Source organism: Erinaceus europaeus, chromosome 13, assembly GCF_950295315.1.
Source record: "Erinaceus europaeus chromosome 13, mEriEur2.1, whole genome shotgun sequence".
Taxonomy (NCBI): Eukaryota; Metazoa; Chordata; class Mammalia; order Eulipotyphla; family Erinaceidae; genus Erinaceus; species Erinaceus europaeus.
The window spans coordinates 53,113,810-53,257,988 of NC_080174.1; the positions used below are offsets into that span (position 1 = coordinate 53,113,810).

Sequence of the window (144,179 nt, forward strand, 5' to 3'; positions counted from 1 at the left end):
ATAAAAGAGGAGGAGGGAGGGGAAGGAGGGGGGAGGAAAAAATGGCCAGAGGAGCAGTGATTTTTTTTTTTTTTTTTTTTTTGACCAGAGCACTGCTCAGATCTGGCTTATGGTGGTTCAGAGGACTGAACCTAGGACTTGGAAGCCTTAGGCATGAGAGTCTCTTTGCATAACCATTATGCTATCTACCCCTACCCTGGGAGCAGTGAATTTATAGTGCTGGCACAGAGCCCCAGTTATAAACCTGGAGGCAAAAAAACAAAAAGGTTCCTATACTTTCAAACATTTTATTTTGGATAGAACCAGAAAGAAATTTGGAGGGAAGGGTAGAAAGATGAGAGTAGAGACATCTTCAGCATTGCTTAACTACTCATGAAGCTTCCACCCTGCTGGTGGGGATTGGGGGTTTGAATCAAGGTCATTGTGCATTGTGTCATGTGTGCTTTAGTGGGTATGCACCATCCAGCTCCATGTTCCTATCTTGGACCCATTTTAAAATCAGGTTTTTTTTTAAAAAAAATTACTATTTTTATTTTGATAGAAACAGCCAGAAATCAAGAGAGAAGGAGAGAGGCAGAGAGACACCTTCAACACTACTTCACCACTTGCAATGCTTTCCCCCTGCAGGTGGGGACCAGGGACTTGAACCTAGACCCTTGCACACTGCAATGCGTGCACTCAACCAGGTGCGCCACCACCTGCCCCCACAGGTTGCTTTTCTTATTGCTGAATTGTAAGTGTTCTTTTATTTTTTTAAATTTACTTATTTATTAATGAGAAAGATAGGAGGGGAGAGAGAATCAGACATCACTCTGGTACATGTGCTGCCAGGGATTGAATTCGGGACCTCATGCCTGAGAATCCAGTGCTTTAGCCACTGCGCCACCTACCGGACCACTAAGTGTTCTTTATATATACTAGACACAAGTCCTTTGTTGGATACGTGTTTTGGAAATGTTTTCCCCCTAGTCTCTTCATTTTGCCTTTTCATTTTGAAGAGCAAGAATGTTCAGTATTTGGATAGCCAATTTATTCATTTGAAGCCCTCTCTTTTTCTACTGTTTTGCATCATACTTTTGAATTGGGTATTTGTTTGTCTGCTGAAGTGACTCAAGGTTCAGGAAACACTGATTTCCTTGACCTGAGATTTGTTTTCTTTCTTTCCTTCCTTTCCTTTCCCCCTCTTCTTTTCCTTCCTTCCTAATTGTTGCAGAATGAGGACCTCACACATGTATAATTTTACCGCCTGAGGCCACCTTTTCTATTCTTATAAAGAAAGGAGAGGCATCACAGCAACAGGGCTGCTGCTGGTGCCATAGTAGCTCCCATGTGTCGGGAGGCAACCGCTCCACCTAGTGAGCTACCTCCCCCTTCTGAGTTTCCGGTGCCACAAGGGTTAAGGGCAGAGTTTTAGCCTTTTTGCTGCCGCCATTCTTGAAGTGCATTAATCTATCTACCTATTTATCCATCTGTCCAACAAATTATTGAATGCTGCTACAAGCCAGGCACTAGTACTGCTCTAGACATTAGGATTATGTTAACAAGATACACAAAGAACCTGCTTTATACTCTCAAGAGCAGACTCTTTTGGAATTGAGGTTATACAAAAATAATGGTGTGCAGTCAGAGGAGACTGCACGCACTATTTTGCTTTGGACATAATCATTTCAAATGTTCTTGCCTTTCCACTTTGTTTAATTCATGAGCCTTCCATGTGGGTGCACTAAAGAAGTGAAGTCTATGGATACCAGAAGTAGATTGGAAGATTAAACTGTTATTTATAAATTTAAATTGTAGGTTTGAGTCCTGCTTCAGCAATGTCAACAAGGGAGAGAGTCACCCACCTCCAGGGGTCATCACCACTTTTATTCTGGAAGAAACTGAAGAAGCCTGCAATTATTAGGGACTAGTTCAAGAATCAGGGGAATTGAGAGTGAGAGAGTTTATATTTGCTGTATCAGTTGATGCTACTACCACCTTATTGTGGATAGTTAGGAGTTGAAAAACAAGATAGTGTTTCACGTAGTGTGATTGATATTGATATTTCTAAATTGGGGAGGTCATTTTTAGTCAAGGGAGTAGGGGGAAGAAGGAAGGAGTGAGGCAGATTGACATCAAAGATGTTGACTTGAGTATTCTCCCTTTATTGAATTTTAGTTAATAAGTGCATCCAAATGTAAAAAGTGCTTTAAGATGATGAATGTACCAAATAGTTTTAAAATTCACTAAAAATTATTTTGAAAAGATTTTATCAATGAGAAAATAGGAGAGAGACCGCCTTTCTTATGAATAAATAAATGCTTAAAAAAAAAAAAAAAGAACTAACCAGACATAACTCTGATACATGTGCTGCCTGGGATTGAACTCTGGACCTCATGCTTGAGAGTCTAATCCTTTATCCAGTGCCATCTCCCGGACCATAAGTTCACTAAAATTTAGGGAGCCCTCCAACCCCCGCTTTATGTACATTATCTAGTCATACAACTGCAGGGACGTTATCGTTTTGTTCATTCTTCAGATGAGGAAACAAGTGAGCAAATTCCTACAGGGACGGAGTTGGGGAGCAGGACTGAAGATTGGTGTGTCTTCCCCCCACCTTGCTTAGTCCCAAATTTTCTATTTAAAAAGTACACATATTTTGATTTTTTAAAAATTAATTATTACTGATGCTTGGCAATATAGGGACAAATCACGAATCATTCTTCAACCTGAGTAAGATAGTATCCCTTCGTTAAAGCAAATGTTAAGGGTTACTCCTTAGTGGGCTGGCCCTGGCCGGCTGGCTTTCTCATAGGGGATGGTGGGGGCGGGACGCACCACAAACTAACAAAGTGCAAGTTGGCAGAGGGGCTAAGGGAAACCGGTAATCGATTAACCCGGGGGGGCCCACCATTGATCAGTGGTCTGGAAAAGTCCTCGCTGATGAAGCTGCGGCTACGGGGTGAGAAGTGAGGGTGCAGAAAAAGGAGGCTCCCGGGTTGAGGGAATCGTACCGGAAGCCGCAAGCGCGGAGGAATTGAGGAAGCGCTTTGCGGGCGGGCGGCACGAGGAGCCCGCGCAGCGGCTGCATGGAATGCGGGCAAGTCCTGCCAAGGACGCTGCTCCACCCTGTGCGTTTTGATCCCGGGAAGGTCTCCCCGTGACCCGGCGCTATTAAAGAATTTCAAGTACAGACAGTTTCGATCTGGTGTTTGTGTTACGGTCGGTTTCTTAATCAACTGTGTCGTGCACATTATTACACGCACACACCCCAGTAACAGGGTGGTCAAATCAGCCCCTTAGACTTGAGGACTGTGGTCCTTCCAACAAGCGCAGTTCAGGGGTTCGAGAGTGAGTGGCGTCCTTCTCGAGACGTGTCTCAGTCCAGGGCCACGCCGGCCGCATATCCGCGTCCCGCAGATCAGGCTGGTTGTCACGCCCGAGGCGGACACCTTCCCAGGTCAACCCCGCCGCTCTCCGCGACGTTGCCACAGGCAGCCAGCGCCCTAAGCCCGGCCCCGCGGGGTTGTCTCCGGCCCGCAAGGCCCACGGAGGACCCGCCCCGCGCTCGCTGCTCTCCAGGCCCCGCCCCTGCTCGGCCGCGGCTCCGCTACCCCCCCTGCGTCCTCCGCGCTCGCCGCGCCCGCACCGCCCGGGGCGGACAGGAGCGGCTCGGACGCCCGGCGAGCGGGGCAGCGGAACTGACGCCAGTGGGCTTCCGGGGACGGCCCCGGGGAGGTCGGCGGCGGCGGCGCCGCAGTCGTGGAGCGGCAGCGGCCGCGGGCGACGCAAGTTCCTCGCTGGGCTCCTCTCGCCTCCCTCGCGCTTCTGCTGCCTCCCGCCGGGGCCGTGTGCCGCCTCCCGACGGCGGCTCTCCCCGCCGAGAGCTTTCGGAGCGCAGCTGCTGCGGAGGAGCCGTCGCCACCCCGCCGCGGGGCCGAGTGAGGGTGCGCGTCGCCCCGCGTCGCCCCTGCGCCGGCTCCTCGCTCCCCGCGGCGGGCGCCCTTCTCGCGCGAGGCTCTCCCCCCAGCTCCATGAATGGAAATCGGCTCCGCAGGTGAGTGGCCGCGCCTGGGGGTGTGTGTGGGGGTGTCCGCGGAGCGGCGGCGCTCGGGCAGCCGGGGCCCAGGTGTGTGCGGTGTCCGCCCCTCGCCCGGCCCCTCCGCGGGCGGCTGCGGCCACTGAGAAAGCGAGACAGCGGGGCGGGACTCGCGCGCGGTGACCGGGCGCCGCGCTCCGCTCTGGATGCCGGAAGGTTACCCCGTGATGCCGGCTGGAGACGCAGAGGGTCCCGGTAGGGCAGCTGCGAAGCGACTTGGAGATGACGGGTGAGAATTCGTTGGAGACAGATGTCCCCGCAGCGCGGCAGATGCTCGGTGCTCTGGGTTCCTGCCCTCCCCCAGTTGTGCTCTGAGGTTTGCAGCAGCTTGGAAGACGGTCCCCCGCGTCCTCGAAATGCCATTCGCAGCCCGGATCACCGTTTACTTATGTGAGGAGCTGCATCTTGAAATTGCTGACAGCAACCCCCACCCCCATCCTGTTCTCTAGACAAACAGTTGGCATAGTCCTAGAAACATGAAATGTAAGGAAAACCGTTTTTTGTTCTTCGGAAAAACGGCAATGTTGAGAACCATTGTAACGTGGGATGTATAGATGTATGTACATATTTTTAAAAGAAAAATGTATTCATTATAGTTTTAGACTAAGAGACATAAAATAGGTATTACATAATGTTTTCCCTTCCAAATGATCACACTCAGCATGTTAAATTTGAACGTAGACTTCACCAGGTTACAAATACACAAAATTAGCTTTCAAAATATTGGAAGGGTGCTTAAACTTTAAACTGTATCCTAAATCCTAAATTTCACATCTCACTTTGCCAATTTGAGAGTTGCGTCAATATAAGAAAAAGTTGTATAAAACAAACCAGTAACATATCTAGGATAAAAAATATTATATAAGGGACCAGGTGCTCCTGGTTGAGCGCACATGTTACAGTGCGCAAGGACCCTGGTTCGAGCCCCTGGTCCACACCTGCGGGGGAAAGCTTCACGAGTGGTGAAGCAGGGCTGCAGGTGTCTCTTTCTCCCTCCCTCTCCATCTTCCCTTACCCTCTCAATTTATGGCTCTTTCTTTCTTTCTTTCTTTCTTTCTCCCTTCCTTCCTTCCTTCCTTCCTTTCTCGCTCTTTCTTTCTTTCTTTCTGGCTCTTTCTTCCTTTCTTTCTTTCTGGCTCTTTCTTTTTAATTACCAGAGCACTGCTCAGCTCTGGCTTATGGTGGTGCAGGGGATTGAACTTGTGACTTTGGAGCCTCAGGCATGAGAATCTGTTTGCTTAACCATCATGCTCTCTACCCCTGCCCATTTTTATGGCTATTTCTATCCAGTAAATAAAGATAATAAAAATTTTTCAAAATAATATTAAATAAATGAGTTTAGTTGCCAAATTACTAAAAAAGCACTCAACTTGTAGAGGTGGGATGGCTAGAGTGCTTACTAAAAGGAATTTTCTCAAATCCGCTTCTATCACTTATTTCTCTTTCAGCTTCTCCTTGCCTTCATTTCATATCTTTTTCAAAAGGTTTGTCTAGACTGCCAAGAGTTTAAGATTTTGCTTGTTTATCGTTTATTTGTGTAATTCTGAAATTGCACTGCCATTTAATTTTTTTTTTATTTATAAAATGGTGATATTGACAAGACCATAGGATAAGAGGAGTACAGTTCCACACAGTTCCCACCACCAGAACTCTGTATCCCATCCCCTCCTTTGAAAGCTTTTCTATTCTTTTCTATTCTTCATCCCTCTGGGAGCATGGACCCAAGGTCATTGTGGGATGCAGAAGGTGGAAGGTCTGACTTCTGTAATAGCTTCCCCACTGATGGGCGTTGACAGGTCAATCCATACTCCCAGCCTGTCTCTTTCTTTCCCTATTGGGGCAGGGCTCTGGGGAAGTGGGCCTTGAGGACATATTGGTGGAGTCCTCTGCCCAGGGAAGTCCAGTTGACATCATGGTAGCATCTGGAAGCTGGTGGCTGAGTAATGAAGCTGGAGGGTTGACATTCCACATCTGACACCTCTGGACACAATCTGAAGTGAAACATGTCAAGGTGGTACTGGTTGCATTGGAGCTGCCATTTTTAAAGTTGTAAATAGTAAAGGCTTGTTACCCCTTACCGTTGTGAAATTCTGTGTATGGTGGGGTCTGTCTCCACTCAGACCACCATTTCACTCTCTGTCCAATGTAACTCAAATGAATTTTAAAAAGTGGTCAAGGAGTAATGAAATCAGACATCAGCACCACAAAATGTTTCTATTAATGAGAGAGGGAAGGAGAGAGCTAGAGCTTTGCTCCAGCATACGTGATACTGGGATTGAACTCTTCAACTTGTGACCTGCTTGGAGGTTCAACATGGTAGCCACTGCACCACCTCTCAGGCCTCCAACACATTTTTTTAAAATAGTGGTTCACGAGATTATAAGAATAAAGGGAGGGGTCAGGTGGTGGCGCACCTAGTTGAGCCCACATATTACAATGCTCAGGGACCTGGGTTTAAGCCCCTGCGGGGGGAAAGCTTCACAAGTGATGAAGCAGGGCTGCAGGTGTCTCTCCCTCTTCATCTCTCCATTCCTCTCAATTTCTGGATGTCTATCAAATAAAAATAAAGTTAAAAATTTTTTAAAAAGAGTACAGGTATATGTAGTTCCACACCCGGTACCAAAATTCTGTGTCCCCACTTCTCAACAATAACCACCGTAGTTCTAGTCTGAGAGAGAGTTCAGGTTTTTTTTTGTTGTTGTTGTTGTTTTGTTTTGTTTTTCCTCCAGGGTTACTGCTAGGGCTTGGTGCCTACAACATGAATCCACTGCTCCTGGATGCTGGTTTTCCCTCTTTTGTTGCCCACCTTTTTTAAAATATATTTTTAAAAAATATTCCCTTGCCCTTATTGCTTTTTTTTTTTTAATCGTTGTGGTTATTATTATTGTTGTCATTTTTGTTGAATAGGACAGAGAGAAATCGAGAGAGGAAGGGAAGACAGAGGGAGAGAAAGATGCCTTCACCGCTTGTGTAGTGACACCCCCCTCCGCTGGGGGAAGCCGGGGCTCGAACTGGGATTCTTACTACGCAGGTTCTTGCACTTTGCGCTACAGCTCGACCCCCAGTTCAGTTATTTCTTATGTTTGTTTTCTTTTTTATATAGGTTTTTAAATATTTATTTTATTTATTCCCTTTTGTTGCCATTTGTTTTTTTATTGTTGTTGTAGATATTATTGTTGTCGTTGTTGTTGGATAGGACAGAGACAAATGGAGAGAGGAGGGGAAGACAGGGAGAGAGGAAGACATCTGCAGACCTGCTTCACCGCCTGTGAAATGATGCCCCTGCAGGTGGGGAGTCAGGGCTCAAACTGGGATCCTTACGTGGGTCCTTGTGCTTTGCGCCACTGGCGCTTAACCCGCTGCGCTACAGCCCGACTTCTGTTTGTTTTCTTTTTTAACCCCAAGTTTGTGTTTCAGTTCTCTGGATTCCATGTTTGAGTGAAACTGACAATAGTTGCCTTTCACCTCCTTACTTCATTAAGCATATCACTCCCACTTCATCAATTTTGTTCCCAAGGACACAATATCGTCTATTTTAATTGCAGAGTAGTATTCCATAGAGTACATATCTCATAGCTTATCCAGTCATGTGTCGATGGACATTAGGCTGCTTCCACTCTTTGGAATACTGCAGTTATGAACATAGGGATGCATATGTCTCTTTGAATTACTATTTTAATGTTCTTTTGATAAATACCTAAGAGTGGTACTGCTGGATCACAAAGTATTTCCTTTTTTATTTGTTAAAGGATTTTCCATACTCCCAAACACAAGTTTTTAAAACTATATCTAAGGAGGGGGCAGGAGATAACTCACTTGGTATAACATGTATGAGAATCTTGAGTTTGAGCCCCCAGCCAACACATGTGAAAACTGCACAATGGAAAAGCTTCATAAATGGTGCTGTAGTGTTTCTCCTTTCTCTGAATCTGCTTGTCTCTCATCCTCTATCTAAAAAAAAAAGTCTACCTGGAATAGAATGGTGTAGGTGAGAAGCCCTAGAGAAAATCCTGGGGTTGAGGTGTTGATATGCTTCTAAATTCTGCTTATAAGACCTTCTGTTTTGATCATCACATTAGGTTCGCTTGTATTACTTATGATGTGGTCTATTTGCATAATCACTGTTTTACCTGGGTCCTGCCCTGCCTGCAGGGTATTGGTTTAATCCCCATTGATTAGATGGAAGCTTTCTATGTTCTGTCTGGGCTCTTTTTTTGCTCCGCCCCCTCTCCTAGTCATTTCCTTTCCCTTGCCACTTCCAGTGAAGAGATGCATAAAAGGCGATGTATCTGATTAATAAATGAGATACTGCTTCCCAGCTCAGCCATGAGTCCCTGGTCGTCAGTCTCCCGCCCGTGAAGCTAGACCGGCAAATGGCGCCCTGAATAGGGACTGGCATTGAGGGATGAATATATAAGATAAATAATCTGTTCACCTTTTTAATGTTTAAGACGACTATCAAAATGTCAAAGCAGTTTGTGAATTGTTAGTTGAAGGTAAGAGTAGATATTTTTCTTTCTTGGCTCGAAAAGCACAGTGCCTTCTGCCACAAACTGTAGTGTGACTTTATTTAAAAATATTTTCAAACTTTTTATAAAAAAAATATACTCCTGGGAGTCAGGCGGTAGCGCAGCGGGTTAAGTGCAGGTGACGCAAAGCTCAAGGACAGGTGTAAAAGGATCCCAGTTCAAGCCCCCAGCTCCCCACCTGCAGAGGGGTCACTTTACAGATGATAAAGCAGGTCTGCAGGTGTCTCTCTTTCTCTCCCCCTCTCTGTCTTCCCCTCCTCTCTCCATTTCTCTCTGTCCTATCCAACAACGATGACAACAATAATATCTACAATAATAAAACAACAAGGGCAACAAAAAGGCAATAAATAAATAAATATTTTAAATATATATATATTCCTACCTGGTTGTTACATAAATTTTAGCCCTTGCTGCTCTCAAGTGACTATTATGTTGTCTACTTTTTGATGCTCTTTACTGGCAGTGGAATTTACCAAAATATGCGATATTATTCTGACCGAGTTTAATGTCTCTGTTGGAGTACCTTGAGGGATTACTGAAAAAGAGGCAAGAAGCAACTTTCTTCTTCTGAACAAAGACTTTAAAACAAAAGGAAAAGAAGACCATTTATGTAACCCTCTTTTAATTAACATGATGCAGGCGTAAGAATTATGCATGGCTAGGCCAACTAGATAGCTCACCTGGGAAGGCGCTTGCTTTGCCAGGCATGTGTCTCAGGTTTGACTCCACTTCCCACTGCACTTGGGGGAAGAAACTTCAGTGCTTTGGTAGTGTCATTTCCTCTCTCCCTATGTCTTCTTGTTTTTGTTTCTCCTTATCTGAAAAAGACTGGCCAGAACAGTGGAGCTCCAGAGAAGACCAAAAGACACAAACAAAAACAACAACAACAAAAATAACTTGAGTGCGTGGGAGCCAGGTGGTGGTGCAGCGGGTTAAGTGCAGGTGGCACAAAGCACAAAGACAGGCTTAAGGATCCGGGTTCAAGCCCCCCACTCCCCACTCCCCACCTGCAGGGGGTTCGCTTCACAGGCAGTGAAGTAAGTCTGCAGGTGTATCTCTTTCTCTCCCCCTCTCTATCTTCCCCTCCTCCCTCCATTTCTCTCAGTCCTATCCAACAACAATGACAGCAATAACAACAACAATAACAACAACAATAACAATAAACAACAAGGGCAACAAGAGGGAATAAATAAAGTTTTAAAAAAACGAGTGTGTGAAAGATGAAGTAAATCTAATAAAAGTTGGATCCTGGGGCTTGGTGGTGGCACACCTGGTTACACATGTTGTAGTGGGCAAGGACCTGGGTTCAAGCCACCAGTCCCCACCTGCAAGGGGAAAGCTTCATGAGTGGTGAAACAGGACTGCAGGTGTGTCTCTCTCTTTCCCTCTCCATTTCCACCTTTCAATTTCTGGTCGTCTCTCTCCATAAATAAATAAAAGATTAAAAAAAAGAATTCTGAAAACTCACAGTGACAATAAAAATGAATAATAATAACAAAAAAAAACCAACTAGGATCCTGGACTGGGCAGATGGTTCATAGGTTGTACTCAGGATTTACATGCAAATTAGCATCATACTTTATTAATATTTTAGTGGGTGGGGAAAGGGATATTTTATAGTTCTATTTTTGGTGAAGGTAAAAACAAAAAAGGAACTTAAGACTGCTAGCTTTCCCAAGCCTGTTTAGTCTCAGTTTGTTGGGATGAACAACATTCCCAGACATTCTTGTTTCAGTTGTCTGGGATACTCGATAGATCCTTATTCTTGGCTTATTAATAAGACAGATGTGAGAAAGAATAGTGAGTAGTTTTTCTTTTCTTTTTTTAAATTAAAAAATCTTTTAAATTTCTGTATGGGGGGATTAATGTTTCATAGTTAACAGTAAATGCAGTAGTTTGTACATGCATAACACTTCTCAGTGTATAGTTTTTCAGTCATAATGGTTATGCTGTTAGGATATATGAACAGCCTTTCTGTATTTGGGAGATTCTGTAGTTTTCTGTCACTATTTGTGTCAGTATTAATGGCTCTCTTTGACTAGCCACTGATTAAAAAAAAAAAAAAAAAGGCTTACTGAGATTTAGCAGAACACAACTTGCTTTCTCTTATATCTTAAATGTGGGTGTTTTGTGATTTGGATATAATAAGTTATGTGCATTAATTTGGAATATCAGTTTGATTTAAGTAGTTGGGAAGAATTCTGTGTTTTACATTATCCAGTTGTTTTCTCCAACTTTTTTTTTCTTTCTCTTCTTAGAAGAGAAATAAAATAGTGAAGTTCTTAGATGGTCAGAAGGTATCTATAGAATAATAGAATGTAGACATGGATATTTATATATATATTTTTTAATGATTATTTTCCCTTTTGTTGCCCTTGTTTATTGTTGTTATTATTATTGTTGTTATTGATGCTGTTGTTGGATAGGACAGAGAGAAATGGAGAAAGGAGGGGAAGACAGAGGGGGAGAGAAAGAGACATCTACAGACCTGCTTCACCACCTGCAGCGACTCCCCTGCAGGTGGGGAGCCCGGGGCTCGAACTGGGATCCTTAACTGGGATTCTTACACCGGTCTCTGTGCTTTGCGCCACCTGCGCTTAACCTTCTGCACTACCACCTGACTCCCAGACATGGATCTTTTTACATATTTATTTGTGAAAGCAATCTTGTAAGAAAATGTCCGTTGTAGGCTTATGTAACACTATTTTGAGTCATCACCAATACTTGATATTTTAACTGATTGCTAAACCTTCTAACAACAGACGCTCATTATTATATTTCTGAGTTTTTTTTTAAAGAATCAATTGCAAAACAGACATTACTTTGCAATGAAGTTTTTTTTAAATTTTTTTTATTTATTTAAAAAAAAGTAGGATAAGAACAATGAAGTTTTTTTTAAAGAAGCCTCTGATTTCTAAATTAGAGCTTAATCTCTTTTTTTTTTTTTTTTGCCTCCAGCTTTATTGCTGGGGCTCAGCACCTGCACTATGTATCCACTGCTCCCATGGCCTTTTTTTTTTTTTTCTGATTTTTTTTTTCTTTGATAGGACAAGGAGAAATTGAGAGGGGAGGGGAAGATAGGGAAAAAATAGACACCGAAAGATCTGCTTCACCACTTGTGAAGTGACACCCCTCCCCCCAAGCAGGTGGACAGCCAGGGGCTCCAACCGGATTCCTTGAGCTCGTCCTGGCACTTAGTACTGTATGAGCTCAACTTGATGTGCCACCGCCTGGCCCCGAGAACTTAATCTCTGTTTGTATATTTAAGATAAAAATGGCATTGCTGAGTGGGGGAGTAGCCAATCAAGCAGACACATCACCCATGCACAAGGCTCATCTGGTAGACGGCACACTTTCCCAGATGTGAGGGCCCAGATTTAAGCCCAGACACCACGTGGGAGCACCAACACAAGGAAGCCGCTTAATGAGTGGAGGAGCAGTGCTGTGCTGTCTTTCTTTGTCTTTGTCTTTCTCCCTCTAATTCTCTTCTCTCTGTGTGTGTCTCTCTTACCATAGCACTGCTCAGCTCTGGCTTGTGGGGCTGGGGGTCAGTTTGAACCTGGACCTTTGGATCCTCAGGCATGAGAGACTCTTTGCATAACCATTATAACCATTATTCTGTCCACCCTTACCCTCTCTCTTCTGTTTCTCATCTAAAAAAAAAAGGGGGGGTCGGGCAGTAGGGCAGCGGGTTTAGCGCACAAGGTGCAAGGACTGGCGTGGGGATCCCGGTTCAAGCCCCCAGCTCGCCACTTGCAGGGAAGTCCCTTCACAGGCGGTGAAGCAGGTCTGCAGGTGTCTATCTTTTTCTCCCCCTCTCTGTCTTCCCCTCCTCTCTCCATTTCTCTCTGTCCTATCCAACAACGACATCATCAACAACAACAATAATAACCACAACAAGGCTACAACAACAAGGGCAACAAAAGGGAAAAAATGACCTCCAGGAGCAGTGGATTCATGGTGCAGGCACTGAGCCCCAGCAATAACCCTGGAGGCAAAAACAAACAAACAAACAAACAAAAACGTCAGCTGGTAACAGTAGGATCGTGCAGACACAGAGTCCCAAGCGATAAATAAAAAATAAAGTTGCTGTAAGGAGAAAATATCCTAATGAACATAGAACTTTACATTAAAATGTTTCTAGAAAATGACATCTTAGGCTGGGGAGATAGTGAAGAGATAGCACACTAGATTTTTCATGCCTGAGGCCCCAGAGGTTTCAGATTCAATCCCCAGTACCACCACATACTAATGCTTTGGTGTCTTTCCTTCTGTGGCTCATGAAAGAAAAAATAATAAGTCTTTTAAAAATGAATTATAAAAGAGTTCACTTGTATTAGTGTTCTTTGTATTTAGCTGCTTTTATTGGCTGTAAAGCAGTAATAGACTGAAGAAAATCATGTATGAGTCAAAGTAAATCTGTGTCAAACTGACAGTTTCCACTTTGCCATGTTTATAACCCAGGTGGAAGCCAGCCCCCACATAATTCTTTTTTTAAATTTTTTTAAATATTTATTTATTCCCTCTTGTTGCCCATGTTGAAAGAGTCCCCCCCAGTGAATCACCAGCTTCTGGGAAGGACAGGTTTTGAACCTGATATTCTGTCTGTCTGTCTCCGAGTCCACATAATTATGTGGGCAGAGGCCCACATAATTCTGTCTGTCTTTCCCTTTCTCTTTCCATCTAGCTGAAAAAATTAGCTTGGAGCAGTGAAACCCCTGTAACAACAGCAAGCCAGACATAATTTCTCTGTGTTTACATATGAGCTAACTTGTTTTCCAGAAGCATATGTTGTATCAGAATAGACTACACATCTTTCTTCTTCTTTTTTTTTTTATAGATTTTATTTATTCTGTGAGAAAGGAGAGAGAGAGAGAGAGGGAGAGAGAGAGAGAAAACCAGACATCACTGGTACAATGCGCTACTGGGGATCCAATTCAGGACCTCATGCTTGAGAGTCCGTCCAATGCTTTATCTTCTGCAACTTCCCAGATCAGTAATCTTTCCTTCTTTCTTAGCCCCCATCCAATTTCCCTCTCTTTGAAGATAATCATTTCTTCCACATATTAGGATCCAGATAGTCTAGTAATATGCATGGTATAAAATGTATTCTGTGTTCATGCAAATAAACACATTATGTATGATATCCTATACCTTCCCTCCCCCAGCACTGCTCAGCTCTGGCTTATGGTTCTGCTGGGGACTGAACCTGAGACTGTGGAGCCTCAGCCATGAATATCTTTTTGCATAACCATTCTCTCTCCCCAGGCCCCTGCACCTTTATATTTATTTATTCTTTTACTTTGTTGCCACCATTGTTATTGCTGGGGCTTGATGCCTATGTGTCAAATCCACCACTCCTGGCTGCCATCCTTTCCCTTGCTTTTTTATTTGACAGGACAGAGAGAAATTAGGGGAAGAAATTAGAGAAGAGAGAAGAGAGACATTTGCAGCACTGTTTCACCATTTGGGATGCTTCCTCCTCCTGCAGGTGAGGACTTGGGGCTTGAACCCAGGTCCTTGAACATGGTAATGTGTGTGCTCAATCAGGAATGCCACTGACCAGCAACTCCCAACAAACGCAGTCTTAAGAGGGAATTTTAGGCTTCCTTTTTCCTCTTGCCTGAGCGGCTTTTGACAGGCATTCACAATGATCCAACGCATGACCTACCAACGTAGGCTGTCCTGTAACACAGCCTCTAGCAAAACTAGACTGTCACGAACCTCAGATAATAGAACTGTTTACCTTTACACCAAGAAGGTTGGGAAGGCACCCAAATCTGCATGTGGCATCTGCCCAGGCCGACTTTGCAGGGTTCGTGCAGTGAGGCCTAAAGTCCTTAAGAGACTGTCAAGACAAAAAAGCATGGTCTGGGAGGTGGCACAGTGGATAAAGCATCAGACTCTCAAGCATGAGGTCCTAAGTTCAATCCCCGGCAGCACATGTACCAGGGCGACGCCTGGTTCTTTCTCTCTCCTTCTATGTTTCTCATTGATAAATAAATTAAATCTTTAATAAAAAAATATATAAAGATGCTATAGGAGAAAAAAATAATAAAAAAGAAAGCATGACGGCAGGGCCTGTGGTAGTTTCATGTGCACACTAAGTGTATCTGTGACAGGATCAGGTGTGCTTTCCTTAATGAAGAGCAGAAAATTGTTGAAGGTGCAAGCACAAAGTCAGAAAGCTAAGTGAGTCAGACAGTAGTGCAGCGGGTTAAGCGCAGGTGGTGCAAAGCACAAGGACCAGCGTAAGGATTTTGGTTAGAGCTTGCAGCTCCCCATTTGCAGGGGAGTCACTTCACAAGCAGTGAAGCAGGTCTGTAGGTGTCTTTCTCTCCTCCTCTCTGTCTTACCCTCCTCTCTCCATTTCTCTCTGTCCTAACAACGACAACAACAATAATAACTACAACAACACACACCAAAAAAAAGGGCAACAAAAGGGAATAAAGAAATAGAAATCTAAATAAATGGAGTATTTTTGAGTAATTATATATATATAAATAGGGAGGTTTATAGCAATACAGACCCACATTAATAAAGAAATCACTAATAAACCACCTAACAGCTCAATTGAACCAACTAGAAACAGAGCAACAAAGAGATCCAAATCAGCAGAAAACAGGAAATAGCTAAAATCAGAGCAGAAATCATCAAAACAGAAAACAAAAATACCATCAGGAAGATTAATGAAACCAAAAGTTGGTTCTTTGAAAGGATAAAATAGACGAGCCACTAGCTATACTCATTAAGAGAAAAAGAAAACTATGGTAAAATCACTCAGAAAGAAAGAGGAGATATTACAATAGAAGAATAAGAGATACAAAAGATCATAAGACTATTATGGACATCTATATGGAAATAATCTTGACAATTTAGAAGAAATGGACATATTCTTAGAGTCATACCAACCGCCAACCTTGACACAAGAAGTAATTAAACTTAACAGGCCAATCACTAGTGCAGATATTAAAACAAATCAAAAGACTCCCCAAGAACAAAAGTCCAGGTCCAGATGGCTATGAATTTTATAAAACATTCAAAGAAGAACTAATACCCATTTTCCTCAAACTCTTCCAGAAAACAGAATACGAGGGAACACTTCCAAACACATGAGGCTAATATCACTCTGATCTCCAAAGCAGAAAGGACTCCACCAAAAAAGAAAACTATAGACCCATATCCCTGGTGAACATTGATGCAAAGATCTTTAACAAAATCTTGGCTATTCAAATCTAACAATATATTAAGAGAATAATCATCAAGATAAGTGGGATTCATCCCTGGGAAACAGCCATGGTTCAATATCCATAGTCAATCAGTGTAATCCACTATATCAACAAAAACAAGATAAAAATCACATGATCTGTTGGGAAATTGTGAGGATGTGGTAGAGCCTGGCAGGGCTTGACCTGAGGAGTGCATCTATCCTGTCAGTCTCTCTATCGAGAGGTTGAGAAAGGAGGGACAGGAGTAACCCCAAAGGTTTGCCCCATCTTATCAGACTCCCTGCCTCACAAAGCACCCTGCATTCCTGATACTATGGCCATTAGATAAAAAGAAAGGAGGAGATGTCGGGAAATTGTGAGGATGTGGTTGAGCTTGGCAGGGCTTGACTTGAGGGAACATCCATCCTCTAGTCTTATCAGACTTATTATCTACATAATCATTGTTTTGCCTGAAAGATCCCCACTCATTCCATTCATTTATCTATCTTCTTTCTACCCTCAAGACCCTCCCTACCTCCAGGGTATTATTAGTCCTACCAGTTAAAACCCTTACAATAGTGGCTAAGGAAGTTCCTACCTTTCCAGCTCCATTTTGCCTTTCTCTGCCCCTTTCCTAGCCATTTCCTTTTCCGACTTGCCACTTCCAGGTCTGCCCTTTAAAAGCCTTGGCTCTCTGATCAATAAAGAATTAAATTGCCTCACCACCATGAGTCTGTTCCTGAGTCATCTCCCTCGTGTTGCTGAGTGAGTAGCAGCCCAGGCTGGCTCCAGTTGCGTTCTCTCCAACCCAGAGAATACGTGCCCGGGAAGAGGCATCCCAATGCTAGCCCGGCAATGATCATATCAATTGATGCAAAAAAAAGAAAAAAAGAAAAAGCATTTGATAAGGTCCAGCACCCATTTCTGATAATGGACCTCTAGAAATTGGGGGTGGAAGGAAAATTTCTCAACATAATAAAGGCTATATATGACAGACCCATAACTACATCAAGTTCAGGGAAAAATTGAAAGCTTTCCCCCTAAAATCAGGAATGAGGAAAGGATATCCACTCTCACCACTACTATTCAACACAGCCCTAGAAGTCCTTGCTGTTGCAATCAGGCACGAAAGAGATAGCAAAAGAATTCAGATTGGAAAGGATGAAGTTATATTATCATTATTTGTAGACACTGTGCTGTTATACCTAGAAGACCCCAAAAATGCTGCCAAAAAAAACTACTGGAAGTCAATAAATTCAGTAGAGTATCAGGCTACAAAATCAATACTCATAAATCTGTGACATTTCTTTATAAAAAAGATGGCGCAGAGGAAAGGTAACTCAAGGAAATGATCCCATTTATAATTGAGTCCAAAAAGATAAAATACCTAGGAATAAACCTAGCAAAGATGGTAAAGCATTTTCAATGAGAACTATAAGATATTGTTAAAAAAGGGAATCGGGCGGTGGCGCAGAGGGTTAAGCACACGTGGTGCAAAGCGCAAGGACCAGCATAAGGATCCTGGTTCAAATCCCCGGCTCCCCACCTGCAGGGGAGTCGCTTCACAGGCGGTGAAGCAGGTCTGCAGGTGTCTGTCTTTCTCTCCCCCTCTCTGTCTTCCCCTCCTCTCTCCATTTCTCTCTGTCCTATCCAACAACAATGACATCAATAACCACAACAATGTTAAACAACAAGGGCAACAAAGGGAAAAAAAAAGATATTTTTAAAAGAAATAGAGGATGACACAAAGAAATGGAAGACTATCCCCTGTTCATGGATTGGAAGAATAAATAATCATTAAAATGGCGATCCTGCCAAAAGCAATCTGTAGATTCAATGCAATCCCTGTTAAAATCCCAGTGACAGTTTTAGAAAGAAAAAAAAAATGAAGGGACCAGGCTGTGGCACACCTAGTTAATGCAAACATTACAGTGTGAAAGACTCAGGTTCAAGCCCCTGGTCCCCACCTGCAGGGGGAAAGCTTCACAAGTGGTGAAGCAGGGTTGCAGGTGTCTCTCTGTCTCTCTTCCTCTCTGTCTCCCCTGCCCTCTCAGTTTCTGTCTCTATCCAATAAATAAATAAATAAAAATTAAGAAAAAAAAGAAAATTGGCCAGGAGCAATGGATTTGTAGTGCCAGTACTGGGTCCCAGTGATAACCTGTTGGAAAAGAAAAAAATAATAATAAAGATGTATTTGAAGACTCCACCCTGTGGGCAAGGGAAACAAAGACAAAAATGAACAAATGGAACTATATTGAATTAAAAATCTTCCACACATCAAAAGACAATACCATAAGGATAGATAGGAAACCCAGCAAATAGGAAAAATGCACACTATACTTCAGAGAAGCAGTTGATATCAAATATCTATAAAGAACTCATAGCTCAACAACAACAACAAAAAGAACAGCCCAATAAAAAAGTGGGCAGAAGGTAAGAATAGATCGTTCTCCAAAGAAGAGATACACATGGCCCACAGACCATTTGCAGAAATGCTCCAATTCACTCATCATTAGAGAAATTCATATTAAACCACACTGAGATTCCATCTCACACATTAGGGAGAATGTGGAGAGAGAGGGACTCTACTACACTGCTGGTGGGAAGGCAAATTGGTGCAGCCACTATGGAGAACAGTATGGAGAATCCTTAAACAAATACAAGGGGAAATATGTTATGGTCCAGCAATTCTACTACTAGGCATTTACCCAAAAGATATAGTAACACTGATTTGAAGGGATATATGCACACCCATGTTGTTGTTTTGCTACCGGGACCTTGTATGCTCTGCTCTCAGAGGATTTTGTTTCCCCTTTTAATTTCAGGTAGAGGGAGGCATAGAGAGGCAGAGAAAAGGAACATTCACAGCACCATTCCACTTTAATGGAGCTTCCCCCAGTGCCTTTTTTTTTAAATTTGTGATTAATACTGGTTTACAAAATTATAAGGTTACAGGGCCCAGTTTCTTTTTTTTTTTCTTTTATTTTTAAAATATTTATTCCCTTTTGTTTTATTCCCTTTTTTATTGTTGTAGTTATTATTGTTATTGATGTCATCGTTGTTGGATAGGACAGAGAGAAATAGAGAAAGGAGGGGAAGACAGAGAGGGGGGAGAGAAAGACAGACACCTGCAGACCTGCTTCACCACCCGTGAAGCGACTCCCCTGCAGGTGGGGAGGCGGGGGCTCGAACCGGCATCCTTACGCCGGTCCTTGTGCTTTGAGGGCCCAATTCTATACTTAACCACCAAAGTTGTGTGCCGTCATGCTCACAAAAATAACCACCATCATTCTCAAAAAGTCTTTGAGGTGGTTTGTTTACTTTTAGTTTTGTTTGTTTCAATTTCATGTGTTTCAATTTTCTAGATCCCACATATGAAATCACCCAGTAATTCTCTTTTACCTCTTATTTTGCTAAGCATAACCACTTATATTTCTTTAATTTTTTGTATTTATTTATTTACTTTCCCTTTTGTTGCCCTTGCTTTTTATTGTTGTTGTAGTTATTACTATTGTTATTGATGTCGTCGTTGTTAGGACAGAGAGAAATGGAGTGGGGAGGGAAAGACGGGGAGAGAAAGATAGACACCTGCAGACCTGCTTCACCGCTTGTGAAGTGACTCTCCTGCAGGTGGGAAGCTGAGGACTCGAACCCGGATACTTAAGCTGGTTCTTGCGCTTTGCGCCACGTGCGCTTAACCCACTACTACTGCCTGACACCCAAGTAATATAATTTTAAAAATCACTATAGATGGTGGGTGTGGTGTGGAACTATACACTGTAACCTTACAACTTGTAACATACCATTAATAACAACTAAAAATAATCACCATAGACACTGAAGACATTACAAATATGTGAGTAAATTTGATACTGATGAAAAAGACAAAATCTGAAACACAGTTTACCAACTCACAAAAATAGGTGACATTTGCTATGGGACTATATATGCTCTATGAAATAGTACTCTGCAATGAAATAAAAGGTGATATTGTGTCCTAGGGACAAAATGGATAGAAAAAGAAGTGACTGGAAGTCGGGCGGTACAACAGTGAAAAAGCAAGGACAACAAAAAGGGAAATAGATATAAAAATTATATTACTTATTTAAACCTTTTATCATGTTTCAAAAATTAGTGCTGCTTGTTTATTAATTTTGTTTATCTTTTCAAATTGATTTTGTGCTTTGCTGATCTTTATTTTTGCTTTTTTTATTCATTTACTCTCACTTTTTAAAAAAAGATTTTTCTTTTCAATCTTTTATTATTGGGTAGAGACAGATATTGAGAAGGGAGGGAAAGATAGTGAGGGGAAGAGACAGCATGTCCTCTCATCTTTTTAAAAAATATTTTATTTATTTATTTATTAAGGAGATGGATAAGAGGAAAGAGAGAAAGAACCAGATATCACTCTGACACATGTGCTGCTGGGGATTGAACTCAGGACCTCATGCTTGAGAGCCCAACACTTTGTGCCACCTCCCAGATCACACTTTCTCTCTTTATTTCCTACTTTAAATTTACTTTACTATTGGTCTCACACTGTTTGGACCTGATTTGTGCTCACAGGGATTTGTGTGATTATTATTCTTTTCCTCCTTCTGAAACATTTCCTATAGGTATCCAGTCTGTATTAATGAGAAAAGTAAATTGGGATAAGACAAGTTGAAGTGTTAGAAATGTTGGAGGTTGGGAGTCGGGCTGTAGTGCAGCGGGTTAAGCGCAGGTGGCGCAAAGCACAAGGACTGGCATAAGGATCCCGGTTCGAACCCCAGCTCCCCACCTGCAGGGGAGTCGCTTCACAGGCGGTGAAGCAGGTCTGCAGGTGTCTATCTTTCTCTCCCCCTCTCTGTCTTCCCCTCCTCTCTCCGTTTCTCTCTGTCCTATCCAATGACGACGACAACAACAATAATAACTACAACAATAAAACAACAAGGGCAACAAAATGGAATAAATAAATAAAATAAAATAAAAATGTTGGAGGTTATCTCAGCAGTAGACCAGCCATTATCAGCTGTACTTAAATTCTAATGAATTCTGGTTGAGAAGATTAACTAATGCAGCTTATAATCATGTAACTCTTTGTTTTTTCCCCTTGGCAGGACCCGTTGGGGCCCAGCCCCTACTCATGGTGCCCAGAAGACCTGGCTATGGCACCATGGGCAAACCCATTAAACTGCTGGCTAACTGTTTTCAAGTTGAAATCCCAAAGATTGATGTCTACCTCTACGAGGTAGATATTAAACCAGACAAGTGTCCTAGGAGAGTGAACAGGTAAGAATGGTGAAATGACTTATCTTTGGCTACTTCTGATACTTGCCTTTGCTTAAGCAATTGTGCTTGTCTTCTTTATCTGAGTACCAATGGTAATGTCTAACAGAGAAGATACATGGTAATTTGTATGGGGCGAAGGGCTGCTTAGAGTTATTTACTATGAGAAGGGAATTTAGGGTAGAGTGAGAAAAAGACCAGAGCACCTCAGCTCTGACATTAAATGTGCAAGGGGTTGAATTTATTAATGCTTGGGGCTTAGGCATGCAAGTTCTGTGCTTTAACAGGATGAATCATCTGACTCAATTTGTTTTGAAATTGTGTGTATTTCATCTTGTAAACCATTGCTAAATCACAATTAAAATTTACAAGAAAGAAATTGTATGTACTTTAGAAATGTGATGGTGTGAGAAACTTGCAAACAGCCTTGCATTTTTGTCATTGTGCTTTGAGCTGCTGTGTTTTCTCGATGATAATAGAAAATTCCAAGTCATTTTTATATGATCTTTAAATGACTCCAAATGTCTTTTCCAATGTTTTTAGGTAATATTTCTTTTTTTCTTCTTTACACTATATATCCTCCTTTCATAATGTTTTCTTTACAGTGATGATAATGGTAGTAGTAGAGTAGTGGTTATCATGGCTTCATGCTTTCTGTTACATTATAATTTTATATAATTACAAGTAAATGAATTAGGTATTAGCAACTAAATATCAAATATTTTTGGAAATATTATTACCTAGACATAACTCTGCTATTTGTGACTTTATGGTATCTTGTCCAACTGCTAGCTACATATAGGGGTCAACTTTAAGTCAACTGTTACTATGTACTTTCTTTTTTAAAAATTTAAAAAAATATTTATTTATTGGGTAGAGACAACCAGAAATCAAGAGGGAAGGGGGTGATAGGGAGAGAGACAGAGAGACACCTGCAGCACTGCTTCACCACTCAAAAAACTTTCCCCCTGCAGGTGGGGACCAGGGGCTCGAACCTAGGTCCTTGCGCATTGTAATACATGCGCTCAACCAGATGCGCCACCAGCCGGCCCCACTATGTACTTTCTTAAAAGCATCAAGTATTAGGGGGCTGCAACTTTCCGTCACCCACATTCCATAAAGCATACACTTTACCACACACAAAGACCCGGGCTCAGAATCTCTGGCCAGTACATGAGAACACTGTGCAAAAGGGAAGTTTCACAAGAAGTGAGCCCAGGTTTCAGTGCTGTGGTTTCTCTTCTCACCTTGTTTCTCTTTCCCTCTCTGCCTTTCACACTTATCTAAAAAATAATTAATAAAAATAATCCACTAGGGGTGGTGGAATCATGGAAGCATGAAACTCCAGTGAAACCCTGGCAGTAAGGGAAAAAAGTTTTTTTTAATTTTTTTTTTTTTTAAACCAGAACACTGTTCAGCTCTGGCTTATTATAGTGTGGGGGATTGCACCTGGGACCTTGGAGGCTCAGGCAGAAAAGTCTCTTTGCATAGCCATTATGCTATCTCCTCTACAGAAAAATTATTTTTTTAAACAGCTTTGCTTCTTTATTTATTTTATTTCATATAACAGAGAGAAATTGAGAGGGCAAGATGGGGGTGGGGATGGTAGCGTACCCGGTTAAGCACACATAGTACTAAATGCAAAGACCCATGCAAGAACCTGGATTCAAGCCCCCACTCCCCACCTGCAATAGGGATGCTTCACGAGTGGTAAAGCAGGTCTGCAGGTTATCTATCTATCTATCTATCTATCTCACCCTTCCTTCTCCATTTCTCTCTGTCCTATGAATGAAAAGAAGAAAAAAAATGACTGCCAGGAGCACTGGAATCTTAAGTGCCAGCACCAAGCCCCAGCAATAACCCTGGAGCCCCCCCCCCGCCAAAAAAATAAAAAATAAAGAGAAAAAGAGAGACTCCTGTAGCACTGCTTCACCACTCCTGAAGCTTTCCCCTGTGGGTGGGGACCAGGGGCTTGAACCTGGATTGTTGTGCTTGGTAATATGTGTACTTAACCAGATGTGCCACCACCCAGCCCCGGAGGAGGAAAAAAAAGTAGTCAAATAAATACACGGAGATGTATATACTGTGTAGTTATAACTGAGAGATCCATCTTAACTTTGTTTTTCTTTTTTTTTTATTTACTTTAAAAATATTTATTTATTTATTCCCTTTTGTTGCCCTTGCTTTATTGTTGTAGTTATTATTGACGTCGTCATTGTTGGATAGGACAGAGAGAAATGGAGAGAGGAGGGGAAGACAGAGACGGGGAGAGAAAGATAGACACCTGCAGACCTGCTTCACCGCCTGTGAAGTGAATCCCCTGCATATAGGGAGCTGGGGGCTCAAACCAGGATCCTTATGCCGGTCCTTGCGCTTTGTTCCACGTGCGCTTAACCCGCTGCACCACCACCCAGCTCCCAACTTTGTTTTTCTATCATTGATTGAGCCTCACCATTCCCAGCCAACTTTGTTTCAGGTAGAAAGCAATAAAGACAGAAAGAGGAGGGGGAGACACCACAGCACCAAAGCTGTTAGGTGGGGCCAGACTGAAACCTTAAGTCACCTGGATGATAGTGGTAACAATACTGTCCAGGTGAATTACCTTGTTATAGGCCCAGGAGCTGTCTCTATCCAATAATAAATAAATAAATATTAAAAATAAAGGTTAAAAAAAGACATTTAAAATTATTCAGGTATTGAGACATGAAGTTTTAAACTAGGATGGTACTTCATCAGGAAGAGAAAGTTAAAGACTGATGAAGAAAGTACTGCAGGAAGATGGAGGCTGAATTAACAAGTCTTTGGATGAAGAAATGAGCCAACTTTTGAATCTAGGTAAAAGGGAAGCTGGAGGCACTAATAATAAAAAGAAGCAGGAAGTAGGAAGATGATCAGATAGGGCTTGGGAGACATGTTGCATTCAACTTTAGATATATTTCATTGGTAGGCCAGGTAGTGGTCCACCTGGTTGTGCAGACATATTCCTATGTGCAAGGACCTGGATTCAAACCCCCTAGTCTTCCCCTGTAGCGGTGGAAGCTTCACAAATGGTGAAACAGTACTGCAGGTATCTCTTTATCTCCCACTTCAGTCTCTGACCTATCAAATGAAAAAATTAAAAATATATATTTCATTTGTGGCTCTAGCACTTCATTGAACATTCATTAAGATGATTCTGAGTATTGTGAGCAGACACCTATCATAGGAAGATAAAAGAAAACTGTATACATATGGCAGTTGTCTTACAAATCATTATTTCCCACAGAGAAGTGATTTATTTAAATTTTTTTTTAAAAGTTGATAGTGTATGGTAGGTATTAGAACATTTTATATCCTTGAGATATTTTGTGGTCCGGGAAGTGGCGCAGTGGATAAGGCTTTGGACTCTCAAGCATAAGGTCCTGAGTTCAATCCCCAGCAGCACATGTACCAGAGTAATGTCTGGTTCTTTCTCTCTCTCCTATCATTTCTTTTTTTTTTTAAATTATTTATTTATTTCCTTTTTGCTGCCCTAGTTTTTATTGTTGCTATAGTTATTATTGTTGTTGTTGTTATTGATGTTGTCATTGTTGGATAGGACAGAGAGAAATGGAGAGAGGAGGGGAAGAGAAAGATAGACACCTGCAGACCTGCTTCAACGCTTGTGAAGCAACTCCCCTGCATATAGGGAGCCAGGGGCTCGAACCTCGATCCTTACGCTGGTCCTTGCGTTTTGTGCTACGTGCACATAACCCGCTGCCTGACTTCCTCTCCTATCATTTCTTATGAATAAATAAATGAAATCTTTAAAAAAGAAATATTTTGACCCTACTATTCGGCCTCCTCCACCATTCTAATTCTTAAGGCAATTTAGGTTGCCAAGAGTGGGTAACCTTAAAATCACACACTGTGGAGAGTAAAATGTAACATTTAACATTTGTTAAAACATAGTGACAGACTAGATCTGTAAAATTTTACCCGAGCTCCTAAATTTCATGACAATGACCATAAAGCAAATCTCAGAATGGTAGGAAATTGTTTGAAGTTTCTTTTGTACTCCATAACTAAACATTGGATTAAGTTTTTTTTAGAGAATTGCTTTAGAAAATAATTTATTTTTGTTTGTTAGTTTGTTTTTACCAGAGCACTGCTCATCTCTCGCTTATGGTGGTGAAGGGGGTTGAACCTGAGATTTTGGAGCCTCAGGTGTGAGAGTCTGTTTGCATAACCTTTATGCTGTCTCCCCCACCCTGAAAAGAATTTATCTTGATTTTGATAATTTGAAAAACTGAAAAGGGAGAATAGACACTTAGAACCGTGTAAAAATTGTTGGGGGGCGGGTTGGGGGAGTGGCAGGCAGTGGCACGCCTTACTAAGCACAAGGATCCAGACTGGAGTCCCTAGCTCCCTACCTGCAGTGTGGGGGGAGGGGGGAAACGACACTATTAGTGGGTTGTGGGCAGGGGAATGGTATAAGGCACTTGTATTTATTATTCTAAAGCTGTAGTCTAGTAGAAGTGAATTACAGTAAGACTTCTGATACATGTACTATGTGCTACTTAAACACTAAAAGCATTGATAAATAGCAGTGATTATGAAAAAGTGCTTAGAGATGGTAATGGGGGGGGGGGGGCTGAATCAGTTTCTGAGGATAATACTTTCCCAGTCAGTGGTGGCACAGAATGATTAAATAGTTCACTATATTCATTCTTCCTTGTCTTTTATTAAATTCATATCATCCTTAAGCAAGAAGTAATCTTTCTGACACACTAAGCCACAGACTTGAAAGGAAAATGTTTAATCATATATTATTGTCTGAGAATTTTGAGAGCTTTAAATATGTAGTGCAAAAATTACTTTAATATATTTATCTTATGCAGAAGATTACGTAAATATTTTCCCCTTTTTAGGGAAGTGGTTGACTCCATGGTCCAACACTTTAAAGTTACTATATTTGGGGACCGTAGGCCAGTTTATGATGGGAAAAGAAGCCTTTACACCGCTAATCCACTTCCTGTGGCAACCACTGGGGTAAGATACACTTTTCTTTATTAGAAAGCTGGATTTTTTGGTTTTGTTTTGTTTCTATTAATGGTAATGCTGACTTTCAGTGCTTAATTAAGTTGCTATCTCAAAGAATTCTCTGGTTAACTTAGTCTTTCTCTTTGCTTTATTGGGTACATAAGAAAATTGAGGTAAGATGTATAACATGAAATTTACCATCTGAGTTGTCATTTTTTTCTCCCATGGAAGCAGGGCTTCATGCATGTGTAATTTGCATGAAGTGGTCTGGGCTGCTTTTTTTATTTGGATAAAGGTAGAGAAAGGGAGAGACTCCATAGCACTGGAACTTTCTCCAGTGTAATAGCGCCTCCCATGTGGTGCCAGAGTCTGAACTTGAACTGCATACATGACTAAGTATGTGCCTTCCTTGGTAAGCTATCTGTCCGGTCCCTCACTGGAACATATTTAAGGTTCAAATTGAGATCATTAAATATATTCATAATTATCACTTAGAGCCACCATAGATCTCCATAACTTTTTTCTCTTCTTTCTTTTCTTTTTTTTTTTTTTTTGCCTCTAGTGTTATTGCTGGGGCTAAGTGCCTACACTACAAATCCACTGTTCCTAAAGGTGATTTTTTCCCTTTTTTTTTTTATTAGCTAGGACAGAGAGAAATTGAAAGAGGAGGGGAAAATAGAAAGTGGGAGGGAAAGACACCTGCAGACTTACTTCACTGCGTGTGAAGAAGCCCTCCCCTCCCTGCAGGTGGGGAGCCAGGGGCTCCAAATGGGATCCTTGCACAGGTCCTTGCACTTCGCACTATGTGTACTTAACCCAGTGCACTACTGCCCAGCCCCCTACTTTTTTCATTAAAAAAAAAAATATTTATTTTCCCTTTTGCTGCCCTTGTTTTTAACGTTGTGGTTATTGATGTCGTTTGTTGTTGGATAGGACAGAGAAATGGAGAGAGGAGGGGGAGAGAAAGACAGACACCTGCAGACCTGCTTCACCGCCTGTGAAGCGAATCCCCAGCAGGTGGGGAGCCGGGGGCTTGAACCGGGATCCTTCCACCGGTCCTTGCGCTTTGCGCCACTTGCGCTTAACCCCCTGTGCCGTCGCCCGACTCCCTACTTTTTTCATTTTGTAAGACTGAAACCTGTACCCATTAAAAACTAACTTACTACTTCCCCTGATCCCCTGGTAACCATCATTTTACTTTCTGTCTCTTCATGATTTTTGGCTACAGTTAAGTACCTCATATAAGTGGAATTATACTGTTTGTACTTTTTGATTGGCCTAATTCACATAGCACCATGTTCTCAAAGTTCATCTATATTGAAGCAGCTATGAAAATTTCCTTCTTTTTAAATACTAAATTATATCCCATTCTACTAGGTTGTCAGAAAAGTCAATGATGCATTTTTTGCATAGAAGAACAGAAAACACCCATCATGATTTTTTTTGTCTTTTTTATATGTTTTATTTATTTACTATTGGATAGAGACAAAGAGAAGTTGATAAGGGAGGGGAAGTTGAGAGAGGAGGAGAAACAGAGAGAGACATCTGCAGCCCTGCTTCACCATTCATGAAGCTTTCCCCTGCAGGTGGGGACCAGGGGCTTGAACCCTGGTCCTTGTACACTACAATGTGTGTGTTTAACCAGGTGCACCACCACTTGGCCCCCCATCACGATTTTTCCAATGGCTATATATATATTACTTTGCCCATTTGTTTGTAAGTATCTTTTGGTTGTTGGCAGTTCATGTTGCTATGAATCTGAGTATAGAATAATAGGTACACACAGAAGTGAAATTGCTAAATTACACATATGGTTATTCTGTGTTTAATTTTTTGGAGAAATCACCAAACTGTTTTCCATAAGGGCTCAAAATTCTCCACACCCTCACCAGCACTTGTGTTCTTTTTTATTTTTTTAAATAGTAGTCATCGTAAAGGTTATGAGAGGGCATCTCATTATGATTTTGATTTGCATTTCCCTAGCTGAGACATTGAGCATCTTTTCATGTTTACATGAGCTTTTTTGTATATCTTCTTTGAAGAAGTGTGTTCAAATTCTTTGCCTGTTTTTAATTTGGTTGTTTGGCTCTTGTTTCTGAGTTGCGGAAATTCTTTGTATATTTTTTCATCATATGTATGACTTAAAAGTATTTTCTCACATTCTGTGGGTTGCCGTATCACTTAGTTGGTTGTGCCTTTGATGCACAGTTTTAGATTTATGTAGAGAGACACCTTTAAGGATCCTGTTTCACATTCAACTGTTTTAATAATTGATGATTCTTGCTTGGAAAGATTGTCTCTATGTAACAATGGTGACTTCTCTAATTGTGTCATTTCTTATATATTTATTAATTGACATTCTACTGGAAGAGGACCATTTTATTTCTCTTCATTTACTAGCTGTTCAAATTGTCCCAAATTTGACCTGTTGAAGCCCTTCTAAGTTGGCTCCTGAGCACTTTAGACTTGACAACAAACCTGCTTTCTCTCTCCTTCCTCTCTCTCTCCTCTTACTTTCCGCCATAAGATTGTCCAGTTTCATCATATCTTTTCGTTGCTTCAGCCCTGTAACTGGTCATTGCTCAAGCAGCATGATTGCTTTTAGTTAGGGAATGCCATTTATAAACCAGAGTATAGCTACAAATGTGCTCATTGCTGTTTATACATTTTAAACAAAGGTAGGAAATACAGATATGTAAATAAAGCAGACAGTAGGTAGTTATTATATCATATAGTGAACCTAGTATGTGTATTAGAAATCATTATTCAGAATCACTCTTCCAGTCCTGATCACCACATTCTTCCTCCACTTCCTCTATTGTATCATTAAATATTTGTATCTTCCTTCAACCCCTGGGTCCCCAAACATCACTACTGTCCCAACACCACTACTTTTTTTCTTCTCTGTGCTGGAACCTTGCACCTGAGCAGTTCTACCTCTCCAAGACTGATTTATTTTGTCACTTTTATTTCATACATGGGGAGATGGAAAGGAAGAGAGAAACAGCACAGCACAGCAACACCACCCTGTAGAGCTTCCTCCAGTGTTGTGGAGCTCCCAGATGGTACCAGGGCTTAAAACTAGGACTTTGGGGAGTCGGGCGGTAGCGCAGCAGGTTAAGCGCACGTGACGCAAAGTGCAAGGACCGGCATAAAGATCCTGGTTCCAGCCCCCGGCTCCCCACCTGCAGGGGAGTCGCTTCACAGGCGGTGAAGTAGGTCTGCAGGTGTCTTATCTTTCTCTCTCCCTCTTTGCCTTCCCCTCCTCTCTCCATTTCTCTCTGTCCTATCCAACAAAGATGACATCTATAACAACAACAATAATAACTACAACAACAACAACAAAACAAGGGCACCAAAAAGGAAAAAAAAATAAATAAAACTAGGACTTTGAGTATGAAAATGCTTGCACCCTATCAGATAGGTTTTCTCCCAGCTCAGCATTACCATTTCTATCATTTGCTCAGTCTTAAAGTATGTATACGATAGTTACTGAACTACTTACAGCATACCTCTACAAAAATAAATGTACTAATATGAGCTTAAGGTTTTATTTTGTATGCAGTTCTTCATTTTGCTCCACAGCCCAGCTGAGAGTATAGTTAGTATCCTGTGTTCAGAGGTTATTTACATTAGTGGCTTACTGCTCCCTCCCCCCACATACTTCTTTCAGCGTGGTTATGGTGATCATTTGAATGTATTTGGTTTCATTTGATTTTACCCTTCATCCCTATTGGGTTCAAGTCCTTTGCCACCATATGGGAGCTCCATGTAAAGGGGAAGATTAATGAGTAGTGGAGGGCTGTGGTGTCTCTCCTCTCTCTCCCTCTGTCTCTCACTCTAAGGAAAAAAGTCTCCTGGGAACACTAGAGTACTGGCAGCAAACAAAAACAGCTAAACGTGGGCAGCAAATTAGTTCACTTGGATAGTATACTGCTTTGCTATGTGCACAACTCAAATTCAGACCCAGCCCCACTGCCCCGAAGGAACCTTCAGTGCCGTTGCTTCTTTCTCTCCCTTTCTGTGCCTCTTTGTCTCACCTTTTCTGTCTAAAATGTTTACATGGAGCACTGAAACCCCCCTGCCACCACCAGTGCAACAACAACCCACAAGAAGAAAAAGTGCAAATACGTAAAAAATATGTAATTTATAGAACTTTATTTATTTTTATTTTTTTATTTTTCTCTTTTTTTTAAACCAGAGCATTGCTGAACACCTCTTTTTTATAAGAGCACTGCTTAGCTCTGGTTTATGGTGGTGTGGGGGGATTGAACCTGGGACTTTGGAGCTTCAGGTGTGAGAGTCTCTTTGCATAACCACTATGCTATCTATCCCCATTAGAACTTTATTTAACATACTTCCAAAAGTGGCTTATGGTGGTGCAGGGGATTGAACCTGGGACTTCAGAGCCTCAGGCACAAGAGTCTCTTTGCATAACCATTATGCTATCTACCCCTGCCCCTTGTGTTTCTTTCTGTAAAAATAAGCAGATGTATCCATATTTTCTCACTTTGTCCTTCCTCACACAAAACTGACATAGTATTTGTAATCTTCTATAATTTTCTTTCTTCATTTATTTATGTAGCTTGAAAATTTTTTCATGCTGCTTTCAAGAGATCTTCCTCTTTTATAATTGCCTAAATAAATGTCTGGCAGTTAGGTGGGTTTTATTACCTTGTGGTGAAAATGATGCTAGTATAAATGACTTATTATTATTATTTATAATATTTTATTTATTTATGAGAAAGATAGGAGAGAGAAAGAACCAGATATTTTATTTATTTATGAGAAAGATAGGAGGAGAGAGAAAGAACCAGACATCACTCTGGTACATGTGCTGCCAGGATCCAACTCAGGACCTCATGCTTGAGAGTCCAAAGCTTTACCACTGCACCACCTCCCGGACCACATAAATGACTTATTTAAATCTTAATCTATTGATTGGATACATATATATATATATATAAATTTTCTCTTAAGAATTTGAGTAGGTTCATTGGGAAAATAATTGTATCTATCTTTTCAACCTTTACTTGTTGATGCTTTTCTCGTCAACAGGTGGATTTAGATGTTACTTTACCTGGGGAAGGGGGAAAAGATCGTCCTTTCAAAGTATCGATCAAATTTGTGTCTCGGGTGAGTTGGCACCTACTACATGAAGTACTGACGGGACGGACTTTGCCTGAACCGCTGGAATTAGACAAGCCAATCAGCACTAATCCTGTCCATGCTGTTGATGTGGTGCTACGACATCTGCCATCCATGAAGTGGGTGTTTCTGGAATTTTTTTTCTCTGTTTAGATTTCCAGGGTGAAACATTCCTTCCCAAGAGTGAATTGTGTGGACCTCCTTTAGATAGCCTTCAGATGTTGTAGATTGATTAATTCATTTGCACAAGAGTTGTATGCAAATTCACTAAAAAGAAGTAAGTTATAGAAAACTCTGTTCAACTCTTCCATTCTTGGAGTCTCTTTGATTTCCTTTTTCAAACAGAGAGTGAGAGACAGACAGAGGAGAGACACTGCAGTGCAGTGTTTCACTGCTTGTAAAGTTTTCCTTTTGCAGGCACTCCTATGTAGTGTGACACATGACCTGGACCTGTGTCTTGGCTCATGGTAACTTTCATGTTCTACCAGGTGAGCCACCTGGCAGACATTTTTTTAAAGTAGATTTATTAACATGAGAGAGATGGGAGAGAGAGAGAAGGAATCAGAGCATCACTCTGACATGTATGCTGCCTGGGATTGAACTTGGGACCTCATGCTTGAGAGTCCAGTGCTTTACCCACTGTGCCACCTCCTGGGCCACTCACATGCTTTTTAAAAAATATTTTATTCATTTATTTATTGGATAAAGACAGAGGAACTGAGATGGAAAGGGGGGATAGAGAAAAGCAGACAAAGAAAAAGACTTGTAGCATTTCTTCACCACTTGTGAAGCTTCCCCACTATAGTTGGAGACCTGGGCTTTGAACCTGGTAGTCTGTGTTCTCAACCACCTGGCCTCTGACCTCAAGCTTTTTTTTTTTAATATTGATTTATTCCCTTTTGTTGCCTTTGTTGTTTTATTGTTGTAGTTATTATTGATGTCATTGTTGTTGGATAGGACAGAGAGAAATGGAGAGAGGAGGGGAAGACAGGGAGGGGATGAGAAAGATAAGACACCTGCAGACCTGCTTCACCACTTGTGAAGCGACTCCCCTGCAGGTGGGGAGCCGGTGGCTCAAACCAGGATTTGTCTGGCGGTCCTTGCGCTTTGTGCCAGGTACGCTTAACCCGCTGCGCTACCGCCCGACTCCCGACCTCATCCTTTTTAATTACAAGCCTCTAGCTATAGCCCTACATCCTGGACTACTCTCGCAGTTTTCTTAATAACATTTTCTTTTCTCTAACTTACTTTATTGTAAGACTGGAATATTACTAGTGTATTATACACACAGCATAAATCTCCAGGTTTTTTGATAACCATCTGTTACTGGTAAAACTGTTCATCATAGGACCAGGAGGTGGCGCACCTGGCTGAGCACACACATTTCAGTGCACAAGGACCTCAGTTCAAACCCCTGGTCCCCACCTGCAATAACACTTCACAAGTGGTGAAGCAGTGCTGCAGATGTCTCTCTGTCTCTCTCCCTCCGTATCTCCTCCATACCTTTCAATTTTTCTCTATCCAAAATAAATAATAACAAAATTTTTAAAAGTAGATTTATATTAAAAATAAAGAACTCCATCAACTGTAGGATATTACTGGTTAAATTTGGGGGGCAAAGTCAAAGTCATACATGAATTTTCAACTATAGAGATCAGCAACCCTATTCCTTGTATTGTTCAAGGATTAGCCGTGTTCGTTTCTTTTAAAAGGAAAATATATCTTGAAAACACAGTTATAATAATTTTTTATCATTAATTATTTTTCTAGCATTTTCCAAGATTGCAACTCAGCTTTTAAAAATCTGTTTTTAACGAAATGCTTTAAATAGTAGTTTATTCTGTTCAAACTAATATTTTAAGAACAGAGAATTTCAATAAAGAATTCATAAAGAATTTCAATAAAGAATGTTGCTATTCCATTAGAGTGATTGCTGTATGCTTTGCATAGATTTGAGAAATGCTTAGTTTCATGTAGTCATAATAATAAGCATCATGATCAATGAAGTTTATGTGCTCTAGACTCACCATCTGCCAACTTAAATGCTTATATAGGAAGAAAAGAAATGAACATACCATTTTAATTTTTGTAGATATACCCCTGTGGGGCGTTCCTTTTTCTCAGCTCCAGAAGGATATGACCACCCTCTGGGAGGGGGAAGGGAAGTATGGTTTGGATTCCATCAATCTGTTCGGCCTGCCATGTGGAAAATGATGCTTAATATTGATGGTAAGGGAACCAAAGCTATATTCTGTATTTGTTATTGATTTGTCTATCATCTCTGTGTGTACATTTTTAATGTAGCTGTATGCACTGATACTTGAAGCAATATTTGGACATATATGATGACAAATTAGAAAAGGTTTTATATATTTTTTAACATTTCATTTAGAAAGCCTTTGCACAGAGCTTGTTCTGGAATGCTATTTATTAAAAATGAAGTAAGCAAATGACAGCAAATACATAAAAGCTAAAAGCTTTGGCATGGTCATGTGAGCAGTCTGCTGTTACAACTTGCTTTTGTCCTATTAACATTTCAGTATGAGCCACGTCTTAAAGAAATTTATTGGTCATGGTGGCCCAAGGCATTAATATTTTTTAAAATTTATTTTATTAGTGACCTAATAATGGTTTACAAGATCATAAGATTACAGGGATATAGTTATACATTTTTAAGTAGAGAGAACAGCCTGATTAAATGTCAACTATATAATCATTATACAAATGGTCAGAATTTTCCCAGTTTGCTTAAATACCTACATTCCTTATTATACTGTAGTATTTTTAAGTCAAATCCCCTGTGATTTGGTCCCTACTACTTCAGTGTGCATCTCTGAACATATGGATGCTTTCTTACGTAACTGTAATGCCATTATCGTAGTAAGAAAATGTTAAGTGCTCATTACTTTTGAGCCTACAATAAATAGTCTGTCTATAGTCAGAATCTCCTTAATCATCTCAAATATGTCTTTTTATAGTTAATTGTTTCCACAACATTTGTGCATTTGACTACGTATGCCTTTTTAAAACCAGCAGTATAATAGTACCATTACCATCCCTCTTGATGTATTTCCTCCTAATGAGTTGTTGGCAGAAACTGTTACTTTGTTCTGTGGCATATCCAAAAACCTGGATTTGTTTCCTTGTGGTATCATTCCCTTGTTTCTCTATCTTCTGTATTTCCTGAAAATGAAAGTTAGAAGCTTGATCGAATTCTCATTGAAAATAAATACTTCATGCATGCTTCATATTGTGTCAATTGGGAAGCACACAGTATCATTCTAGTGATGCTAGAGGCTCATCAGGGGGGTCAAAGATCATTAGGCCTGATCTCCCCAACTGTAAATCTCCTGATCAGTTTTTCAGTTTCTCATGTCCCATTCACTGATCATTGTTACTCACATTGTTTAGGAATAACTAATTGGTAATTTTTCTGTTATTCCTATTGTATCAGGATGGAACTCTTAAGTGGAAACTCATAATGCCCTATTAATAATTCAGTAGTCTTTGATTGCTTGCTTACTTTCTAGCACAGCAGGGTGTCCCAGGCTCATGAGTCAGTCATTCCTTCAAGGATCCCTGGATCTTTGTAAAGCAGTATATAATTCCCTTGATTTTGTTCAGCTGCATTTGCCATTGTAGTTATATATCATTGAGGGAATTTCAAAAGTTGTCTTTGGATATGTGTGCTAGGACTGTTTCCAGTTATTTACATTTTCAGAAAAAAATATGATTTATTCTGGGAGCTGAGATTTTACCTCTTTCTCCTTTTCTTTTTTTTTTTTTCTTTCCTTTCTTTTTAATAGAGCTTTAATGGTTGTGTGAGGGATTGAACCTGGGATTTTGGAGGGCTTGAAAATCTTTTTGTTTAATCATTATGCTATCTTTCCCATCCAAAAGGCTGAGGTTGATAGATTTTTATTATTTATTTTTACCAGATAATTATTTCTCTATTCATCTTTGTCTTGTGATGTTGCTTCAGGAATGAAAGCCTTTTTATGTAACTATTATACTATCTCCTCAGCCCTGAATTTTAATTTTTTTAAATGGGAGACACATCATAGCACCAAAACTTTATCTGATAACATGGCACCTCCAATGTGGTACTGAAGCTTGAACTTTGGTCTCTATCTGGCAAGCTATCTTTCCTATCTGGCAAATGAGTTTTAATTTTTATAGTTATTGCCAGATTGTTCTACATGAAAATACTAAACATCTTACAGCTATTAAATGAAACTACCTGTTTTCTTATCATTGTCATTGCAGGTATTAAATACTAGATTTTTGTTTATCAGATTTTCAAGAAACCTTCCTTAAGCATTTTTATTTATTTTTTAAGATTTTATTAATGAGAAATTTAGGAGGGGAGAGAGAGAGAGCCAGACATCACTCTGGTATATGTGCTGCCAGGGATTGAACTCAGGACCTCATGCTTGAGAGTCTAGTTCCTTAACCACTGCACCACCTCCCGGACCACTTTAAGTATTTTTTATTTTGTAGTTGATCATCCTTTCAGATACATAAGGCTCATCATTGTTCTTCTTTATGTACTGTTTATGTCTTTTGGATTTTTGCTATTCTCATTATTCAGGCTTTTTTTTAAAGATTTTTAAAAAATTTATTTATGAGAAAGATAGGAGGAGAGAGAAAGAACCAGACATCACTCTTGCACTTGTGCTGCCGGGGATCGAACTTGGGACCTAATGCTTGAGAGTCCAAAGCTTTACCACTGTGCCACCTCCCAGACCACTGTTCAGGCTTTTTGAATTAAAGAGATTAGAGCTTTGTACTATGAATTGCAGATATTATGTATATTTGTTGTCCTTTAAATTCAGTATGTTTTTTTTTCTTTTTTTTTTTTTTTTTTTCCATAAGGAATTTGTCTTTGTTGATGTGTGTATTTGTATGTGTTTGTTAATCATACCTTATCTGGTAGGTTCAGTCTCAGAAAGAAATCAAAACTACCTGTTACTCTCAGGTAGTGAGTGTGTTCTATATTTCATGCTTTCTACTTTTATCACTCATTTATTTCTATCTTTTACTATTCATACTACATTATTAAACTATGTCAGTTAATTGCATTTCATTCTGTCATATATGTCCATTTGTTGTCATTTTTTTGTTCATGTGTTTTAACTTTACATCTATAACTACAGGTTCCTTTATTGAAATTCTTCCTGTGTCTCTTGATTACAGTTTGTCTCTGGTTGTTTCTTCAAGAAGGGCTCATATGAATCAATTATTTGTTGATACTCATATTCTTGAAAGGCTGCTTAGCTACACTGAAAATTATTGACTTACACTTTCTTGAATATCTTGTAGGTATTTTTTTCACTGTCTTGTAGGTATTGTCTTCTGATAGCAGAAAAATTTGATGCCAGTGTGATTTTCTTTTTCTGCCTAGCATTATTTCCAATTATGTGTTAATTTTTTTTTCTGTGTTGACCATTTTGGATCAGTTTTATTTTATTTTATTTTATTTTATTTTATTTGCCTCCAGGGTTATTGCTGGGGCTCAGTGCCTGCACTACGAATCCACTGCTCCTAGAGGCTATTTTTCCCATTTTGTTGCCCTTGTTGTTGCGTTATTATTATCGTTGTTGTTGTTGTTGTTGAATAGGGCAGTTAGAAATGGAGAGAAGAAGGGAAGACTGAGAGGGGGAGAGAAAGATAGACACCTGCAGACCTGCCTCACTGCCTGTGAAGCGACCCCCTGCAAGTGGAGAGCCGGGGGCTCCAGCCGGGATCCTTGCGCCTATCCTTGCGCTTCGTACCTTGTATGCTTAACCCTATACGATACCACGCTACCGCCCGCACCCGGATCAGTTTTGTTGAAGACAGAATTCTCACTGAAAATGTAGGCACAAGTCATATCTTTTAAAATCTAATGTTTTATTGTCTTTTAAAATTTCCTACTTCACTCAGCAAATCAAGCATACATGAGACCCTGAATTCATTTCCTGGTCCTGAAAAAAAAAGTTAAAATTTCCTAACCTGGAGCCTGGGAGGTGGCTCAGCAGCTGAGCACATGCCTTAAGTGCTAGTTTCTAGTCCCAGTACTACATAGCAAGAAAAACAAAGACAAAAATAGAACTTCGTAAGTGGCAACTTGGTACTTGTATGTATGTGTGTGTGTTTTGTGGTATATATTTTACCATGCACTCATTTTACTTTAGTTTTCAGTTTTGAATTTGTTAAATCTTTTTATTTACTTCTTTTATAATTAATGCAATGTTTATTGGACTGTCGTCTGCTGACTGTGTGTTCCTATATTATTAAATCTTTTTGCTGAGGTGTTTTTTTGTTTTGTTTTGTTTTTTTAAACCAGAGCACTACTCAGCCCTAGCTTATGGTGGTGCGGGGGATTGAACCTGGGACTTTGGAGCCTCAGGCACAAGAGTCTATTTCCATAACCATTAGGCTCTGTACCCTTCGCCCCTAAGATCTTTCTTTTTTTTTTTTTCTTTCTTTCGTTTTGTTTGTTTGTTTGTTGACCAGAGCACTGCTCAGCTTTGGCTTTTGGTGGTGCAGGGGATTGAACCTCGGACTTTGGAGCCTCAGGCATGAGAGTCTCTTTGCATAACCATTATGCTATCTAACCCTACCCTGAGATCTTTCTTTATAGCCATATTTATTAAGAATTTTACAGGGAGTCGGGCGGTAGTGCAGTGGGTTAAGTGCACTTGACGCAAAGTGCAAGGACCAGTGGAAGGATCTGGGTTTTTGAGCCCCTGGCTCCCCACCTGCAGGGGAGTCCCTTCACAGGCGGTGAAGGTGAAGCAGGTCTGCAGGTGTCTTAATCTTTCTCTCCCCTCTCTGTGTTCCCTCCAGTCTCCATTTCTCTCTGTCCTATCCAATAACGACGACACCAATAACAACAATAATGACTACAACAGTAAAAAAAAAAAAAAAAACAAGGGCAATGAAAGGGAATAAAAAATCTTTAAAAAAAAAGAATTTTAAAATTCACATAGAAATGTGATGTTATAATTTTCAGTTACTTATGATGGTATTTTCTGTTGAGTTTCTTTATCAGTGCTGTTGTTCTGCTTTTTAAAATATTTTAATAGTACCTCTGTATTCTATTTTTTTGGGGGTGGGGGGAGGTATTCACAATTGAATGAGGTGAATTTTTCCAGACCTGTTCAGATTGAGGAGATGTGACAGGAAGATAGGAGTGAAGTCGTTTCCCCAGCTTCTCTGTTTAAGACCTCTGCCCTCTGTTGTTTTGGTGGATTATTTCATTCAGATATACCCATGTCTTCTTTTCCTCTCATTTACAAGCATGTTTAGGAGCTGTAAGCTACCATCCTTGAGTTCCATAAGGTCTTTACTGTTTCTCCTACCAAAGGATACAGTTCTTGCTTTTTAAAGTGCCTGCTTCAAATGTTAACAATTACAGGATCTGTGGAGGGTAATCAGGAGCTTAATTGCACTATCTTTTAGCTTTCTTGACATTTGAAATTACAAAAATAAAGTGTATGCCTTCTTTTAGAAAGGTAATCCTATCGAGCTTTCACTTCTAGCCCACTCTCCACTCACTCTCATTACAAGTTCTGTATACCTCCTTTCTCTACCTTCTGAGAGTCCCCCAATTAATCTCACTCCTACACTTTCCAGTTCCCACTAAGATAGGGTCCTCTCTCTGTGGGTGTGAAGATTTTAATTTCTTCATTCATATTTCTACTTTCGTATTCCATGTCCTCCTGTCTTCAGATATGGCTGCTTGCTTAGCTTCTGCAAGTCTCATGTACTTTGAACTTTATTTATAATCTGGCATTTTCAGGTTTTAACTTTCTTCTAAATTCACTGAAAATAGAGGTTGTTGTTGTTTTTCAATATTTTCTTTGTTGTTTTGTGTAAGTTGTAGGAAAAAAGAAAATTTTGAACTAAAACATTTGCTTTGTTCCTACTGGAACTTAGAAAGTCTAAATTTGGACTTTATTAAGAAATAATTTTAATTATCCCATTCTCCAAAGACACTACAAAGAAACTTTAATTTTCAGGTAATGGCAAATAGGGCATAGCAGAAGTGGTATGATTAGCTACAACAGGTTAAGAAGTTCAAACCCGTAAATGCCTGTTAGGCAAAGGGGAGAATACCAATGACCTAATAAGCATTATGCCAACAAGTTAGAAAAATAACAGAAAATAAAGTGTAAAAATGAAAGAAATAAGAATTTAAAATAGAAAACAAGATTACCGCTACCCTCTATGTAAGGAGACTTCAAAGGTTTTGAGAATAGTGACATGATTATATTTGTTTTCCAGAAAGAGACCTCTGGCAGCAGTGTGGAGAATAGATAGAGGAGAAAAAACTAATCTGAGAAGCCAGTTAGGAGGCTTTTTCAATCACTAGTTCAGGTAAGAGATGGTAATGGTCCAATGTGGGATGGAAAGGAAAGAACATTACAAGAATTAAACTGAAAAATAATAGACTTAAAACCATGTATAGAAGATATTTTTGGGTATAGTTACAAATGAAACTGATTAGAAACAAATAGACCAGGGCTTTAAAGGAATTGATTTTGGAACTAAATAATAAAACTGTTATGTCAGTCATTTTCAACCAGAAAATAAAACCAGTAAAAGGCAAATATATATAAAAAGAAATTTGGTTTAAAGAACTGTAGGGGCTAACTAGGTAAATCTGAAACCATTGGAGTAGGGCATCAGGAAGACTAACCATCGGCTTGAGCTGAAACCGCTGTCCATGGCTGGAATTTCTTGTCTTAAGAGAACATTCTGCCTTATTTTAAGGCCTTTCAACTGACTGAAACAGGCATCCAGACTATCCAGACTATCCAGAGTGATATCCTTTACTTAAACACAATCAAGTTTAATTACATCTACTAAAAACCTTCGCAGCAATACCTAGATTACTATGCGATTGATAATTGATAACTAGTAGCCTATATAAACTGCCACATCAAAAACAAACAAACCATTCTTGGCTTGTAAAATTCTGTGGTTAACTTTTTAAATGTCCTTCATGTTCCTTTAGACTCAGTTTCTTCATATTGTGCTATTTTTAAACTAACTTCTAAGAAGGCCGTACATTTCTAAGTAGTTATTTCATTTATATCAAGCTAGCATGGTGATGCTACCAACTGAACATGGAGTGTAGATCTGCTGTTGGTGGTTAGTTGACAGTATACACATGTAAATAGATCAAATGGTAATATGCACTTGAAAATTCTGTAGACCATATGGATAGAGATATCTTCTAGCATGCAGTTGGAAATGCAGCTATGAAACTATAGTGGCAGAAGTTAAAAGTAAAAGTATATAAGTCATATTTAAAACTATAGAAATGTAAAAACTTTAGAAATTGATTGAAATCAGGAACAAGATGGGTAATAGTCTTATGGGGAATATTAGCATTTAAGAAAGGAAGAAATATCTGGGGCTGGGTGGTAGTGCACCTGGTTAGGTGCACATATTATCATGCACGAGGACCTGGAACCTTGCTCCTCACCTACAGGGGGGACACTTCATGAGTGGTGAAGCAGATGGAGCAATAATGACTATCATAAGCAATATGAAAGGGAAAAATGGTGTTGAGGAAGCAAGGGAGGAAGAATATTCAAATAGTAGACAGTTTCATAGTTAAGCATGGGAGCTTTTCCAGTAAAAATCCAGAGTCAGACAAAGATATCAGCAGTATGATTCTTAGTCACTACTGTGTTTGCTAACTTCTGTTCTTCTTACAGGTTTCAATCTACATACTACTTCCTTAAACAGCAGTATTTAAAACCCTTCACACACCCCTACCTCTCAATCTAGCCATCCCCCCATATCTGAGTTAGGTATTTCTTTTATGTAGTCCCATAGCACAGTGTGGTGTTATATATATATATTCTAATAGTATGTGACAACTGAATAATGTGTTGATTGTTCTGTCCCTTAATAAATTTAAAGTTCCATGAAGCTAGCTACTACCACCTTATCACCCAGTAGATGTACCCTCCACACTCTTAGTCAACCTAAGCAAAGAACAAATAAAACCAAGAATGTAGAAGTTGAACATTAAATGAGCCTGGAAAGTTAAAAAAATGTTTTTCAAAGTAATGATGTTTTAGCTTAACTTTAACTGATGTGATGAGATCAAGAGGTTCACTTGCAAAGGAGGAGGCTTAGAGGAATGAAAGACTTCTGAGAGATCTTTAAAGTCTTACTCAATTTTATTTGAAATACATAAGAAAATCTAAGTGAATAAAATATATCAGACTTAATGAAAAAACTATTTTTACAATGTTAGTTCTACCAAAAATAATCTGTAAAAGCAATTTTTAAGAAAAGATAGATTTATTTATGTGTTAATTTATTGAAGGAGAGAGAGATTATAGTATGGGGCTGGGTGGTAACACACCTGGTTGAGTGCACATTCTACAGGTTCCCACCTGCAGGGGGAAAGCTTCACAAGTGATGAAGCAGTGTTGCAGGGGTCTCTCTGTCTCTCTCCCTATCACCCCCTTCCCTCTCAATTTCTAGCTATCTCTATCCAATAAATAAATAAAGATAATTTAAAAATCAATTTAAAAAGAGAGATCATAGCACCATTCTTCTGTGGCATATGTTGTGGTGCCAGGGATCAAACTCATGACCTGAGTCCTACAAGTTTTGTATTCTACCTGCTGAGCCACTTCCCAGGTTTAAATGTTATTTTAATTAAAACTCAAATAGTATATATAACATTATTTAATAAGCCATTGTTAAGATTTTTATCTATATATAAATGAATGACTACAAAAAGCTATTTTTTTATATCTTATATGGTTTTAAAGTAGAATAGAGGGGGAGAAATTAATTACCCTCCTTACTTTAAAAGTCTTAAGTTAAAACACACTGCCTTAAGAGCAGGAGCAGAAAGGTTAATGAAGCATAACACAGAGCCAAGCAGTAAGCCACATGGAAACTTTGTAAATGTCAAGGTGGCATTTCAAATCACTTAGGAAAGAGTAAAATATATTAAAAACAGGGCTAATAGTGTTATTAACTCTATGAAAAAAATAATTTGACTCACCTCACCTCATACTCAAAGTTTATCTTTAGATGAATTATAATCTGAGTGTGAAAAGCAAAGCCTTTGAATTTCTTTTTTTTTTCTTTTTTTTTTAATAATTTATTTCTTTATTGGGGAATTAATGTTTGAATTTCTTTTAAATAAAAAAGAATCTCTGACATAACATCCAACAAAACATAAGAATGTATAAATTATAAAAGAAAATATTGATTACATTGATACATCAAAATTTGAATGTATAAATTATAAAAGAAAATATTGATTACATTGATACATCAAAATGTATATGTATTGCAAAGGACCATAAGCAAAGGTAAATGCTAGGGGAATATTTGTAGCACATAAAAGAAAGAGCTGGGAGTTGGGCGGTAGCGCAGCAGGTTAAGTGCACGTGGCACAAAGCGCAAGGACCCGTGTAAAGATCCCAATTCCAGCCCCCAGTTCCCCACTTGCAGGGGAGACACTTCACTGATGGTGAAGCAGGTCTGCAGGTGTCTATCTTTTTCTTCCCCTCTGGCTTCCCCTCCTTGCTCCATTTCTCTCTGTCCTATCTAACAATGACATCAATAACTACAACAACAATGAAAAACAACAAGGGCAACAAAAGGGTAAATAAATAAATTAATAAGTTTTATAAAATATTGGGTTGTTGGAGAAGTCATGACATATCTTCCCATTTTGCTATGCAAAAATGTGTCATGACTTTTTCCAACCACCCAATAAAATGACAGGTCAATAAGAAAAGGATGTAGTTCCCAAAAGAAGAAATTCAAATGGCTAACAGACCTATGAATATATGATTCTCAAATGTATTAGTTATAGAAAAAATGCCTAGGTACATTCCATACCCATTTGATTAGTGAAAATTAAGACAACATGAAATGTGTTAAGAATAAAGTAAGATAATTCTCCCTCTTGAAATACAATTTACTACAACCACTTTGGAGAGCACTTTTCTTAATATTAAAAAATGAAATGGCACAGCCTTGAAATACATAATATACCATAGAGATACTTTGCATAGGTGCTGTAGATTTTTTTAACAGATGGAAGTTGGAAACAGCCTAATTCCTGTCAGTAGCAGAGTGTAAGTAGTACATAAGCAGCTTTGTAATATTATGGTATGGTATATATAAAAACTAGTGAATGAGCCAGTCTACACATATAGACATGGATTATTATTGTAAATAGTTTTGGGAAGAGCAGCTAGCAAAAGTATATGGTGTTTAGCGAAGTTGAACAGATTAAGCAATATAAACTGAGTATGTTCAAATACAACAAAATTATAAAACCGTAGGTGGGACCAATACACACCAATTTCAGGATACTAGCTTCTTTTAGAAATACAGAGTAGTGGAAAAGATTAGTTGGTGTCAGGAGGGGAGCTAGGCTTAAAGAGCTACATGCTTCAAGAAAAACAAAGTATGTTTATTAGTGTGAACAAGTGTAGATAATTTGTGATGCCATTGTGAAACAAAGATATCAGGAGATTGATAGATGTATGATATCTTAAATGACAATAAAGGTGTGGGATTTTAACTGGATGTATTTTAATTTCCAATACAATATAATATTGCTGTGAAAATATATACTGACCAACTTACTTGCTTCTATTTTCTTTTTTATTTGTGTGATTTTGATTTTGCATCCTTTCCATTTGATATATTGGACTGAACAAACAGCCTTTATTGAACTTCCACTGGAGAAGATTGATATTGAGCATTGCGTTGAGTACTACGAAGGAGAAAAGCTGAGTGCAATGGGAGCTTTTATAAATGAATGATCTATTGTGGTCTCAATGTTTGAGCAACTTTTTTTTCTGGGGAAGTAACAAGTGGAAGCTAGAGGTTCAGTTAGCAATGGGGATAAACATGGAAGAGCACCATAAGAAAGAGCATTTTGACCTAATTGTGCAACTGAATCTTGTCTTCAGAGTGATTGCTTTCATAGCATTTAATAGCCTGTTTCTCAACTGTGTTCCTAAACTTACGTCTTTTACCAATTTTTTTTTTTTGACACTTCATCATCACTGACTTTGGGAGATGCTTTTCTTATAGCTGATGGTTTGTCACTCCTTAATTGGAAATTTTCTTTTTGGGGATACATAACGTATTGATAGACTTTTAGCATCTTAGATCAGACAAAATGTGGATTTTTTCCTTTTTAGTTTAGCCTGTTTTCTAGATCTAATTAATTTGCAACTCTTATTATTGCTACAATTCATACAGTTCAAGAACATTATAGTGAATCTAAAGTTTGTTAGTTGCATCTCCCTTTAAGATATTTTCATTGTCCACCTACTGCCTACCATATAGGATACTAAATAGCTTATATTACCTTATATAAAGTGACTTCTTTGTCAAAGATCACTTTATTTGTTTTTAAACCAGAACTCTGGCTTCTAGTGGTGTAGGGGCTTTGAATCTGAGATTTCAGAGCCTCAGGCATGAAAATCTTGTGTTAACCACTATGCCATTCAAGATCACATAGTCTGTATTTAATATTTATACTAAATGGTTTTTATTTATTTGCTACCAGATTTAATGCTGGGACACCTTCACAGTTAACCTAGGGGTCACTCGTCTTCTCCTCCTCCTCCTTTTTCTTTTGATAGAGGGTGAGAAGAAGAGAGAGAGAGAGATAAGAGTGGAGAGCCACCGTAGCACTGCTCCTCCACTCATGAAGCTTTTCCTGTGCAATTGCTCGAATGTGGTGGCTAGAGGCTCAAACCTGAGGCCCTGAACATGTTAAAATGTGTATTCTGCTTGATGATCTCCTCCAGCTCCCTAAGTAGTTTACATTTAAATAATAATAATAAAACCAATATTTAAATGTGGCTATAATTTATATCTAAGGTTTATTGTCCATGACTTGTTTCACTGATAGACATCAACTGTTCTAACTCCAAAGTTTATGCCCTTAATAGTCACAGTTCTTTGCTGTATCCCTTAAGAAGTGTAATTATGGGAGTCGGGCGGTAGCGCAGCGGGTTAAGCGCAGGTGGCCCAAAGCACAAGGACCGGCATAAGGATCCCGGTTCGAACCCCGGCTCCCCACCTGCAGGGGAGTCGCTTCACAGGCGGTGAAGCAGGTCTGCAGGTGTCTATCTTTCTCTCCCCCTCTGTCTTTCCCTCCTCTCACCGTTTCTCTCTGTCCTATCCAACAACGACAACAACAATAATAACTACAACAATAAAACAACAAGGGCAACAAAAGGGAATAAATAAATAAAATAAAATATTTAAAAAAAAAAAAAGAAGTGTAATTATGGGCTGGGCGGTAGCACAGTGGGTTAAGCACACTTGGTGCGAAGCACAAGGACTGGAGAAAAACCCCTGTTCGAGTCCCCAGCTCTCCACCTGTATAGGGGTTGCTTCACAAGGGGTGGAGCAGTTGTCTATCTTTCTCTCATCTTCTCTGTCTTTCCCTCCTCTCTCCATTTCTCTCTGTCCTATGCAATAACAACAATAAACAGCAATAGTAACAAAAGGGAAAAATAGCCTCCAGGAGCAGTGGATTCATAGTGCAGGCACTGAGCCCCAGCAATAACCCTGGAGGCAAAAAAAAGAAAAAGAAAAGAAAAAGAGAAGAAGTGTAATTATTGGCCAGCACTACAAATTCACTACTCCTATTTTCCCCCTTTTTTTATTGGATAGGACAAAGAGAAATTGAGAAGGGAGGGGGAGGGACCCTGTGCAGGTAGAGAGTGGGGGCTCAAACCCGGTCCTTGTGCTTAGTACTATGTGCACTTAACTGGATGTGCCACCAGCTGACCCCTTCATACATTTTTTAAAATATTTTTATTTATTATTGGATAGAGACAGGAAATTGAGATAGGAGGAGCAGGCAGAGAGGAAAAAATGAAAAACACCTGTAGCCCTGCTTCACCAGTTGTGAAGCTTTCCCCCTACAGGTGGGGACCAGGAGCTTGAACTTGGATCCTCGAGCACTATAATGTGTGCTCTTAACCAGGTGCACCACTGCCTGGCCCCAATAAAATTTTAAATTGATCATTACTGTACCAGGTTATTATGGAGATAATATATTACTAGTTAAGTTCAGGGTAGGAGAGACTTGCACAAAGGTGTAAATCCCATGAGGTGACATTTGCTAGGAGACAGGGTACAGCACAAAGGTTTAGTCTTTTTATTTATTTATTTATTTATTTTTGGATAGAGACAGAAACTGAGAGGGGAGGAGGAGATAGAGACAGACACCTACAGCCCTACTTCACCAGTTGTGAAGCTTTGCCCCCGGTAGGTAAGGACCAGGGGCTTGAACTCTGGTCCTTGTGCACTGTAATGTGTGTGCTTAACCAAGTGCACCATCACCTGGCCCCAAGTTTGATCAACAAAATAAATAAATAAGGGGCCGGGTAGTGACACACCTGGTTGAGCACACAAGTTATAGTGCTCAAGGACCCAGGTTCGAGCCCCTGGTCCCCACCTGCAGGGGGAAAGCTTTGCAAGTGGTGAAGCAGGGCTGCAGGTGTCTGTCTGTCCCTCTTCCTCTCTATCAACCCCTTCCCTCTCGATTCCTGACTGTCTCTATTCAGTAAATAAATAAAGATAATGCAAAAAAAATTTTTTTAAACTAACTAAATAAATAAACCTAATGTAAGTAGAAGGCAAAAACATAAAGATAATAAAAATAAGTAAAATGCATTACAAAATGTAATGCCTAAAGTTTGTTTTAAAAAAACTGAAGAGTGGGAGTCGGGTGGTATCGCAGCCAGTTAAGCACATGTGTTGCAAAGTGCAAGGACCTGCATAAGGATACTGGTTCTAGCCCCTGGCTCCCCACCTGCGGGGGAGTCGCTTCACAGGCAGTGAAGCAGGTCTGCAGGTGTCTTTCTCTCCCCGTCTCTGTCTTCCCCTCCTCTCTCCATTTCTTCCTGTCCTATCCAACTACAATGACATCAATAACAACAATAATAATTATAACAATAAAACAACAAGGGCAACAAAACAAAATAAATATTTAAAAAATAATAATAATAATAATAATAATAATAATAATAATAATAATGCTGAAGTGGTCCAAGAGGTGGCACAGTGGATAAAGCATTGGACTCTCAAGGTCCTGAGTTTAATCCGTAGCAGTACACGTACCAGAGTGATGTCTGGTTCTTTCTCTCCTCTTATCTCTCTCATTAATAAATAAATAACATCTTTTTAAAAATTGAATAAACTCTTGGCAAGATTTATCAAGAAAAATATAAAGAAAACACAGAATATCAGTTTCAGGACCAAAAGTGGTATCTCTAAAGGTTGTTCAGAATGGAAAGATTATTATGAGAATATTATGGACAACTTTATACCAGTTAAATCAGTACCCCGATGAATAACCATTTTGCAAAAATTGATTCAGAAATAAACACAAATAGCCTCTTAAAGATACTGAATCCAGAATTCCTTATAAAAAAGAAAACTCCAGTCTCATATTTCACTTGTGAATTTTATCTAACACTAAAGAAAAAATAATACCGATCTTTCACAGATTCTTTCAGAAACTAGGAGAAAAGGCTTTTAATTTATTTTATGAAACTAATAAATTAATATCTGATAAAGATGCCTGACCAGGAGGGGGGAAGTAATTTGACACATTTTAACATTCTCACAATAAAAATGTATAAGAAATGATTAATAAAAGGAACTTCTTTAACCTGATAAGAATAATCTTAAGGGATAGCGGTAGAGCAGTGGGTTAAGCGCAGGTGGCACAAAGCACAAGGACCAGCGTAAGGATCCTGGTTCGAGCCCCAGGCTCCCCACTTGCAGGGGAGTCGCGTCACAGATGGTGAAGCAGGTCTGCAGGTGTCTGTCTTTCTCTCCTCCTCTCTGTCTGCCCCTCCTCTCTCCATTTCTCTGTCCTATCCAAAATGACGATATCGATAACAATAATAACTACAGCGATAAAACAACAAGGGCAACAAAAGGGAATAAATAAATATTAAAAATTTTAAAAGAATAATCTGAAAAATGTAATCTTAATCTGATAAAAATAAAAAAATAAAAACAGGGATCTGAGCATTGGGAAACAGCATAATGGCTATGCAAAAGACTTATACCTGAGGTTCTGACATCCCAGGTTTAGTCCCCCTCACCACCATAAGCCAGAGCTAAACAGTGCTATGATCTTCCTGTAGCTCTCTAATTAAAAACAAAAACAGGGACTGGGTAGTGGCTCACCTAGCTGAGCGCACTGAGCTCCTGGTCCCCACCTATAGGAGGGAAGCTTCATGAATGCTGAAGCAGGGCTGCAGGTGTCTTGCCCTATCTCCCCACTTCCCAATTTCTCTCTGTCCTATCAATTTGTTTTAAAGCCTGCTGAAGTGCTGGATTCATTGTGCAGGCACCAAGCCCCAGTGATAACCCTGGTGGCAAAAAATGAAATTAATGTTTAAAAAGTGTATATATATATTTCTTTTAGATTTATATTACTTTAAATTATATATATATACACACACAATTTTAAAAGAACAGGCTTCTGGGAGTCGGGCGGTAGTGCAGCGGGTTAAGTGCACGAATAGGCATAAGGATCCCGGTTCAAGCACCTGGCTCCCCACCTGCAAGGGAGTCGCTTCACAAGCAGTGAAGCAGGTCTGCAGGTCTATCTTTCTCTCCCCCTCTCTGTCTTCCCCTCCTCTCTCCATTTCTCTCTGTCCTATCCAACAATGATGACATCAATAACAACAGTAATAACTACAACAATAAAACAAGGGCAACAAAGGGGAATATATATATATATATATATATATATATATCACAGGCTTCTTCATGCTAGATGGAGAGATTTGAGTGCTTTTGTCAAAACATGAAGAATAAGCAAGGATATTTGCTCTCACCACTTCTGTTCAACACTACTGGAGTCCAAGTGCAGTCATGTAAGAAAAATAAGAGGCTAACTATTGTAAAGGAAGAAATCAAGCTATTTGTTTGCAGATAATGTAATCATTTACATTTTTTAAAAAGCCTGTGAAATCTACTCACAATTTTTTTTACTAGAATCAATAGATTTGATAGGTCACATGATGCTAGTAATATAGATGAAAATCAGTGCTAACAATGATATGAGAAATAATGCTAGCATCCAACAGTTGGAAAAAAGGGCAAAAGAGAGGGACAGACTTGGTCAGAGAGAGAAAACGGCACGCCAGCACTACTTCAGGACTTGTTAAGTTTCCTCTTTGCAAGGTGCTTCCAAGTTGTGGCTAGATGTGGAGTTGGTTACACAGGAGAGGGGAAGTATTTTCTGGGGTGACCAAAAAAATGTGATCTCTTAATCCAAGTTAATAGCATGATTTACTTGGGTTTATTTATCAAAATCATTGAAATTTACACTTAAATTTAGTTTTTATAAACTATACCTCAGAACTATACCTTTATCTTCACTGAGTCTTCACTGCTCTGGGCTGACTTATTTATTTTTGAGAGAGATAGAAGAAGAGATATAGGGCGGGGGTAGATAGCATAATGGTTATGCAAACAGACTCTCATGCCTGAGGCTTCGTCAAGTTCCAGGTTCAATCCCCTGCACCACCATAAGCCAGAGCTGAGTAGTGCTCTGGTAAAAAAAGAAGAAGAAGAAGAAGAGGAGGAGGAGGAGGAGGAGGAAGAAGAGGAAGAAGAAGAAGAGGAAGAAGAAGAAGAAGGAAGAAGGAGAAGAGAGATAATATCAGAGCATCACTCTGGTACATGTGCTGCCCAGGGTCAAACTTGGGACCCATGCTTGAAAATTTAAAGGTTGGGGTCAGGTGATGGTGCACCTGGTTAAGTGCACATGTTACAGTGCTCAAGGGCCCCGGTTCAAGCCCCTGATCCCCACCTGCAGGGGGAAAGCTTTGCATGTGGTGAAGCAGTGCTGCCGGTGTCTCTTTGTCTCTCTCCCTATCACTCCCTTCCCTCTTGATTTCTGGCTGTCTCTACCCAGTAAATAAATAAAGATAATTTAAAAATTTTTAAAAGAATTTAAAGCTTTATTCACCATGCCATTTCCTGGACTGCAGGGGATGACTTTTTTAGAAAAAGAGAGATGCAGGTGTGGGGGAGACAGCACAGCACCAAAGCTTCTTCCCTCACTGCCATAGTGCTCCCACGTGTACCGGGGCCTGAACCTGGGTCACATGCATAGTAAAACAATTGATAAAGCTTAGTGAGCTATCTCACCTGTTCCAAGTTGTTTTTAAAGACACTACTACCACCAGAAAGACTAAAATTCAAGTCTTACTAATGCTAATAGTTGATGAGAATTTGGCACAATCATACTTGGGCACTGCGTGTAAAAAAGGTCAGTTGCCAAGACCATTTTGAGGGTCAGAGAAGTAGCTCATCATGTAGAGAGCCCGCCTTCCCATACATCTAGCACTGCTTCAAGTCCCGGCACTATAGAGAAGTATCACAGAACAGGGGCAGGCAGCTCTGGTGCTGTGGTGTCTTAGCTGTCTACCTATCTGCCTACATACTTACTATTTGAATGAAGGAAAAAGCAGCCCCAGAGCAGTGAAATCATTCACCAGTGAGACTCTGGCTTGTTAAAAAAAGAGGGGGGGAGGTGGTGGTGCACCCAGTTGAGCATACACTTTACCATGCACAAGTGCACAAGGACCGGAGTTTGATCCCCCACCCCCACTCCTCACCTACAGGGGGACACTTCACACACAACGAAGCAGATCTGCAGGTTTTTATCTTTCTCTCTTCCTGTTTGTCTCCCCCTCCCATCTCAATTCCCCTTTTGGTCCTATCAAATAAAATAGGAAAGGAAGGAAGGAAGAAATAGCCACTGACACCTGTGGATTTGTAGTGCTGGCCCTAGTGATTGCACTGGAGGCAATAAAATAAAATAATAACAGTAATAATACACTTTGGGAGAATATGACATGATCCAGCACTCCTACTCCTAGAAATAGCCTTTTCACTAGAGAAATGTATATGAATATGTGTATATGCACACAAAAGACTATCAAAATATTCTTTAATGTCTTGTTTTTAAATGTATTTCTGAGAGGAAATGAGAATGACAGCATTACTTTGGCATATATGACTTTGTGGACTTCTAGCGTTTGCCCTTCTTCCGTAGCCAGTCAACAGCATCAGGTTGAGCCTGATGTAAAGTTTCAAGACCTCCTTTGAATCTGGAGAGGTGGCAGTCGTTGACTGTGTGGGTCATAGTCTGTCTGGAGCCGCAGGGGCAGTTCGGGTCGTCTCTGGCTCCCCAGCAATGGAACATAGCGGCGCACCGGCCATGGCCTGTTCGATAGCGATTGAGGAGGGCCCAATCATAACGTGCTAGGTCAAAGCCGGGTTGACGCTTGCAGGGGTCTGTGATGAGGTGTTTGTTCTTTACCTCAGCTGACTGCCAACTCTGTTTCCAAGAGACTGGAACAGAAAAGTTCAGTGTAGGCGTAGGGGACCAGATTGGGTGACGAGACGTCAAGCGTTGGACAGGGTGGGCGAAGATATCCGCGTATATTGGCAGGTCCGGTCGAGCGTAGACGTGGGAAATGAACTTAGATGATGCCGCATCCCGACGAATATCTGGCGGGGCGATGTTGCTAAGAACTGGCAGCCATGGAACCGGGGTGGAACGGATGGTTCCAGAAATTATCCTCATGGAGGAATATAATTTGGAATCGACCAAGTGGACATGGGGGCTACGGAACCATACTGGGGCACAGTATTCTGCAGTGGAATAGCATAATGCCAGAGATGATGATCGTAGTGTGGAAGCGCTCGTGCCCCATGAGGAGCTGGCCAGTCTTGCAATGATGTGATTCCTCGCGCCCACCTTTGCTGCAGTTTTTATGAGATGTTCGTGAAATGACAGAGTGCGATCGAGAGTAACGCCAAGATAGACTGGCTGGGCTTCATGCCGGATTCTCGTATCGTCAAGCTGCACATTAAGCTCACGCGAGGCCGAGGCATGGTGTAGATGGAAAACAGCACCTCATGCTTACAGCTGGGCACTCTCCACTGTCTCCTGGGAAGCTAAGAATGTTCTTTTTTTTAATGTAATTTTTTAAATTTACTTATTTTTCCCTTTTTCTGCCCTTGTTGGCTAAGAATGTTCTTAATTTCTACTAGATAAATTACAGTTCCAATAAAAATATTCATCAGTTGGGAGTCGTGCGGTAGTGCAGCAGGTTAAGCTCACGTGGCGCAAAGCGCAAGGACCTTCGTAAGGATCCCGGTTGAGCCCCCAGATTCCCACCTGCAGGGGAGTCGCTTCACAAGCGGTGAAGCAGGTCTGCAGGTGTCTATCTTTCTCTCCTCCTGTCTTCCCCTCCTCTCTCGATTTCTCTCTGTCCTATCCAACAACGAACGACATCAATAACAACAATAATGACCACAATAAGGCTACAACAACAAGGGCAACAAAAGGGGGGAAAATGGCCTCCAGGAGCAGTGGATTCATGGTGCAGGCACTGAGCCCCAGCAATAACCCTGGAGGCAAAAAAAAAAAAAAGTTCATCAGTCGTAAAGTGGATATTCCTTTAGTATTGAAGAAATTGCCAGGCACTGGAACCAGGTCTTTATGCATAGTGACGTGCATGCGCTAATTGATGAACCATCTTTTGGCCACCAACTGTTATGTTATTCTTTTTTTATTATTATTTATTTTCCCTTTTGTTGCCCTTGTTTTATTGTTGCAGTTATTATTGTTGTTATGTCATCATTGTTAGATAAGACAGAGAGAAATGTAGAGAGGAGGGCAAGACAGAGAGGGGGAGAGAAAGACAGACACCTGAAAACCTGCTTCACCACCTGTGAAGCGACTCCCCTAGCAGGTGGGGAGCCGGGGGCTCGAACCCGGATTCTTATGCTGGTCCTTGCGCTTTGCGCCACATGTGCTTAACCTACTGTGCTATACCGCCTGACTCCCTGTTATATTATTCTTATTTGGAAGATGAACAAATTAAAACTGGGCAAAATTGTAACTATTAAGTAAGTATTGGAGCTTGGATCTGTGGTGGGGTGGGGCGTAATGATGGTACAAAGAGATTCTTATGCCTGATGCTCCAAATCCCAGGTTTGATCCCCACACCACCATGAGCCAGAGCCCAGCAGTGCTTTGATTGGAAAAAAAAAAAAAATCTGAATCTATATGATTTCCAAGTCAGCTCTTTTTTCATTATTCTAACACTGCTACCCATGAAAATAAAAAAGTAAACATGGTTTAAAAAACAAGCACGCACCAAAGCATTAACAAAAAAATTGAAAGATATATTTCCAGCAGTGATAAAATTTTCATCATGTATTATTCTATTAATAATTACACAAGGGGGGGTTGGGTGGTAGCGCAGCGGGTTAAGCCCGCACGTGGCGCAAAGACCAGTGTAAGGATCTGGGTTTGAGCCCCCGACTCCCCATCTGCAGGTCGCTTCACAGGCGGTGAAGCAGGTCTGCAGGTGTCTATCTTCCTCTCCCCCTCTCTGTCTTCCCCTCCTCTCTCCATTTCTCTGTCCTATCTAACAACAATGATATCAATAACAACAATAATCATAACCACAATGATAAAACAAGGGCAACAAAAAGAAAAAAAAATGGCCTCCAGGAGCAGTGGATTCGTAGTGCAGGCACCAAGCCCCAGCAGTGACCCCTGGAGGCAAAAAAAAAAAAAGTTAACACAAAGAACAGATAGCTTACTTGGTAGAGGGTGCACTTTACCATGCCTGAAGATCCAAGTTTGAACCCTGGCTCCACAAGGGAGAATGGAGCACCTGCACCAGGAAAAGCTTCGTGAATAGTGGAGCAATGCTGTGTTTTCTCTTCTTTCTCTGCCTCTCTCTGTTTCTATCTGAAATTAGCAGCAACAACTAAAAATATAACAGCAAGTAGAAGAATCAAAAAGATACAAGGGAATTCTGGTAAAATACACTAACGATAAATGAGTTACAGGAGAGTTGCAAAGTTTACAAAAAAAAAAACACACTTTAATGAAATTTGAATGACCTTAATAATTAAAGAGCTATGTTGGGGCTGGGCGCTAGCGCACTGGGTTAAGCACACATAGTGCGAAACGCAAGGATCCCAGTTCGAGTTCCCGGCTCCCCACCTGAAAGGGGTCGCTTCACAATCGGTTAAGCAGGTCTGCAGGTGTCTTGTCTTTCTCTCCCCCTCTCTGTCTTCCCCTGTCTCCATTTCTCCCTGTCTAATCCAACAACAGCAGCAGCAACAATGAGGGACGGGGAGATGGCCACCAGGAGCAGTGAATTCATGGTGCAGGCACCAAGCCCCAGCAATAACCCCGGAGGCAAAAATGAATAACTTATATACATGAACTGAAAAACTCTCTGACCTAGATGGTGTCACTGAGGTAGCATAGAAAACTTGCATGCAAGAGATCTCAGATTCAGTCTGCAGCACCAGTCAACCTCTTTTAGTTAGATTTCTTTCTTATGTATTGCATATATCTAGATACTTGAAATGTATGTGATTGATGATATCTCAGTGTCTACCAAACTCCTGTCAAATAGTATCTGTACTGTACTTCCCAGTTTTATTTATCTGAATTCTAGCTCTTACCCACAAATGTATCCATTAAGTCTACCGATGACCATTTAGGTTGCTTCCTTTCTTACTACTAATAAAGCATGCTATAGTAAGCATTCTTTCTATTGTCTCTCCTGCATATATGTGTAGTTTTTCCAGGGTGTGTAAAATCCAATGTAATGGATTTTCAGGGGCTGAAAATTATCTTTGGATCTAATATTCTATTATCATTTGTTCTTCTAGCTGTCAGTTTATATTCCTGCAGTTTATGAGTGTTTTTATTTCTTTCATTGACTTGGTAGTATGCTGATCTTTTTTCCCCATCTTGACTGGTGTAAAGTGATGACAAAGTGTTTTTATGGGAGAGTGAAGATACCAGAGCACCTCACTCCATGCATATGCAGTGCCTGGGAACATGCATGTAGGCCCTGTGATCTACTGCTGAGCTATCTCCCTGGCCTCTCAATAGTAAAAATAAATAAATAAATAAATAAATAAATAAATAAATAAATAAATAAAAGATGTGTTTCTGTGTTGAGAGGCGGGGACAGAATATCACTCTTGCACATGCAATGCCTGAGTCTGAACTGAGGATCTCATGCTTTTAAGTCCAATGTTCTAGCCGCTGCATGCTCTTCAGGTCCATAGATAGACTTCTCAATATTGCTTTCTACTTCCTTTACTTTGAATAAAGGTAATTAAAGATAATTAGTGAAAATGTATGTTTTGAAGCATTTAGATTTTCCCCTCTGTGAAGTCTCTGCCCATATCCTTTGCTGCCTTTATTGTCTTATCTTGATTTGTAGGCACTCATCACATATTCTAGATTCTAAGCATGTGCTATATGTAGTGCACAGTGTCTAAAAATCTATGCAGCCTCATGGATTTTTACTTTGTAGTGTCTTCTTTTTCTTATAGTGTTAATGGTTTGTAGTTTTGCATCTTATTTGAGAAATTCTTTTTATTTATTTATTTATTGCCTTCAGGGTTGTTTCTGGGGCTCGGGGCCTGCACTCCGAGTCTACTGCTCCTAGAGGCCTTTTTTTTTTTCTTCCCATTTTGTTGCCCTGTTGTTGTCGTTATTGTTATTGTTTTCATTGGGGTGTCGTTGTTGGATAGGACAGAAAGAAATGAAGAGAGGAGGGCAAGACAGGGGGAGAGAAAGATAGATAACTACAGCCCTGTTTCACCGCCTGTGAAGCGACTCCCCTGCAGGTGGGGAGCCAGGGGCTTGAACCATAATTCTTACACCTGTCCTTGCGCTTTGGTCATGTGTGCTTAACCCGCTGCTACAGCCCAACCCCCAGAATTCTTCCTTCTAAGATCATAAAGCTGTTCTACATTTTTCCTAAGTAGGTTTTTTTTTTTTTTTTTTTTCATATTTTGTTCTCCAAATAGGCTTTTGTTTCCGGTTATAGTGTGGGATGCACTTTCAAGTCTATCCTACTGGCTGTGCATTTGTCCCCTTTTGATGAATACCATTCTGGTCAAAGGGTTAACAAATGCCCAATGCACAATAGGGGAGACCTTTAAAAAATATTTGTTTATTCCCTTTTGTTGCCCTTGTTTTATTGTTGTGGTTATTATTGTTGTTGTTGATGGCTTCATTGTTGAATAGGACAGAGAGAAATGGAGAGAGGAGGGGAAGACAGAGGGGGGAGAGAAAGACAGACACCTGCAGAGCTGCTTCACCGCCTGTGAAGCGACTCCCCTGCAGGTGGGAAGCCGGAGGCTGGAACCGGGATCCTTACGTCGGTCCTTGTGCTTTGCTGTGCGCTTGACCTCCTGCGTCACCGCCCGATTCCCATTTTCTTTCTTTTTTTCAAACTTTCTTTTATTTTCTTTCTTTCTTTATTTATTGGATAGAGACAGCCAGAAATTGAGAGGGCATGGGGGGGAGAGGGAGAGAGGGAGAGGGAGAGGGTGAGGGAGAGAGAGAGAGAGAGAGAGACCTGTAATACTGCTTCACCACTCACTAAGTGGTGGGGACCAGGGACTCGAACTCAGCGCTTGTGCAATGTAATATATACGCTCAATCAAGTCGGAGACATTTTTTTTTAATTAAAAATTTATTTAGTAGCAGAAGAAAGAGGAGGAAAGAGAACCAGAGGATCACACTGGCACTTGAGAAACTGGAGATTGAACTTGGAACCTCATCCTTTTAAGTCCAGTGGTCTAGTCATTTAGACCACCTCCCAAGCTATAGAACTTATTATATATTATTTTAAATAATAGTTTATGTTTTTGAGGTGACCTTGATTTACAAACCTATAAATATTTTAGAATTGGGGCTAGGGAGACAGCATAATGATTCTGCAAAAGACTAATGCCTGAGACTCTGAGGTCCCAGGCTAAGTCCCCAGCCCCACTATAAGCCAGAGCTGAGTAGTGCTCTGGTCTCAGTCTCGTTAAAATAAATAGGGAGTCGGGCGGTAGCGCAGCGGGTTAAGCGCAGGTGGCACAAAGCACAAGGACCCGCATAAGTACCCCGTTCGAGCCCCGGGCTCCCCACCTGCAGGAGAGTCACTTCACAGGTGGTGAAGCAGGTCTGCAGGTGTCTTTCTTTCTCTCCCCCCTCTCTGCATTCTCCTCCTCTCTCCATTTCTCTCTGTCCTATCTAACAACAACAATAATAACTACAACAATAAAGCAACAAGGGCAGCAAAAGGGAATAAATAAATATTTAAAAAATAAATAAAATATTTAAAAATATATGTATTTTAGAAGTACAATTTCTCATCTCAAAATGTGTCTCTCCCCATCCCACCATAGCACCAATATCCCTCCACCAACGTTCCCTGGGCCTCCTTCCTTCCCACAACTGCCACATACACACCCCAGTCTACTTTGTAACCTCACTTCTGCTGTCTGAATCCTTATTCATTACTTTGCTTTGCTTCCCCCCCCTTGCTTTGTTTACCCCCCTATGACAACAGTCCTTCTATATTTTCATTTTGTACAAGTCACCTTACAGGTGATCTAGTGGTAGTGAATTCCTTTAGTTGTTGCTTGTTTGAAAAGCTCTTCATCTCTCCCTCAGACCTGACTGATAATCTATCAGGGTAACACATGCTTGAGTGAAAGTCTTTTCCATTCAAATTTTTGAATATGTTCAGGACCAGCAAGATTGCTCACCTGGATAGTGGATCCACTTTGTCAGGCTCACAAACCAGGTTCAAGCCTAGCTCTCACCACACAGGGAAGCTTCAGTGCTATGCTACCATTTCCTCTCTCACTCTTTTTTTTTTCTTTTTTATTTAAGCAAGGATTAATTAACAAAACCGTAGGATAGGAGGGGTACAGCTCCACATAATTCCCACCACCCAATCTCCATATCCCACCCCCTCCCCTGATAGCTTTTCCGTTCTCTATCCCTCTGGGAGCATGGACCCAGGGTCATTGTGGGTTGCAGAAGGTAGAAGGTCTGGCTTCTGTAATTGCTTCCCTGCTGAACATGGGCGTTGACTGGTCGGTCCATACTCCCAGACTGCCTCTCTCTTTCCCTAGTAGGATGGGTCTCTGGGGGAAGCGGAGCTCCAGGACACATTGGTGGGGTCTTCAGTCCAGGGAAGCCTGGCCGGCATCCTGATGACATCTGGAACCTGGTGACTGAAAAGAGAGTTAACATACGAAGCCAAACAAATTGCTGAGCAATCATGGACCCAAAGCTTGGAATAGTGGAGAGGAAGTGTTAGGGGGGTACTCACTGCAAACTCTAGTGTACTTCTGCTTTCAGGTATATATTTTGCAGTAGTTTATGGATACGTGTGAACATATGCTCTCTCTCACAGAAACTGGTATATATCTAGGTTTTGGGACTTTGTTAGAAAGTGAACCACCTGAGATGGAATTAGAGTATACTATGAAAGGAAAGGTCTCACCCGAGTAATGAAGCTGAAGGGTTGTTATTCCACACATGAAATCTCTGGACACAGTATGAAGTGAAGCATGTTGAGGTGGCAATCGTTGTGTTGGTTAGGTTTTGATCGGCAGATGCAATATTATTTGATGTGGATTGGGAGAGGCATACGGGAAAGTGGGCCCTATCCAATGGTTCCAGGACTGGGGGAAGTAGAGGCTCTATAGTGGAGATGTGAGGTTCCTGCTGTCTTAGGGTTCCAAAAGACAATCGATAGTTAATGTTATCATCACATTATTTGGTCATTGAGTTAACTTTGAAAAGTCCTTTTGTTAGGGTTTGCTGTATAGTACCCAGTATCTTGTATATAGCTGTGCTATTGGTTGCTTCTGATCTACTTGGTCTAGGCTTTTGAGAGAGTCTGCATATCAAATACACAGCCTATATATTAAAAAGATTCAGTTTGTGTTTTGAAAAACTTTGAGACATACAATTAATTTCCCCCCTCTCATATTAATTAACTAGTGACTTATATGACTACATTTTACTAGGAGTGTACATAAACACCATTCCCACCACCAAAAGACTGTGACCCATCCCTCCCGCCCACTCCCACCCCCCACTGTCCCAGGAAGCTGCATGTCTACCCCTCACCACAGGGTTTTTACTTTGGTGCCCTATCCTCTCTCACTCTTTTTATTTTTTGGTCTCTCACTCTCTCTAATTCTCTCTGATTCTCTCTGTCTGAAAGATTCAACTCAGAGCAGTGAAAACCAATGATGAAAAAAGTTTTTAATATATCCTGCCAGTTCTTTCTAACTTTTAGTTTCTGTAGAGAAATCAGTCTTATGAAATTGCCCTTATACGTGACTCTGCTTTTCTCTAGCAACCTTCAGAATCCTTTCTTAGCAGACTTCATTTTTAGATTGTTTTGTTTTTTTTATATTTTGTTTATTTATTAATAAGAGGGATAGGAGAAGAGAGAGAAATAACCAGACATCACTCTGGCACATGTGTTGCTGGGGATCAAACTCAGGACCTTATGCTTGAGAGTTCAACACTTTATCCCCTGTGCCACCCAGACCACAGATTGTTTTGTTGACTGTTCTTGTTTCCTTGCTCTTTCCTATTAATTTTAGTGTCAGCATCGTAAGTTACAGAGGTTGAGCAATTTATATCTTATTGATATTTTAAATGAAATTTTCATAGTACTTTGGGGATAATTTTAATAAGATACATTATTCCATTTATTTAGATCTTCAGTAATGTCTTTATTTTATTTTATTTTTTGCCACCAGGGTTATTGCTAGGACTCAGTACTTGATTGAGAAATATACCATTTCCATTGGCCTTTCCCACCTATTTTTTCCCTTTTATTTGGTAGAGTCAGAGATAAACAGAGAGAGAAGGTGAAAAGAGGGAAAGAGGAGAGACACCCACTATGACACATTGCTCATGAAGCTTCCCCCACTTCAGTGGAGACCAGAGGCTTGAACATGGGTCCTCACACATGGTAATGTGTGACCTTTACCAGGCACAGGACTGCCTGGTCCCTTCTCTAATATCTTTAATAATAAAGGTACTTATTTTTCTACAACTCTTATACATCTTCTTCTTATACATCTTCTCTTATACATCTTCTCTTAATTGCCGAGGTTACCATAGGAGCTTGCTTCCTGCACAACAAATCCACTGCTCCTAGTGACTATTTTTTCCATTTTTTTTTTCTCGTTTTATTTTTGACAGGATAGGGAGAAATTGAGAGGGAATGGAGAAAATAGGGGGAGAGTGAGAGAGGAAGAGATAAAGCACTCTTTATGAATGAAGCTTTCTTTCTTTCTTTCTTTTTTTCTTTCTTTTGCTTCCAGGGTTATTGCTGCCTGCACTATGAATCCACTACTCCTATGACCATTTAAAAAAATTTTTGTCTTTTTTTTTTTTTTGTCTCCAGGGTTATCGCTGGGGCTTGGAGGCTGCACTACCAATCCACTGCTCCTGGAGGCCATCTTTTTCCCTTTTGCTGCCCTTGTTGTTGTTGTTATTGCTGTTGTTGGATAGGCTAGAGAGAAATCGAGAGTGGAAGGGAGTTAGAGGGGGATAGAGACTGACACCTGCTTACTTGCTTCACTACTTGTGACGTCCCCTGCAGGTGGGGAGCGGGTTGTGGTGGGTGGTGGTGGTGAACTGGGATCCTTCCTTCCAGTGAGCTACTGCTGGCCCCCCATTAGATTTTTAATACTTAACGGATGGGGACCAGGCACGCCTGGTTGAGTGCACATGTTATAATGCGCAAGGGCCCGGGTTTGAGCACCTGTCCTCACATGCAGGGTAAAGCTCTCCTTTTGGTGAAGCGGTGTTGCAGGTGTCTCTTCCTCTCAATGTCTGTAACAAATAAATGTCTGTAACAAATAAATAAATAAATATAATACAAAAAATTAAAAATACTTAGCGGATGCATTAGTTTTTCAATTAAAATTAACTAATTTATGAACGAGAAAGAAGGGAGAGCGAGAATAAGTTTTAGAATGTTAAGGATTCAATGAAGGGGTGGAGAAACAGACCTTTAACTAACATTAACATTGATCCCTAACTGTACTCACTAATTTCAACTCATCTTTTGTAAGCTTTTTATTACACACTTGCATTTCTATCGCAAATGCCCACAGAGGACATTCACTATAAATAATATGGTAAACGGTAAAGTTACTAGAAACATAATAGGATGAACATGGTACAGAAAGTAGTAGAAGACTGTTAAGCAGGGACTGAGCACAGCATAATTGTTATGCAAATGACTGGCCTGAGGCTCTGATCTCAAAAATTCAACCCCCAGCACCACCATAATGCAGAACTGATCAGTACTCCAGCTTTAAAAAAAAAAAGAAAGAAAGAAAGAAAAGAGGGAGTCAATCATGAAGAATGTTAATCAGAATAAATAATTTTTTCTTAGTCATTGGAAATCTTTTATATATAAACACAGTTTTGAATTATTATATTACTGCAATCCAGTGAAGAAAATTTTATTTGTAAGATTAAAGGAAAGGAAAATGAGCATGTTACTCATATATTTATTTTTATACTTAAAAGAATCAAGCCAGAACTAATATGTGCTTATTTGACATGTATCCTGCCAGTCTTTCTTCCTTTTTTTTTCTTTTTAATGCATTTCCAGGGGCAAACATACTCAATACCACAGTGCAACCTCCTGGACACAAGTATTGATGTTTATTCTTTTTTTTTTTATTTTTTTTTTAACCAAAGCACTGATCAGCTCTGGCTTATGATGGTGCAGAGGATAGAACCTGGGCTTTGAAGCCTCAGACTAATTAAAGTCTCTCTGCATAACCATTATGCTACCTATCCCCACCCTTCTTTTTTTTTTTAATTTGTGGTTAACAGTGGGTTACAATATAAGATTACTATGTATAGTTTCATGCCACACCCAACTATTCTTTTAAAAATTTTATTCATCTATTTACTGTAGAGACAGAAATTGAGAAGGAGAGGAGAGATAAGAAGGTAAAGAGAGACAGCTGCAGCATTCCTTCTCCTCTCAAGAAGTCCCCCCCCCCCCCGTTGTGCATGGCAATGTGTGCCCTCTACTGAGGGCACCGCCATCTAGCCCCTCCAACTATTTATTGTATGCTTTCACAAATGGAGAGAGCATCACTATTCATCCTGGAGTGCCATCTGTTTGGGTCCTTAACGCTGCATGTGGTGCTCACAAGTGGTATCAAACCTTACACATAAAAGGGCAAGTATTCTATTGTCGAGTCATCTCTCCCATCCTAGCTAGCCTGTTAAAAGTATCAAACAATATTCACACATTTTAAACAGAATTATAATACACACAACTTTCAGGTACTATAAGTTTGAATATGATGTACAGATTGCTGTTTAACCTTATCCATCTCTTCTTTAATTATTTTAAAAGATATATTATATATACTTCCTAAGAGGCAGAAAGATTCACATGAGAGAGAGGCTGAGAGAAGCCAGAGCACCATGTGGTACTTGGGATCTGAACTGAACTCCTCAGGTATGCAAGGTCTGAGAAATAGCAGCCGAGCTATTTTTTTTTTAGTTGAAAATGTGTGGAAATCGGGGCTGGGCGCTAGTGCACTGGGTTAAGTGCACGTAGTACGAATCACAAGGACCTTTGAAAAGCTCCTTGTTCAAGCCCCCATCTTCCCACCTGCAGGGGGGGTTGCTTCACAAGAGGTGAAGCAGATCTATAGGTGTCTCTTTTTCTCTATCTTCATCCCCTCTCTCAATTTCTCTGTCCTATCCAATAAAAAGGAAAAAATGTCCACGAGGAACAGTGGATTCATAGTGCTGGCACTGAGCCCCAGTGGTCACCTGGAGGCAAAAAAAAAAAAAAAAAGTGAAAATGTTCCTGAAGTTTATTTGAATGGAATTATAGTGATGGGTATTATTTCTTGTTAAATCTCTTCTACAGAAGTACCAGTGAATGTACACACACCCATGGACATAAACTGTATTATAGCAGTAGAAACTAACATAACTATATGCAGTAAGATATGCTACATCTGTGAAGTATATCATTATAATTCTGTATTAGTACATGTTAAGCTGTCTTTTAAGATTTGAGACAAAAAAGAAAAAAAGACCAGAATAATGTTCCTAACATTTTGCCATCTGTGTTCTTTTTTTTTTTAAGGAGAAAAAGTCTCTCTCTCTTTCTCTCTCTCTCTCTCTCTCAAAACTTAACTAGGGGAGCATCTCAGAAGTATCATCCACACATGAGGTTCTGGAAACAAGCCCAAGAGAGACTTTTACATGCTACTATATTTATTTTTAACTAGAAACATAGGATGATAGCATGTAACTTATTGTCTGTTTTACTTTTTTATCTTTTTTCTGGTACCTTTAGAATGCTTAATAGTAATGTTACTGCTCAGATGATGGCACAGTGGGTAAGGTGCTGGACTTACAAGCATGGATTCTATTCCCAGCACTATGTATAACAAAGTGATGCTCATTTGCTCAATCTCTTTCTCAAAATAACTTGTTTTTTTTTTTAAATTTAGTCTATTTTGAAAAGGGAATGTGTTTAAGAAGTGAAAGATGCTAATCTGTAAACCACTGATGAAACTCCTCTATATCTAAAACAGTGTTAAGAAATCATGCTGGGGTTGGGGGAGTGGGGGACGGGGCAGTAGCACACCAGGTTAAGCACATAGTACAAAGTGCAAGGATCCCAGTTCAAGTCTCTGGCTCCCCACCTGCAAGGGGGTTGCTTCACAAGTGGTAAAGCAGGTCTGTGGGTGTCTATCTTTCTCTCCCCCTCTCTTGATTTCTCTCTGTCCTATCCAACAACAGTGACAGCAATGACAATAATAATAACAACAGCGATAAACAACAAGGGCAACAAAAGGGAAAAGATGGCCTCCAGGAGCAGTGGATTCGTAGTGCAGGCACCGAGCCCCATCGATAACCCTGGAGACAAAATTTAAAAAAAAAAAAAAAAACTGTAGTATTTGCCTTTCCTATTCTTGTACCTGTTTTTTAAATAAACACATTTGAGACTGTTTAATTTTGGAAATACCTATATGTCCCCCAGTTTATGTAAAGAATAGTTTAATCTCTGTAATTACTATGGAACCTGAGATCTAGTTTCTGAATTTTGTAAAGAAGCATTAATCTGTATAATTTATTTTTCTCTACTTAGTTTCTGCCACTGCCTTCTACAAAGCACAACCTGTAATTCAGTTCATGTGTGAAGTTCTTGACATTCATAATATTGATGAACAACCAAGACCTCTGACTGACTCTCATCGGGTGAAATTCACCAAAGAGATAAAAGGTAATTAATTAGCATTTGGAACAATTTAACTGTAAAATACATAGTTATAACAAACTTTTATTGAAACACCTTCCATAATTAAAAATCTATTCATGTAGATTTTTCATTCAGTGAAAAATATAGATGAATTGTGAAGTATTATATTAAACTCATCACCATAACATCTTAGTGTTTGAATAAGAGAAATGCAAACTAATGGAATTAATATTGATAGCAGCTAACTTTTCACTTGTACTTTCCTTTATTAGCTGATGGTATGAGGGTGTTGCATGGAAAAGTGCTTCTACAATGCTTCAAAAGTAAGAAGCTTTTTCTGCCTTGTTACTTGAGAACTGGAGTCATTCTTTTAATATACTCTAATATAATGACTTCCTTGTTTTTCTGAAATGATGGCAAAATATTGCTATTCCTTTCTAATTTTATGGGTCTGGTGTTAGACAGTTTCATATGTTGTTCTAGAGTTGGAACAGTTAGTCATGTATATTTTACAATTGGCTATTGATCTTGCCTAACTTAGTTACTAGCTGAACATTGTAGTGTTGCATCATATGCACATTTTACTAACATGAATTCATCTCCACATTTCCAAGAAAAAAAAATTTTAATTATTTAATAGTGTTCTAAATAATATATACTATACACATTTACATTCCTTTATACATATATAGTTTTATTTGCAAATCTACATGTCCTGTAATTTATTAGCAGTTTTAAGGAGTGTTTAAAGAGTAATTTTAATTATGTAAAATTCTTACCTTGTTCATAACATTAAAACTCATGTAAGTTCTATGTTTAGTTCTTTATTGCTTTTTAAACAAAGAGAAGTTAGATATTCTTTGATCAGAATAAGAAGCTTAAATTCCATTCATATTAAGTGTTAGATCTTAAGTAGTTAGAAATAATTATTGGCTTAAGATTTCACCTATTCGTTGTTGATAATTTTCAGCATATGGTTTAAATGAAGTATCTAAGTTAGTTCACTGGACATCCTTCAGTTCTCCCCAATTAGAGGAGCTGAATGCATCCTGCCTGTAACAGTGCTCATTCATTCTCTGCTGTTTGGTAACTAGGAGATAGTCACCGTGAAAAAATAATAGATGGAAAAATCTCTCCTGCTTGAAAATTAGCATCCACTTCCCTCAAGTTCTTTAAGTCCCCAGATAAGAGAATGTGATAACTTATTGTTTGCAATCATGCCATTGTCCTTTCATACCTGTATTAACTGCACAGTTAGCATTGTTGGGAGGTAGTGCATTACACACCATTACTGTGTGATCATCTAAATGCCATGGTTTCCAGTGGAGTTGCTGCTTAGTTACCACCTCTGATATCATGAAATCATTTACATTATTTCTCGGTAACTATGCAATCAACTCATATCACCACTCTATCACAGAAAATACAAGATGTACAGAACAAGGACTCCACTGCTGCCCGAAGAGCATGGACTCGATCTTAACTTCATCTGCTCAGGGGCCCAAAGAAATGACTGAAAAAATGACTAGAAAGCATTATAAAGTTGATGTTAGAGTGAAGGTAAAGCAAAGTTTATAGGTTAAAATTTTTGATTTATTAAAACAAAAATTTTTTTTGGTTGGATGGAGGGTTTGGGGAGGGTCCTGGGCAGAGACTTACCTAGTCCATTAAAAAAAAAAAAATCACCTCTTTGCTCATCTCTTGATTTGAGTCTAATTCTTAGGTACCTGTGCCCCTAGATTTGTGGTGATAAAATCTGGGTGGGATCTAACTGGCAAATTGATTAGTTTTTGTTTTTCCTCTCCACTTAAAGTCAAGATGGCCTCCTTTTTTTTAACAAGGACTTTTGAAGTACATCATGTATTCCTCCCACAGTAACTCAAGAAAATGAAAGCAGTGTGCTTGCTCTCTGCTGTGTATTTGGGTTTGGTTTTTAGATGGCATGAAGAACTTAATGATGACTTAAAAAGTGATACAAAGTGTACTATTAATACATTTCCTTAGTGTGTTTATTTGGTCCCAGTTCAAGTTTTCCTTAAAAGGTTAATAGTAATTTGTGTGTGGTTTCTTTGTTCAATAACTTATTGTTAAACAGCAGAAATATTGGATGAAATGTATGATAAAGGTACCAGTTTATACATTAACTTTTAGGCTATATAGAAGTAATAAATTATTTTTGGTAAAAAACTTATTATATAGGCATATAATACATTACTCATTTTTTTAATTAAAGAGGAAGGCTTAAGACAAATTGCTAAGTGATATAAAAATTATTTGAAACCTATTGTTTTTCTTAAACATACAATTTTTAAATGTTGGGTCTTTTTTCAACATTTTATTTTATGAATTTGTTTATTTATTGTCATCACTGGAACTTGACAGGCTGACTTTTTCAGATTAATAGACAGATACAGAGAGGCAGAGAAAGAAGAAACCACAGCACTGAAATTTCTTCTAATGTGGGACAGGTCAGATGTGCTATCTAAATGAGCTATTTTACTGGTCCTAAATGGTGCTTCTTATTATTGATATTTCCTTCTTAGAAAGCCTTTCCTTAATTGTATTTTATTTTCTGATTTCCTTTATAATACAGAGGCACTGTAAATGCTCAAATTAGTCTAAATTTTAGTTTTATGAAGGATTGTTTCTCAATAAAAGCTTATATCTATCTGGCACATTAACATTGTGTCCATTTGACCTTTTAAATATATTACTGTAGATGAACTTTGTGTTTGGTTCTGGAGTTAATAATTAGGAGAGTGGAGGTCAGGCTGTAACACAATGGGTTAAGTGCATATGGCGCGAAGCGCAAAGACCAACGTAAAGATCCTGGTTCAGGCCCCAGCTACCCACCTGCTTCACAGGGTCGCTTCACAGGCAGTGAAACAGGTCTGCAGGTGTCTGTCTTTCTCTCCCCTTTTCTGTCTTCCCCGCCTCTCTCCATTTCTCTCTGTCCTATCCAACAACAACGACATCAGTAACAACAATAACAATAATAACAAGAAGAGCAACCAGGGCAACAAAAATGGGGAAAAAATGGCCTCCAGGAGCAGTGCCAGCACCGAGCCCCAACAATAACCCTGGAGGCAAAAGAATTTAAAAAATAAAAAATAGTGGTTGGGGGAGTCAGGCAGCGGGGTAGCGCAACGAGTTAAGCACATGTGTTGCAAAGCGCAATGACCGGTTAGGATCCCGGTTAAGCCCTCGGCTCCCCACCTGCAGGGGAGTCACTTCACAGGCGGTGAAACAGGTCTGCAGGTGTCTCTCTGTCTCTCTTCCTCTCTATCTCCCCCTTGTCTCTCAATTTCTCTCTGTCTCTATCCAATAACAAATAAATAAATAATTTTAAAAAATAGTGGTCGGGAGGTGGCACAGTGGATAAAGCACTGGACTCTTAAGCATGAGGTCCTGAGTTTAATCCCTGGCAGCACATGTACCAGATTGATGTCTGGTTCCTTCTCTCTCTCCTCCTATCTTTCTCATTAATAAATAAATAAAATCTTTTAAAAAATAAATAATTAATTAATTTAAAAAATAACTAGATAGGAGAGCAAGTTATCCTACACAGCAGGATTTCTTGACCTTCTCACCATTGATATTTTAGGCTCAGTAATTCTTGGCTATTGTACATCCCTGAGTATTGTGGGATCTTTATTTTATTTTCTTCTTCTTCTTCTTCTTCTTCTACTTCTTCTCCTTCTCCTTCTCCTTCTCCTTCTCCTTCTCCTTCTCCTTCTCCTCCTTCTCCTTCTTCTTCTTTTTTTTTTTTTTATTGCTCTAAGGACTTTTAGCAGCATGATTCCACTGCTCCTGATGGATGTTTTGTTTTGTTCATCACTGGGGCTTCTTTCACTGTTCTAGGTTTACTTTTTCACATAGAAATACAGGGACAGGGGGCTGGACGGTAGCGCAGCAGGTTAAGCGCACATGGCACAAAGCTCAAGGATCTCAGTTCAAGCCCCTGGCTCCCCACCTACAGGTGGGTCACTTCACAGGCAGTGAAGCAGGTCTGCAGGTGTCTGTCTTTCTCTCCCCCTGTCTGTCTTCCCCTCTTCTCTCCATTTCTCTCTGTCCTATCTAACAACGACGACATCAAAAACAACAATAATAACTACAACAATAAAAAATAACAAGGGCAACAAAAGGGAAAATAAATAAATATTAAAAAAATTGTAAATTCATGCACTTAAGATCAAGAGAGACAGAGAAGAAGAGACAGAGTGGAGGAAAGACATCACAGCACTTGCCACGTGCATGGTACCTCCTATATGGTGCCAGGAGCTTAAATCTGGGTCCTCAAGCATAGTAATGCCTGTGCTGTGCAAGGTGAGCTATCTCCTGGCCTCCATTATAAGATTTTTTTTTTTTGTCACCAGGGTTATCACTGGGGTCTCAGTGCCAGCACTACGAATCTTCCTATTTTTCCTTTTTGGTAGGACAGAGAGAAATTGTGAGAGGGGGGTAGAGAAGGAGAGAAAGACAGGCATGCTTCACCATTTGTGAAGCATCCCCCCAACCCCACAAGTGGGGAGCAGGGGCTTCAACTCCAGCTCCTTGGGCATGGTAATGTGTATGCTCAACTGGGTGCACCACCACCTGGCCCCTGTTACAGGGTTTTAACAGTATCTCTGAATCTATGTATACCTAAATCTAGAACTCATGAGATTCTAGTAGCATATATCAGTGACAATCAGATTATCTCTAGAAATTGCTAAATGTTCCCTGGAGAGCAAAATCTCTGGTTGAAAACCAAACATAATAGGAATCACAAATATAAAATGGGACTGGGGAGAGCCACAGCATTATGGTTATGCTAAAGACTCTCATTGCCTAAGTCTAAGGTCCCAGGTTCAATCCTCAGCATCACTATAAGATAGAACTGAGAACTCTCTGGTAAAAATTTAAAAATTAATAATAATGATGATGATGATGATGATGAAACCAGGTGATGACACATCAGATTGAGAGCACGTGTTACATATTTAAGGACGCAGGTTCAAGCTCCCAGTCCCTACCTGCAGGGGCAAGCTTCATGAATGATCAAGCAGTGCTACAGGTGTTTCTCTGTCTCTCTCTTCCTCACTCTTCCCCTCCTCTCTCAACTTTCTCTCTGTCATATCAAATAAAAGTAAATTTTATATATATATAAGTGGTGAAGCAGGCCTGCATATATATATATATATATATATGGAGAGAGAGAGAGGGAGAGACAGAGTGAAGAAGACATCTAGCACCTGTCATGTGCATACTACTTCCATGTGGTGCCAGGGACTTAAATCTGGGTGGATACATGTTTTTTTGTTTGTTTGTTTGTTTCCAGGGTTCTTGCTGGAGCTTACTGCCTGCACTACAAATCCATTGCCATTTGTAGTGCCTGGAGGCCGTTCTTCCCATTTCTGCTGCCCTCATTGTCATTCTTATTTTTTTTTAATTTATTTTATTTATTTATTCCCTTTGTTTCCCTTGCTGTTTTATTGTTGTAGTTATTATTGTTGTTGTCGTTGTTGGATAGGACAGAGAGAAATGGAGAGTGGAGGGGAAGACAGAGAGGGGGAGAGAAAGATAGACACCTGCAGACCTGCTTCACCGCCTGTGAAGCAACTCCCCTGCAGGTGGGGAGCCGGGGCTCGAACCGGGATCCTTATGCCGGTCCTTGTGCTTTGTGCCACCTGCGCTTAACCCTCTGCTCTACAGCCCGACTCCCGTCATTCTTAGTTTTGTTATTGCTGTTGTTGTTGGATAGAACAGAGAAAAATCAGAGGGGGAGAGAAAGACACCTGCAGGCCTGCTTCACCACTTGTGAAGTGATCCCCTTGCAGGTGGGGAGCCGGGGACTCAAACTGGGATCCATACACCCATCCTTGCACTTTGTGCCATGTGCACTTAACTCACTGTGCTACTGCCTGCCCCCCAACCTCTGTATATATTAACTCTTCTCTGCTAACTCCACACTACCCTGGCCAGTCATAGACACTAGCCACATGGGAGTGTTTAAATGTAAGTTATGTTAAATTAAGTCTTCAGTTTCTCAGTCACAGTGGCCACATTCTGTGTGCTGAGCAACAAATACTACTAGAGCTTGCCTTACTGGCATGGAAGTAGAACTTTCCATCATCTCAGACACTTCTCCTTTTTATTTTATTTATTATTGGACAGAGGAAGAGAGACAAGGAGACACCTTCAGCCCTGCTTCACCACTTGTGAATTTTTCCCCCTGCAAGTGGGGACCAGAAGCTTGAACCTGGGTCCTTGTGCACTGTAATGTGTGCAGTTAACCAGATGTGCCACCACTGGGCCCCAGAAAATTCTCTGAGACAGTACAGCCTAAGAAAATTCATCCCAAAGAATATCAGCTAGTGGTTTAATAGCCCTCATTTTCTAAAGAAGGCCTGAGTTTCTCAAGCACCTTGGGTTCACAGATGGACTGCAAGGACCTGGGAGCACCTAAAACCTCATGCCAAATCATGTGTATGTGCATGTTTCTGAATCTATTGCTTTCATCAGATTCTCAAAGAGGTCTGTGATTCCACAAGAAGATAGGCATCATCAGCTCTCAGAATAACTTTGGTTGCTTTTGATTTTCAATACTGAGTAGTAGAAGATCTGTGTCATTGTATTATACTTCTAAAAATTGTGACTCTACCTGTATTAAAAGAGGTTGGGGTCATTGTTTGTTGGTTTTCTTCATGTTTTAACATCTTTGAAAGAGGGGGTCTCCTGGATATGGCTCACCTGGTAGAGTATACACTTTACCATGTATAAGGACCTGGTTTCAATTCCTTCATCCACCACATGGAAATTCCTCCATGGATGAAGTTTCACAAGTGGTAGGTCAGTTGTCGTGTCTCTCCTTCTCTCTGTTTCTCCCTTTACCCTCTCTACATCTCTTTACTTCTCTGTCTAAAATTTTTAAAAGAGTCTGCTAGAGGTAGTGAAATGGTGCAGGTGCAGAGCCCCAGCAGTAACCATGCTGGCAAATAAATAAGTAAAATCTTTGAAGGACTCCTACTTGAGCTTCTTAGTATGTTTGATCTTTAACTGGTATGTATTGACTGGACTATTCAAAGGCCATGTGCTTTGAGTGTTCTTGAATATCTCAAAATTTACTGCAACTCCTCATTCCTCTTTCCCTCTCCCAGTCTCAGCACCTGAGTTTATTATAAACAAGTTTTTCCCCCAATAATAGAAAATATTTCTCCTTGACCTACAGAGTTTGCAAATTCATGGCTTTCCTAAAGTGTAGAACTTACATGATAGGGAAAAGATTTGGAGTTAGGTTTGTTATAGCTGTGACCATTCTTAGAAGTGTTACATATAAAATTCTCTATTACTATCATGTGGCCTACATCACAGATTTCTCTCTGTTTAGAATTTATTTAATTTATTATAGAACTGAACAGATTTTACAACTGTATTTTACATGTGCCAGTTTTATAACCTCAGTTTTTCTTGTTGGAAACAGGTCTGAAAGTGGAAGTGACTCATTGTGGAACAATGAGACGGAAATACCGAGTTTGTAATGTAACCAGAAGGCCGGCCAGTCATCAAACGTAAGAAAAGCTGCTATTTGTCAGAGCAGAGATGCTGTGAGGCAGCTTGATCTATTTAGTGGATTAGGAGTTTTACCAACTCATAATGAGATGAGTTGCTAATATTTACTCTTTTTTTTTTCTAGCTTTCCTTTACAACTAGAAAATGGCCAAACTGTGGAGAGAACAGTAGCACAGTATTTCAGAGAAAAATACACTCTTCAGCTGAAGTACCCACACCTCCCCTGTCTACAAGTGGGGCAGGAGCAGAAACACACCTACCTGCCACTAGAAGTAATGTGTTTAGGCTACTTACTAATAATGTCTTCTTAGTCATCATTCTATTGGTGCCTTTAAGACCAGTAGCTTCCTTTGTATTCTCACATTGATTTTGGAGTTTGAACTGTTTTTAGATTTCAGTTGATCCTAAGATTTTGGTAAATAAATAATATGGGAGTAAATTTATCTACAGTACTACTCACCTATTGATACATAACCATTGTCAGCATTTCTATATATGTCTCTTGAGCTCTTTTATATTTTAACATAGTTTCTCCTGATGTAAAGCAGTACTGTTTACTACTTTTTCTTTTTTTCAGGAGCACTGCTCAGCTCTGGCTCATGATGGTGTAAGGGATTGAACCTGGGACTTAATAGCCTCAGGCATGAATATCTTTTTGCATAACCATTATGCTACTTTTGCAGCCATTCTTTACTACATTTTTTTTACTTAAGGTGTTACTAAAGTGAAGTGGCTTGATGGAGTATATTTTTACATTTTGATTTTATGTGTCATTGGCATTAAGAGTCTACATATATATCTTCTTGTACAAAGCTGTTTTTCCCCCATATATAGGTCTGTAATATTGTGGCAGGCCAACGTTGTATCAAGAAGTTAACTGACAATCAGACTTCCACCATGATCAAAGCCACAGCAAGATCTGCGCCAGACAGACAAGAGGAAATTAGCAGATTGGTTAGTACTTGACCCTGTAAATGGGAATTAAAAGCAATTTAAGGTGAACTACTAAAGAGCCATGTCCTTGTCAGCTCAGACCTTATTGCCATTTCAGACTGTCAGAATTAAAAGGGACCATGAACTTGATCTGTTCATATTTCGGGCATGAACTTCATGCATTCTGTGAGAAGGATTAGGTCCTTCTAATTCAACCCCAAGTTCTTTAATTAGATCCAAACAAATTCTCTCAGAATTAATGTTGCAGTTTATTGACTGTAAAGTGGAATTTTACTACCTCCCACTTACAAGAGGGAAGGGAAAAGAAGGCTAAGTCAAGGTACTGTGACTAGTGAGTTTTTATACAGCCTTCACTTCTCCAAGCTGACCTCTTTCACAGAGACAAAGACCGAAGTAGAGAGTACCCAGGTTCAAGTCCCTGATTTCCACCTGCAAGAGGGGAAGGAAGTTTCACAAGTGGTGAAGCAGGTGTCTCTTTCTCTTTCTTTCTCACTTTCTATATCCCCCTTCCTTTCTCAATTTTTCTCTTCCCTATCAAATAAAAGGAGAGGGAAATAAAGAGAGAGAGAGGGGCCGGGTGGTGGCACACCTGGTTGAGCGCACATGTTACAGTGCACAAGGATCTGGGTTCAAGCTCCCAGTCCCCACCTGCAGGGGGAAAGCTTTGCATGTGGTGAAGCAGGGTTGCAAGTGTTTCTCTGTCTCTCTCCCTCTCTATCTTCCCCTTCCCTCTTGATTTCTGTCTGTCTCTATCCAATAAATAAATAAAGATAATTTTTAAAAAATTTAAAAAAGGGAGAGAGAGAGAGAGAGAGAAAGAAAGGCCTACAGGGTGCAGTGGACTCATTGTGTAGGCACTGAGCCCCAGCAATAACCCTGATAGCAATACAATACAATACAATACAATAAAATAGCCTCCTTTTCCTTACAGTTTTATTATTTATTTATTTGTCTCCAGGGTTATCACTGGGGCTTGGTGCCTGCACTACAGATCCCACTGCTCCTGGCGGTTATTTTTTTTCCATTTTGTTGTTGTTGGATAGAACAGAGAGAAATTGAGAAAGGGTAGATAAAGAGGGAGAGAAGAAGACAGACACCTGCAAACCTGCTTCTTCACTTGTGAAGTGTCCTCCCTGCAGGTGGGGAGTTGTGGACTCCAACCGGGATCCTTGCATGGGTCCTTAGACAAAGATTTTAAACCCTTTAAGTAATGAGAACCTCTCATTCTCTAAAAGTCTCAGGAACCAGTTATAACTCATTTACTATAGCATAACTAACAAGCCGGAAAGACAATATTGTACAGTGACTATAAACACAGGCTTTTTTAAAAAAAGATTTTATTTATTTATTTATGAGAAAGATAGGAAGAGAGAGAAAGAACCAGACTGTCACTCTGGTACATATGCTACTGGGGGTTGAACTCAGGACCTCATGCTTGAGAGTCTGGTGCCTTACCCACTTTGCCACCTCCTGGACCACTAAAAACACAGGCTTTTGAATCCAACAGTTCAAAGTCTAGCTTCTTTACTTTTTGTTACTATTACTCTGCTATAATTACAGCATATAGAAGACATGCTAATAACATAGAGGGAAAGATAGAGGGCTCTCATGATAAAGCAGGACAATGGTTAAAATAATTTTCAACTTTTTCTACTGCCAGGTAAGAAGTGCAAATTATGAAACAGATCCATTTGTCCAGGAATTCCAATTTAAAGTTCGGGATGAAATGGCGCATGTAACAGGACGTGTCCTTCCAGCACCTATGCTCCAGTATGGAGGACGGGTAAAGCTCCCTGATAGTTCTAAGATTCTAAACATACAGTTCCTCTGTATGGTGAGAAGAGCACCCTACCTAAAGCTTTTCTGTCATTCCAGCAACATTTCTGTTCCAAGGAGACTGTCTTTGCATGAGTTTAGTAGAATTTTTGTTTTTCTATGATAAAAGTATAAATGATAATGACTTAGGTAAACCAACATTTCCTTAATGAAATAATGTTTGGAATTGAAAAAAAAAAAAAAAAAGGAATTAGAACCACCTGTTCCACATTGAACACCAGACATATGCAGTTCAGCAATTTGAAGTGCTTCTTACCAGCTCACAGTAGTAAACTGTATTGTTGCATGTTTGGCTTTGGTAGAGGCTCCCCCCACCCTTATTGTTTCTTTTCTATCTTTTTCTGTAGAATAGGACAGTAGCAACACCAAGTCATGGAGTATGGGACATGAGAGGAAAACAATTTCACACAGGAGTTGAAATCAAAATGTGGGCTATTGCTTGTTTTGCCACTCAGAGACAGTGCAGAGAAGAAATATTGAAGTAAGGCATATCATTAATTTGGCTTTTGGATGTTTTTGTGTTTCAGTTTTGTGTTTTAATTTTAAATTGCTCAGCTAATATTCTAACTTGTGTTGCCTCACATATTATTATTGAATCTTTAAATGGACTTCTTCTTAATACTTTAATGAAAGTTCTTGAATGTGTTAATCATAGCAAAATCACTTAGGTTTGGTGGCAAAAATGTTGAATCTAATTCCCACTTTCTGGATTTGTTACTATAGATAATTGGTTAATCTCATTATGCTTCAGTTTTCACCTTTTAAAAATACAGATAAAATAATTCCTATCTGTTTGGTGAGAATTGAGTAAGGTCCTTACTTCTCAGTTGAGTTCCTTGAAAGATTGGTTAAACTCATTTCCCCTTCCTTACACTCCAGCATTTGACCTCCATCTCCATCACTGTTCCTTATCACCAGATCTTCCCCCTCAACATGTAAAACAAAACAAAGAAAAACTTTTTTCCAATTTACATAATTTATTCTCTGAGACATGTTTCCATTCTCCTTTCTTCAAATCTTTATGATTCCCTTAAACTGCTTCCATCTAATTCTCTTTTTTAACAAATATTTTATTTTATTCAATGAGAGGGAGAGATACAGAAGGAAAGAAAGAGGTAGAGAGAGAGAGACCAGAACACTGCTCAGCTCTGGCTCATGGTAGTGCTTGGGATCGAACCTGGGAGCTTGGAGCCTCAGCCATGAAAGTCTTTTTGCATAATCATTATGCTGTGTCCCCAGCCCCAGATTCTCCAATATCTTTATGCTTATCAATTCTGAAGATATTTTCTCAACCATTGTTTTTCCTAGATTTATTCAACATTAAATACAATTAGGGGCCAGACAGTGGCACACCTGGTTAAGTGCTCACATTACAGTGTGGAAGGATCCAGGTTGAAGCTCCTGGTCCCCACCTGCAGTGGGAAAGCTTCACAAGAAGCAAAGCAAAGCTGCAGGTGTCTCACTGTCTCTCTCCCTATTTCCTCCTCCCTCCCAATTTCTGTCTGTCTCTATCCAATCATCATCATCACCATAATAATAATAATAATAATTACAATTAACTACTTTGACATTCTCTCTACTTTTACCTTCTTGATTCATTTTATCTCTTAAGTTTCTTTTTTCTTTATGTCCTCTCTTTTGGAACTCTCAAATCTTTGGGGCTTTGACAGTCTCAAGAACCTATGTTGTCAGTCTTGTTTGAATAGTTTGACTGTCATAAAAGAATACTAGTTTCACTTGTAAATGTCTCCACTTCAGAACTTTTAGGCAGGGCTGACAGGTGGCTCAGCCAGTAGAGTACATGCCTTACCATGTGTGAGACTCTGCTTGATTCCCCAGCACTTCATGGAGCATTATATACAGCAATAAGGGAGCTCCATGGACATAGTGGAGTGGTGCTTTAGTATCTCTGTGTCTAAGGATTAAGGATGAAAAAAACTGGGTCCCGGAGACCACTAAGTAGTATCACGCATATGTGAGGTTCTCATTTCATTCCCCACCACCACATCAAGGGAGGGAAGAAAAAAACCTTTTAGCCTTCTCTGACAAAGAATATAATACCTTCTGTCTGCGATATTAAAGAATCCCTCTTTGTGACTTCATTTTCTGCAGTTTCAGTTAGCCTAGTCTCAAAAGTATTGCAATAGGATACACATTCACATCTTTTACTGTAGTGGTTTGTTATTATTGTTTGAATTTTATTAGTAGTTAATACTAATAACTAATACTAATATTAATCTGTTGCTAGTGTAAATGTTGTTATGGGTAATGTATATTGGGAAGTATGCAGTATATCCAGTAAGTCCTCACCATTTGTTTCTTGGCAACTGTGACTAAGCGATTTTAAAACTAAAACCATAGAACCATAGACCAATTTTATCAGAGAAATTGATATAATCCAGAGTTAAGTTCTACAGCATCCTTCTGCTTACAAAAGCATCACCCAGCTTATAAAGGCTTAAAGGACTCTAATATTAAATAGCAATCTGAATCACATCGTTCATTCATTCAGTTATTCACTTTCCAACCTAGTCATTCCAGTTGAGGGTCACAGGACCTCGGGGGATGGATGGATATATATAATTTATCCTAGGCTAGATTCAGAATTTTATTTGAATATGAAATTATTGGTCTTCTGCTTTTTTCGATGTGGATATAAATAGATTGAAATGCTGACTATCTTGTCTACTTTTGAATATATATGTATATATATATATATATATATTTTTTTTTTTTTTTTAATCTTTTCTGAGGATGTAATCTTTCCTACTATCCTGCTTTGAGACATTGTTGTAGAGATTCTAGACAAGGTCATAGTTGTAACACTGCCATTTGACCTTGGCCTAATACTTACTATCCTTGAAATATTTTTTCTGATTTATAAATTGGGAGTAATACCCAACCTACCACTTGCTTATGATTATTGTCAGAATCAAATTAGAAAATGTGTAATAGCCAAAATTTATTAAGCTTAATATATCTTGAGTAGCATGCTAATTAGTTACTTTCCATATATTCTCATTTAACCTTCACACTAGTTTTATAATGGAAAGTAATCATTTTACAGATGGGGAAAACCAAAAAAGTTCTGCCTGAAATTTTATAGAACAGAACTGGGGTTGGTACTTGTTATGCTAACCCCAGAGCTAAACTCTTACCCTATATACCCTAGTACTCATATTCTTTGTGAATTACAAAATGCCATATAACTACATAATAGTGTTCATAGCTTGCAAAATATATTACTGATGTGCCATATTTCTTAGCATCAAGAGTTTACTGACCCCTTCATATGTGAGGCCAAAAAATCTTTCCTTCATTCTCCTTTCCCTTCCACATCTATTTTGTTATTTATTGATAACTGGAGACGAGTTTTATTTTTAGTGGTCTGTCCTAGGGGTTTCACAGACCAGCTGCGGAAGATTTCCAAGGATGCAGGGATGCCCATCCAAGGCCAGCCTTGCTTCTGCAAATATGCACAGGGGGCAGACAGTGTGGAGCCCATGTTCCGGCATCTCAAGAACACCTATTCAGGGCTGCAGCTCATCATCGTCATCCTACCAGGAAAGACGCCAGTATATGGTGAGATCATTTTAAGACTGACTTTCTTCCTGATTTCCTGGTAGTCCTTTTAGAATCATACTGAAATATATTTGTAAAATTTTCACAAATTAGAATACTATATAGTTAGAGGATTTAAAAAAATAAAAACACCACGTTTTGTTACTTTAAGAGGCAAAGAAGAGACTTTGTGAAAAAAAAAATTAAGTGGGCTCAGAAGATAGTTCACTGTTAGGGCTCTTGCCTTGCTGTGTGTGTGACTGTGGGGTCTCCATGGCATCAGGGGACCCTATCATGCTGTGACCCTTCTCTCGCTCCCTCTCTTTATAAAAAAAAAATGAAAAAATCATCTTAGGAGTGGTGCAATCATGTATGTGCAAGGTCCAGTGCCACCAGGCATGAAAATCTTTTGTATAACTATACCCCTTGGTGACTTTTTTCTTTTTTCTTTAACTTTTTTCCCTTTTGTTGCTCTTGTTGTTTATCATCGTTGTTGTTGAATAGGACAGAGAGAAATGGAGAGAGATGGGGAAGTCAGAGAGGGGGAGAGAAAGATAGACACCTGCAGACCTGCTACACCACCTGTGAAGCGACTCCCCTGCAGGTGGGGAACTGGGGGCTCAAACTGGGATCCTGATGCCGGTTCGTGCACCTTCCACCAGGTGTGCTTAACCTGCTGCGCCACCACTTGGCTCTCTCTCTCTCTCTCTCTCTCTCTCTCCCTCTCTCTGTCTCTCTGTCTCTCTCCCTTTTGCTTCTGGGGTTATCACTGGGGATCAGTGCTGGTGCCAGCACTACGAATCCACTGCTCCTGGTGGCCATTTTTTCCCATTTTATTGGATAGGACAGAGAGAAATTAAGAGAGGGAGAGAGAAAGAGAATCACCTGAAAACCTGCTTCACTGCTTGTGAAGTGGCCCCCTTGCAAGTGGGGAGCCAAGAGCTTGAACCAGGATCCTTGCACAGGAACTTGCACTTCATACTATGTGCAATTAACTTGGTGCACCAATGCCCGACCCCCTTGGGTACTTTTTTGACTAGTCTGCTGTCTTTGTGAGGGCAGGAATATTGTCTCCTTTTGACTTCCCATTGTGTATCCAGAGCCTGGCAAAGTATATTAGATGCACATCAAAGAATGAATGAATGAATGAATGAATGAATGAATGAATGAATGAATTGACTCTTTTGGGAAGATACATTGCCAATATCTATCAAAATGTTAAATATACATACTTATTTTTAAATTTTATTTATATATCAGATAGAGACAGAAATCAAGAGAGGGAAGAGGAAGATAGATAGAGAGAAAGAGACACCTGCAGCCCTGCTGCACTGTTTGTGTGTCTTTCTCCCTGCAGGTGGGGACTGAGGACTTGCACTTGAGTTCTTGTGCATTGTAGCATGTACATTCAACCAGATGGGTCACCACCCAGTCTCCAACATATACATTTTCTAACACCTTTGTTTTCCTTATAAAAATGTATCCTGTTGGGGGTCGGGCGGTAACGTAGTGGGTTAAGCGCAAGTGGCGCAAAGCGTAAGGACCAGCGTGAGGATCCGGGTTCCAGCTCTCGGATCTCCATCTGCAGGGGAGTCGCTTCACAGGCGGTGAAGCAGGTCTGCAGGTGTCTGTCTTTCTCTCCCCCTCTCTGTCTTCCCCTCCTCTCTCCATTTCTCTCTGTCCTATCCAACAGCACACATCAACAATGGCAATAATGATAATAACCACAACAAGGCTACAACAACAAGGGCAACAAAAGGGGGAAAAATGGCCTCCAGGAGCAGTGGATTCGTGGTGCAGGCACTGAGCCCAGCAATAGCCCTGGAGGCAAAAAAAAAAAAAGTATCCTGTTGCAGGAGGGAAGCTTCATGACCAGTAGACCAGGGCTACAGGAGTCTCTCTCTCTCTCCCTCTCTCTCTCCCTCCCTCTCTCTCTGTCTCTGTCTCTGTCTCTCTCTCGGTGTGTGTGTCTCCCCTTTCCCTCTCATTTTCTTTCTGTCTCTATTCCAAAATCAATAATAAAAAGATGATTGGTTATATATCCTATTTAGAAACATAATAACTACAGCTATAAATAATAAGGGCACTATATATATATATATATAAAGATTCAAAACATACTATATTAAGTTTACATGATAAGTTGCACACTATATAGTTATCTTCTCTGTACTGATTTTAAAATGTTTTCCATGTAAGAAGTTATGTATAGGGAACTTTTTGTGGTAGTTTTTTTTTCAATTCCCTTTTGTTGCCCTTGTTGTTTTATTGCTGTAATTATTGATGTCATTGTTGTTGGATAGGACAGAGAGAAACGGAGAGAGGAGGGGAAGACAGGGGGAGAGAAAGATAGACACCTGAAGACCTGCTTCTTCACACCTTGTGAATCGACCCCCCTGCAGGTGGGGAGCTGGGGGCTTGAACCGGGATCCTTATGGCAGTCCTTGCGCATTGAGCCACCTGCACTTAACCTGCTGGACTACCCGCCAGACTCCCTTTGTGGTAGTTTTAGAGGCAGAGAGGGGGAAATGAATAGGCATATTTTATTCTTTACACTGTATACGTCTATACTTTTAAGATTAGAACATCTAGGGAATAACTCTGGTGGACCATCACACTCTCAGGCCTGAGATCGCTGGTTCAATCCCTGGCACAGAATGTATAAATAGGGCTTTGGCTTGTCTTTTTCTCTTCTCCTCTCTGCCTCATGTGAAAGTTTTTCATATGTAATAAATAAAAAGAATCTTTTAAAAAATATTTATTTTCCCTTTTGTTGCCTTTATTTTTTATTGTTGTAGTTATTGTTGTTATTATTATTGATGTCGTTGTTGTTGGATAGGGCAGAGAGAAATGACAGAGAGAAATGCAGAGAGGAGGGGAAGACAGAGAGAGGGAGAGAAAGACACCTGCAGACCTGCTTCACCACCTGTGAAGCAACTCCCCTGCAGGTGGGGAGGTGGGGAGCCGGGGCTCGAACCAGATCCTTCCGCCAGTTCTTCCGCTTCATGGTACGTGCGCTTAACCTGCTGCGCTACTGCTGGACTCCCAAATAAAGGGAATCTTTAAGCAGTTAATTAAAAGTTGTAAAATCTGATTGAAATTTATAAATAAACTGAATTATAAATACACTAAATAACGTAAATGAGAAAATTACTGAAGAGAGTACCATAAAGTGTCAGCAAAGGATTGTATGATTTTTTTTTCTTTATTTTTTTTTAGTTATTTAGGTCATACTATTTTTATGATGATGAAATTATATATTCCTTCATAAACAAAAAAAGAATTTTAGTAAATCATTACTAAAATGTGAGCTAATGTTCAAAGAACTGTACTGTAAATTTTAACAACATTGTTTTAGTGTTGTGTGAATTTTGGTATCTTTTAATACAGTGTTGTATTTCTTTTTTTTTTAATTTTTTTTGATATTTATTTTATTTATTCCCTTTGTTGCCCTTGTTGTTTTTTTTCTATTGTTGTAGTTATTATTGTTGTTGTCATTTTTGGATAGGACAGAGAGAAATGGAGAGAGGAGGGGAAGACAGAGAGGAGGAGAGAAAGACAGACACCTGCAGACCTGCTTCACCGCCTGTGAAGCAACCCCCCTGTAGGTGGGGAGCCAGGGCTTGAACCGGGATCCTTATGCCGGTCCTTGTGCTTTGCGCCACCTGTGCTTAACCCGCTGTGCTACAGCCCGACTCCCACAGTGTTGTATTTCAAGGAGAAAAATCTCATAGCTTAATTTTCAGTAAAGTTTTCTCTTTTTTCTAACTAACGGTATTTGCATTTGTTCCATAGCGGAAGTGAAACGTGTCGGTGACACACTTTTGGGTATGGCTACACAATGTGTTCAAGTCAAGAATGTAATAAAAACATCCCCTCAAACTCTCTCTAACCTGTGCCTGAAGATAAATGTTAAACTTGGTGGGATCAATAATATTCTTGTACCTCATCAAAGGTAAGATAAGCTAATAATAAGGTTTTCATTTTCATGTCTTAATTTTTCTATATATTACCTTATCTAAGATCTGTGTAATAGACAACTTCAATTCAAATCCTTTCATGAGTGATAAAGTAGACTTTGTGGCCAAAAAAAAAAAAAAATTAAGAGTTTGGATTGACAAGATTAAGAGATTTCTTAGGAAAAAAAAATCTCCCACTTCCATTTTTTCTTCCTTCCTTCCTTCCTTCCTTCCTTCCTTCCTTCCTTCCTTCCTTCCCTCCCTCCCTCCCTCCCTCCCTCCCTCCCTCCCTCCTTCCTTCCTTCCTTCCTTTCTTTTCTTTCCTTCTCTTTCTTTTTTTTCAGAGCACTCCTCAGCTTTGGTTTATTATGGTGGGGAGGGGAGAAGTGGATATTAAACCTCAAAATTCAGAGCCTCAGGCATAAGAGTCTCTTTGCATAACCACTATGCTATCTCCATCACCCTGACTTCCATTTTCATTTAGTATGCAGAGTACGTCTTACCTAGCTAGAGAATATTAAGAGCTCTTTATTTTTCACTGGAATGCTTGAGGAAATTTCTCATTATTTGATAGTTGCTAGTTGATTGTTGTTATGAGATAACTCACCTGGAAAGTAAAGGAAGAGTGGTCCGGGAAGTAGGTCAGTGAATAAATTATTAGGTTCTTGAGTATGACGTCCTAAGTTCGATCCCCAGCAGCACATGTACCAGAATGATGTCTGGTTCTTTCTCTCTCTCCTCCTACATTTCTAATAAATAAATAATCTTTAGAAAGAAAGATAGAAAGAGAAGGAAGAAGGGAAAGGGATTATCAGGTAAATAAACCATCCCAATGCCTACTACAGTTAATGGGACAACAGGTGGCCCTTTTAGGTCATCAAGAACTGTTGAGAATATGAAACACAACTTAAAGACCTGAAAAAAAGCTGGTATTTGGAGAACTGAACAAATGATCTCCTTTTAAGTAGCTGAGACAATTGGGGCTCTAAAATATTAAACATCTAAAATAGCATTCAACATAAGTAAGCATTAACATAGGTGTGGGTTTGTGTATGTTTGACATATTAACATTCCCCCCACCCCATTTTTCCATTCTACCCCCAGTTAAATAAGAGATGAGATTCAGGGTTGGGGAGATATAGCATAATGGTTATGCAAAAGACTCTTATGCTTGAGGCTTTGAGGCCCAGTGGTTAATCAGTCCCCAGTACCATCATAAGCCAGAGCTGAGCAGAGCTCTGGTGTCTGTGCCTTCCTCTCCCCTCCCCTCTCTTTCATTGAACTAGATATTTTAAAAAAATAGATGAGATTCATAAATGAAATGAATATAGAACTTTTTCAGCAAGTTCAAGAACTAAAGTCTTCTATTAAAAGGTATAGTTTTAAAATAAAAGTAACTCCATGCTACTTTAAGATCATTAAGTATACGTTATCCAAACTTACACCTTTGACTAGGGGGAGGGGAATAGTCCCTCCTATAGTCCTGTGCTGTGTAAAGTCTAAAGATTCTTTCACTTGGGATCCTGGTGCATGATGGCTCAGCAGAGGACCTAAGAGGATGAGAGTTTTGCAGACACCTATCATAGGGAAATAAGAAGTTATACCCAAGTGTCAACAACTGTACTGCAAACCATTAATGCTACTGCCCCCCATAAAATGCTGGGGGAGATTTTGTTGTTGTTGTTGTTCTTTGAGAGAGGGCATAGGCTTAAGATATAAGTAGCTTGGGAGTCGGGTAGTTTTGCAGTGGGTTAAGCGCACATGGCATAAAGCACAAGGACCGGCGTGAGGATCCCGGTTCGAGCCCCCGGCTCCCCACCTGCAGGAGAGTCGCTTCACAGGTGGCGAATCAGGTCCGCAGTTGTCTGTCTTTCTCTCGCACTCTGTCTTCCCCATCTCTCTCCATTTCTCTCTGTCTTACCCAACAAAGACGATGTCAACAACAATAATAACTACAACAATAAAAACAACAAGGGCAACAAAAAGGAAAAGAAAAATATTTTTTAAAATCTAAAAAAAAAAGATATAAGTAGCTTAAAGAAAGATTGATAAAAGTTGATGAATTACTATGAGGAAGATTATTATTCTATGCTTTTTCTGAAGAATGCTAGCCCTGGTTGTGTTTGCAGCCACCGATAGCAGTGCTTAAGGCAGAAAACCACTCCAAATAAGACATTGGATAGACAGATTGTGGCAGCTCTTACTTCACTGACTAGAAAGTGATGAAAGGAGAAACTGGAACTATCAGTAGTTTAGGCCTAGGAAGCTGTTTACATAGGACCTCCTCTGAGGTCACATGCACCATGCATTTGTGCTATAGTAGTATGAAACAGATACGCGAATGATGACTAAGATAAATTATCTAACTCTTTCTAAAAATGTGTTGAAGACCTTCTGTGTTCCAGCAACCAGTCATCTTCTTGGGAGCAGATGTCACTCATCCTCCTGCTGGCGATGGGAAGAAGCCTTCTATTGCCGCTGTGAGTATCACTAGGCAGGTTTATTTAATCTAAGGCTTAGGTAGAGACCAACATTTTGTTTTCAACGTTTTAAACTTTAATGGCGTTTTCTTTGTTAAGTACACATGTTGTGGTCTGGGAGGTGGTAACAGTGGATAAAGCATTGGACTTTCAAGCATGAGGTCCTGAGTTCAATCCCCAAACAGCACATGTACCAGACTAAAGTCTGGTTCTTTCTCTCCTCCTATATTTCTCATTAATAAATCAATGAAATCTTTAATTAAAAATGCATAACCCTATAGAGAGTATGAGCTAACTTTCAGATATTCTTTTTTTATTTTTTACTGGGGAATTAATGGTTTACAGTCAACTGTAAAATAAAATACAATGGATTGTATATGTGTAACATTTCTCAGTTTTCCACATAACAATTCAAACCCCACTAGGTCCTCCTCTGTCTTCCAGGACCTGAACCCTCCCCCCTGCCCCACTTTGGTGCAATACACCAATTCCAATCCAAGTTCTACTTTGTGTTTTCCCTTCTGTCCTTATTTCTCAGCTTCTGTCTATGAGTGAGATCATCTCATATTCTTCCTTCTCTTTCTGGCTGATCTCACTTAACATGATTCCTTCAAGCTCCATCCAAGATGACGTGAAGGAAGTTGAATTCATCACTTTTAATAGCTGAGTAGTATTTCATTGTGTATATATAACACAACTTACTCAGCCACTCATCTGTTTTTGGACACCTGGGTTGCTTCCAGGTTTTGGCTATTACAAATTGTGCTGCTATGAATATAGGTATACACAGATCTTTTTGGATGGTTTTGTTTGATTCATTGGAATATATCCCCAGGAGAGGAATGGCAGGGTCATAGGGTAGGTTCACTTCTAGCCTTCTGAGGGTTCTCCAGACTGATTTCCACAGGAGTTGGACCAATTTGTATTCCCACCAAGCAGTGCAGGAGGGTCCTTTGTCCCCATAACCTCTCCAGCATTTGTTGCTGCTACCCTTTCTGATGCATGACATTCTCACAGGAGTGAAGTGGTATCTCATTATTGTCTTTATTTTCATTTCTCTGACCATCAATGACTTGGAGCATTTTTTCATGTTTATTGGCCTTTTGAATCTCTTTTTTAATATTTTATTTATTTATTAATGAGAAAGATAAGAGAAGAGAGAGAAAGAATCAGACATCACTCTGGTGCATGTGCTGCTGGGGACTGAACTCAGGACCTCATGCCTGAGAGTCCAGTGCTTTATCCACTGTGCCACCTCCCGGATCATGTCTTTTGGATCTCTTCTTTGGTGAACATTCTGTTCATACCCTCTCCCCATTTTTGAATGGGGTTATTTGTTATTTTGTTGCTGAGTTTGGTGATCAAATATGCTTTAGATTTCTTTTTAACTATTATTCTCATTCAAAGAGATTACTCATCAGGTAGGGCATGTGCTTTGCCATTCACATGACCCAGGTTCAAGTCCCAAAACTACATGAGAGGTGCACCAGAGGAAGCTCTCAGTGGTGTCTCCCCCTCTCCGTCTCTTTCTGAAAGAAAAAAAAAAAAAGGCCTGGAGTGATAAAATTGAGCACAAAAGAGACCCTGGTAATTTTTTAAATTAATATTGTCTGGCTTGGAAGCTGAAAATAAAAAGCTGTGTATGGACACAGATGCGTCCATTGTGGGGACCTGGATTCAAACTCTAACTGCTGTATGGGTGCACCATACAAAGGGGAAGCTTCAAGAGCAGTGGAGCAGTGCTGTAATCTGCTATCTATGTCTCCTCCTCCCTCTCTATCTAGGTGCGGGGGTGGGGGGTGGGGGGGAGATTCTATCATGAGCTGTGGAACCTAGCAGGTATGAAGTACCCAAAAAGCCCTGACAGTAAAAGGAGAATGAAAAGAAGGCAAAAAGGAAGAAATGTGTGTGAGAGAAAGAAAATTAAAGACAGTTATTCTCTCTCTTTTTAAATTTTCTTTTTTTAAATCATTTATTTAATTAAAGAGGAGGGGACAAACCAGAACACCACTCTGGCATATACAGTGCCAGGGATCAAACATAGGGTCCCATACATGTAAATCTGGCACTCTATCTTCTGCATAAATTGTTGTGTTTATATCTCACACTTTTTGTATCCTAAGTCTCCCTATATATATATATATTTTTTTTTGCCTCCAGGATTATTTCTGGGACTCGGTGCCTGCACTACAAATCCACTGCTCCTGGAGGCTATTTTTCCCATTTTGTTGCCCTTGTTGTTACCCTTGTTGTTGTCATTATTATTGTTGTTGTCATTGCTGTTGTTGGATAGGACAGAAATAAATCAAGAGAGGAGAGGAAGACAGAGAGAGGGAGAGAAAGAACCGTTTGTGAAGCGATCCCCCTGCAGGTTGGGAGCCAGGGGCCTGAACCGGGATCCTTACTCCAGTCCTTGCGCTTTACGCCATGTGCGCTTAACCCTTTGCGCTACCACCCAGCCCCCTTTTTAAATTTTCATCAGTTATTTACAAGATTACAAGATAATAAGAGTATGATTCTACACTATTCCCACCACCAAAGTTCTGTGTATACCCCTTCCACAGCAGTAACCACCATAGTTCTCCCAAGATTATCATTATAGGTTAAATATAAATATATATTCTTTTTTCAAGTTCAGGTGTTTCAGTTCTGTACATTGCCCTTGAGTGAAATCATTCCAGAATTGTCCATTTTTCCTCTTCCCTTTCAGATAAGTGAAACAGAACCTGACTTGCTCAGGTGTCCTCCAGAATCTCTTCCCTCTCAGTGATGGTGCGAAAGCAGGTTTCTTGTTAAAAAAGTTCTGAGTCCTGGAGGGACTGGAATTCAGGACCCTCTGATCATCTTCCTCTAATATTCCCCTCTGTGGGAGTGTGGCCAAAATTCTTATTGGGGTAAAGAATGAAGGAATTCTAGCTTCTCTAGTTGCTTCTCTGCTGTACATGAATATTGGCAGGTCAGATCATATCCCCAGCTTATCTCAAGGTAGCTACTTTCAGAACAACATTACTTATCTGAGACCAAAGCTAGAGGACAAATACAATGCAGCAAGACTATTATGTACAAATATTTAGGCTTTCTGTTCAAATACACTGTAGTAAGAGAGAAAAAAATATTTCAAAGTTTATGGAGCATAGCAGTTTTAAGATGATGCTAAAGTCTTAATTATGACTTCTGAGATGATTTCCTAAGTTATTTTTTTAAATTTATTTCTTTATTGGGGAATTAATGTTTTACATTCAATAGTAAATACAATAGTTTGTACATGCATAAGTTTTTTTTTTTAATTGGGGAATTAATGTTTTACATTCAACAGTAAATACAATAGTTTGTACATGCATAACATTGCCCAGTTTCCCATATAACAATACAAATCCCACTAGGTCTTCTGAATCCTTCTTGTACCTGTATTCTCCCCACCCACCCACCCCAGAGTCTTTTACTTTGGTGCAATACGCCAATTCCATTTCAGGTTCTACTTGTGTTTTCTTTTCTGATCTTGTTTTTCAACTTCGGCCTGAGAGTGAGATCATCCCATATTCATCCTTCTGTTTCTGACTTATTTCACTCAACATGATTTTTTCAGGGTCCATCCAAGATGTACAAATATTTAGGCTTTCTGTTCAAATACACTGTAGTAAGAGAGAAAAAAAATATTTCAAAGTTTATGGAGCATAGCAGTTTTAAGATGATGCTAAAGTCTTAATTACGACTTCTGAGATGATTTGCTAAGTTATTTTTAAAAAGATTAGAAAAGCCAACTTTTTAAAGGATTTGCCAGCCTTATCTCTCTTTTCTTTCTTAATTATATTTATTTATTGGATAGAAACAACCAGAGATCGAGAGGGTAAGGGATGATAGAGTGAGAAAGAGACACCTACAGCACTGCTTAACCACTTGCAAAACTTCCCCCTGCAGGTGGGGACCAGGGGCTCAAACCTGGGTCCTTACACATTGTAATATATTCTCTCAGCCAGGTCTGCCGCTACCTAGCCCCCATATCTCTCTTCTCCTATGTCTTTATGTTGCTTTCCATATAAATCTTAGGTCAGCCCACAACATCTGTAAATTGGGATCTATGTAAAGTTCAGCCTACTTATGGGAAAATACATTTTGCCCCTATAGCAATCTTTTATTATACTATGCTCTGGAGTTACCAGTTTTTGATCACTCTGAACATGAACAAGGATAAATAATAGGGTTATAATAAAATAAAAATTAAATTAAACCTATGTGCATTTTTTTCTTTTTTATTGCCACTGGGGTTACTGCTGGGACTTGGTGCCTGCACAATATAAGACTATGTACTTTTTTCATGTTTTGTCCACCAGGGTTATCAATGGGATTCAGTACCAGCATAATACCACCACTCCCAGCTGCCAGTTTTTTATCTTTCTGTTTTTGTTATATATATTTATTTTATATAATTATAAAATTATATATATTATAATATAATCATATGCATTATAATTATATAATATATAACATAATATATAGTATATAATATATTTTATATCATTTCTTTTCCTTTTTGTTGCCCTTGTTTTTATCGTTGTCGTTATTATTATTGTTACTGATGTCGCTGTTGGATAGGACAGAGAGAAATGAAGAAAGGAGAGGAAGACAGAGGAGGGAGAGAAAGATAGACACCTGCAGACCTGCTTCACCACTTGTGAAGCGACCCCTCAGCAGGTGGGGAGAAGGGAGGCTTCAGTTGGGATCCTTATGCTGTCCTTGTGCTTTGCGCCATGTGCGCTTAACCCGCTGCACTACCGCCCAACCCCCTATTTGTTTCATTTTTAAGAGAACAAGAGAAGGGGGAAGAGACAGAGAAGGAGGAATACTTGCTGCCTAGCTCCACTGCTAGTGAAGCTTCCCCCTCCACGACACCCCCCCCCCCATTTGGGGACTGGGTCCTTGAATCCCCAGTCTTTGCATGTAACATGTGTACTCTACCAGGGAAGTCATCAACTAGTCCCCTTTTTTCAATTATTAATGTGGTAAAAGTTCATATTCATGCTGCCCAGGAGGTGGTGCAGTCTTTAAAGCATGGGACTTGCAGTCATTAGGTCCTGAGTTCAGTCCCCAGCATCACATGTGTCAGAGAACCAGAACACTCTGGTTCTTCCTTCTCTCTCCTAGATAGATAAATACATTTTTAAAGGGGCTCGGGCGGTAGCGCAGCGGGTTAAGCGCACATGGCGCAAAGCGCAAGGACTGGCGTAAGGATCCGGTTCGAGCCCCCAGATCCCCACCTGCAGGGGAGTCGCATTACAAGCAGTGAAGCAGGTCTGCAGGTGTCCATCTTTCTCTTTCCCTCTCTGCCTTCCCCTCCTCTCTTCATTTCTCTCTGTCCTATCCAACAACGATGACATCAATAGCTACAACAAGACAAGGGCAACAAAAGGGAATAAATAAATATTTAAAATAAATAAATAAAATTTTAAATGCATATTTATGTAGGTTTTTTTTAATAAACTTCTCTTTTTCTTTACTTTTTCCAACCCAGGTTGTAGGTAGTATGGATGCCCACCCAAGTAGATACTGTGCCACAGTAAGAGTTCAGAGGCCCCGACAGGAGATCATCCAGGACTTGGCCTCCATGGTCCGAGAACTTCTCATTCAATTTTATAAGTCAACTCGGTTCAAACCTACTCGTATCATCTTTTATCGGGATGGTGTTTCAGAAGGGCAGTTTAGGCAGGTTCGTTGCCTGGAATCTTATATGGTTAAATTAACTATTGTGCTTATAATGTCGTGTCTGATTCTCGAGTTAAAAGATACTTAAGTTGGGTGTTGGATGGTGGTTCACCTGTCAAGCACACACATTTCCATGCATGAGGACATGAGTTCAAACTCCTAGTCCCCACCTGCAGGGGAAAGCTTCATAAGCAGTGCTACAGGTGCCTCTCCTTCTTCTCTGTCTCTCTTTTCTCTATATATCTCTGTCTTTTACCCACTTAAAAAAAAAAAAGCCACTGGAAATGGTGGAGCCGTGTAGGTACCAAGCCCCAGCAATAACCCTAGAAGCAAAAGAAAAAAACTGAAATTAATGGGCTTGAGATATAGCTCATCTGATAGGGTACATACCTTGCTGAGCACAGCTCAAGGTTGAACCCTGACACCACATTGAGAGTGCCACAGTACCAAAGGAAGCTTCAGTGTTTTGATGTCTCTCCATCTCTCTCTTCATATATGTGTGTATATATATGCACATACACATATATGTACATATATATATGTATGTGAATGAAAAATTGGCCTGAGGCTAGGAAGATAGATATTGGTTATGCAAAAAGACTTTGATGCCTAAGGCACCCATGATCCCAGATTCAATCTCCAGCACTAGTACCATCATAAACCAGAACTGAGTAGTGCTCTGGTGATAAATAAATAAATAAACAAAATACCAGGAACAGTAAAATTGCACATGTATGAAACTGTGGCTGTACAGAAAGAAAGACAAGTTGAGAGCACCTGATGTCAAAATACGTTCCTTGCTTAGATTTTTTCCCCTTTATTCACTATGAATGTGTAAACCTTGATTTTTAAGACCATGCTCTGATAATAAAGATGGAATAAAGAAGTAAATAGCTGTAAAACAATGAGACTAAGAAATCCTAAAACTAGGCCAAGGAGATAATGATAATACACCAGATTTTCATGCCTCTGACTCCAAATTCAATCCCTGGCACAACCATAAACCAGAGCTGAGCAGTACTGTGGTCTTAGTATTATTAAAAATAAACACATCTGGGCTGGCAAAGCAGCTTACCTGAATAGTACATCTACTTTGCCACTTATGTAACCTAGGTTTGAGTCTGGCCCCCCATTGCATTGGAGGAAGCTTTAGTGCTGTGACATCTCTCTGTGTGTCTGTCTCTGTCTTCTCTCTCTCTTAAAAGGTCAACCTGGAGTGGTGAACATTATAAATATTAAGTAAATCTTTAAAAAAAATGAAATCCTGGGGGGTCGGGCAGTAGCGACGGGTTAAGCATACATGGCGCAAAGCATAAGGACCAGCGTAAGGATCCGGTTCGAACCCCTGGCTCCCCACCTGCAGGGGGGTTGCTTCACAAATGGTGAAGCAGGTCTGCCCGTGTCTGTCTTTCTCTCCCCTTCTCTGTCTCCCCTCCTCTCTCGATTTCTCTCTGTCCTATCCAACAACAGCAATGACAACAATAATGACAGCAAGTGTAATAACAAGGGCAACAAAATGGGAAAAACAGCCTTATCTTACTTTGAGTTGGTATAAGACATCTATCTTAAACTTTACATTTCATCTTCTCTAGGTATTATATTATGAACTACTAGCAATTCGAGAAGCCTGCATCAGTTTGGAGAAAGACTATCAACCTGGAATAACCTACATTGTAGTTCAGAAGAGACATCACACTCGGTTATTTTGTGCTGATAGAACAGAAAGGGTAATCTTATATCTGTTATGATAGTATTCTGAACCAACTCTATCAAATATAGTTCATAGAACACTCAACAAAGGCTCTTTGCCAACAGCAGAGTTATATAGTGGCAGACTTAAAAAAAAAAAAAAAAAACAGATGGGAGCTGGGCAGTAACACAGCAGGTTAAGCGCAGGTGGTGCAAAGTGCAAGGACCAGGATAAGGATCCCAGTTCGAGCCCCTGGCTTCCCACCTGCAGGGGAGTCACCTCACAAGCGGTGAAGCAGGTCTGCAGGTGTCTCTTTCTCTTCCCCTTTCTGTCTTCCCCTCCTCTCTCCATTTCTCTCTGTCCTATCCAACAATGAAGACATCAATAACAACAACAACAATAACTACAATAAAAAATAACAAGGACAACCAAAGGAAATAAATATTTTTTTAAAAAAGCAGATTATAAAATAGGAGCAACAAAACAAGTTAATAATTATTAATTCTTGAGGATTTCAGCACTTCAGATGTTCAACAACTCATACTTTATAATAAAAAAAAACTCAGGTTTTTAATTTTAATTTTTTAATTTATTTTTTAACTTATCCTTGGGGTCTTGCCTATATGTGATACTGCCACTTTTGGCCAGCAACTTTTAAAATTATCATTATTATTATTATTATCATTGTTATTTTACTGGAGCACTGTCTAGCTCTAGCTTATGATGGTGTGGGAGATTGAACCTGAGAATTTGGAGCCTCAGGCATGAAAGTCTCTTTGCATAACCATTATAGTATCTCAGCCACTTTATTAAGTTTTTATATAATTATTTATTTGATAGAAACAGAGAAATTGAGAGGAGAGTGGGAGATAGGGAGGGATAGAGAAAGAGACACCTGCAGCTCTGTTTTACCACAGGTAAAGCCTCCCCCTGCAGGTGGGGACCAGGCTTAAACCAAGATATCCTTGTGCATTGTAAAATGTGCACTAAACTGGGTGCATCACCTCCTGGTCCCTACATTTTTGTTTATTGAAAGTATGTTCTCCTGAAAAAAAATTTTTTTTTTTTAAAGCTAGGGCCTTTCTAGAGTGGTTAGTGGTTATGCAAACTTTCTCTAATGTGCTTCATTTAAAATTCACAGAATTATTTTCTTATGCTGTGAGCAGAGAATAAGATTTTTTGGTGGGTATGATTACAGAGGGAGCAGTAATGAAGCTGTCATGAGTTCAGGGCCTGCTGTTTGAGTTGGGATTCAGATCAGATAATCTGCTTCCAGAAGGCGTATTTTTAAAGTTTTATTTATTTATTTGCAAGAGAAAAAAAAAAAGAGCATTACTCTGGCGTATGTATTACTAGGGCTCTAACTCAGAACCTCATACCTGCAAACCCATTGGCACTCTACCCATTGTGCCACTTCTCAAGCCGCCAGAATCCTCTAAGTCATTGTCCTAAACAACTTCTGTAATACGTTAAATACTGGGAGTCGGCGGTAGCTCAGCGGGTTAAGGGCAAAGCACAAGCACCAGCATTAAGGATCCGGGTTCAAGCCCCTGGCTCCCCACCTGAAGGGAAGTCACTTCACATGCGGTGAAGCAGGTCTGCAGGTGTCTATCTTTCTCTGCCCCTCTCTGTCTTCCCCTCCTCTCTTCATATCTCTCTGTCCTATCCAATAGCTACAACAATAAAACAACAAGGGCAACAAAAGGGAATAAATAATTTAAAAAATATTTTTTAAAAATACTCTAAATACAAAAAAAAAATACTCTAAATACTACTAGCAGTAATAATAGAGAGGAGGTAATTTATTATAAGTGAAGAAACAGACACAGAAAGGTAGTTACAGTGCCTAAAATCTTATAACTAGGAACAAATAGAACTCTGATATTAACCTGAGGGCATTCTTATGCCTCTTTAAGTAAAGATAAACATTTAGTATTTGTTAATTTGTTAATTTGAGCTATTTATTTGTTAAAAATAAACATACACTGGACAGGGGAGACAGCGTAATGTTTATAGAAGTGACTTTCATGCCTAAGGCTCTGAGCTCCTAAATTCAGTTCCAGCACTACCATAAACCAGAGTTGAGCAGTGCTCTAGTAATAAACAAACCGGCTTCTTTATTGTGTGCTTGGTGAATGTTAGCTCAAGAACTTAAGTTAGAACTTAAACCACTAACAGCAGTCCCTCATATGCCAAAAATAACATCAGAGTCAACAAAGCACTTTTTGATATGTCAAGTTGTTAACCTAAACTTAAAATAGTTTATGAGGCTAGGGAGATAGTATAGTGGCTATGCAAAAAGACTTTCATGCTTGAGACCCTGAGGCCCTAAATTCAATCCCCAGGACCATCATAAACCAGGGCTGGGCAGTGCTCTAGTAAAAAATAAGTAAATATGCACCAAAGTAAAGGACTGCTGGCGGGTGAGGGTGTGTGTGTCAGGGTCCTGGTGTATGATGGTGGAGGAGGACCTAGTCTAGAGTTGTGTTTTGTAGAAAACAGGGAAACTGGGAGTCTGGTGGTAGCACAGTGGGATAAGCGCAAGGACCAGAGGAAGGATCCCGGTTCAAGCCCTGGCTCCCCACCTGCAGGGGAGTGTTGTTTTCACCGGGCTGGCTTCATGGGCGGGTAACAGACGACCAGGGACTCATGGTTGAGCTGTAGGCAGTATCTCTTTATTCATGCAGGACGCAGCACAATCTAAGCTGAGCTAAGCTAAACTAAACTAAAGTACCCTAAAACTCACAAGGCTGTCTTTATATATACTTGCCAAGTAGGGTGGAAACAGGATGTGACATAGAGAGGGTGGAGAGAAAAGTGACTGGTGAAAATCAGAGTGTGACAAGGAGAGGATCAGGGTATGACAAGGAGAGGGGGTGGAGCAGGTGAGAATTCTACCACTAAACCACCAATGCCCTGGAGGGAAGGTGGTGCTTGTTAACAGAGGTTATGTAAATAGAATGAAGTGGTTATGTAAATAGAATAGTGTTAAACAGGGGGGATTTAAACCAAAAGAAACAGAAGGGGTTTTTAAAAGCAGAATTAGAAGATACCAACAGGGGAGTTGCTTCACAAGCGGTGAAGCAGGTCTGCAGGTGTCTATCTTTCTCTCCCTCCTCTGTCTTCCCTTTCTCTCTCTGTTTCTCTCTGTCCTATCCAACAACAATGACAACAATAATAACTACAACAATAAAACAACAAGGGCAACAAAAAAGAATAAATTAATTAAATAAAAGAAAACTGGGAGACTTTACACATATATATCAAAAATTGTATTTACTGTAAACTATTAATCCTCCCCCAGTAAAATAAGTAAATAAAACAAAACAGTTTATGATCTTAAAAATTGGAGTAAGGAAGCAGAGGCAAGAATACATATGCATTTTAAAACATTTTACTATGAACTTTTCATGGTCAAGATTTTTTTTGGGGGGGAGTCGGGTGGTAGCGTAGCGGTTAAGTGCAGGTGGCACAAAGCACAAGAACCGGCGAGAGGATCCTGGTTCAAGCCCCCGGCTCCCCACCTGCAGGGGAGTCGCTTCACAAGTGGTGAAGCAGGTCTGCAGGTGTCTATCTTTCTCTCCCCCTCTCTGTCTCCCCCTCCTCTCTCCATTTCTCTCTGTCCTATCCAACAATGAAGACACATCATCAACAACAACTACTACAACAATAAAACAACAAGGCAAAAACAAAGGGAAAATGAATAAATAAATATTTAAAAAAAAAAAAAAGATTTTTTTTTGAACCATTTCATTTGTATCATAACTACTCAGAGAAAATCATGGTGTCTGCTTCCTTACAAGATATTGAAGCTGCTGCTATGAAATTAAAGGAACCGGGCTCTTACCATCATTTCAGTGTTGACATCCAGTTCTGACCTTTACTGTGTGCTGTTGGGCACGTTATTGTATTTTTCTGAACCTTAGTTTCCCCCATGTAAATGGGAACAGTGCCTGATAATAGGATTATCAGGATTAGAAATAATGTCCATAAAGTACCTAATACATAAATGTTTTAAGAAATGGCAATTATTGTGTATGCTGTTGTTGGCAGTCTCTATCTCTAAACATAGTGTTCTCGAAAGAAAATGCTAATTTTCATAAATCATATATTCAGAAATACCCAAGTAACATAATTTGGAGAACTTAGGAAACATCTGTTTTTCATGCCTTCCATCTGTATTGCACTAAACTACCAGCATAGCAGCAACATCAACTAATAACTCTTTTGTTGTTTATTTGCTTTCACTTTAATTTTTATTTATTTTACTGATGCACTTACCAGCTCTGGCTTCTGGTGGTGTGGGGGGTTGAACCTGGGACTTTGGAGCCTCAGATGTGAGAATCTCTGCATAACCATTATGCTATCTACCCCCGCCCTTTATCCACTTTCACTTTCAGCAGCATTTAAATAGGAATCAGGACTAAGTAAAGTCTGTTCTTAATGCCAGCTTAATTAATAGTTCAAGGCGGAAGTCATAAAACCTAGGATTAGCCTATATGTTTATCCATTTTTTAAAGTGCTTTCAGACATATTCTTTACCTTTGTCTTGTTTGTTTAAACTTTGACCAAATTTAGGTGGGACGAAGTGGCAATATCCCAGCCGGAACAACTGTGGATACAGATATTACTCATCCATATGAGTTTGATTTTTACCTCTGTAGCCATGCTGGAATACAGGTAAGCCTACACATTGGGTGAAATGTTTTAATTCAATAACTTCTATTCTTTTTTGATGCATTTATTTATTCACTTATTGGATAGAGACAGAGGGAAACTGAAATGAAAGTGGTAGGTAGAGAGGGAGGGAGAAAGAGAGACACCTGCAGCACTGCTTCACCACTCATGAAGCTTCCTCCCTGCTGGTGGAGACCAGGGGCTTGAACCTGGGTCCTTGCATATAGTAATGTGTGCTCAACCAAGTGTGCTACCATCCAACCCCCAATATCTTCCGTTCTTATGCATTCCTTTTAAGTTTTCAGAAAAAGGAGATGGTTTCTATATTAAATAAGATGAAACTTCCAGTAAATATATTTCTTTCTTTTTCTTGTATTGAGATGGGCTTATTTTATGAAAATACCAGACTATAAGTAGATTAATAGCCCTGTTCTCCCCAAACTGGGTTCTTAATATAATCTAATCCCCTCACCTCATTATTTAGCCACCAGGGTTATCACTGTAGCTCTGTACCTGTACAACTACTCCACTGCTTCCAGTGGCCTTTTTATTATTATTGTTATTATTATTCCTTTCCTTCCCATCTTTTTCTTCTCTTTTTATTTTCTTTATTTTTGGTAGGGGGTGAGAGAAAGAGATAGAGGATTGAGAGGGAGAGAGAGGCAGAGAGAAGGAAAGCCACCTATATCACTGCTTGTGAAGCTTTTCTCCAAAGATGTGGGCAAGGACTTGAATCCAGGTCTTTGGGTATGGTAACATGTGCACTATTCCAGGTGAGCCACCACCCAGTCCCTCTCCCACCAAATTTTAAGTAGCTGATTGTACCTTTTGGCTTACGCTTCTTTTTGGAAATAATACTTCATTTAAAAAGAAAAAAAGGGGGAGTCAGGCTGTAGCGCAGCGGGTTAAGCGCAGGTGGCACAAAGCACAAGGACCGGCATAAGGATCCCGGTTCGAACCCCGGCTCCCCACCTGCAGGGGAGTCGCTTCACAGGCGGTGAAGCAGGTCTGCAGGTGTCTATCTTTCTCTCCTCCTCTCTGTCTTCCCCTCCTCTCTCCATTTCTCTGTCCTATGCAACAACGACAACAACAATAATAACTACAACAATAAAACAACAAGGGCAACAAAAGGGAATAAATAAAATAAATATTAAAAAAAAAAAAGAAAAAAAAGGGGGGGGTCAGGCAATAGCACAGAGGGTTAAGCGCAGGTGGTACAAAGCTCAAGGACCAGCATAAGGATCTCAGCTCAAGCCCCCAGCTCCCCACCTGCAGGGGAGTTGCTTCACAAGCAGTGAACAGGTCTGCAGATGTTTTTCTCTCCCCCTCTTTGTCTCCCCCTCCTCTCTCCATTTCTCTCTGTCCTATCTAATAATGATGACATCAATAATAACTATAACAACAATAAAAAAACAAGGGCAACAAAAGGGAAAATAAATAAATATTTTAAAGAAAGAAAGGAAGGAAGGAAGAAAGAGAAAAAAAACTGTAGTCAGGGAGATAGCGCAGTGGATGAACCACTGGACTCTCAAGCATGAGGCCCTGAGTTCAATCCCCGGCAGCACATGTACCAGAGTGATGTCTGGTTCTTTCTCTCTCTCCTCCTATCTTTCTCATGAATAAATAAATAATATATTTTTTAAAAAACATATTTATGAGTAGATATTAACATGAAGGAGCTTAAGAAGTTTAAGTCTCAGTTATATATTAAAAGCCTTGGTATTCTTTTCAGAAAACTTTTATATTCATTTGTTAGCTGTACTTAGTAGCTTTAATTCATTGTCTCTCTAACTTTTCAGCATGCAAAAGACTTCGATGACTGAGATTCTGAGGCCCAGGTTCAGTCCCCAGCACCACCACAAGCCAGAGTTGTACAGTGCTCTTTCCTCTATCTGTATCTTTCCCTTTGTATCTCTCACTCAAATAAAACAAAATGATTTTAAAAACAGGTAAAATAAAATAAAGCTAGACATTTTTTTAAAAAGAATATTTGAGCAAATGTAACTCTAAACTATTTCAGGTTACTTGCCATAGAATAGAATAAAATTTCAGATATTCACAGTACACTTATATCCTAGCAGTGATTATGCCCCTTATATTGTGAAAATCTTGTTCTTGTTTGCTTACAATGCTTACATAGCACGCTGGGTTAATGATTATAGGAAATTCCCTTTTTTCTCTCTCTCTTTTTTTTTTTTTTTTAATCAGAGCACTGTTCAGCGGCTTATGGTGGTATGGGGGCTTGGACCTGGGACTTTGGAGCCTCAGGCATAAAAATCTATTTATCAATTTGTGTAACCATTATTTCTTTTTTAAATTTTTTGTTTATAAAAAGGAAACATTGACAAAACCATAGGGTAAGAGGGGTACAGCTTCGCACAGTTCCCACCACCAGACCTCCATATACCATCCCCTCCCCTGATAGTTTTCCTACTCTTTAACCCTCTGGGAGCATGGACCCAAGGTCATTATGGGATGCAGAAGGTTGAAGGTCTGGTTTCTGTAATTGCTTCCCTGCTGAACATGGGCGTTGACAGGTCGATCCATACTCCTATCCTGTCTCTCTCTTTCCCTAGTGGGGAAGGGCTCTGGGGAAGCGGAGCTCCAAGGCACATTGCTGGGGTTATCTGTCCAGGGAAGTATGGTCGCATCCTGCTAGCATTTGGAACCTGGTGGCTGAAAAGAGAGTTATTATACAAAGCCAAACAAGCTGTTGGACAATCATGAACCTAAAGGCTGGAATAGTGCAGGTGAAGCATTGGGGGGGGGGGATTCTCCATTTTGTAGTTAGCTAGTAGGCATATTTTAGTTATATTTCAAAGGGCCTGTAGCTATACTAGTGTTTTTTGTTTGTTTGTTTATTTGTTTTTGTTTGTTTTTTTGCCTGAGCCTGAAATCTGATATGCAGGTGAATCCTAATTATTGTCTGGGGGAGATGATGTCATGGCTGGGAAAAGGACCAGAAAGCTGGATCAGGGAAGAGAGTAGCTTCCAAATATGGGAAAGGGGTATAAATATTGTTGACTGTAAACCCCATCAATTTGATGTGATCTGGGGCCCATAATCAGCTTAGGAGCCTGTGTGCCCTCTACATCCCTCTAGATCTGAGCTCACATTCTGTGCTCATGAGTAGGAACATTCCATGCTGCCCCAGTGTCGACCCATCTTCCTCAGGTGTAGCATAGAGTATATTGACCATCCTCCCTTCGAGGATGGAACATTCTCTACCATTGTTGAGCCAGGTTGAGGGCAAGGTCCTATGGGGGCCCAAAAAGGGGTCTATTGTGTTGTTCCTGGTAGAGATGACCGGAAACAATGGAGAGAGGGATTTATTTGAGTTCTAGGCCCATCAAGTCTGTTTGGGAATCTCAGGACTCCCCGATTAGGGCTCCAGCTGGTGGAATGGCCTGATAGTGACCAAAGAGTCATCGTTAAAGTATGCCAGTCTCTTGCCCTTATTCAGCTTTTGCAGTCTTTGCTTTGCTAAGGTTAGCTTTGGAATGAGTGAGAGAACTGCAATAGGAAGTGAGGAGGGTATCTAAGTCTAAGTGGACACTATTTCATTATGAACTTTATACTGACTCACTAAAGACTATTGTGTATTTTTGCTTTCAGATATATATTTTGCCCTAATTTATAGATACATGTGAACATATGCTCTATCTTACAGGACCTGGCCTATATCTAGGTTTTGGGACTTTGTTAGGAAGTGAACCTCCTGGAATGGAATTAGAGAATACCATGAAAGGAAAGGTCTCACCCGAGTGATAAGGGTGAAGGGTTGACAATCCATGCCTGACGTCTCTGTTCACAGTCTGAGGTGAAGCATGCTGAGATGGTACTTGTTGCATTGATTAGGTTGGAATCAGCAGATGCAATATCATTTGGCCTGACTTGAGAGAAGCATGCAGGGAAGTGAGCCCCACCCCAAAGGTTCCAGGATTGGAAGAAACATAGGCTCTATAGACGAAGCGGGAGATTCCTGTTGTCTTAGGGTTTAAGAAGGCAAACGCTAGAAGAAGAAGGGTTTAAGAAGACTATAGATAGTTATTGCAATAATCACATTGTTTGGCAATTGGGTTAACTTTGAAGAATACCTTTGTCAGGATTTGCTGTATCATACACACCCTCACCATATTTCATGTCCTTTGACATTGTTTGCATATAGCTATGCCACCAGTTGCTTTTGTTCTTCCTGGACTAAGCTTTTAAGAGAGTCAACATATCAAAGACTCAGCCTATGTATTAAAAAGACTCAGTCTGTGCTTTAAAAAGTTTGAGATATTCAATCAATTTTTCCCTTCTCATATTAATTAGTGATTTATATTACTGCAAATTGATAGGAGTGTACATAAACACCATTCCCACCACCAAAAGACTGTGTCCCATCCCATCCCCCCACCCCCCCTCCGCCCCATGAAGCTGAACATTTACCCACACCCTCACCATTATTTCTATCTACCCTCTACCCCCCTTTTTTATGTGGCTGCAGGAAATGAGCCCAGAAGGGCCTCAAAATACCCATTTGCCTGTTGAGCAGCCTCTTCGGGATGGGTTTTTCATTTGTTTGTTTTGTTTTTTCTTTATTTTAGGAAAAGACAGAGAGGAGAGAGAGAGAGAGGGATACACCACAGTAACCCCTCCACCATCAGTGGAGCTCTCATTTGATGTGGCTTATTGTGCTTCCAGTAGTTCTGGGACTCAAACCCAGGGCTTTAATTTGAAGTATGATAAGGTTTAAACTCTACTGGGTGAACTAGCCCCAAGGCATCCTTCTTTGAACTGTGTCCATTCCCTTTATGTCTGCAATAACAACTTTCTTATTAATTCACATGCTTGCAGCCAAAGGAATAATTAATAATTAATAAATTGATTATTAATTAATTATTAATGTAGCCAAAGGAACAATTTCCATGTTTTCTAAAAGAGTTAGAAAATATATAATGGGTGCGCTTCTTTCCCTTTGTGTTAATCATTATAAATATTTACTGGAAAATGGAATTCCCACCAAAAAGAAACCATTTTAACCGTTTCTTAAATGTACAATTCTTACACTTTATTGCACAGGCCATGCCATCATCCATCTCCAGAATTTTTTTACTCCTTTTTTTCTTCCTCATACTAACTCTACACTCTTTACTTCCCTCAGCCCCAGACATCCACCATCCTACTGTCTGTCTCTATGAATTTAACTACTCCAGGAACCACATATAAATGAATCATCTCTCTTTTTAAAAATATTTATTTATTCCCTTTTGTTGCCCTTGTTGTTTTATTGTTGTAGTTATTATTGTTGTTGTTGGATAGGACAGAAAGAAATGGAAAGAGGAGGGGAAGACAGAGAGTGGGAGAGAAAAGGTAGACACCTACAGATCTGCATCTCCACTTGTGAAGCGACTCCCCTGCAGGTGGGGAGCCAGGGGCTCAAAACCAGGTCTTTGCACATGATAATATATGCACTTAATCAGGTGCACTACTGTCTAACCCCCAGTCTGTGCTGAATTTTCTTTAAAGGTTTAAAAATCCAGGACCAGGGGACAGCTTACCTGGTAGAATGCACACATTGTCATGTGTGAGGTTTGAGCCCCTAAACACAATATGGGAACACTATGCAAAGGCGAAGTTTCACAAGTGGTGGAATAGTTCTGTGGTGTCTCTTCTCTCTCCCTTTCTCTGTCTCTGTCTCTCTCTCTCTCTCTCTACCTGTCTATCTATCTATCTGGAGATAAAGGAAAGAAACTATCAGGAATGATGGAACCACACAGGTGTAAAACTCTTGTCAACAAAAATATAAAATGTTTATAAATAAACAAAATATATGGCATTGCCTTCTCTACAGGGTACCAGCCGTCCTTCACACTACCATGTTTTATGGGATGATAACTGCTTTACTGCAGATGAACTTCAGCTACTGACTTATCAGCTTTGCCACACTTACGTGCGCTGTACACGATCTGTTTCTATACCTGCACCAGCGTATTATGCTCACCTGGTGGCATTCAGAGCCAGATATCATCTTGTTGACAAAGAACACGACAGGTAATGTAAAAGCAAAAGCATCACAAGTACAGATTGCCACCCAAATCCAAGTATGGTCTCTGTGTTTTCATGGGAAATTTCTTCAAGTGTCTTTCTGTAAGTATGTGCCTTTCTGCCATAAAGTACTGTCATTTAGAATTAAAGTTCCACAAGCGATTAGAGAATCCTTCTGAAAAGCAAGGGTTTCCTAATCTAGTCTTATAAGTAATAGACTAATATAGTGATTTATTTTACCAAAATAAATCAAGGGAGAGAATATTGGTAATAAAAGTGTTGTATTGATAAAATGAGGAGGTGTGGTCCTGGAGGTGGCGCAGTGATAAAGCTTTGGACACTCAAGTGTGAGGTCCCGAGTTTGATCCCCAGCTGCAAATGTGCCAGAGTGATATCTGGTTCTTTCTCTCTCTTCCTATCTTTCTCATAAATAAATGAAATCTAAAAAAATAAAATAAAGAATGAAATGAGGGGGGCTGGGCGGTAGCACAGCAGGTTAAGTGCACACGGCGCAAAGCGCAAGGATTGGCATAAGGATCCCAGTTCGAGCCCCCAGCTCCCCACCTGCAGGGGGGTGGCTTCTCAAGCAGTGAAGCAGGTCTGCAGGTGTCTGTCTTTCTCTCCTCATCTCTGTCTTCCCCATCTCTCTCGATTTCTCTCTGTCCTATATATCAACAACAACAGCTATAACAATAACAACCACAACAAGGGCAACAAAATGAGAAAAATGGCCTCCAGGAGCAGTGGATTAGTAGTGCAGACATCAAGCCCCAGAAATAACCCTGGAGACAGAAAAAAAAAGTGGATAAAATGATAAGATGTCAAGTATTTACTTCTATATGAGAGAAGTAAGACAGAATTGACTTTTGATTAATAATTATTGAGACTGAGTTATAGACTTTTGGAAGTTCATTATACCACCCTCTCTTTCTAAACATTTTGAAGTTGTGTCAGATTGATTACACCATAATAGGGCTTTGTGTGTGTGTTTGCTCACTGCCACTTCTCTTGCAGTGCCGAAGGAAGTCACGTTTCAGGGCAGAGCAATGGGCGAGATCCACAAGCTCTTGCCAAGGCTGTACAGATTCACCAAGATACCTTACGTACCATGTATTTTGCTTGAAAAGTCCCAAGAATATTCTCTGAGAGGAAGAACTGAAAGATGAATCTACGTGCAACATGTTTCTAGTGAAGTCAGTTGAGTGGGGGTGCATCCAGCCATACAGAAACCAACACTGTGTGGGGGCCGGGGTCTGGTCTTTATGTTGTTACCAGGACGACTGTTTACTTCATCAAGGAACACAGCACCATTATGCAATATGAAACCAGCCAACTGCTTTTTTGTGTGCGGTCTCCAATAGGAAGAATCATGATTGTTTTGTTTTCACTTTCTTGTAGCCTGACTCTTGTAATGCCTTTACCTCAAGTTGCTTAGCAGCACAACTATCTTTGCAAAAAAAAAGTAAAGAAAAAGTCCATGATGGTTTGAAAAAGCAAAACATACCTACATTGGTAATCAAAGTAATTGTTCACAATTATGTGTACAAAAAATTGTGGATTTGTGTTTTCTTGTAAAAAGTATCTGTATATTTTAAATATACATGAATACTTCACATGCATATATATCTGGATCTGTGCTGATAATAAGATATATATGTACCTGTGTATATATTTTATAGTGCATTCCATTGGGGGGGCTTTCTCTTTTATATTCTCCCCATCACCACTTTCATTTCTCTCTAACTCCCTTGCCTTTGCTACCTACATTTCCCCCCCTTAATACTACCAGTGGCATTCAAATGTTTACTTACATGGTTCATTGGACTATGAAGCACGGTAAACTAGATTTTTATTTTTGTTTTGCACATCCTGTCAAGCTGTCTCTCATCTCATATACAATTCTGAGTCTTTAATTCTCGATACTGCTTTCTTAAGAAACAAAATTATTTTACAGATATACACATGTGTTTTTGTGAGAGTATATGTCTTGCTCTCTCCTGCTTTGATCTTACATTTGCCTTTGTGCTGTGTGTGTATATAAACAGCAGCAATCTATTTTGCTCACGTGACTTTGTTAAAGCTGCTATAAGTACAAAACCTTGTCAGTAGTTTCTCTCCATAACTATGTATTCTAAAGCCTTCTGTTTTTAGAGGCTATATGTGGAAATCCCTTAAAGCTTTTATAAAGGTAAATTTTTTTTTTAAATGATTGGAACTCTATAGGTCTGACGCCTCTGAAATTGGACAGAAAGAGAGAAAGGGTTGTTGAGGGCCTTTAAATTCCTCTCTTGCTAGTTTACTTGCTGCCTCTCACACATTAATGTGACTTTCATATATATTTATATATATATGTATATATATATATACACATATATATACATATATGTATGTGTTTTGAGGTTAGCTTCCTTTTATATTTACTACAATAGTGCTTTAATAGTTACAGGATCATACTGGCAGCATCTTTTATAGAAATATAATCATGTTTAAGTACTGACAAGTTGTTTTTGCTATCTTTTAGTGCAATAAGCAGTTTTAAAGGACAGGTGATCTGTTTCACATCTTTACCACAGAGAGGGGAGGAACAGGCACCTTCATAAATTTAAAAGGGCAAAGTAATACAACCTTAATTTCCAAAGGAAAGTACTGTCATTTTTCAAGTTTAAAGCCTGTCTCTTTGAAACCATAATGAAAATTAAGGAAGTTAAAATTCCTAAATGGAGTCTGACCTTGAGTATTAAAATTAGCTTTGAAAACATGGGGGAGAGTAGAAGAAGAAAAGTCAGGAGTTTTATTCTTCAAAAAACATAATAAAATAAAAATAAATTAGCTTTGATTTAAGAAATGACAGTGAATAGTTTAAGAAAGTACTTAAGCTATTTGAAAATTGATCATGTTTATTAAAGAACCGTACTGACTGGATACTGCTTTTCATTTATTAAATGAATCAGCAAAATATAAATAGTTAAAACACTTTTACTAATTCTCACCAGTGTAACTTTCCTTTTAAAATTAAGGTGACAACAGCAAGGGAAGCTAATACTCTGATCATTTTAAATGAGTTAATCATTGAAGAGTAGAAAAAATGTTTTGTAATACTTTTGCTTTATTAATTTCACATTCAGATACTAAAAACACTATAATGCTGTCAAAACTAAGTTCATTAGTAATGTTAGATTCAGGGGGAACATTGCACTTTGTAACTCATAGTAATTGCATTTTTTTTTTCTTTTTGCACTGGTTCAAAGTATAGATATTACAGACTATTTCTAGTGGGCATTGTTGTTGACTTTTCAAAATTCCATCTGCACGTGAAAATGAATGATAACTTTTTAGTTTTCTCTTTTACCTATAATCCACTCTTATTGCCAATTCACTGTATTTTGAGCCTAAAATCTGAGCCCATATTCTTCAACAGGTATAAATCTTTTGTCCCTCTGCCAGAAAACTGAGAAAGTACTGTATTTTGTATGTTTATTATATTGAAGTATCAGAAATACAATTTACAACACTGTTGTGAAGCTCTTTACATAAGGTAATATTTCTATAATTTATACATTTTTCTCCCAAATACCCCCCAAAAAATTCTTTAAGATTTTTTTTTTTTTACATTAAAATCTCACTGAATATAAGTCAGGGACATGGGAAAGAGAATAAGATAGTATGTTCTAGATGGTAAGATCTTGATTACTTGCTCAGTATGGTTAAAACAAAGTCGTCCTGATTAATGGAAATTGGGACCTAGGAAAGAACTATAGATGCCTTTTCCCTACTTACTGCTTTACCTAATTTTTAGTTACTGAGTCTCACATGGTCTAGAGTAAAGTCTATAATTTAAATCTATTTGGAAGGACTTTTACAGAGAAAAGAAATATTTTTAATATAAAGTTTCACCTTTAAAGTGTGTTCTTTTTTTAGGGTGCTCTTACAGTTTCCACATTGCTAATAGTTTAGAGTTAGTTAACTTGAAAGAATCTGTACTTTATATTTCTTATTTGCTTAGTAGCAATTGGTATATCAAACATAATTTAAAAAATTGTGCCTAGTTTTTAAGATAAAAGGGTAAGTGGCAAATACTTTTTGAATTTCATTTTAGTTATTGTTGCACTTCGGTATAGAACTCCTGATCTTTTCTATTTAGAAAAAAAAAAGTTTCAAATATAAAGATAATGAAACTCAACAGTGCCCTTTCTTTTCCTTCCCTTACTAACTATATAACGAATACTAATTTTTGTCTGCTGTCTTTTTATAGTGTATAATTGTGACTAAAATGTCAGTTCCAGTAACTGGTGTAATTTGAGTTTCAGATGAAGAAGAGTTGGGAGTTCGATGTATGTCATGAATGGCAAATGTATTTGTGTTAAGTGCTGGTACGTTTTTGTATTACAGTGTTAAGTTACTGGCATTGAGGGCCATACACTAATACATAATATGTAGCTGCTATATTTATTTGAGTCTAATAGTGACTGCACTAAACAATAAGGAGATGAGAAAGAGTCAAGGCTAGTTTGTACTCCCCACCCTTTTTTTAAAATTTTCTCCCCAAGTAAGACTAAGAAATATCAAGGTAAATAAGGGTGCTGTCATTTTAGTTTCAGTTGAATAACAAGGAACTCTGTGCTTTAGAAATGTGGGTTCTGAGTTTAGCAGTTTTGAAAAAGAATACTTTTAATCTCCTTAGTTCCAGTATTTTTTTTCACATTTTCCCAGATGTCTTTTTTTTTCATTTATATTTACCTTTTTTAAAATTTCTCAGAAAAAAATTTTTTTCTTGTATGAAACTCTTGTTGATAACTTATTAATTTATTTAACTCCTTAGAAGAAAGTGCAGAAAAGATTTCAGTAGAAATATACTAGGTATCCTGTAGGAAACTTAATAGTTTCATCTCTACCTTCTGGGGATTCCTAGCTTTCTAAAAACCCTTTATGAGGTTTCCAAACTAGGTTCTCTGATAACCTACCACTACGTAGTGTTTACTTATCTATTGTCTAATAGGTTTTAATCTAACACATACTATGACAGGCTTAGTCATGACAAAATTTAGGTATATTTAGAGGAATAAACACCAACTTGCCTACCATTCAGTAAAACTGACTGGTAGAAGACCCCAGTGCCTACGGAGAAAGTGGGCACTCCCAGTGATCTATCTGGAGAGATTAGATAGATTATAGAACAGGAGTTGAGACTGTTACTTGAGGAATTTGATTATTTTCAAAAGTTAACATGAATTTGCTAAGGGTTAGATGAAATCCACGGAACTAGTCACTTGGACCAAGCTAGAATAACATGGAGTCTTGGTATTTCAAACCTGATTATAATGTTTTGCCAAGAAGCTTAAATGACAACTAACTGTCCGTGATTTTTACTGTTACTAAACCTGAGTTAAGTAGTTGTTTAATTCATACTCTTAGGTGTTCTCCTACTGAATACTTCTAGAGGCAGGCAGGTTGCCCCTAACATCAACATGTTCCTTAAGTTACCTTTTATGAATTCAAGCTGCAAAAATGCATCATTGGCCTGGATCTTTATTTTGGCTTTCTTTATATTTTGGCCCTTTTCTTCTTTCTTTCCTTCCTTCCTTTCTCCCTCTTTTTTTTTTTTTAATTCATAAATGCCTTAAAGCTTCAATAATAATAGCAGGAAGGAGGCTCTCTATCAAGTGAGGCACTCCTGAATTGCAGTATAGCTCTGGCTCTATAGAGTTTCTTTATTTTCCTCTTTCCTTCCAATTTGATCATAAAAGGCACTTTTGTGAATTGATTGAAGTTTAAAAAGGGGGGGGAGAAGAGATGCATAAAAGTTCACACAGAAATATAAAAGTGAGGATTTTCTTCAAAAAATTAAAAAAAATATCTGTGTACATTTTTTTGTTTGTTTTTGTTTGGGGCCTCTGAGGCTTCACATTTCCACCACTTCTGTTGGACTGCCCCCCACACACACACACCTCAGTGAGGCAGAATGGGAGAGAGAGAGAAAGAGGGAGACAGAGATGCCACAGCACCACTGAAATCATTCACGTAGCTTCACCTGGTGCTGTGCATGGGGCTCTCACGTGGTCAGAGGTTTGAACCCAGGTTCTAGACCAAGGTAAAAGTGTGAGCTCTACTGAGTGAACTACATAATCCAGCCCCAAGAACATCTTTGGTTAGTGGCAATGTTAAAATTGATAATGTAGGGAGGCAGGTGGTGGCGCAGAGGGTTAAGTACAGGTGGTGCAAAATGCAAGGACCGATGTAAGTATCCTGGTTCAGACCCCCGGCTCCCCACCTGCAGGGGAGTCGCTTCACAGGCGGTGAAGCAGGTCTGTAGGTGTCTGTCTTTCTCTCCCCCCTCTGTCTTCCCCTCCTCTCTCCATTTCTCTCTGTCCTATCCAACTACGACAACATTAATAACAACAACAATAAAACAAGGGCAACAAAAGGGAATAAATAAATATTTTTAAAAATTGATACTGTAATTAGAGAAAGCCAAGCTGAGTCCTAGGAGGAAAATAATCATCTCTCCTCTTAATATATGTGTATATATGCAGATATATTATCAATGAGAAACTACTCTTAAATGTTTTCTCCTTTTAAAATGGTACATTTCACCTTATAATTTTTTTTTTTTTAAGATAGAAACAGGCAGAGAGAGAGTGAAAGGGACCACATCATGGAAGCTTCCTTCAGTGTGGTAGGGGCCCGACTCAAACCTGGTTCCTGCACAAGGCAAAGCAGCACATAATCCATGTGAGATATTTCACCAGTCCTCATTTTATAATTTTGCATATTGGTCAAAAAATGTTTTTTTTTTTTTTTTCTTTCTACTAAGAAGTAAAGTACTGGTCAAGTCTTGTTGTGCTGCTAGCTAAATTTTATTTTCCTTTTTTGCTACCAGGGCTATCTATCACTGGGGCTTGGTTCCTGCATGACTCCACCACTTCCAATGTCCTTTTTTTTCTTTCCTCTAGTTAGAAGGAGAAAGAAACAGAAGGAGAAGGGGAGGCACCACAGCATCACTCCCATCTTTCATGAAACTTCCCAACTGCAGTTGCTTCCATGTGTTGACCTGGGGCTTGAACCCAGGTCCTCATGCATGGCAATGTATGTACTTTACTGGGTAAGCTACCTGCCGACCCCAAATTTTACTTTTAATTACTCATCAAAGATAGTAAGTAGTCTAGGTTTCTACAATGCTGATTAAAACTCAAGAATCTTTTCCTCCAAAGGCATGTAAGTTAGAAATTTGAATTAAGTAAAGACAAGCAATGTAATATGAAGAGTTGTGATTTACCAATGAAAATCCTTTTTGAACTGTCAGATAAAAAACATTGTGACAAAATTTAATGTTTTATCTATGTTAGTGTCTCTATAAAGCAAAGATGTTCTTCAGGGCAGACACTGAATTAAAATTTAATTCCTTTTAAAGAAAGGTGGTAATTAGAAAGTGCCTTTTCAGAAGATGGTGCTGTAGATTTTTATTTTTCAAATAGCATGAGGGTAAAAATGTAAGATAAATTATTTTAAGAACTGCAAGAGTATGATAGTTTAATATAAACAATGTTATTTGTTGTTCTGAATCTGATCTGGGGAAACCAAGTCAAGCTTTCCTTCAGTAAAGTATCTAGGTAAATGCTCACCGAATGTATTTTGTAAGTATGGAAACAAAATTTGTGTCCCTTTCAGATCTCAGCTGTATAAAAGGTCATCAATCCACAAGGGACATAAAACAGCAAGTATGATTCACTGTGTAACAAGTGTCTGGGTATCCAGACACAGCAGGTATCCAGAGGAAAAGTAACATACAGAAGTTTTATGTCTTTTTTTCCCCCAACATAAAATTACTCTTTTGTAAACATCTATTGGCAGTCCTTTCTAATTAATATACTATAGACTACTCTATAAAGGAACTCAGATTTAGGAGAAAAAGTAAAAGGAGTATGTCTGTCTTTGACACCAGTGAATATTTTAAATGATTCCTTCTTTTTCTAAGATGGGGGAAACTGGGAAATGATGGCAATGAGCCTAAGAGGTATGGCCAGTTAATTGAAAATAGAACATGCAAAACTGGACTTTGGAGGAAAAAAACAAAAGGAAGGATAATAGCAGGATGTTACATACTTATTAGAAATTTAGTAATGTACCAGGAAGCAGTTTTCCCCTGGAAAGTTTTTACTTGTAAATTTGGTGAGTGTTCTGCCAGAAAAGAGGAAACTAAAAAGAAAAAAACACACCTCAGTAACCTTGTATGCTGCATTATGTAATAATAATAGTAAAATTATATTGATTGTTTCAAGTATACCATGTCTGTTTGCAAGTATACACGCACATTAAACTTTTTCATTTTTATAACATCCTAATAGTAATTAAGAATTTATTTTTAATGTTAATTTTTCTATGTGATCTTTATATTTATTGGCAATTTTTGTGCAACTTTTATATTTTGCTTAGATGTTGGTGTTAAGTATTTTATCTTTGTAGATATTTATAGCTTTTCCTCCTTCTTTGTAATGTTAGCAAACATTAAGATGGAATGTTAACGTATCAACCAAACTACTTTTTTTTTTTTAACCAAACTACTAATTCCATCAAGTCTAGAGTTTGGATTTATACCAATAAACCATCAACTCTATTTTATAACTTAGAATCTTTAATGTTGTTTATATAGTGGGCATTAAAAACTGTATTCAGACAGATTTCTGAATGTGATGGGGAGGTGGGACTTGTCTGTAAGTTAGACTGTTACCCTTGCACATTAACAGGATTTATTTTACCTGGTCTGCAAGTAAATGGTAGTTCCTTTTAAAAAAAAAAAATTTTATTCAGCTATATTGGAATTGCTTAAATGGGCACATCATCCAACATTAGAAGTATACAATAAAATTTTTATAGCCCTAGGGAGTCGGGCGGTAGCGCAGCGGGTTAAGAACAGGCGGCGTGAAACACAAGGACCGGCCTTAAGGATCTCGGTTCGAGCCCCCGGCTCCCCACCAGCAGGGGAGTCGCTTCACAGGTGAAGCAGGTCTGCAGGTGTCTGTCTTTCTCTCCCTCTCTCTCTGTCTTTGCCTCCTCTCTCTGTCCTATCCAACAATGACAACATCAACAACAATAACTACAACAACAATAAAAAAACAAGGGCAACAAAAAGGGAAAATAAATAAATATAATAAAAATATTTTTAAAATTTTATAGCCCAGGAAAACAAATATTAGGTTGTTGGAAAAGGCATGACTCATCTTTTTCATAGAAAAATATGTCATGAATTTTCCTGTAGCCCAGTAGTAAATGACTTAAATGCTAGTGATAATTGACTTTGAGATGAGGTTCCCACTCCTATAACCATATTAAATGGAAGATCTACTACCCTGAGCATTCCTCTAACATACTTTTAAAGTTGCTTCAGCCTTAGTATCAGTAAATAAACAGGATTTCACATAGTTAGGTAAAGGGACTAGACTGATTATAATGATATTTTAATTATTGATGACTGAAAATCAGCTAATAATTTATGAGTGTGAATTAACAGGGCAGTGAAAAGGTGATGGAATTTTAATTTCAGGCATATATGGTCACTTCAATTTCATAGTGAACAAGTTAAGAGTACTACTTTTTATGAGTACATGGAGAGAAAAAAACCAATTTTCTTAACCAAGCAGACATTTTTATTGTATTTTTACAATGATTTTACTTAATATGCTATTTTTCCTGTAAAAGATTTAAATATAAGTTATATCTCATCCACCGAGTTTTGATAAATCATCAGGTCATCAGTATAGCATTTTGTTGTAACATTCTATACTTCCACTGAGAGTAGGTAAATAAGAATTTCAAGTAATTATAAGTGGGAAACTATTATTTTTATATAATGTATAGTTTTTACAGTGAGTCAGCATGAATTTCACAGATATTGGCTACATCATTTCTGTGTTTTTGCCAGTTACTGTAGGTTTTAATTTTTTTTGTTATTTTTATTTGTTATTGGATAGAGACAGCCAAAAATCAAGAGGGAGTCAGAGAGACACCTGCAGTCTTGCTTCACTACTTGCAGAGCTTTCCCTCTGCAGGTGGGGATGAGGGGCTCAAACCAGGGTCCTTGCACATTGTAACATGTGTGCTCAACCAGGTGCATCACTACCCAGACCCTAGTATTTTCTTTTTTAATAATATACTCTGATCTGCTTCCTTCACTCCACATCAAATAAGTACTAGTTGAAGATTGGTACACTGGCCATAAGAATTTGCTGCTACATGCTTTAACCAGTCAGATACATATCTGTTAAGTATATGCCCCTTAAACATATTTATTATTACTTTAGTAGTTTCGTTTGTTATAGTTCAGCATTCGCCTGGGCTGACAGGCAAATAATTCTTATAGAGCAGTATTATTAAGGCAGCCTCAAGTAGAAATACTCCTCTTTTTGTTTCCTTCTGGAAGCCCTTAGGAACCTGACATGTATAACTTATTTTTCCCTTTTGACGAGTTGATTCCATAAATCAAGGTATTTGACATCAATGCTTAAATACCATGGGGAAGTACTTGATGACTTGTTCATGCTTACAGTCCACTTCTTAAGGAAGAAATGTTTATACAGTAATAATCCATCTTCCAAAACAACTCTCATGAGAGTCTTATATGAATACAAAGCAGAGAAACGTGTTGGTCATTAGAACTTCGCTTTTTTTGTTTTTATTTTCAATAATTGACTGTGCAGATGTATAATTTTAAGCTTAAATGTTCAGTGACTACACAAGAGTCTAACAAGGAAAACTTTCCACCTTTACTTCATGACTGTAGTTGGAAAAACAAATAAAAATACCTTTAATAATTTTAGATATAAAGAAGGAAAGATTTTTCTTTAAAAAAATGTAGATGTGACTCTATTAAATGAACATAAGGTGAGTGGGGGAGATAGCATAACAGTTATGCAAAGAGACTTTCCTGCCTGAGGCTTCAAGGTCTCAGGTTCAGTCCCCCGTATCACCATAAACTAGAGCTGAGCAGTGATCTGGTTTAAATATATATATATTTATATGACAGGTCTTTGTAAAGAAACGGACTGGTCGAATTGTGGGAGTCTATAGGGAGGCAGGAAAGAAGCGTAAGGTTTCTCTGATATGATCCTTGGATAGAAAACTTAGCAGTTTTTTTGTTTTTGTCACCAGGGTTATCACTGGGTCTCGGTGGCTATGCAACGAATCCACTCTCCTGGTAGCCATTTTTTCTTTTTTTTTACCTTTGATAAATTGAGAAGGGAGGGAGATGGAGAAGGAGAGAGACAGAAAGACAACTGCAGTACTTGCTTCACCACTCATGAAACTTACCCACTGCAGGTGAGGGCGGGGCTTGAACCTGGGTCCTTGTGCATGGTAAAGTGTGCTAAACCAGGCGTGCCACCTTGCAACCCAAAACCTTATAGTTATTTAATATTTTTACACATTAAAAGAAAAAAAGTTACCCTAATAAGAGACCTAAGAAAACTACCTGTATAATCTCTATTTTATCTCATTGTCCTAAATCCTAAATTGCAGCTACTCTTGTTAAAGTATTGTTAATTATAATACAGAAATTGAATAAACTATTGCATCCTTTTTAAGAAAATATTTTATTTATTAATAAGAGGTGTAGGAAAAGAGAGAAAGAACCAAACACCACTCTGGTATATGTGCTGCCAGGGATCAAACTCAAGACCTCATGTTTGAGAGTCCAACACTTCATCCACTATGCTACATCACCTGGTCCACTGAATTATGTATCCTTACATGGAATCACAGCAGTGCTTTCAAGATAGCTAGCCCCACCCCCAGCTTTTCTCTTTACACAGAAAAACAGCAAGCAAAGCCTTTGTAAATTAAATGTTTTTTAGGGGAAAACCACTGGGTATAATGAAGGGAGCATATTTCCTGGCAGACTTGATAGAACACACCTGCTCAGTAGATACAGTTTGCTTCTAGTGAGTGTTAATTTTTTATTTTGGTAGCATCAGGCATAACTCTCCAGTGGTAATATTTTCCTGTTTCACAGACAGAGTGATGTAATAGTATTAGTGAATGTGCATGTCACATACTCTTCCTAATTTAAACAAAACAAAATGAAACAGAAAGCAGAAACAAAGCCATAGAGGAGACAGCATAATACACAAAAAAGACTCATGCCTCAGTCTCTGAGGTTCCAGCTCAATTCCCAGCATCACCATAAGCCAGAGAGAAAACACTAGTAGCTCACCCCTACAAAATTTCCCAGCTGCTTTTTTTTCTCTTGTAGTTACTGTTGGGGCTTGATGCCAGCACTATGAATCCACTGCACCTGGTGGCCATCCCCTCCCCCAACCCCGCTTTCTTTCTAATTTTTGTTAGAAATTAAGAGAGAACAGGGAAATAGAAGGGGAGAAAGAAGCCCACCTGCAGACCTGCTTCACCCCCTGCAGGTTGACAATCTACTATGATTAAATGATAATCATTTAAATACTTGGTAAAGAAGGGTCACATGTCACAGAGTTATAGTTTGACTGAGAAACTATGTGAGCATTACTTTGTTTGCCTTTTGTATTTCCTTTGGCATACCATTCTTGGAGTTACTTGAATACCACAATTGTACTTTATGTTATAGTCAGTGTTTTATGTCATTCGTGAGTCAAGAAATTATTTTCTATCCCAACATATCTCTCTCTCCCTCTGTCTCTTGTGTGCGCATGCACACACAAACAAAAATACAAGGGGAAGAGACCAAAAATAATAAAAAGATAAGAATGCTGTTCCAGTTTATGTGGAAAGCCTAAACTCCCAGCTCAAGTCAATGAAAATTAAGATTGAAATGTTAATGCTACAGGTATCATTTCTAGCCACAAAATTACTTTGCTAGCTATAGATTGATAATGTGAACAGAATATATATCTGGAAGCTGGGGTAGATAGCATAATGATTATGCAGAGAGACTCTCATGCCTGAGACTTCAGAATCCCAGGTTCAATCCCCCATACCACCATAAGCCAGAGCTGAGCAGTGCTCTGGTTAAAAAATATATATATGGAATATAATATTGCAGAATGATAAAAATTGTTCTTGAAAGTCATATTTCATCCTTCTGGAACAGGATTTCCAGTCTTAAAGAAAAATAGTGTATCTTCTTATTTTAATGAATCAGACTAACTTAAACTTTAAAAAGCATGGGGGCTGGGCAGTAGCACAGTGGGTTAAATGCACATGGTGCAAAGCACAAGGACGGGCGTAAGGATCCTATTTCGAGCCCCCTGCTCCCCACCTGCAAGGGGGTCACTTCACAAGTGGTGAAGCAGGTGTCTATCTTTCTGTCCCCCTCTCTGTCTTCCCCTCCTCTCTCAATTTCTCTCTGTCCTATCCAACAGCAACAGCAATAACAAAAATAAGAATAACAATGAGGGCAACCAAAATGGGAAAAATGTCCTCCAGGAGCAGTGGATTTGTAGTGCAATAACCCTGAAGACAAAAAATAAAATTAAAAAAAAAACTTTAAAAACTGATTTTCATTCTGACATGTGGCTTCTTAAAAATTAAAATTGTATTTGTAACAAACTTAATAACAAAAATTATGTAATTATATATTTAATTAATTAATACTTAATCTGCAAGTTTGTTTACTCAGACTTCCTTTAAATAATTATGTTGCTCACATATTCCTCTTGGTGTATCCAAAGTTCTCTATAAAATTTTGAACCCATTTCATAGTCTAGCCTGAGATGTAAAGGAAAAATTCATAAGGTATTTTGTTTTTTTTTTTAAGATTTTATTTATTTACTAATGAGAAAGATAGAAGGAGAGAGAGAAAGAACCAGACATTACTCTGGTACATGTGCTGCCAGGGATTGAACTCAGGACCTCATGCTTGAGAATCCGATGCTTTATCCACTGCGCCACCTTCCGGACCACCACATAAGGTATTTTCAAAAGCAGAATATATATATATATATATATATATATATATATATATATATATATATATATATATATATATATATATTGTAATTTCTTTATTGGGGGACTAATGCTTTATACTTGACAGTAAATACAGTAGTTTGTACATGCATAACATTTCTCAGTTTTCCACATAATGATACAACCCCCACTAGGTCTTCTGTCATCCTTTTTGGACCTGTACTCTCCCCTCACCCACCCACCCTAGTCTTTTACTTTGGTGCAATACACCAACTCCAGTTCAGGTTCTACTTGTGTTTTCTCTTCTGACCTGTTTTTCAACTTCTGCCTGAGAGTGAAATCATCCCATATTCATCCTTCTGTTTCAAAAGCAGAATCTTAAGAGATCACAACTGCAGGAAAACTATTGAAAACTTGCTTTTGAGAGTAAAAAACTCTAAAACCTGAGCCAGACTTGGGCTGTAGCCAGGCCTCTGCCAGTGATTTGTGTCCTTAGGCAATATCATTCATCTTTCTGTGCCAAGTTTCCCCTTGTAAGGTGGTCATAATAATACCTGCCCTCACCTACCTCAAAAAATTGTTGTAAGAATAGGATATTATTTGTGACAGTACTTGAGTCGCCCCCTCCCCTCCAACTGCCACAAAGGAAAGCCATTCAGGATGCAAGATGATAGACTATTATTAAGAAATATTTCTTTCATGGGGGCAGGCAGTGGCACACCTGGTTAAGCTCTCACATTGCAGTGCACAAGAACCCAGGTTCAAGCCTCTGGTCGCCACCTGCAGGGGGAAAGTTTCATAGGTGGTGAAGCAGGGCTGCAGGTGTCTCTCTATCTCCCCCACCCCTCTCAATTTATCTCTTGTCTCTATCCAATAATAAATAAAACAACAAAAAGTTATAATTACTAAAAAATATATTCCTTTTCAGTTTCTTTCAGTAAAGGTATCTTTAGTTACTATAGGTCATTTTGTACAAGAGAAATTTAGGTCTTACCATGGTATAGTGTTCACTTATAAGTGTGTCCTATTTCTCTCCAGACAGATATCCAACTCACAGGCTAAGTTTTTCTATTATTGGCAAAATGTAACTTTAAAAATCAAACTCCTCTTAGTGGTGCTATAGCAGCTGTGGGTTTGTATTGAGTTAAATTAAAGTGGTGAGCCCAACAGCAATTGAGGAATTAATTTTGCCTTTTGCCTTTGGCATTCATCTTTGCCACCAGAGTTATTAATGCAAATTTTTGCTTGCAAGTCTCCACCATTCTTGGTGACCAGTTTTTTTTTTTTTTTTTTTAGAGGATGAGAGACTGAGATAAAGAGGCAAAGAGCCAGAGAGAAAGAAAGATACCTGCAGCACTGCTCTACTGTGCACGAAGCTTCCTCCCAGCAGGTGGGGACCAGGGACATGAACCCAAGTTATGATACATGGTGTTGTGTAAATGTATTTGTACCTCCAGTTGACCCTACCTTTGAGCATTTTTCCTGCATGTTGACACCAGGGACTGTTGTACAGCCAATTAGTTATCCCTTTCTTTTGCCCCCCCCCCCATTGCTTTTGTTTTTTGAAGGAGCTAAGTTTTAAGAAGGAAGCATGGGCTAGGGAGATAGCACCATGTCTGAGTCTCAGAGATCCCAGATATAAGCCCTAGCACCACCAAAAGCCATATTTAAGCAGTGTTTTGGTCTGTTTGTCTCTTTCTCACTCATTAAAAAAAAACATTTAATATTTATTTATTCCCTTTTGTTGCCCTAGTTGTTTTATTGTTGTAGTTATTATTGATGTCATTGTTGTTGGATAGGACAGAGAGAAATGGAGAAAGGAGGGGAAGACAGAGAGGGGGAGAGAAAGGCAGACAGACACCTGCAGACCTGCTTTACTGCCTGTGAAGCGACTCCCCTGCAGGTGGGGAGCTGGGGGCTTGAACTGGGATCCTTATACCGGTCCTTGTGCTTTGTGCCACATGTGCTTAACCCTCTGCTCTAACACCCGACTCCCTAATTTTTTTAAGTGTTCTTGCTTCACTCACCATTTCACAAGCTGTCCCTTGCTTTCCAAAGCTACCAAGTACCTGTTGAATTTAAATTTAGTCAGTTTGTTTTCTTTGGCATACTTGTCACACAAGTGGTAACAGGCTTGCTGTCTGACACAGTTAACTTTATAACTTTTGGACAGTACCTAATATTTCTACATATTTACTCTTTTCTTGGGAGACAGGGTGTTACTAGAAAGCATCGAGAAGCACATTATCACAGATTGTATAAGAAGTTCCTTACTGCAAGACTTTTTTCTTTTTCTTTTTTAAGGTATACATTTTAGTTATACAGGGTATGGATACATTCAATATTTCTCTATAAATGCTGACCTCTTGTTGCAGGCTCTTCTAACTCATCACTAATACAGGTGGCATCTGTCTTAGTTTTATAGGGTAGTGAGAACTGCTGATAACTGCTGATAACTGATAACAACAAGTACTGATAACAACAAGTTGGGGAGATTCATGCTTGAAATATGAACCAAAAATCTATTATGCTCAGTGGGCCAACTAAAAACACTGACATTGGAAGTACCTTAGAAACAACATGTGCTATAATGTGTAGCTTTAATGTCTTCCCCCCCTTATGGGTGTAAAGATTGATTCTTTGAGCTGGGGAGATAGCATAGTGGTGACAAAAAGACTTTCATGCCTGAGGCAGCAAAAGTCCCAGGTCCAATCCCTAGCACCATCATCAGCCAGAGCTGAGCAATTCTCTGGAAAAAAAGAAAAGAAAAAGATCATTCTTGTGGGCTGACTTATGGTTATAATCACAAGCTATGGGAAGTAGAGGTGTGTGTGTGTGTGTGTGTGTGTGTGTGTGTGTGTGTGTGTGTAAGCTATAATAGAAAAATAAGCTTATGTAGAAAAATAATGCATTTCCTTAGTATTTGGAAGACTAAAATTGTTATATGACCATTCCAGTGTAATCTGACCACTCTCTCTAGAAAAAGTTTATACTACACACCCTAAAGCATTGCTAATTGCTCCCAGTTTAGAAAACTGCTCTGTTTTTCGTTTGTTTGTTTTGAATAATAGAGGAGGGAATAGAGCTCTTTTTAAAGGGGCTTTTCTAAATAGAAGAAAATGTAAATAGAGGACATGAACGTGAAGGAAGGCTAGGGCACCTGTACACATCCTGCAGGTGGACAAGCGGCCTCTGAAGCTACTTTTTAACCATCTTGACCATGTGTGCCTACTTGTATTGCAGATGTGAACTACTATTTGGGGGTGAGGGGGTATTAAGTCTCAGCACAGTAAAACGAGGGACTCTCAGGCCTCCTGCCTCACCTTCTCTACCTTCTCTTGCACCTGTCTAGTCATATTTTTTGTTGGCTTTTCCCAAGTGAAAGCAAATTATTTTAGGAATTTGAAGACTGCAGAATGTCAAAATGTGTATCAGTAAGCCTTCCTTTATTGATGTTTGATTACACAGTAACATCTGTTTTAAAATGGAGAGAGTGGCCCAGGAGGTGGTGCAGTGGGTAAAGTGGACTCTCAAGCATGAAGCCTTGAGTTTGATCCTCAGCATCACATGTGCCAGAGTGATGCTCTGGTTCTTTTTCTCTCTTCCTCTCTCTAGTAGATAAATAGATATTTTAAAAAATGGAGGGAGTCAGAGTCTGTAATAAGCTATAGGGCCAAATAAGGCTTTGAATGATATTGAACTTGACTCCCAGCTTTTATTAAGAGGAAACTGGAATTTTATATGATGAGGGTGGGAACAAGACTATGATATATATATATACACATATACACATGTATGTATATTACATAGATACATATGTATGTGCATTTATGTGTCTGTGATCACTGTATAATTAGAAACACCAAATGTTGAATCTTATCACTGTGTATTGGTGCCAGGCTTTGAATCTGGTTGTCATTTTAATCCTTGAAGACTATATGTAAGTATATTGAGAAGAAGGCAAATAGTTTTTAAACAAAAGCACTTTTTTGTATTTAAATAAGTTTGGTAGCAAATTTTCTACTTTCAGTTAAATTACCTTCCAAGAAAAATTTACTACCAAAAAGAAAAAAAAAAAAAAAGACTTAGAGTTGAGATTGAGAAGATTAAGGAAGCTGCTTTTTAGGCAGTTCATTTGCTCATAATATAGAAAAATTGTCATGATTTTTTTCTGAGCCAAACTGTCACTGAAATGTCCTGTGACAGAACCTCTTTATTTTTTGCCATTCTTTGTATTGGAAGAATTCAATGTCATCTTTGTTTTAGACCCTTGATTTAAAAAGAAAAATTATGGGTTTTAGCGTTGCTTAGCTGTCATTTGAAATGTAACAATTGTTAATAACTGCAATAAAAAGAAAAGCTTTGCTCCGAACTTTCTACTGTGTGGTCATCATTACCACTCTTTCTGTATAGGGAAGGGAGCCAGTGTGCTACCATAGAAAGAATTTAGACTTTAAATGTCATGAAGTCCTGGGTTCAGACATTGCTTATATCACCCTGTGAGTAGGTTTTTTGATGTTTGTAAATCTGTTTCCTTCACTATGTAAAAAGATAATCATACTAGGGCTGTGGTGTTAAATGTATTAAGTGAGACAATATAGGGAAAGTACCTAATAGTGCTGGGCATGTGGTTAAACCCAGATTTTAAAGAGGATCCTCACCCACCCACCCATTTTCTCTTTAAATAAAAGGCAGTAGAAAGAAGAGCCAGGCTTACAAACTGCCAGGAGAGGAAAGAATTTAAAAACAGGTAGGGTCCCCTGAGGCTAGTCTTGTAAGACAAAACTTCCTCAATGGAAGTCAATTTATAAAATAAACACTGTAAAGCATGCTGGGAGATGGTACACATAAGGTCCTGAGTTCAGTGCCTGGCATCAAATAGTCACAATGATGTTCTGGTGTCCTCTCTCTCATTAAAGTATATGTATGGATATTAATGAAATATATATAAAATAGATATTTTCTGATTGTGAAAAAAAATCAAGTAATTGATACAAATATAACTTTTTAGCATTCTGTATCTTCACATTTTAATTAAAACTGCTTAAACTAAAACAAAAAAGGGGGGGCACGGGTGGTGGCACACCTGGTTGAGTACACATGTTACAATGCACAAGGACCCAGTTCCCAGTTTGAGCCCCTAGTTCCCACCTGCAGGGGGAATGCTTTGCAAGTGGTGAAGCAGTACTGCAGTTGTCTCTCTGTCTCCTCCTTCCCTTTAGATTTCTGGCTCTCTCTATCCAATAAATAATAATTAAAAAAAAAAACAGGAAAAAGTCTGAAATGAACCAGGGAAATCCTCACAAACCACAAACTCAGAAAAGAATCCACAACCTAGGTATGATATGCAAGAGAACATTAGACTATGATTTTGGAAACTGAACTGTCATAGACTTTTTAAAAAAAGATTTATTTATTTTTAAATATTTTGTTTATTAATTAAGGATAGGAGGAAAGAAAGAACCAGACATCACTCTGGCACATGTGCTGCCGGGGATTGAACTCAGGACCTCATGCTTGAGAGTCCAACACTATCCTCTATGCCACCTCCCGGACCACTGTCATAAACTGTTTAACTTCAGATATATCACATTGGGATTAAAATCAGAGGCCTCAGTGTGTCCAACCAATTTTGGCCTATAAATAATTTTAGTTTGGTGTTTAAAATATTTTGAAATAGTCAAAAGAGGGAGTCAGGAGAGAAGTTACCTGAAAGAGCATAGACAGGCCTAGCTAAGTATAAGGGGCTGGGTTTGAACCCCAGCTCTACATGGGAGCACCATGGACAGCACCAAGGGAAATCCATGAATGGTATAGGGTGATGCCATGGTATCTCTTCTTTCTGTGACTACCTCTTCTATCTCTCTCTTTCTCTTTTTTCCTCTCAGAATTAAAGAATGAAGGAAACTGATGGGTGTTGTAATTTAACTTAAAAAAAGGTTGGGGAGCTGCAGTGCATAAAAGGATTCACAGCGGGGCGCTGAGAATGAGTTTAAACAAGAGAGGCTTTATTTGGGTTAACTGAGTAAAAGACAAACATTTATTTAGGTGCTGCAAGTAAGCGGTTTCATTTAAGATAAAGCAAAAGAGAGGTTTATAAGGGTAGTACAGGGGGGGCCGGGTGGTGGTGCACCTGGTTGAGCACACATGTTACATACTCAAGGACCCGGGTTCAAGCCCCCAGTCCCCACCTGCAGGGGGAAAGCTTTTTAAGTGGTGAAGCAGTACTGCAGGTGTCTCTGTTTCTCTCTCCCTCTATATCCCTACCCTCTCGATTTCTGGCTGTCTCTAGCCAGTAAATAAGATAATAAAACACTAAAAAAATAAGGGCAGTACAAAAGTATGGGACATATATTTTAGATACACAAAATAAGCAATTATCATCAGGGGTTAAGAATACGCTAGGTCTAGAAAGTCTGAGTATAGTTATCAAAAGTTCAGTCCCATAAGATAAACAATTATCAGCTGAGGTGTAGGTTGCTCATGGCTGGAGGAGTCTTAAAGAGTTTACCAGCTAGCAGAGTCACCCATGTTCAGTTCCCAGGAAGGAGAAGTAGCCATGGCGGATACCTGGAGCACCCCCACCAACATGAAGCAGCAGGCAAAGAGCCTGAGCTGCTCCAAGTCGGTGCCTTTACGCCTTCCCGTCTCTGTGTCCCCCGCCTCAGGCTGACATCATTCATATGCTAATAGTCCCAAATTCCTGTTGGGGTCACAACAGGTGGGGGTGGGAGAGACTGCTCAGCAGCGGTATCATGTATTCACGAAGCCCTGAACTCTTTTCCCAGTGTTAGTCTAAAAAAAAGTATTGGGGGTAGAGGCTGAGCAGTGTGGCACACCTGGTTGAACGCGCATGCATTACCATGTGCAAGGACCCAGGTTCAGGCCCTGGTCTCCACCTTCATGAGCAAAAGAACTCTTATTGAAAACCTCTCCTAAGTCTTCCATTATAGCTTGGAGGAGGGTTACCTGGCTGTAAATAGTCATAAGTATTCAAAGCAGAAAGCTAATGTGACCTCAAACTGTCGCTTGAAAAACACTTTTACAATCATAGTCCTCACATGTCTAAAATAACAATTTCCAGAGGGAAGATGAAAGTTTGCTTAAGAGTAAACTGCAGGGGCCAGGTGGTGGGGCACCTGGTTAAGCACTGACACTGCAGTGCACAAGGACCCGGCTTCAAGCCCCTGGTCCCCACCTGCAGGGGGAAAGCTTCACAAGTGGTGAAGCAGGGCTGCAGGTGTCTGTCTCCATCTCTATCTCTCCTTCCCCTCAATTTCTCTCTGTCTCTATCCAATAATAAATAATTTAAAAATCTAAAAAAAAAAAAAAAGCAGTAAACTACAGTTTATCCAGGCTGCCATATGCCAAACACATTAGTAAGCTGTTTTGGACTTAAATTTGATAACCTGCATAGACAGAAGGAAGATTTGGGGGTGGGAGAAAGCTTTCCAATTTGTGCTCTGTCTTTCCACCTTTCCACTTGGAAGAAAAGCTGAAGTAGAAGAGCTATTCAGTTTTTACATTACAGCATACTGTAAATAACATAATATTTCAGCATGATCCTGAGCAAAAAAAGGTGAATAAATCATTTTTTTGAATTGTCTTTATATCTATTTTCTTTCCCCACAGAAACAGAAAATCATCTTTTAAAAATTTATTTATTCCCTTTCGTTGCCCTTGTTTATCGTTGTTATTATTATTGTTGTTGATGTCATTATTGTTGGATAGGACAGAGAGAAATGGAGAGAGGAGGAGAAGACAGAGAGGGGGAGAGAAAGAGACACCTGCAGACCTGCTTCACCGCCTGTGAAGCGACTCCCCTCCTCTCTTCCCCCCTCCCCCCGCTCCGCAGGTGGGGAGCCTGTGGCTCCAAGCTGGTTCCTTATGGCGGTCCTTGCGCTTAACCTGCTGCGTTACCGCCCGACTCCCCAGAAAATAATCTTGTCAGTGCCAACATAAGAACTATTGGGGGGCCAGGTGGTGGCCCATCCAGTTAAGCACACACATTCCCGTGTACAAGGACCTGGTTCAAGGCCCCACTCCTTGCTCGCGGGTGTGTGTGTGTTGGGGGGAGGGATGCTTCATGAGTGGTACAGCAGGTCTGCAGGTGTCTCTCCTTTATCTCCCTCTCCCCTCTCAATTTCTATCTGTCCTATCTAATATAATAAAAAATAGAGAAAAAAAGAACTATTATGTTGCTAAGATATTCACCACTTGCTTAGCAAGATAAGTAAAGAGATCAAAGACAACTACTGTATAGTTTTATTCATGTAGAATCTAGAGAACTGGAGGTTGGGCGGTAGCGCAACGGGTTAAGTGCACATTGCGCAATGCACAAGGACCAACATAAGGATCCCAGTTTGAGCCCTGGCTCCCTACCTGCAGGAGGGTCGCTTCACGAGCGATGAAGCAGGTCTGCCCATGTCTATCTTTCTTTCTCCTTCTTTGTCTCCCCTCCTCTCTTGATTTCTCTCTGTCCTATCCAACAACGACAGCAATAACAACAATAAACAACAAAAGGGAAAAAATAGCCTCCAGGAGCAGTGGATTCGTAGTGCAGGCACCGAGCCCCAGCAACAACCCTCGAAGCAAAAATAAATAAATAAATAATCTAGAGAACTGATACACATGAACTTGCAAAAAAAAAAAAAAAGGAAGCAAACTATTTCTATTCATTTTAAAATTTATTATCATTTATTTATTAGACAGATATAGCGAGGGAAAGGGGAAATAGGAAGAGAGACGCTCACAGTGCTGCTTCACCACTTACGAAGCTTTCACCCTGCAGGTGGGGATGGGGGCAGGGCTTGATGGGGGCAGGGTTTTTGTGCACTTAACCAGGTGCACTACAACTTAGTAAGCAAACTGTTTCCACAACTTATGAAAACTATAGTGATTATCTTTGGGAGGTGGAAGGGTGGGGGCATAATCCCAAATAAAAATATTTTGAGGGAGTCGGGCGGTGGCGCGGCGGGTTAAGTTCCCGTGGCGCAAAGCGCAAGGACCGGCATAAGGATCCGGGTTCGAGCCCCGGCTCCCCACCTGCAGGGGAGTTGCTTCACAGGCGGTGAAGCAGGTCTGCTGGTGTCTGTTTTTCCCTCTCCCTGTCTGTCTTCCCCCTCCTGTCTCCATTTCTTGCTGTCCTTTCCGACAACAATGTCATCAATAACAACAATAATAACTACAACAATAAAACAAGGGCAACAAAAGGAAATAAATAAATAATAAAAGTTAAAAAAAAGTATTTTGAAGAGAGATTCACCTCTTGAAAGAGAAATAAGGAAAAATAACTCATCTGAAATCTTTCTAGATAAAAGGTAGCTGACAATTGTGGAGAAATTAAAATCCAGTAGCTGATAATTTGATAATCTTATCTACATGATCAAGAAGCATAGTAGCATACTTCATGCTAGTAGGAAAGGCATTCAATATGGAGTACTGAATGGTGATATACTGACTTCTAGGCATTGGAGAGACCCTCAAAAGAGAGATACTTAGTCTTCAGAGCACAATACACATAGCAACCTATATAAATACAACTCCATTGAAAAGTTATAACACAACTACCTTCAGCAGCTAGATGTGGAAATACCTTATGTAGGGAGTTGGGCAGTAGCACAGCGGGTTAAGCACAGGTGGCACAAAGCACAAGGACCAACATAAGGATCCCAGTTCGAGCCCCTGGCTCCCTACCTGTAGCGGGGTCACTTCACAGGTGGTGAAGCAGGTCTGCCGGTGTCTCTCTTTCTCTCCCCCCTACCCTCCCCATGTCTCTCCATTTCTCTGTTCTATCCAACAATGACGACATCAATAATAACTACAACAATAAAACAAGGACAACAAAAGAGAATAAATAAATACCTTATCTACCTTTGAATAAGATCATATAGCCTGGTGTTGACTAGAACACTTTTTTTTTTTTTGCCTCCAGGGTTATTGCTGGGGCTCTGTGCCTGCACTACAAATCCACTGCTCCTGGCCACCATCTTTTTTTCCCACTGTTGTTGCTGTTCTTCTTCTTCTTCTTTTTTTAAATTTATTTCTTTATTGGGAAATTAATGTTTTACACTCAACAGTAAGTACAATAGTTTGTACATGCATAACATTCCCCAGTTTCCCATTTAACAATACAACCCCCACTATGTCATTTATCATCCTCCATGGACCTGTATTCTCCCCACCCACCCACCCAACCCAGAGTCTTTTACTTTGGTGCGATATGCAGTTGCTGTTCTTATTGTTATTATTGTGATTGTTATTGATGTCATCATTGTTGGATGGGACAGAGAGAAATTGAGAGAGGAGGGGAAGACAGAGAAGGAGAGAGAAAGATCAACACCTGCAGACCTGCTTCACCATTTGTGAAGCGACCCCCCTGCAAGTGGGGAGCCAGGGACTTGAACTGGGATCCTTGTGATTTGCACTAAGTGTGCTTACCCTAGTGCACTACTACCTGGCCCCAAGAACACTTTTTTAAAGGATCTATTTATTTATTTATGAGAGAGAGAACAAGAACCACAACATCACTCTTGCATATATAATACTCGGGATAAAACTTGGGACTTATGTCTGAGAGTCCCAATTTTTATCCACTGTTCCATGTCCCCAGGTAGAGTACTTTTAAACACTGTTCTACTCCAATAAAAGTTACACTTTGAGTATTTTTAATAACTTTAATTCACTAAGTCAGACAGTCCATGACATTTAATGGGAAGAAAAATGGTGAATGAGAATACATGTTATAAAAATTCAGATTTTTAAAAGGAAAAGGAGGTGTGCTATTGTTATCTCCTTTGGTTTCACATCTCCTTAGGCTAAATATCAACCACATAAAAAAAATCATAAGTTCACACTTCTGTGTTCCACATTTCTTCACATTTTAATTTTTTTCTTGTTTCTCTATGTCTCTAGGATCGTCTTAACCCATGAAAACGTTGACTGGATAGTCAGGTCTTTTAATTCTGAAGAGGTAGAGGAGCCAACAGAAGAATATTACAACTAGGCATATCCCTGTCAGACTCATTATCTTCCTCACCATAATGTTCATAGGAGATGTTGCAGCTTTATCTATGAGCAGAATTCCCAGGGTAATCCACATATTAAACAGAGAAACGACATACACTTCTGCTGTAAACTGAGAGTAACTCACTCTGTGGATATAATGTGTGTGTCCTGTGTGAGGATTCCACTGTGCGTATGGTGCTCCTTTTATATAAGTCCACATTTGACCAGCTGTCATCACGTTCACAAAACACACAGCTAAAACTGCCACCAGACTTCTACTAAAAATAAAATTTCTATTCCATGTTAATAGATACACAAGTCCTGTAATGAGAGCCAAAGATGTTCCCAACATGACGTGTTTGTGATAAATCATCTGACTCTGTTGAGGCTGTCTGATTCTGGGGCTGCCTTTCCTTTTCTCAATTCTCTCCTCTACCCAATTGGACATTTGCTTAGCTATGATGCCCCTTTCTTTCCAGTTATAAATGTCATCAACTGTAAACTTTCTTTTAGCAGGAATGTGAATGAGAGTTGTAACTGGCCCCAGTTGGAGTATCTGAAAGCTCTCAGGGCTTTCATCATAATCCAGAAGAGCAAAAAATACCTCATTGGTAAACACACCAGAACCTTGCCAGATATTTACTAGGTTCTGAAATTCTCCAACAGCATATTCACACGTTGTACATGTTTTAAATCTCTGGAGAGTAGTAAGCATCACTATGACAGAGTAGTTTCTCGGTGAGTCTAGTACAAAATGGGAGAACATGTCATCATTCATTCGTATCACTCTGTTTTTCTTGGTCAGTCCCATCAGCTGTCTGACTTTTTCAGCCAATATCATCTTCTTATTGTCACGATGTGCAAGGGCCCCAGGAACCATGAACATCAAGGCCACTACCACAGTCAGAAGCACACGCCAAAGACACCATGGTTCTGCCATATTTGTTTACTTCTTTCTTTTATCTGTTTCAAAACAGACATGCCACGATGTTATTATTCTTCCAGCAGTTAATTTGTCCAAAACCTCTTTTTTTTTTATCCTTCTTTAGTCTTTGTGAAAGAACTATATCACTAGTTCCCCTTCATGTCTGGCTTGTGAACCATATACCAGAGTTTAGAAAATGTTCTGTGAGGGGAAAAAAAAATTCTGTGGTCAAAGAAGTATGGGAAATCTTCCAGCTTCAGTTTTTCTGCCAGGCTCCAGACTTGAATTTCTGACTGCCTGCTGAACCACACCTGAATCCACCACAAGTATGTCCAGTTTCTCACATTCACCCTCATCCTCTCTCGCCTACCAAGCCCTATTGCTCCCCCTTGTCTCCCTCTGTGAAGGGTTATGTATCGCAACAATCACTGAGGTTTTAAAACGGGGAATTTCCTTAGAACTTTTCTTCCTTATCTATCAAACCTGAGTTTGACCTCTGAGGCATAGTGGGTTTGGACCCCTGTTCCATTACTTAGGTTATAGTTGGGAACAGTTCTCACTATTTTGTGCCTGTAAGGCAAACACCACAACCACCTCCTATGGCCTTCTGCACAGTTCTCAAAAAGAGGACCAGGCTGGTGTGTCAGGATTATATCCTTATCCTCCTCTCTGTGCCCAGTGCAGACTCTAAGCAATTAGAAGCAGTGACAAAAACAAGCGCGGGGGGGGGGGGGGGGGGGAGATGGGGCACACCTCGCCTATTATTTTAGAGATTAAATGTTAACAATTGTCAAGGCCTTGAACTAGCCTGGCAGTTTTTCTCATTTTTAAAAAAGAAACGGCAAGGTTTTTGAGCATGGTTTCTAATACCTCGTTTCTATCTCTCTGATTTGGGCCCCCTGCAAAAGATAATTGTGAGGGCTGGGAAGACAGCATAATGGTTATGCAAAAGACTTTCATGCCTGAAGCTTCCTCATCCCAGGTTCAATCCCCCACACCACCATTAGCCAGAGTTGAGCAGTGCTCTGGTCTTTCTCTCTTCCTCTTTCATTAAAATTAATGTAAGTGGGGGCCAGGCGATAGCGCAGCCGGTTAAGCGCACATGGTGCGAAGCGAAGCACAAGGGCCTGTGTAAGGATCCCGGTTTTAAGCCCCAGGCTCCCCACCTGCGCGTGGGGGGTGGGGGGGTGTCACTTCACAAGTGGTGAAGCAGGTCTGCAAGTTTCTGTCTTTCTTTCCCCCTTTCTGCCCTCCCCTCCCCTCTCAATTTCTCTCCTATCCAACAGCAATAACAACAACGATAATAATAACAAGGGCAAAAAAATGGGGAAAAATGACCTCCAGGAGCAGTGGATTCGTAGTCAGGCACCGAGCCCCAGCGATAACCCTGGGGGGAAAAAATAATAATAAATAAATAAATATAAGTAAATAATAATAATAATAATAACAATTGTTATTACCAAAGCACTGATCAGCTCTGGCTTATGATAGTGCGGGGCACTGAACCTGGGACTTCAGAGCCTCAGGCATGAGAGTCTCTTTGCATAACCTTTATGCTATTTACCCCACCACAGTAAATAAATATATATAAAAAAGAGATAATTATCATTCCACCTGTGCTGTCAAGCAGAAAGGTAAGATGGTTGGACAAGACATGATCAAATTGACATATTTGCGACATGATATATAACACAAGCATATGCACATGTCTATAATGTATTAATATGAGGACATGCTGAGAAATCTATTATATGTGGTGGGGGTAAAAAGAAACCTAAATAATCTATTATATGTGGCATATATGCTCAGTTCTGGAAAGACACTTTCTGTGTACCGTACCTAATTTTTGTTTGTCATGTCGATGCAGAACTCTGATCAGAATTAGAATGTCTAACTTCTAAATGGCGTGAAGGTGATCTGCAGCGCCCCTCAGCAGGCCGCACCTGCCGGCTCCTACCGCCTCCGCGCGGTTGCCAAGCTGAACAAGGGGTGGGGGGGCTCCGAGCGGGGAGGGGGGCGGTTGCCTGGCAACCCGGGGCGTCCCAGCCGGCGCCCAGAGACAGAAGTGCCAGCGGCCCGCGGAGGTGAGAGGGCGCGGGGAGCGGGGCAGTGGGGCTGCCACCTCTCTCCTTCCTCCTCCTTTTGTCTTCTGCGCCAGTGCCCCAGCATCAGTCTAAACCAAAGAATTATTATCCTGGGGAGGAGAAGGGTTAGATTCCCAGCTCCGCCCACTGGGTATCCCTTCACTCTTCCTCCTCCTCCCTACTTCCTCTGCGCCTTTTCTCCTCTACCTTCCCTTCCCTCCTTCCGCTTTCCTCCTTCTACTTCTCCTCCTCCCCTTCCTCCCCCCTCTCTTCCCTTCCCCCTCCCCTTTCCTCTTTTCCTCCTCCCCCTCCTTCCCCTTTCCTCCTCTTCTTCCTTCCCTCTCCTTCCCCTCCCTTCTCTTCCCTCCTCCTATCCCCTCTCCTCCTTCTCCTCCATTCTCTTCCTACTCCATCCTTTTCCTCCAATGGAGAGAGTAGAAAGAGCTTGGTCCCAGCTGTAGCGCAGCGGGTTAAGCGTATATGGCACAAAGCACAAGGACCAACATAAGGATACCAGTTCGACCCCCAGCTCTCCACTTGCGGGGGGGGGGGGTCCCCTTCATAGGTAGTGAAGCAGGTCTGCAGGTGTCTATCTTTCTCTCCCCCTCTCTGTCTTCCCCTCTTCTCTTGATTTCTCTCTGTCCTATCCAACAGCAACAACAGCAATGGCAACAATAGCAACAAGGGCAACAAAATGGAAAAAAACTGGCCTCCAGGAGCAGTGGGTTCATAGTACAGGCACTGAGCCCCAGCAATAACCCTGGAGGCAAAAAAAAAAAGGCTCTTTCTCTCTCTCAAGAGGGCTGATGCGCACTCCTCCCCAACCCCAACTCCCTAGTGCCAGCCCACATCTCCTGCAAAACTAGCTGGTTCTCTCTGGATGGAGAACAGGCCTCCTCTTTAGCTGTCCCTTGTGTCCATGTCCAAAACTGCGGAGAAAAGAAGACTACATAAGACTTGGTTGTTGGAAGTAGAGGTGGAAACTGGTTTAGGGACCCTTTTTCTTGCTAATTGTTGCCCACCACCACCACCAGCATACACACACACACACACACACACACACACACACACTCACTCCTGTTTGACCTGTTCCAAGGTCTACAGGAATTTGTGTTTGTGGATGAAAGAGTGGGAAGTAATTTAGTTCAAGCTCATATATACATAAGTTAAAGACCAAGCAGGCTCCCCGCAGGAAAGAGGAAGAGATTTGGAGCAAAATGGTCTTGAGCATGTAGTTGGAAGAGGACTCTTAAGTCAGCCTTGTTTGCCCTCTCCAGCAGAAAGTGGTGTTGTGGCATAGACCTTGGGGTTTTGACCCTTTGGCCCCCTCCGGCACCATGGCCACTCTGAGCGTCAAGCAGAGCCAGCGCTTCAAGTTGCAGGACTGGCACACCAACAGTTACCTGTTGGCCACCAACGCAGAGCGGCAGCGAGATGCTTCGCATCAGATCCGCCAGGAGGCCCGGGTCCTCCGAAATGAGACCAACAACCAGGTAGGGAGGCAGGAGCCCCGTTGAGTGGACAAAGGGATGGTCCTCAGCCACCACCAACACCCTCTGTAACTGGCTTTTTCTCTTCCAGACCATTTGGGATGAACATGACAATAGGACTCGACTGGCAGAGAGGATTGATACAGTCAACCGATGGAAGGAGATGCTAGACAAGTGTCTGACTGACTTAGATGCCGAAATTGATGCCCTAACACAGGCAGGGAGGCAGGGCAGGGTGCCAGAGCCCCCTTCTGGGAGAAACCCCCCCCCTCCCTCCACAAACTGGGGAACCCTTGATGAGAGAAGTTGGTGGCATACTCACTTGAGTCAGTCACTCACTGGCCTTTCTGCTAATTTGGGGGGTGAGAGCTTCCAAGCTGACAGCCTGGCCCACCACTCCTGTGCCTTTGCTGTTCTAGATGAAGGAATCAGCCGAACAAAACCTACAGGCCAAGAACCTGCCTCTGGACGTGGCCATCGAGTGCTTGACCCTTCGGGACAGCCGGCGTGACATTGATGTGGTAAAAGACCTTGCAGAGGAAGAGCTGCACAGAGAGGTGGAGGTCATTGAGACCACCAAGAGGGCCTTGCAACAGAAGATTTCACAGGCCTTTGAGAAGCTCTGGTAAGGGAGGAGGAAGACACAGGGGTGGCTCACATGTTCACCTGGACTTGCAGGCTGTGCCTTCATCCTGCAATGTGCACGGCTGGTACTTATCTGGCAGTGTGGGTGGAATATGCACATCTCAGGGAACAGGGAACTGATCTGCAGGCTGTCTTCTGCCCCTGCTGTACCAGCCTGATTGTAGTTAGCTCTTTCCGCTGCCCGCATATGGCCTCGGAGCACTCACGCCTGGGACTCTGCTCTAGGCAGCCCTTTTCAGTTGACTGGAGGCACGTGCCACCACTGACTGAGAACCATACTGTGTGGCTGTGTGAGCCTTTGTGAGCATAGCCTCACATGTGTGTCCAAGCACGTGGGTGTCCTCATTTTGTGGGGAAGGGGGAGGATGTGAGGGTGGCTTGTCCATCTGTCCTGGTCTGTTTCAGTTGTGACAGCAGCTCTGTTGTCACCCTAGCTTCCCCATATGTCTGTCTCCTTGGTACCATGGGGGCTAGATGCCGGGGCCTTGGAGGGATGTCTCCCTGTCAGTCTGTTCCCTCCCTTCCACAGCCTCCTGCAGGAAGTCCGACAACAGCTCAGCTCTGACCATCGGGACAAAATGGAGACACTAGATATCGACAGAGGCTGCCTGTCTCTCAACCTCAGTTCCCCAAACATCTCTCTGAAGGTTAACCCTACACGTGTCCCTGATGGGTAAGAAGAGGGAGCCAATCAATCCTTTCTCCTCCCACTCAGGCCACACTGTGATGACCTGAGGATTCCCTGTCACCTGCAGCTCCTCCACACTCCAGCAGTGGGATGACTTCAGTAAGTTCAACAAGAACCAGGCAGAGGCCGAGATGAAAGAAGCCCTGGAGCTGAGAGAGGCCATCGCCTTGACTATTGCTGAGGTGATGGGCCACTGCCGCCACCCCTATAACTAATGTTTAACCCCAGTATGCACGTGGGCCCTTCTTGGTTGGCCATACAGCATCTTACCCCGTCAATGGAATGATGACTTGATGTTCATGGGCTTATGCTCTCCCTTATCCCTTATTAGACCAACAATGAACTTGAAGCCCAGAGGGTTGCAACAGAATTTGCCTTCCGGAAGCGGCTGCGAGAGATGGAGAGAGTGTACAGTGAGCTCAAGTGGCAGGAGAAGAACGTGAGCCTTCTGTTTAGTCCCCCGGGGGCGGGGGGGGGGACGGGGGCAAGACTTCTGCAGAGGAAGCTCTGAAGCTGAGGAGCTCAGTGTACAGCTTGGAAGCTCTGACTGGATGCGGCAGGGTGGGTCCATCTGGCAGACACTAGTCACTCTGTCCCCACAGACCTTGGAGGAGATCGCTGAACTGCAAGAGGACATCCGACACTTGGAGGAAGATCTGCGCAGAAAGATGCTGAACTTGAAGCTGTGCCACACCCGGCTGGAGTCCAGAACCTACCGGCCCAATGTGGAACTCTGCCGGGACCAGGTGCCAGGGCGCCCCAGTGAGGCCTGGGTCCCTTGATGAACTTCCCCCAGGAACATTCCCCAACACTTACTCTTGGTAAAGCAGGGAAACTGACCCAAGGCATAATCCAGGTTCTTGGGCTAAAGGACAGGCTGGCTGCCCTAGGACTTCCACCTTGCTCCTCTGATTCCAGGCACAGTATGGCCTCACTGATGAGCTTCACCAGTTAGAGGAAACCATCACAGCCCTGAAGCAGAAGCTGGCACAAGCACAGTAGGTCTGGAGTGTAATGTGGGCAGGAGGGAGAGAGAGGAGCTGTCCACTGGTGGGGCTTTTTATTTTTTTTTAATTTTTTTGGTCACCAGGGTTATCATTGAGTTTTGGTGCCTGCACAACTCCACTGTTTCTGGTGACCTTTTTTTTTTTTTCCTTTTCTTTTTGATAGAGGGTGAGAGACAGAGAGAGAAAGGGAGAGAAAGACAGAGGGAAGGAGAGATGCCTGCTGCACTGCTCTACTGCAGGTGGGGGACCAGAGCCTTGAACTCAGGGCCTTGCACATTGGGAACATGTGTGTTCTGCTGGGTGAATCCACCCAGCCCCTCATGAGCTTCTGGCTACCTGATAAAGGCAAGTGAGTTTGCCTTGACCTCCCATCCTGATACAGGGGTGGTGGGTTGTTAATGCCTCCTCCCTAGAGATGCTCTGGATGCCCTGCAGAAGCACCTGGCCCGGCTGCAGGCTGACATTGCCTGCAAGGCCAACTCCATGCTGCTGGACACTAAGTGCATGGACACTCGACGCAAGCTGACTGTACCTGCTGAGAAGTATGTACCCGAGGTGGACACCTTCAACCGTACCACAAACCGTACCCTTAGTCCACTCAAAACCGGCCAGTTGGAGCTGGTCTAGCCTTGAGGGTCCTGAGGGAGGAGGGGAAGGTAAAGTAGGAAATGGGAGAGGGAGGGGGTGGAAGAACTGAGTCTAATAAATGTCAGGGTTCTCAATCCAGAAGATTCTCTGTTATGTATCCAACATGGACTGAGAGGCTTCCTCGTCTTCCTGTGTGCGGAGGAACAAAGAAGGGGAACACCTACTTGACGTCGACTCGTCTTTCTCCTTAGGGAAACCCTCTCTGGGCCAGCCAGCACCTCTAAGCCTTCATTTTATTTTATTATTGGATAAAGACAGAAAGTAAGAAGGGAAGAGGAGATAGAGAGGGAAAGAGACAGACACCTGCAGCCCTGCTTCATCACTCGTGAAGCTTCCCCCCTGCAGGAGGGGGCCAAGGGCTTGAACTCCGGTCCTTGCACATTGTAATGTGTGCGCTCGACCAGGTGCGCCGCCACCTGGCCCCCCTTCAGGGCTTTAGCCAGCTTTGCCTTCTCGATTCCCGGGGAGGTCCACAGGTGGCTAGGATGGCAATGGGAGAGCCTGGAGCTTGGGACCAAAGCCTCCGAGGGAACCAAAGTCTAGGGGGCTGCTGTTGATGGCTGGAGGCACACAGGTCGGTGGGTGATGGTCTGGCACAGTGCCCGCCCCGTGCGGATCCTTTAGTCCAGTCTGGTTATGACACCTACTGGGGAGAATGGGACTGTGGGCAGCACGGATGAGCTGCGCCTCCGCCCCGCTGGGCGGCGCTGCAGGAAAAAAGAGGCGCCGAGGCTCCAAACCACACGGAGGCACTGTGGGCGACCGGGCGGAGGGCTGGAAGGGATGCCGCGGGGCGCGCACCGGCCGCACCGGAAGTGGCGACCGGTCCACACGGATGGCGGCAGCGGCGATGACGGCGGCAGGCTGCGGAGCGGCTGGGGCGGCCCGCTCCCTCTCCCGCTTTCGAGGCTGCCTGGCTGGCGCGCTGCTTGGGGACTGCGTGGGCGCCATCTACGAGGCGAATGACACCGTCAACCTGACGTCAGTCCTCCGTCACGTGCAGAGCCTGGAGCCCGAGCCGGGCTCGCCGGGCAGCGCGCGGACAGGTGGGCGGGGCCGGGCACGCGGGCCGGAGACCCCGGGACTCGCGAGACTGGGGGGGGGCGTGTCCCCAGGTGGGGTAGCGAGCCTCCCACTGGCCAAACCTGCGTGACCCGCGGGCACAGCGGACCTGGTCGGCCCCAGTCCGCTCTTCATCTTCTCCAGTCTGGGCCCTGAATGTGCCCCCATTGGGGGCGAGCCGGAGACCCGAGCGTCCGTCAGCCGTTGCGCTTTAGCCGGTTCTCTGCGATCGCAGCGCCCACCGCCCCTTCCTCCGCACAGCCCGGAGGGCGCTTCTGCAAGGCTCCGGCGGCCTCCCCCGCGGGAAACTCTAGATTGTCCTTTAACCTAAGGATGCAGCCCGGTTCCCGACCGTGTCCTGTCGGTCCACCGGCCTTTTTTATTTTCTCCCACCCTTGGGCTTGCTTTCTGAACTTCTGGTCCCCTCAGGCTTCCTCTAGCTAGGCCTTTGCATGTGGTGTCGCTTGCCTTGTGCGAGGGCAGAGCATCGCTCAGCCATACGTGACGTCAGCAATCGAACTTGGGGACCTCACACATGCAGGCTCTGTGCTCTACCTGCTAAGCCACCTCCTCAGCTGCATTTCTCCCCCAGACAAAAAAATTTTTAAACCAGAGCACCGTTCAGCTCTGGCTTATGATGGTGCTGGGGATTGAACCTGGGGCTTTGGGGCTTCAGGCATGAGAGTCTCTGAATAACCACTATGGTGTCTCCTCGCCATTTTGGGGGGTTTTTGTTTGTTTTATGGGACACAGGGTAACGAACTCAGAACCTCAAACATACACAATACAGTTAATCAGCTTCCTGAACGCATTTGTTCTATTTAGAGAAGATACATCGTAATACTACTCCACAGTCGATGAAGCTCTCCTAGCATAAGTGCCATTGATGGTGCTGGGCATCAAAGCCATGGCTCCAGGCATGGTGAAGCACACAGGGTCAGCTATTGCTTGACTTCCTTTAAAGCACTGTGCCCAGTGGCCTTGGAGGTGACACAGTGGATAAAGTGGTGTACTTACCAGCACAAGGTCCTGAGTTTGAGCTCAGTCATGGCTTGTGCCAGAATGATGCTTTGCTTCTCTCTCTGCGTCTCACTCTCTCACTGGTAAATAAATATAAATCTTTTATTTTAAAACTTTTTTTATTATCTTTATTTATTTATTGGATAGAGGTATCCAGAAATTGAGAGGGGAGGGGGAAATAGGGAGAGAGACAGAGAGACACCTGCAACACTGCTTCACCACTTGCAAACTTTTGCCTCTGTAGGTGGGGACCTGGGGCTCGAATCCGGGTCCTCGCACATTGTAACATGTGCACTCAACCAGGTGTGTCACCACCTGGACCCAATAAGTATAAATCTTTTTTAAAATATATTTTTTAATTTATTATTTATTTTTCCCTTTTGTTGCCCTTGGTTTTTTATTGTTGTTCTAGTTATTATTGTTGTTGATGTTGTCATTGTTAGGACAGAAATGGAGAGGGGAGGGAAAGACAGAGAGGGGGAGAGAAAGATAGACACCTGCAGACCTGCTTCACTGCCTGTGAAGTGACCCCCCTGCAGGTGGGGAGCCAGAGGCTTGAACCGTGATCCTTATACTTTGCGCTTTGTACCACCTGTGCTTAACCGGCTGCGCTACCGCCCAACTCCCTTAAATCTTTAAAAGTACAGCATTCTCCCTTCCGTGGTACAGCCACCTCTGCACCCAGATCTCAGGTCATTATTACATGAAGTCAAGCAGAGCCTGAATCTTCTTAGCATATAAAAGAGCCTAGAAAAGGGCCATATTCTGAATCCTGGAGAACACAAGAGCAAAATAAAGGAGAAAGAAAAGAAGCTAGAGGTTGGGGCTAGCTCTGCAGGTAGAACACATGCCCTACTAACATGCACAGGCACTTATGTTCTAGTACTGGCACCACCTGGGAACGTGATGGACCTCACTGGGGGGATATTCCACAAATCCTGGAGCAATGCTGTGCTGTTTTCCTCTCTGCTTGTCTCCGTCTGAAATGAAAAGGATTAAAAAGTTGGCCTGGAGCGGTAGAATCACACATGAACCAGAACCCGCACGGGGAGGAAAAAAAACAAAACTTGGTGCTACAGTGATGGCAGCCAGGAAGGGGGGGTGGAGACGGGATGTTCCTTCAGAAACTGACAGGACACAATGACTGAAGATAAAGAATTGCTGGAAATTGGGGGCCAGGCAGGAACACACCTGATTGAGTGCACATGTTACAGTGCACAAGGACCCAGCTTCAAGCCCCTAGTCCCCACCTGCAGGGGGAAAGCTTTGTGAGTGGTGAAGCAGGGCTGCAGGTGTCTCTCTGTCTCTCTCCCTTTCTATTTCCCCCTTTGGATTTCTAGCTGTCTCTTTCCAGTAAATAAAGATAATTAAAATTAAAAAAGAATTACTGGAAATCCCAAAGCCCAGTGCCCAGGAAACTGGATGAAAGACTAACTTAAGGCCTCCTAGAAGCAGTAAAGAAAAGGAGTGGGTGAATGCAAGGCTGCCACCTTGGAGTGCTACAGCTCTTCTGTTGTCTTCCTGTCCCTGCAGAAGCTTTATACTACACAGATGACACAGCCATGGCCAGGGCCCTGGTGCAGTCCTTGCTGGCCAAGGAAGCTTATGACGAGGTGGACATGGCTCACAGGTGAGGGGGTATGGTTCTGAGGTGAGGCAAAAAACAAGTAGCCTAAGTTTTACCCCCTTTGACCAAAGCAATGACACTGTGCATGCCAGGCCCCCACCCTCATCAGGATGCTGTTTCTGGGGCTGCTGCAGCTTCCCAAGCCGGCCAGCTTGGGAAAAGAAAGCTCTAACATGCATCTTGTAAGTCTATCTCCATCCTCTCCCCTAGATTTGCTCAGGAGTACAAGAAAGACCCTGACAGGGGTTATGGCACTGGAGTGATCACTGTCTTCAAGAAGCTTCTGAGCCCCAAGTGCCGGGATGTCTATGAGCCCGCGAGGGCCCAATTTAATGGCAAGGGCTCCTACGGCAACGGGGGTGCCATGCGGGTGGCCGGCATCTCCCTGGCTTACAGCAGCATCCAGGATGTGCAGAAGGTAGTTCAAGCAGGCTGGCTCCTAGGCTCCCCCCTCCCTCCCCCTTCCTCTCTGTGCTCTGAGCTTGGTATCTGTGACAGCAGCTCTTTGCCTGCACTGCCTCTGCCCTAGTTTGCACGCCTCTCGGCCCAGCTGACACATGCCTCCTCCCTGGGTTACAACGGAGCCATCCTGCAGGCCTTGGCTGTGCACCTGGCTTTGCAGGGTGAGTCATCCAGTGAGCACTTCCTCGAACAACTCCTGGGCCACATGGAAGAGCTGGAGAATGATGCCCAGTCTGTCTCAGATGCCAGGGAGTGAGTATGTGGGCTGGAAGTGTGTGTGTCTCTGTGTGTGTGCGCATGCGTGGCAGGGTGGGCCCTCTGGTGGTACCACAACCTGGAACCTTCCCTCTAATCGTGGGCCCCCAGGGAGGAGTGGGAAGAAGCATCTTTACCTTGGCTCTGCATCAACACTCTCAGGGTTCCAGAGAACAAACTACCCAGCTACACCTTGCCCTTGCCCTCCGGCCTTCTCACCAGGACACCTGGTGTCAGCCACATCCCCACCCCCAACCCCCATAACCCATCCCCCTGCCTGATATCTCCACCCTCTGGCTCCTACCTGCCTGCCAACCTTGCCCTCACCCGCCAGGTTGGGTATGGAGGAACGTCCATACTCCAGCCGCCTGAAGAAGATTGGAGAGCTTTTGGAGCAGGATTCAGTAACCAGAGAGGAGGTGGTGTCTGAGCTAGGTAGGTAGGCACGGGAGCCGAGCACCTCCAGGGTCAGCGTGGAGTTAAGTCTGCCATCATAATGCTCCCAGGACTGCAAAGCCATGCTCTGTAGGGCCGTCTGCCGCCTATGGGCACAGCACCTTCTTATTCTAAAGCCCTTTCATCCTGACAGAGAAATGTTCCTACAGGTGGGAGAGCTGGGCAGTGTCAATAGCTGATGCCTGTTGGTACATTTTCATTGTGTTTTGGGCATGATGCGGATTGCTCTGCAGGTGTTTTGACTATCATTTTACTTCTTCCCAGGTCCCTGGGAGAGTGTCTAACTCTGTTCTCTGCACAGGGTTGTCACATCCCAGATTTAGGAATATCAGCCACTAGGGGACTTTGTTGGTCACGCTGCCAACTGTTTGGTGAAGCCAGCGTGTGAGCCCCAGGAAGGCTTACTCTACAGCCTGTGATCTTTATTTTCTTTCTTGCCACCAGAGTTTTGAGCCTGAGTGATTCCACCACTTCCAGTGGGCTCTTTTTTTTTTTCCAGATAGAGGGAAAGGGGGGGGGAGAGGGAGAGAGAGACCAAGACCACAATACCATTTCATTTCATTGTAAAGCTTCTCCTTTGCATAGTGTTCTCATGGTGGCTGGAGCTCAAGCCCAGTTCCTCACACATGGTAAAGTATGTGTGCTCTACCAGGTGAGCTGTCCAGCCCCCTAGAGCCCATGGTTCTAGTCACAGCCTGAAGCTGAGAAAGTTTTACTGGTAGCGTGTGGCGGGAGTCTAGAGACATGAACAAGGCAGTTTTCATATCTCCTTTCCCCATAGGGAATGGCATTGCTGCCTTCGAGTCTGTGCCCACTGCCATCTACTGCTTCCTGCGCTGCATGGAGCCTGACCCAGAGATCCCCTCGGCCTTCAACAGCCTCCAGAGGACTCTCATCTACTCCATATCCCTGGGAGGGGACACAGACACCATTGCCACCATGGCTGGGGCCATCGCAGGTGCCTATTACGGGATGGAACAAGTGCCAGAGAGCTGGCAGCAGAGCTGTGAGGGCTTCGAAGAGACAGATGTCCTGGCCCAGAGCCTCCACCAGGTCTTCCAGAAGAGCCTGTAAAGACCATGTTGCTGAGACTGCCACGTCCAGCAGGACCAAGTACTATGTGGACTGGAAACTTTTGAGGTTCCTCAGGCTCGGCTCCCCACTCCCTGCAGTCAGGCAGAAGGTGCCGTGGGGCTTGGGGCCTGGAGACTGCCTCGTGGGTGCTGGTTTCTGCAGAGCCTTGGGTCCTCCTGGGCCCTCGGTCAGATGTGAGGGGCCAGAGCAGGGTTCATTTTAGAGGGGTACTTGTGGTGTCTTACTTTTATCTTGGACATGGGACTGGGGGAGGTGGAAATGATGCACCAAGGCATCATTTGTCTTTGTTGGGCTTTAGCCAGTTTGCCAGAAAGCCTGTCTGACTGAGCAGGGCTCCCTGTGCTGCCTGGAGGCAGGCACATGAATCTAAATAGATGATCCAGATGCACACTCGGCCCGCGGCTGTGAACAGTGTCCAGTGGAAGTCACAAAGCAATAAACAGATTTCTGCAAATTACACCACTGTTTCTTACATTTCTCTTTTGCACTGAGTACATTTCCCAGCTCTTTGGCCACTCGACCCAGTGCCTCTGCATTGAGCTCTCCCTGGAGCTGGGACCCAAGGCAATGAGTTGTTGGGTTGTCAGATTCTTCCAGTTCCTTCAGCCCTTTGTGTTGGCCCAAGAAGGGTAGTCTGGGTGGTGGTAGCTACCCCTCAGAGTTGTCCTGACAGTGGACAGGAACAAGCCAGCTTTTCCTGCTCTCAGAGCCTGACTTCCAAGAATGAAGGGTGCAGAAGGCACTTTTATCACCATACTGTGACGTGTGTGTGTGTGTGCGCGCGCGCGTGCGCGTGCACGCGCGCGCGCACCTTATTCTACATCTTGGGTCCCAGACTCAGGTCTTCCTTCAATAGGATTTCTGTACACCACTTCAAAGAAAGGAAAGTTAAAAGAGTGAAAACACCTGCCCTCAGACTTCAAGGCTATTCTCAAATCCCCTTCTGGCCTCAGTGGCAAGAGAGGCTTGTCTTAACTCCACAGCTAGTCTGAGGGGTAGGGTAGATCCCAGAGGGGCTTCTGTCAGACTGGAGCAAATGATAGGATTTTACAGATATGGACTGTTTCAGATCCACTGCCCTGATCCCTGGGGCTGATTCCTTAGTGGCCAAGTATGGTGAGCTGTGGGGCACAGTTGCTGCTCAGGACCACTCCTGCCCTGCCTTCATTGTTGGCCCTCACATGAGCCCCACCCCAGGGGACAGATTCATGATTTCATTCATAATTTGCCTCAGATGTTGAAGCTTGGCCTTTGGGGTCCAAAGCGTCTATCATGCTCCGCTGCTTCTGAGAACTTGCAGGAATGTTCCAGGGAAGCAGGATCTCTCTCCCCAGCTCCAACCACTGTCTTAACTTTGGTTTCTTAAAATGCCTCTTGGTGTATACTTGAGGCAAAGCCTCAGCAACCCAGGAGCATGGAGGCATTTTTGATGTAATAGGACCCACAGCTGGGGAGGAATTCACACTCTTGAGAAGGAGCCCAGACAAGCTCCCTGATGCCTAGGAGATGTAAAGACCGAGGCATCTCCATGCCAGTGCCAACTTCACCACAGTGCTGTTTTATGCAACAGGTTTTATTGAGGTTGTGTCAGTACTGCCAACACTGTTCTTTTGCTCTGCAAAAAGTCCCATCTTCCTTGATTCCCAAGTGAATTTTTCTCAGATCTGTGATACAGGGCACATAACAGGCATGTAGAGAACTAAGCTTCCTACACCAGGTTGGAAATGGAATTACTATTGGAAAACATTTAAACACTTATCTTAAAAAAATCAAAATATTAAGATGCACAAATTTTCATTGTTAAAATCTGGCATTGTTTATCAAAACTAGTTCAGTGAAGTAGACACCTGGAACTGGAAGCCCCATAAACATTTCAGAAGCAGCACTCACCCCCACCCCAACCCACCCCCAGCTTTAGGAATGACATTTTGCCAAAGCTCAGCTCTATGAAACAGCTTTCTTTTCCTCCCCAGCTCCCTGCTGTCCTCCTTAGTCCCCTGGGCTTGCTCTGAGCACTGATGTTCTGCCCATCAAAACCCTTCCTAGCAGGTAACATGTTGGTGGCTCTGACCCTGGAAGCAGGCTGAGCAAAGGATCCCAGTCAGGTATGGCCTGAGACTCCTCAATCTTGTGTGTTGGAGAGCAAGAAATCCACCATGAGTCCCAGTGCAAACCCATTCTTAAAAATGTCACTTGGACAGATTGGAGTTTCAGTGCCTCCTCTTGAAAGTTAAAGTGAGAAGTCTAGTGAGTGACCTGCCATGGTTAGAGCTGTGGATGTGGAGACCTGGGGAGGGGCAGGACTCAGCAGTGCCCCCCATTTCCAACATGGACAGCGCAATCTGAAGAGGAGTGAGCAACAAGAGCACATCCGTGACCAGGTTCACACTGGCTTCAGGGAAGTGGGCTGGCTGGGCAGAGCTGAAGGACAGGCCCGAGTTGCTGGGAAGGTGGATGTCCTTGCATGGGCAAGAGTGCCCACTGGCCCCGCCCCCAGCACAAACCTTTATCCCCCTCCTCCAACCAAGGAATGGGACGCAGGAGGGCAAGCTTGCCTGTGTCCTGCAGGGGGCACTCTGATTGGGGAAGGTGGCAGAACAGACCAAAGCCAAGTCCTTCTAAAGGGGCCCACAGGCACCCCTTCTCCCGGAGCTTTGGCCTCCTGAGCTGTAATCCTGCTTAGAACAGGAAATTGGAACCAGAGAGTGGAGGAAGCCCCCACCAATTAACCCTTCTAGCAGACGCATGTAGGCACCATGTGATTCTGGTTAAGGAAACACAGGCAGAAGCCTTTCTCATTCCTGAGCTCGCGTGCCCCTTGTTCTGAGAGCCAAACAAGAGGCTTTCTGCCTTGGGGATACTTGGAGTGAGGGTGTCAAGGCTCCCTTACAGTTTTGTCTGAGAAAAATCAGCTCTCCCCCACAGGTGATAGTAAAATGGGGTACTCCTGGTCGCTGGCTATCCCACCT

The 144,179-nt window shown here is 40.9% G+C and overlaps 5 protein-coding genes and 1 long non-coding RNA gene across 10 annotated transcripts in view; 4 read left to right on the top strand and 2 right to left on the bottom strand.

Moving 5' to 3' along the window:
• The first annotated feature begins 3,352 nt into the window (after positions 1–3,352).
• AGO3 (argonaute RISC catalytic component 3) lies at positions 3,353–107,378 on the top strand. 5 transcript variants are annotated; one of them, XM_060205875.1, is made up of 19 exons: positions 3,353–4,036; positions 20,915–21,086; positions 25,973–26,093; positions 31,143–31,351; positions 33,325–33,461; positions 64,301–64,435; positions 71,874–71,961; positions 72,087–72,234; positions 72,797–72,916; positions 74,577–74,699; positions 75,100–75,233; positions 78,150–78,334; positions 82,109–82,268; positions 84,662–84,752; positions 90,262–90,456; positions 92,045–92,179; positions 96,721–96,822; positions 102,659–102,858; positions 103,867–107,378. In XM_060205875.1, exons 1-19 carry the CDS (start codon positions 4,018–4,020, stop codon positions 103,973–103,975), a joined length of 2,583 nt encoding a protein of 860 aa, XP_060061858.1. In that variant the 5' UTR covers positions 3,353–4,017; the 3' UTR covers positions 103,976–107,378. The 5 variants fall into 5 exon arrangements, with proteins under 5 accessions (XP_060061858.1, XP_060061862.1, XP_060061860.1 ...); XM_060205879.1 differs by lacking the exons at positions 3,353–4,036; positions 25,973–26,093; positions 31,143–31,351; positions 33,325–33,461 and having other exon boundaries at positions 20,965–21,086; XM_060205877.1 differs by lacking the exons at positions 3,353–4,036; positions 20,915–21,086; positions 31,143–31,351; positions 33,325–33,461 and having other exon boundaries at positions 26,001–26,093.
• Positions 107,379–109,215: 1,837 nt separating this feature from the next.
• Positions 109,216–111,478, top strand: LOC132542829 (uncharacterized). The gene is made up of 2 exons (XR_009553797.1): positions 109,216–109,581; positions 109,803–111,478. It is a non-coding gene; the product is annotated as an uncharacterized LOC132542829 (long non-coding RNA).
• Positions 111,479–127,401: 15,923 nt separating this feature from the next.
• LOC132542822 (magnesium transporter protein 1-like) lies at positions 127,402–130,924 on the bottom strand. The gene is made up of 2 exons (XM_060205853.1): positions 130,511–130,924; positions 127,402–128,709 (listed from the first exon to the last, which is right to left on the bottom strand). The coding sequence occupies exon 2, from the start codon at positions 128,684–128,686 to the stop codon at positions 127,661–127,663; it is 1,026 nt and encodes a 341-aa protein (XP_060061836.1). The 5' UTR covers positions 128,687–128,709; positions 130,511–130,924; the 3' UTR covers positions 127,402–127,660.
• Positions 130,925–131,337: 413 nt separating this feature from the next.
• Positions 131,338–135,314, top strand: TEKT2 (tektin 2). The gene is made up of 9 exons (XM_007533085.2): positions 131,338–132,248; positions 132,337–132,462; positions 132,665–132,870; positions 133,420–133,563; positions 133,646–133,760; positions 133,910–134,017; positions 134,181–134,324; positions 134,497–134,576; positions 134,999–135,314. Exons 1-9 carry the CDS (start codon positions 132,093–132,095, stop codon positions 135,210–135,212), a joined length of 1,293 nt encoding a protein of 430 aa, XP_007533147.1. The 5' UTR covers positions 131,338–132,092; the 3' UTR covers positions 135,213–135,314.
• Positions 135,315–135,972: 658 nt separating this feature from the next.
• Positions 135,973–141,667, top strand: ADPRS (ADP-ribosylserine hydrolase). Its single transcript, XM_007533086.3, has 6 exons — positions 135,973–136,279; positions 138,849–138,945; positions 139,153–139,360; positions 139,472–139,656; positions 139,994–140,094; positions 140,897–141,667. Exons 1-6 carry the CDS (start codon positions 136,069–136,071, stop codon positions 141,187–141,189), a joined length of 1,095 nt encoding a protein of 364 aa, XP_007533148.2. The 5' UTR covers positions 135,973–136,068; the 3' UTR covers positions 141,190–141,667.
• Positions 141,668–142,762: 1,095 nt separating this feature from the next.
• The window catches only part of COL8A2 (collagen type VIII alpha 2 chain), a 5,746-nt gene continuing 4,329 nt past the window's right edge, over positions 142,763–144,179 (bottom strand). Inside the window, exon 3 of the mRNA XM_007533087.3 lies at positions 142,763–144,179. This exon is cut by the window's right edge and continues 2,598 nt beyond it. The gene's annotated coding sequence lies outside the window, so the exon portion shown is untranslated.

Bases quoted from the DNA above. Each gene is read 5' to 3' on its own strand.
- AGO3 (XM_060205875.1), top strand. The intron at 71,962-72,086 runs GTAAGAAAAGCT...TTTTTTTTCTAG, and splicing joins AGGCCGGCCAGTCATCAAAC to CTTTCCTTTACAACTAGAAA. The intron at 96,823-102,658 runs GTAAGCCTACAC...CCTTCTCTACAG, and splicing joins GTAGCCATGCTGGAATACAG to GGTACCAGCCGTCCTTCACA.
- LOC132542822 (XM_060205853.1), bottom strand. From the start codon at position 128,686: ATGGCAGAACCATGGTGTCTTTGGCGTGTGCTTCTGACTGTGGTAGTG.
- TEKT2 (XM_007533085.2), top strand. From the start codon at position 132,093: ATGGCCACTCTGAGCGTCAAGCAGAGCCAGCGCTTCAAGTTGCAGGAC. The intron at 132,463-132,664 runs GCAGGGAGGCAG...TTGCTGTTCTAG, and splicing joins AAATTGATGCCCTAACACAG to ATGAAGGAATCAGCCGAACA. The intron at 134,325-134,496 runs GTGCCAGGGCGC...CTCTGATTCCAG, and splicing joins TGGAACTCTGCCGGGACCAG to GCACAGTATGGCCTCACTGA.
- ADPRS (XM_007533086.3), top strand. From the start codon at position 136,069: ATGGCGGCAGCGGCGATGACGGCGGCAGGCTGCGGAGCGGCTGGGGCG. The intron at 138,946-139,152 runs GTGAGGGGGTAT...CCTCTCCCCTAG, and splicing joins GAGGTGGACATGGCTCACAG to ATTTGCTCAGGAGTACAAGA. The intron at 140,095-140,896 runs GTAGGTAGGCAC...CTTTCCCCATAG, and splicing joins GGAGGTGGTGTCTGAGCTAG to GGAATGGCATTGCTGCCTTC.